This window comes from Pseudocercospora fijiensis (assembly GCF_000340215.1).
Source record: "Pseudocercospora fijiensis CIRAD86 unplaced genomic scaffold MYCFIscaffold_2, whole genome shotgun sequence".
NCBI classification, from domain to species: Eukaryota; Fungi; Ascomycota; class Dothideomycetes; order Mycosphaerellales; family Mycosphaerellaceae; genus Pseudocercospora; species Pseudocercospora fijiensis.
In genome coordinates this window covers 5,168,396-5,301,627 of record NW_006921533.1, presented here as the reverse complement: position 1 = coordinate 5,301,627, position 133,232 = coordinate 5,168,396, and the positions used below count along the sequence as shown (strand labels likewise).

The 133,232-nt window shown below is 47.9% G+C and overlaps 40 protein-coding genes and 1 non-coding gene across 41 annotated transcripts; 23 read left to right on the top strand and 18 right to left on the bottom strand.

Moving 5' to 3' along the window:
• Positions 1 to 30,038: 30,038 nt before the first annotated feature.
• Positions 30,039 to 30,188, bottom strand: MYCFIDRAFT_45274 (uncharacterized protein; the record flags this gene model as incomplete). Its single annotated transcript, XM_007924319.1, has 1 exon — positions 30,039 to 30,188. A coding segment is annotated over one exon (150 nt), but the record flags the coding sequence as incomplete, so codon positions are not given.
• Positions 30,189 to 35,373: 5,185 nt separating this feature from the next.
• MYCFIDRAFT_84605 (uncharacterized protein) lies at positions 35,374 to 35,744 on the bottom strand (the record flags this gene model as incomplete). Its single annotated transcript, XM_007924732.1, has 2 exons — positions 35,374 to 35,393; positions 35,462 to 35,744. 2 exons carry the CDS (start codon positions 35,742 to 35,744, stop codon positions 35,374 to 35,376), a joined length of 303 nt encoding a protein of 100 aa, XP_007922923.1.
• Positions 35,745 to 35,966: 222 nt separating this feature from the next.
• On the bottom strand, positions 35,967 to 36,736 carry MYCFIDRAFT_181964 (uncharacterized protein). The gene has a single exon (XM_007925534.1). The coding sequence runs from the start codon at positions 36,503 to 36,505 to the stop codon at positions 36,278 to 36,280; it is 228 nt and encodes a 75-aa protein (XP_007923725.1). The 5' UTR covers positions 36,506 to 36,736; the 3' UTR covers positions 35,967 to 36,277.
• Positions 36,737 to 38,304: 1,568 nt separating this feature from the next.
• Positions 38,305 to 39,638, bottom strand: MYCFIDRAFT_194524 (uncharacterized protein; the record flags this gene model as incomplete). The annotated part of the gene is made up of 4 exons (XM_007925533.1): positions 38,305 to 38,529; positions 38,591 to 38,779; positions 38,906 to 39,480; positions 39,584 to 39,638. The coding sequence occupies 4 exons, from the start codon at positions 39,636 to 39,638 to the stop codon at positions 38,305 to 38,307; spliced, it is 1,044 nt and encodes a 347-aa protein (XP_007923724.1).
• A 476-nt stretch (positions 39,639 to 40,114) lies between these two features.
• Positions 40,115 to 44,277, top strand: MYCFIDRAFT_84602 (uncharacterized protein; the record flags this gene model as incomplete). The annotated part of the gene is made up of 3 exons (XM_007924731.1): positions 40,115 to 42,602; positions 42,663 to 43,292; positions 43,385 to 44,277. The coding sequence occupies 3 exons, from the start codon at positions 40,115 to 40,117 to the stop codon at positions 44,275 to 44,277; spliced, it is 4,011 nt and encodes a 1,336-aa protein (XP_007922922.1).
• A 399-nt stretch (positions 44,278 to 44,676) lies between these two features.
• On the top strand, positions 44,677 to 46,609 carry MYCFIDRAFT_54081 (uncharacterized protein). The gene is made up of 3 exons (XM_007924402.1): positions 44,677 to 44,818; positions 44,870 to 46,498; positions 46,562 to 46,609. The coding sequence occupies exons 1-2, from the start codon at positions 44,716 to 44,718 to the stop codon at positions 46,495 to 46,497; spliced, it is 1,731 nt and encodes a 576-aa protein (XP_007922593.1). The 5' UTR covers positions 44,677 to 44,715; the 3' UTR covers position 46,498; positions 46,562 to 46,609.
• Positions 46,610 to 50,027: 3,418 nt separating this feature from the next.
• MYCFIDRAFT_151483 (uncharacterized protein) lies at positions 50,028 to 53,119 on the bottom strand. Its single transcript, XM_007925532.1, has one exon. The coding sequence runs from the start codon at positions 52,199 to 52,201 to the stop codon at positions 50,411 to 50,413; it is 1,791 nt and encodes a 596-aa protein (XP_007923723.1). The 5' UTR covers positions 52,202 to 53,119; the 3' UTR covers positions 50,028 to 50,410.
• Positions 53,120 to 53,405: 286 nt separating this feature from the next.
• MYCFIDRAFT_84599 (glycosyltransferase family 4 protein) lies at positions 53,406 to 55,087 on the top strand (the record flags this gene model as incomplete). The annotated part of the gene is made up of 4 exons (XM_007924730.1): positions 53,406 to 53,422; positions 53,475 to 53,541; positions 53,598 to 53,998; positions 54,049 to 55,087. 4 exons carry the CDS (start codon positions 53,406 to 53,408, stop codon positions 55,085 to 55,087), a joined length of 1,524 nt encoding a protein of 507 aa, XP_007922921.1.
• Positions 55,088 to 56,681: 1,594 nt separating this feature from the next.
• Positions 56,682 to 62,801, bottom strand: MYCFIDRAFT_84598 (uncharacterized protein; the record flags this gene model as incomplete). Its single annotated transcript, XM_007924729.1, has 5 exons — positions 56,682 to 57,631; positions 57,746 to 61,509; positions 62,037 to 62,340; positions 62,638 to 62,680; positions 62,766 to 62,801. 5 exons carry the CDS (start codon positions 62,799 to 62,801, stop codon positions 56,682 to 56,684), a joined length of 5,097 nt encoding a protein of 1,698 aa, XP_007922920.1.
• Positions 62,802 to 63,262: 461 nt separating this feature from the next.
• MYCFIDRAFT_172211 (uncharacterized protein) lies at positions 63,263 to 65,691 on the top strand (the record flags this gene model as incomplete). The annotated part of the gene is made up of 10 exons (XM_007925531.1): positions 63,263 to 63,566; positions 63,602 to 63,749; positions 63,791 to 63,818; positions 63,848 to 63,895; positions 63,925 to 63,994; positions 64,029 to 64,093; positions 64,119 to 64,151; positions 64,201 to 64,385; positions 64,427 to 65,513; positions 65,557 to 65,691. 10 exons carry the CDS (start codon positions 63,263 to 63,265, stop codon positions 65,689 to 65,691), a joined length of 2,103 nt encoding a protein of 700 aa, XP_007923722.1.
• Positions 65,692 to 66,362: 671 nt separating this feature from the next.
• MYCFIDRAFT_54079 (uncharacterized protein) lies at positions 66,363 to 69,169 on the bottom strand. The gene is made up of 3 exons (XM_007924401.1): positions 67,809 to 69,169; positions 67,432 to 67,733; positions 66,363 to 67,294 (listed from the first exon to the last, which is right to left on the bottom strand). Exons 1-3 carry the CDS (start codon positions 69,137 to 69,139, stop codon positions 66,561 to 66,563), a joined length of 2,367 nt encoding a protein of 788 aa, XP_007922592.1. The 5' UTR covers positions 69,140 to 69,169; the 3' UTR covers positions 66,363 to 66,560.
• An 819-nt stretch (positions 69,170 to 69,988) lies between these two features.
• On the top strand, positions 69,989 to 70,960 carry MYCFIDRAFT_119639 (uncharacterized protein; the record flags this gene model as incomplete). The annotated part of the gene is made up of 2 exons (XM_007925530.1): positions 69,989 to 70,349; positions 70,458 to 70,960. Coding segments are annotated over 2 exons (864 nt in total), but the record flags the coding sequence as incomplete, so codon positions are not given.
• Positions 70,961 to 71,561: 601 nt separating this feature from the next.
• On the top strand, positions 71,562 to 72,056 carry MYCFIDRAFT_186664 (uncharacterized protein; the record flags this gene model as incomplete). The annotated part of the gene is made up of 1 exon (XM_007925529.1): positions 71,562 to 72,056. One exon carries the CDS (start codon positions 71,562 to 71,564, stop codon positions 72,054 to 72,056), a length of 495 nt encoding a protein of 164 aa, XP_007923720.1.
• Positions 72,057 to 72,358: 302 nt separating this feature from the next.
• MYCFIDRAFT_45414 (uncharacterized protein) lies at positions 72,359 to 73,816 on the bottom strand (the record flags this gene model as incomplete). The annotated part of the gene is made up of 1 exon (XM_007924329.1): positions 72,359 to 73,816. The coding sequence occupies one exon, from the start codon at positions 73,814 to 73,816 to the stop codon at positions 72,359 to 72,361; it is 1,458 nt and encodes a 485-aa protein (XP_007922520.1).
• Positions 73,817 to 74,427: 611 nt separating this feature from the next.
• On the top strand, positions 74,428 to 76,861 carry MYCFIDRAFT_206826 (uncharacterized protein; the record flags this gene model as incomplete). The annotated part of the gene is made up of 14 exons (XM_007925528.1): positions 74,428 to 74,450; positions 74,483 to 74,642; positions 74,672 to 74,921; positions 74,952 to 74,969; positions 75,001 to 75,058; positions 75,094 to 75,430; positions 75,463 to 75,566; positions 75,591 to 75,615; positions 75,650 to 75,676; positions 75,714 to 76,022; positions 76,046 to 76,060; positions 76,088 to 76,180; positions 76,208 to 76,213; positions 76,240 to 76,861. The coding sequence occupies 14 exons, from the start codon at positions 74,428 to 74,430 to the stop codon at positions 76,309 to 76,311; spliced, it is 1,497 nt and encodes a 498-aa protein (XP_007923719.1). The 3' UTR covers positions 76,312 to 76,861.
• Positions 75,539 to 77,433, bottom strand: MYCFIDRAFT_210503 (uncharacterized protein). Its single transcript, XM_007925527.1, has 5 exons — positions 77,354 to 77,433; positions 77,164 to 77,306; positions 77,051 to 77,102; positions 76,918 to 76,999; positions 75,539 to 76,861 (listed from the first exon to the last, which is right to left on the bottom strand). Exons 1-5 carry the CDS (start codon positions 77,383 to 77,385, stop codon positions 76,337 to 76,339), a joined length of 834 nt encoding a protein of 277 aa, XP_007923718.1. The 5' UTR covers positions 77,386 to 77,433; the 3' UTR covers positions 75,539 to 76,336.
• A 367-nt stretch (positions 77,434 to 77,800) lies between these two features.
• MYCFIDRAFT_206824 (uncharacterized protein) lies at positions 77,801 to 79,253 on the top strand. The gene is made up of 7 exons (XM_007925526.1): positions 77,801 to 78,762; positions 78,814 to 78,841; positions 78,885 to 78,922; positions 78,969 to 79,087; positions 79,125 to 79,162; positions 79,188 to 79,208; positions 79,243 to 79,253. The coding sequence occupies exon 1, from the start codon at positions 78,064 to 78,066 to the stop codon at positions 78,373 to 78,375; it is 312 nt and encodes a 103-aa protein (XP_007923717.1). The 5' UTR covers positions 77,801 to 78,063; the 3' UTR covers positions 78,376 to 78,762; positions 78,814 to 78,841; positions 78,885 to 78,922; positions 78,969 to 79,087; positions 79,125 to 79,162; positions 79,188 to 79,208; positions 79,243 to 79,253.
• On the top strand, positions 78,757 to 79,253 carry MYCFIDRAFT_172205 (uncharacterized protein; the record flags this gene model as incomplete). Its single annotated transcript, XM_007925525.1, has 7 exons — positions 78,757 to 78,762; positions 78,814 to 78,841; positions 78,885 to 78,922; positions 78,969 to 79,087; positions 79,125 to 79,162; positions 79,188 to 79,208; positions 79,243 to 79,253. 7 exons carry the CDS (start codon positions 78,757 to 78,759, stop codon positions 79,251 to 79,253), a joined length of 261 nt encoding a protein of 86 aa, XP_007923716.1.
• An 878-nt stretch (positions 79,254 to 80,131) lies between these two features.
• MYCFIDRAFT_162063 (uncharacterized protein) lies at positions 80,132 to 81,109 on the top strand. The gene has a single exon (XM_007925524.1). The coding sequence runs from the start codon at positions 80,195 to 80,197 to the stop codon at positions 81,008 to 81,010; it is 816 nt and encodes a 271-aa protein (XP_007923715.1). The 5' UTR covers positions 80,132 to 80,194; the 3' UTR covers positions 81,011 to 81,109.
• A 162-nt stretch (positions 81,110 to 81,271) lies between these two features.
• MYCFIDRAFT_172203 (uncharacterized protein) lies at positions 81,272 to 82,140 on the bottom strand (the record flags this gene model as incomplete). The annotated part of the gene is made up of 9 exons (XM_007925523.1): positions 81,272 to 81,361; positions 81,395 to 81,446; positions 81,478 to 81,508; positions 81,540 to 81,546; positions 81,572 to 81,581; positions 81,609 to 81,665; positions 81,714 to 81,919; positions 81,949 to 82,059; positions 82,099 to 82,140. 9 exons carry the CDS (start codon positions 82,138 to 82,140, stop codon positions 81,272 to 81,274), a joined length of 606 nt encoding a protein of 201 aa, XP_007923714.1.
• A 25-nt stretch (positions 82,141 to 82,165) lies between these two features.
• MYCFIDRAFT_194512 (uncharacterized protein) lies at positions 82,166 to 85,139 on the top strand (the record flags this gene model as incomplete). The annotated part of the gene is made up of 2 exons (XM_007925522.1): positions 82,166 to 83,256; positions 84,038 to 85,139. 2 exons carry the CDS (start codon positions 82,166 to 82,168, stop codon positions 85,137 to 85,139), a joined length of 2,193 nt encoding a protein of 730 aa, XP_007923713.1.
• A 163-nt stretch (positions 85,140 to 85,302) lies between these two features.
• Positions 85,303 to 86,025, bottom strand: MYCFIDRAFT_181960 (uncharacterized protein). The gene has a single exon (XM_007925521.1). The coding sequence runs from the start codon at positions 85,638 to 85,640 to the stop codon at positions 85,485 to 85,487; it is 156 nt and encodes a 51-aa protein (XP_007923712.1). The 5' UTR covers positions 85,641 to 86,025; the 3' UTR covers positions 85,303 to 85,484.
• Positions 85,936 to 87,334, top strand: MYCFIDRAFT_181959 (uncharacterized protein). Its single transcript, XM_007925520.1, has one exon. The coding sequence runs from the start codon at positions 85,988 to 85,990 to the stop codon at positions 87,092 to 87,094; it is 1,107 nt and encodes a 368-aa protein (XP_007923711.1). The 5' UTR covers positions 85,936 to 85,987; the 3' UTR covers positions 87,095 to 87,334.
• Positions 87,335 to 87,575: 241 nt separating this feature from the next.
• On the bottom strand, positions 87,576 to 89,503 carry MYCFIDRAFT_172201 (uncharacterized protein; the record flags this gene model as incomplete). Its single annotated transcript, XM_007925519.1, has 5 exons — positions 87,576 to 87,757; positions 87,797 to 88,277; positions 88,328 to 88,396; positions 88,434 to 88,549; positions 88,588 to 89,503. 5 exons carry the CDS (start codon positions 89,501 to 89,503, stop codon positions 87,576 to 87,578), a joined length of 1,764 nt encoding a protein of 587 aa, XP_007923710.1.
• A 252-nt stretch (positions 89,504 to 89,755) lies between these two features.
• Positions 89,756 to 90,711, top strand: MYCFIDRAFT_60918 (uncharacterized protein). Its single transcript, XM_007924487.1, has 2 exons — positions 89,756 to 90,187; positions 90,239 to 90,711. The coding sequence occupies exons 1-2, from the start codon at positions 89,773 to 89,775 to the stop codon at positions 90,652 to 90,654; spliced, it is 831 nt and encodes a 276-aa protein (XP_007922678.1). The 5' UTR covers positions 89,756 to 89,772; the 3' UTR covers positions 90,655 to 90,711.
• Positions 90,712 to 91,216: 505 nt separating this feature from the next.
• MYCFIDRAFT_45474 (uncharacterized protein) lies at positions 91,217 to 92,005 on the top strand (the record flags this gene model as incomplete). Its single annotated transcript, XM_007924335.1, has 1 exon — positions 91,217 to 92,005. The coding sequence occupies one exon, from the start codon at positions 91,217 to 91,219 to the stop codon at positions 92,003 to 92,005; it is 789 nt and encodes a 262-aa protein (XP_007922526.1).
• A 1,305-nt stretch (positions 92,006 to 93,310) lies between these two features.
• Positions 93,311 to 94,254, bottom strand: MYCFIDRAFT_151475 (uncharacterized protein; the record flags this gene model as incomplete). Its single annotated transcript, XM_007925518.1, has 1 exon — positions 93,311 to 94,254. The coding sequence occupies one exon, from the start codon at positions 94,252 to 94,254 to the stop codon at positions 93,631 to 93,633; it is 624 nt and encodes a 207-aa protein (XP_007923709.1). The 3' UTR covers positions 93,311 to 93,630.
• An 85-nt stretch (positions 94,255 to 94,339) lies between these two features.
• On the top strand, positions 94,340 to 95,726 carry MYCFIDRAFT_172198 (uncharacterized protein; the record flags this gene model as incomplete). The annotated part of the gene is made up of 6 exons (XM_007925517.1): positions 94,340 to 94,356; positions 94,384 to 94,651; positions 94,689 to 94,708; positions 94,738 to 94,890; positions 94,922 to 94,965; positions 95,029 to 95,726. The coding sequence occupies 6 exons, from the start codon at positions 94,340 to 94,342 to the stop codon at positions 95,724 to 95,726; spliced, it is 1,200 nt and encodes a 399-aa protein (XP_007923708.1).
• Positions 95,727 to 95,750: 24 nt separating this feature from the next.
• On the top strand, positions 95,751 to 96,932 carry MYCFIDRAFT_84582 (uncharacterized protein; the record flags this gene model as incomplete). Its single annotated transcript, XM_007924728.1, has 1 exon — positions 95,751 to 96,932. One exon carries the CDS (start codon positions 95,751 to 95,753, stop codon positions 96,930 to 96,932), a length of 1,182 nt encoding a protein of 393 aa, XP_007922919.1.
• A 728-nt stretch (positions 96,933 to 97,660) lies between these two features.
• Positions 97,661 to 98,913, top strand: MYCFIDRAFT_186658 (uncharacterized protein; the record flags this gene model as incomplete). Its single annotated transcript, XM_007925516.1, has 2 exons — positions 97,661 to 98,299; positions 98,350 to 98,913. 2 exons carry the CDS (start codon positions 97,661 to 97,663, stop codon positions 98,911 to 98,913), a joined length of 1,203 nt encoding a protein of 400 aa, XP_007923707.1.
• A 753-nt stretch (positions 98,914 to 99,666) lies between these two features.
• On the bottom strand, positions 99,667 to 101,055 carry MYCFIDRAFT_54071 (uncharacterized protein). The gene is made up of 3 exons (XM_007924400.1): positions 100,875 to 101,055; positions 100,588 to 100,822; positions 99,667 to 100,527 (listed from the first exon to the last, which is right to left on the bottom strand). The coding sequence occupies exons 1-3, from the start codon at positions 100,941 to 100,943 to the stop codon at positions 99,989 to 99,991; spliced, it is 843 nt and encodes a 280-aa protein (XP_007922591.1). The 5' UTR covers positions 100,944 to 101,055; the 3' UTR covers positions 99,667 to 99,988.
• A 272-nt stretch (positions 101,056 to 101,327) lies between these two features.
• Positions 101,328 to 102,300, top strand: MYCFIDRAFT_202510 (uncharacterized protein). Its single transcript, XM_007925515.1, has 2 exons — positions 101,328 to 102,081; positions 102,140 to 102,300. The coding sequence occupies exons 1-2, from the start codon at positions 101,483 to 101,485 to the stop codon at positions 102,156 to 102,158; spliced, it is 618 nt and encodes a 205-aa protein (XP_007923706.1). The 5' UTR covers positions 101,328 to 101,482; the 3' UTR covers positions 102,159 to 102,300.
• A 268-nt stretch (positions 102,301 to 102,568) lies between these two features.
• Positions 102,569 to 104,463, top strand: MYCFIDRAFT_45366 (uncharacterized protein; the record flags this gene model as incomplete). Its single annotated transcript, XM_007924326.1, has 5 exons — positions 102,569 to 102,701; positions 102,760 to 102,811; positions 102,862 to 102,935; positions 103,010 to 103,551; positions 103,807 to 104,463. The coding sequence occupies 5 exons, from the start codon at positions 102,569 to 102,571 to the stop codon at positions 104,461 to 104,463; spliced, it is 1,458 nt and encodes a 485-aa protein (XP_007922517.1).
• On the bottom strand, positions 104,453 to 104,878 carry MYCFIDRAFT_172193 (uncharacterized protein; the record flags this gene model as incomplete). The annotated part of the gene is made up of 3 exons (XM_007925514.1): positions 104,453 to 104,593; positions 104,626 to 104,699; positions 104,734 to 104,878. The coding sequence occupies 3 exons, from the start codon at positions 104,876 to 104,878 to the stop codon at positions 104,453 to 104,455; spliced, it is 360 nt and encodes a 119-aa protein (XP_007923705.1).
• Positions 104,879 to 105,063: 185 nt separating this feature from the next.
• MYCFIDRAFT_t21 lies at positions 105,064 to 105,168 on the bottom strand. Its single transcript has one exon. It is a non-coding gene; the product is annotated as a tRNA-Pro (tRNA).
• A 587-nt stretch (positions 105,169 to 105,755) lies between these two features.
• Positions 105,756 to 107,267, top strand: MYCFIDRAFT_65562 (uncharacterized protein; the record flags this gene model as incomplete). Its single annotated transcript, XM_007924517.1, has 1 exon — positions 105,756 to 107,267. One exon carries the CDS (start codon positions 105,756 to 105,758, stop codon positions 107,265 to 107,267), a length of 1,512 nt encoding a protein of 503 aa, XP_007922708.1.
• Positions 107,268 to 108,146: 879 nt separating this feature from the next.
• MYCFIDRAFT_45262 (uncharacterized protein) lies at positions 108,147 to 110,016 on the top strand (the record flags this gene model as incomplete). Its single annotated transcript, XM_007924318.1, has 2 exons — positions 108,147 to 109,381; positions 109,440 to 110,016. The coding sequence occupies 2 exons, from the start codon at positions 108,147 to 108,149 to the stop codon at positions 110,014 to 110,016; spliced, it is 1,812 nt and encodes a 603-aa protein (XP_007922509.1).
• Positions 110,017 to 110,809: 793 nt separating this feature from the next.
• Positions 110,810 to 111,947, top strand: MYCFIDRAFT_84575 (uncharacterized protein; the record flags this gene model as incomplete). Its single annotated transcript, XM_007924727.1, has 2 exons — positions 110,810 to 111,662; positions 111,712 to 111,947. The coding sequence occupies 2 exons, from the start codon at positions 110,810 to 110,812 to the stop codon at positions 111,945 to 111,947; spliced, it is 1,089 nt and encodes a 362-aa protein (XP_007922918.1).
• A 2,024-nt stretch (positions 111,948 to 113,971) lies between these two features.
• Positions 113,972 to 114,343, bottom strand: MYCFIDRAFT_45275 (uncharacterized protein; the record flags this gene model as incomplete). Its single annotated transcript, XM_007924320.1, has 3 exons — positions 113,972 to 114,012; positions 114,101 to 114,187; positions 114,262 to 114,343. The coding sequence occupies 3 exons, from the start codon at positions 114,341 to 114,343 to the stop codon at positions 113,972 to 113,974; spliced, it is 210 nt and encodes a 69-aa protein (XP_007922511.1).
• A 284-nt stretch (positions 114,344 to 114,627) lies between these two features.
• On the top strand, positions 114,628 to 115,625 carry MYCFIDRAFT_210496 (uncharacterized protein). Its single transcript, XM_007925513.1, has one exon. The coding sequence runs from the start codon at positions 114,677 to 114,679 to the stop codon at positions 115,529 to 115,531; it is 855 nt and encodes a 284-aa protein (XP_007923704.1). The 5' UTR covers positions 114,628 to 114,676; the 3' UTR covers positions 115,532 to 115,625.
• Positions 115,626 to 115,835: 210 nt separating this feature from the next.
• MYCFIDRAFT_172189 (uncharacterized protein) lies at positions 115,836 to 116,727 on the bottom strand (the record flags this gene model as incomplete). Its single annotated transcript, XM_007925512.1, has 3 exons — positions 115,836 to 116,430; positions 116,460 to 116,621; positions 116,690 to 116,727. 3 exons carry the CDS (start codon positions 116,725 to 116,727, stop codon positions 115,836 to 115,838), a joined length of 795 nt encoding a protein of 264 aa, XP_007923703.1.
• Positions 116,728 to 133,232: the final 16,505 nt, after the last annotated feature.

Here is a 133,232-nt window from a genome sequence, read left to right as displayed (position 1 = left end):
AATCTTGCGTATCGGAACTAGCTTTAGAATTCTTCGATAGGCTTAAACTAACTATAGAATAGAGTAGTAGATTCGATCTCTAGTACTACTATAATATGTTTTTCGCCTTCCTATCGGACCTCTAGAACTAGGATAAGAAGTTAAAAAAGACCGTAGAGGAATATAAAGCTTAATAAATCACTCTTAATAGCAAATATTCTATATTTAAGCTATTAAGTACGTCGGCGTCTAAACTTCCTATAGCGAGTACGACTAGATCTAGTCTACTACTACCTCTAAGTTCCGAGTCGCGAATAGGGCTAAGATTTAACGCTAATAACGCTAATACTATAAATCCTAAGCCTAGTATAGGCCCTATAATTAGGGAGCGCCTTTTATAGAGGTCGGTAGGACTCGGCGTAGGTAACGAGATAGATACTCGTAATACGGATTATAGCGTACGCCGACGCGCTATAAGTAAGTAGCGCTCTTCACTAGTATCGCTATTACTTCGGACTACGTTAAATACAAACAAATTAGAGTCTCCTCTCTATAGCCGCGGTAGAGATATACTAGCCCTTCTATCGGCGCTATTAGTACTATTAGTAGTATTACGTTCCGATTATATTATACCCGATGCGATAGGATCTACTCTATACGGTCGTACCGAGCCTAGACGCCTTTTCTAGCGAAGGCTATTACTTCGCAATCTACTAATTACTCGCTAATCTCGACTCCCCTTAGTTAACGATATATAGCGTATAGTACGGAGTCTAGATATCAACAACGATAATAGTAATAAAGATAACAACGAATAGGAAGCTTTAGAAGAGAAGCGGCCGACATTTACCGAATATACTTCTATTAGAGTGTTCGCTACGTCCTAGCTATAGTAACGCGGTTAGGAGCAAATAGATCCTAGCGTTTCTCGTAATCCTCGCAATCCCGAGTCCTTTATAGTTAGTCTTATAACATTGTTGCCCCTAAGGTAGAGTTTTAGGGGTACTAGCGAGTTGAATCTAGCTAAGCTAAAGAGTAAGGCTTCGAAGAAGATCGCGTTTAGTAATCGGACGGATACACTTATCTACTGCGATCCTTAGACTAGGAAATTATCTACAATCTTAGACGACGACGACCTCTATACTGCGGTTACCTACCTCTTCTATAACTTGCCGACTTCAATATGCCGGACGGTAACTATCTAGGCATTAGATAATATATCGCCGAGTAGCAATAATATAGAAGAGGAAATCGCGGCGATAAACGATAAGATAATTGCTAAGGCTCGCCCTTTTATATTCGCTAGTCGTCGTAAGCGCAAGTCGGGCGAGAAGGATATATAGCTATAGAAGAAGTATAAGCTTTTACCTCTACGTAAAATACACAACATGTTCTATCTACCTTCGAGTAGAGAGTATAACAACTACGGATCTTTAGGTATGCCTAGGGCGTACTACTCCTTCGATCGAGCCTCGATCGAGGACCTAGCTAGTCTAGGGCTAGAGCATTAAGTTCTAGGACTGTTTGCGCGATATGCATACCGCTATTAGACTTTAGCGGCCGAGAATAGCGATGCAGAGTAGGAGTATAGAGCTTTAGGAGAGCAGACGCAGTATATTAACTTCGATCTAAATCTAAACGGAGAAGTCGATAATATAGGATAAGAGTATAGAGTTTTAGAGGAGCAGGTATAGTATATTAACTCCGATCCTAATCCGATCGAAGAAGTCGATAACGTAGGATAAGAGCATAGAGCTTTATAGGAGTATACGCGATATAGTAACATCGGTAAGGATATAGATGTCGACGATATCCCTAATAACGAGAATCAAGCGGCGTCGCTATCGTATACCGAAGACATCGAAATGCAAGACACACCCTTACTAGAACTATAAGACGTCGAGATGCAAGATATCTAGATATAAGACATACCCGCGAAAGGCACGTCTATATAAGGTATACCCGTATAAGACGCCGTACCGATAGACAGCTATAATAGCGGCAAGAATATAAATATAGAGCTAGGCATGAATTAAGAGAAGACAATACTCGCAGTCTCGTCTAATAGCAAGCCTAATTATAGCTCGATCGAAAACGTTAGCAATTAGCATTACGCTAGCTAGACGTCTACGTTAATGCCCGCCTATATACACCTAGCTCTAGCCTCTCCCTCTATATTATCCGCTATTAGGACAAAGGACGTCCTGGTAGAGTTATTAGGAGACGAAGAGTCTAAAGCATCGTCTAGGCGAGAAGAGGATAGCGAATATTTAGATTTAAAAAATAATAGGATCGAGTATATAGACGACGACGATTTTTACGCGAGCTTCGCAAACCGATCGAAGGAACAACTTACTTATATAAAGGCTAAGTATCTATAGCTAATAGCCGACTTTTTTAGCTACTCTATAGAAGATCTATAGGATCCGCGGTTTAAAGTGCTAGTCTAGGCATTTAACGAGGACTACTAGCCTAGAGTATTATAGCTTTAGGCGATTATAGCGCGATATACGCCCGAAGTCTAGAATCGTCTCTATAGCTTCTTTTATAGTAACTTTATATCCGGGGGCAAGTCGATTATTGTATTCACGCTCCTTATAATTAACCGACGCTAATACAAGAAATATAATAAGATTCGGAAGTAGAGATAGATAATAAGCAAACGAGAAAACTTTAAGGATAAGAAGCCCGAGCAGATTATCGAGAGCCTTAAAGCATCCTTAGAGCTCGCGTATTAGCTAGCTAATCTCCTATACGACCCGAAGTATAAGTTATGCCCCGGACGTCGCGTACGCGACGGCTTAGATTGCCCTTACTACCCGGGAAGCATAGCTAAACGCTAGACCGTTACTAAAGGTATCTAAGAGGTAGTGCTTCTATCGAAAGGTATATCTAGCGTAAACTTTATTAACAAGTTCGCAATAGCTATTAATCTAAAGAAAGCCGATTTAGAAATAATTCTCTATAACGAGCGCTACCTCCGACTATATAAGGAGTAGGCCGAGAACTACGGTCTTACGTATAGTTAGGGAAAGAAGTAGAACTTTGCTAAAGCTCGCGATAAATATAGAATGTTTAATAGATACCTAGAAGACTAGCCGACTAATAAAGAGGTTGCAAAGTTCTAGTATACGGAGGCACTACTAGATCTATATAAATACGTCCTTTTTACTAATAGCAATCCGATAACGCTTAACTACGCGCTCGATAGTTTAAGTAACTACCGGTCGTATATCGACGTACGAAAGCATATCTCGGGTAAACTAAAAACCGATAAGTTCCTAATAAAAAGTTTAAGTAGATAGGAAAGAAAAAAGATATATAATAGAAGGCGAGTTCTTATCTCGGTATGCTTCGTCGCTATAGACGAGATTTACTAAAACTATAGCGAGGGGACTAGCCTTTATTTATACTTACTATAACTCAATAGCAATGTACTCGGCAATGCCGAATTCTAAGCATTTTCGGGTACGTTCTATAATAGTAGCGTACGAGCCTTAGCTAGCCCGCTAAAGATTCTATAGTACTTTTCCGAGCGTAATAACAACGGCGACGAGGATAAGAATAGAAGCTAGAAGGTATACTAAACGCTATAGAAGCTCGATAGCGAAGCCTTCGATAGGCGTATAAAAACTATTACAGTACTAAGGAACAGTAGCAAAGGTTAAGAAGTAGACTAAGAGGCAGGTTAGCTATCCGAGGACCTTAAGCAAGTAATAATTCGGAGAGATTTCGCCTCCGAATAGTTCAACGGACAGCTTATTATAAACCTGCCTAACAAGAATAATCTAAAAGAAGCCTACCCGACGCCTTTAACGGTAGAATACCGCGAAGAGATTAATCGGCGCGAGGTAGACGAGTAGTCGAGGTTGAAAGAATCGAAAGCGAAGGATAGTAGGCGCTAATACTTTCGGGAGCTAACTATACTACGCCTTAATACCCTGCTCCCGTTAATACTAAACGATGTATTCTATAAAAAGATCTCCCTCGCGGCACTTAATCGTATATCTATAATAAAGAGAAATTAGGCTTTAAAGAATATAGGATACTACGAAGAGCAAAAAAACGAGAAAGGAGAGTCGAGGAATATATTCGTTAATTGCAAGTAGGACGACTTTCGATTGCGCTTTACTATCGAATAAGCCGAAATCCTAGATTTATTCGATAACGAAGACGATAACCCTATTATCTAATATCTAGATAAATTAGTCGCCGGCAGCGAGAGATACGCGGCCTTAAAGGCGCGGATTATCGAAAAGCAAATAGCCGACCCTAAGACTATCGGTAGAAAGGGTAGAGCCTTCGGTTTATCCCCCCTAATTATAAAAATCTTCGCCCTTAAAGCCTAGAAAGATAGATTGTTAGTTGTGTTCCTTAGAGCTAGCGATAAGAATATCTAGGGCTTAGTTAAGGACTTCTAGCGCGATTAGGACAGTAGTACAATATAGATCTTCTCGACTACGCCTATCTATAGTACTAGTATTAATCTATAGTAGGGTAGTATAGTAGTATTCGTCGACCCTATATAGATAATTAACGAGACAATCTAGACTATTTCTCGCTTCTTCCGCGAAGTAGCTACTAGAAAAGAGAAGAAATAGACAATTCAAGTAGTAAGGATATACGACCCTAACCTATATTATAAGTACAATATCCGCTATAAGGTCGAGTTTAACTAGAACTTTAGTTAAATGCTTAGTACCTTTAAGGAGATTAAGTAGGGGAAGAAATCGGCGAAAAGGAAGGTTATTATACGTAAGCGTACTAAGTTTTCTAGTAAGGACGAAGATACCGACGATAATAGCTTAGATAATCTAGGCTAAGGCAGGTTCCTAGCACCGAGATTAGTATCGAGATAGACAACCGACCTTTTCTAGAGGAAGGCTATAGATACGGCCTAGACGGGAAAGACAGGTCGCTAGGACCGGCTAGGTAGGCTAATCGGGGTTCGATCGGAGAGACGACGAGCAAAGCGGACTGCGAATTATAATAGTAACGGGCTTTATAGATTTCTACATTAATTAGAGTTAGCTTAGCAATGCTACAATTACGAGGGATATAGACGCGACTATTATAGGGCTAGGTGTCGGTCTAGCCCGATTATAAGAATTAGATATACGAGGCGGGAGACTTGATTTCAAAGGTAGCAAAGGAAGCTACAGATTCAACTAGTAGCTATAATATAACTATAACGATACTACAAAGCGCCAATATCCCATTTTATCCGTTAACTATACTATAAACTGACTTAAGACCTACCTATAGGCTTCGCAGTAATTCGGTAATTTAGTTCTACGAATCGGTCTAGTAATTACGCGACTAGTAAGTCGAATTGTAAAAATATGAATATAATAAACCAATTCGCGATATAGACATCGATTCCGGGCGGCTAGGCGCTCCGATATGCTAAACAAACACTATGCTAAGAAGGAGTAACAAAGAAGACGTAATATAGGAGCGCTCGACTGCGGCCTTAATAAAGGCGAAGCTAATAGTATTATCGAGATCTATAGCGTACACGTAAAATTTACAGTCCTAGCACCGCTACGCAATAGATCTAAACGTGTATATATAGCGTCTCAAGCTATAAATGTTATTAGGTATAGCTATACTTAGGACAAATTGATTCGCGACGGTATATAGTTAAACCTCGTCTATAGCATTACACTAACTTAAGCGGCGAGCTCTAAAATCGAGCTCTATAATCGAGCTCTATAATCGAGCTCTATAATCGAGCTCTAAAATCGAGCTCTAAAATCGAGCTCTATAATCGAGCTCTATAATCGAGCTCTATAATCGAGCTCTATAATCGAGCTCTATAATCGAGCTCTATAATCGAGCTCTAAAATCGAGCTCTATAATCGAGCTCTACAATCGAGCTCTAAAATCGAGCTCTATAATCGAGCTCTATAATCGAGCTCTAAAATCGAGCTCTATAATCGAGCTCTAAAATCGAGCTCTAAAATCGAGCTCTATAATCGAGCTCTATAATCGTACTCTACAATCGAGCTCTACAATCGTACTCTACAATCGTACTCTAAAATCGAGCTCTATAATCGAGCTCTATAATCGTGCTCTATAATCGAGCTCTATAATCGTACTCCGTAATAGTGCTCTATAATCGAGCTCTATAATCGTGCTCTAAAATCGAGCTCTATAATCGAGCTCTATAATCGAGCTCTACAATCGAGCTCTATAATCGTGCTCTATAATCGTACTCTACAATCGTGCTCTACAATCGTGCTCCGTAATAGTGCTCTATAATCGAGCTCTATAAGAGCTTCTATAATCGATTCTACGATTAGTCGAGCTTCCGCAATTAGTCGAGCTTCTATAATCGAGGTTCTATAATCGAGCGGTAAAAGAATCGAACTTCGGTATTAGTTACTAATAGAATGCAAGTTTGAAGGGGGGCTAAGTGCATTTCTATAGAATACAAACTCTAAACTCGGTATCTTAAGTACGGCGACGAGAGCTACGAGTTGGCTGCGATAGCTATTAGCGATTATACTACTACGAGCCTATAAAGTATTCTTAATACTTCTTGCCTTTTCTACCGTCGAATCGGATCTTTCTCTTATCTTCGTAATATATAATATAGACCGGCTTGCCTTGCTTTATATAGAAGCTATAGCGATTGTTGCCTATTGTAACCGCAACCGCACTAATATCATTTTTACGGTCTTCTAGGAAGCCCTAGTAACTCTTCCTCTTTAGCTAATCCTACGCTACTCGGACGACGTTAAGGTTGGTTGACTTTAGGTCTTTTAACTTCTAATCCTAGTGCTAAGTAACGTAAGCATTATATATCGTTAGTCGGCGGATTATATTAGTCTTTATCCTACCCTAGCGGGAGCTCTAACCTTCTACCTATTCTCCTACGCTACTACTACTATCAATCTCCTCGTTATTATTCTCGGACTCTTCCTCTAAATCCCTATCGATAGTAGTCGGGAGGTAGTCGGCGTCGGCGTTAGCGTTACTAATATTCTCTTTAGTATAGGTATTATTTTCGAGGTCTATATCGATAGCGAGCTCGGCCGCAATACTATCCTAGGTGCTATAGAAATATTCGCGTCGGCTAGATGTCGCCTCTATAGCTTCGTTATTAATTAAGAGAGGCTAAAAGGATTAGAAGATAGCATTTTCTAGCTGCTCGGTTTAGTTTCTAGTATAGACGACTTGTATATTGTTATTCGGGGACATAGTAGGAGATAACTATCTAAAAGTGTATTAAGTGTCGGGCATTAGTATATTAATGCGCGTAGGTAGTCGATAAGAAAAGGAGATTCTAAGAGAGCGCGGCGAGTTAGCGTAATAGCGCGAATAACGCGAGTACCCTAGAGGCGAAAATGCTCGTTTAGTGCTCTAAAGCGGAATTAGCAGGTAGAAGGGTAAGAAGGCGGCATTATAAACCGATAAGGGCGAAGAGTAAACGTGCCGAAGACGCTACGAGCAATACTTCTATCCTCGATAGTAGAGCATGTTGCCTACTTCCGCTTATTATAACGACGGCGACAACACTTACTAGATGTACTAGTAGCAAGCAAGACTACTAGTTAGTGTAATAAAAACAGAAACGCAAATCGGAGGGAGAGGTAAGAAATATGCGACTCTAATAGAATAAGGACGGTCTACCGACTAAGATAGAACATTCTTCCGCCTACTCGAGACAAGCTTGAACTACCTAAGCCGCCCTCTCGGCCTAGCCCTCGTAGCGCTACACACCTAAATAGTATTTATCCTTTCCGGGTACGCGCCTATAGATTCGAGTTCTAGTACGACCCTTTAATTGAGATGCTAACTCTGTATTCTTTAACGCTTAATAATTATCTATCTAGGCGAAGACGTAGCGTAATAGGGCGTAGTGCTACAAACTATAAAAGTGACGAGCGATGTTATCCGCGGCGAACCGAAGATAGTACTACTCTTCCTCGACGCTAGTATATATACTATTCTACTAGGAAGTCTAAACTGCTTGCTCTAGTCCGTCTAGGGACTAATCGAGCGCTTATATAAGAGGATCGAGTTAACGACGGCGGATCCTAATCTAGAAGTTGAAGTCGAAAGCAGCGTATAGTAAAGTAAAGTTTATAGACTTATAGGTAAAGGAATTACTAACTGCGAGGAGGTACCGGTTCTTTAGCTCAACTTACGAGAGGAATTCTATATAAAGACTAGTTACTATAGCGCTATAGGTTATAGCGGAAGACTATCGGGCGCCTATCCCGTTCTATAAGAAGCCCTCCGTATATATAGGCTTCGGCTAGTACGGCTTATCCTCGGAAGGTCGACGATATAGAATGTCTTAGAGGAGAGGCTATCTAGGGAAGACTAGGAAGTAAATACTAGCTATCTAGGAAATAGAGATAATTAAGATAGGCAACTCGTCTAGTTCATTATCCGGTAGACTAAGGTATTAGAGATATAGAAGGAGATTAGCCTTTCTAGTCTTAATCGCATTTTTCTTCCTTCTATCGCTGTCTCGTAATACGAGGACTATATAGGAGGGCGATAGCTTAGAATGCTAGAGACAATCGAGAATATTTTTATAGAGTAGTCGGTTAAGTCTATTATCGACAAAACCTCTATAAAAAGACTCGGATCCGTCGTATTAGTTAACTTAATCAACTTTACCCTCGGCTAGATCGCTATACTACTCGCGATTACTATCGATAAGTAGCTTTTTACCTTTATCCGTACTACGTAGAAGGATATTAGGACGAGGCATTTCTAGATTAATATCTTTAGAGTTACTTCCTAGGACTTCGCGAGGCGTCTAAGATTATCCTTTAAGCTCTTATACGATATCCGATCGAGTAGGGATTAACTCTAGAAAGATAATATTACTCGGGCGATAGCTAATAGGCGGAGCACCCGCGGTGTAAAAATATTTTGCGTTCGTACCTACGGTATATAGTATTGGCTAGTAACCGGCCCTACACCTATAGGCTAGTTTTGAGCCTATATAAGAGGCCTCCTTCTGTAGAGTAGATAGATTATCAACTTCGTATAGTATATTGTTTATGTTACACTTCTATAATGCCTATGTTGTAGGGCTCTAGTCATTAGCCTAAGCGACAGTCTCGTTATCCTATCTTGCTAAACATAGCTGCCTATATTGCTATAGGTCATATTACCCTCGGTAGCCTGTACTATTGCTACGAGTAGTAGTAGTAGTATTAGTTTCCGTCCTTTATTAGAGCCGAAGGTAGGGCTATCTCTTTATATCTAACAGGTTCGGGTATGTTAAAGGTAGTCTCTAGGCACGAATAGCTATAACCGAAGCGAGGGCACGACAAGAGCCTACGATACGGACGATACCGAAGTATCTTAAGGGGCCGTTACGACAAGTAGAGAAACCTCTTAACGAGGGCATCGCTTTAACCCCGAAAAGCTACAAACCCTTAGGACTGTTATAGCTTAGGGCCTAGTCTATAACTATAGCTAGCTTCTAAGGACTCGGCTCCGGGTCGAAGACCTATTTAGCACCGCTTGCTCGAGATAAGCTACCGCACGCCTAAGGAGGAGATAGACTAATCACCTATCGGCCTTGCTTAGTTTGCTAAGACTATCTATACGATAGCAATTTCTAGATTGCAGGTCGGATGCCTAGACAGTTCCCCTGTTAACCGGGTAGATTGTTTCGGGATTCGCTACCTCGTTCGGATAGTGCTTAGCCTTCTACTAGAAAAAGAAGGTCCCCGCCCCCCCGCCTAGCTAAAGGAGATACGAGCTGGTTTCTAGGATCCAGGTATAAATAGAGATTGCAGTCTCTCCCTCCGAGCGGCTTTCGTCTAATACTAAACTTAGCTCCTAGGGGTATATAGGCGACCCCTAGGAGGCCAAACTCTAATGCTACCCCGGGGGTAATATTAGAAGAAAACAGCCTAGCACACTATTTTCTCGCATAGCAACATCGAAACAAACCAAACCTACAACACATACTAAAAACACTTTCCTATAGCATTTTATTTCAACTACTTTATAACAATCGAATAAGCTCTAGCGAAAGCGAGCATTACGAATTAGCGGAATCTTCGGAATCTGATAACCTACCGGACCCTATTAACGAAGAAATCAGGCGACGACTAGTTGTTATAAGCGCTATCGAACTAGGGGCTATCGAGCCTTCTACGCCCGAGGCCCTCTACAATGTCGTTATAAAGATAATTTAAGGGCAAACTAACCTTCTCCGTTAGAATAGGCGTCGCCCGCTAGAGCTAGGAAGCAGTAGGAACCCTCTATTCGAAGGGTAGAACGCTACGGCGCACGTAGAACGCTTTAAGGACAACTTAGCCGAGTACGGACTCGAAGAGGAGTCGGACTAGTACAAGGTCCGGTCCCTTACGAGGACTACTATTACTAAGCTTTACCGAACCCTTAGAACCCTAGTTGGCTACCTAGAAAAGGACGACAAGTCTAATGCCGACTAGGAGGTCTTTAAGCAGGCCTTTATAAGGGAGTATCGGGATCGCGATAGCCGTCGCATTAAAGGCAGTCGTACGTAGCTTAAGAACCTCTATGTAGAGAGGCGCACCGAAGATAACGACCTAAAGGAGTACGTCCGCGAGTTTGTTAAGTTAGCGGACGGCATCGACTAGTAGGACCTCGAGAATTCTTAGAGAACGAGGCTGCTCCTTAAAGGGTTGCCGTAGTCTACGGCTAAGCGTGTCTTCCGTCGCTACAAGCTTAGCGAAGCTAATCCCGAGACCTTTAGGAAGTATAAAGAGGTCCTAGAGGCTGTTAAGGACGACATTAATAGCTCCGCCGACGCAAAGAAGTCATTTACGGCGAGGACCGGAATAACCTAGCCTAGGTAAGGAACGATGCCTCGGGAACTAGAGGGCCTAAGTTTCTTCCTAAATCGCAAAGTAGTCCTAGTACCGTAACTCCTACTATCACTAAGTATTCTTAGGACGTTGCGGACTTAGCTAAATCCCTAGCCTAGCTCAACCTTAATACGAAAGCACTATAGCGAGTTAGGGAGGTCCTCAATGCTAGTATACTAAAGGATATGCTACTAGTCTACTAGGTCTCCGATCCTAACTACCCTAAGGCCCCTTTAGTTAACGTCTACGCTATACGGAAGATCTATTCGGACTTAGATAGCAAGTGCTAGATATGCGGCGGTTTCAAACATATTCAATTAGACTACCCTATCTAGAAGGAGCTTCTTAAGAGGAAGCTCGTTATGCAAGTGAATAGTCGGTTCTACTATACCGATACCGGCGACAAGATTAACTTCGAGTAGGATCGTAGAGCCCCGAAGCTGCCTCAACTTAGGAGTCTTCTAGAGAAGAAGTATAGTAGCAAGATCGAGTTTAAGGACACTAGGAACAGTACCCTCGCCGCTATTGCTAAACGAGAGACTTAGAAGGTTAGGGCAAAACAGGTTGAGGAGCGAAGCAGTAACGGTACTACTAAGCCTATTAAAGTCAACTTTATATCTTAGGACCCGGACGCAGTTACTAATGTTTACGCGGTTACTAAGAACAGTGTAGATGTCTACGCTGCTACAAGGTCCTAAACTTAGTCGTCCCAAACCTAGTCCTAGGGCAAGGGCAAGAGCCCGTAGAACCCTACCCGCCCTAGTGCGGCAGCCCCTACTAGGATACTCAAGAAGCAGGCAGCTAATAAGGCCAAGAAACAGCGAGAATCAGTCGCTAAGACCAAGACACTCTAGATAGCTAAAGACCGTGCAACCCGAGCTAGTATAGCTACTCCGGAGGTCCTAGAGACTCCCGATGTCGATATAGAGGATGTTGCTACCGACATTAGTAGTACCCTAGGCCTAGCTAACCCGCCGGCCTACAAGCGAAAGTCAGCCGACCTAAAGAGCTTTCGCTTTAATAGGTACATAAAGAAGTATAGTGCCGGGCCTACTAACTCTTACGATACAAAGGCAAATGCTCTCTTCTAGGCTTTATAGTTCCTAGACCTCAAGTCTAACGTGTCTATAGGGGAGCTTCTAGTATACGGTTTGCCTACTAACCTGTTCTAGAGCCGGATTCCTAACGATGCTACCTTTATAAAAGACCTTGCAGCCCTCCGACGCAAACAGGGGCGAGAGGACTATATCGACGTCTCTTCCCTATAGTTCCTTCCTGAATTTTCAGGGGCCTAGGAGTTAGCAGAAGGCGAATCAGTAACCTACGAGAGCTAGGAGACTATCGATAATACTAACGAAGAGGGGATTGAGGAGATAGGCCGAGGGGATAATAATAATACCGACTCTGCTTCGGTTTCAGTTTCTATTAAGGCTGTCCGATTTACTAGCTAATAAATCGGTCGAGTAGGACCTCCTTAACCTAAGGAACTTTACTCTATCCCTAATAATATAGACCTTTCCGCAGTTACCCGTTCCTTTGCCGTCGTTCCCGCTATCTATATTCAAGTTACTATCGGAAGCTATAGTTAGCAGTTGCTAGCAATGCTTAATAATAGCTTAGAGTCACTTATTATAAGTAAGCGCTAGGCCAAACAGCTCCGACTGCTAATAAACAGAGATATTTCCCTTAGCATATAGAGAGTAAATAGGGAGGTTGCGCTAGTAGGTGCCTACTACAATGTTATAGTAGACGCTTTCGGTATATACTTTTCCTTTACCTTCTAGATTGCCGCCGACCCGAATACGCTAATTATTCTAGGTCGTCTATAGTCTCGTATAACCCGGGGTATCTAGCGCAACTGCGACGATAGCTCCTAGGAAGGAACTATCGCTAACTAGAAGGGCAACCGAGTCGTGTTTACTAGTTATGTCGGAAACACTAGCTACAAGTCCTACGAGGATATCCTTACTGCTTCTAAGCGCTCTTTAGGAAACGCTATAGCGCGGTTATAAGACCGGCAATCTGCGCTATAAGTCAATGTAGCTTGAATAGGTTATATCTAGAGGTGCGCCGCTCCGTACGACAAGGCTAGTTTCTAGGCTCTATACTAAGGAGACGAATGCTCGAAGCAATAGCGAGCATAACAGTACAACGACTACCTAGTATACGAATCTCGGTAATAATGCTATCGCAGGCATCGCCGCCGGAAGCGGATCTACCCGAGCCCGAATCCGAACTAACTAATTAGAGCGCCGAGCCAATACTACCCCGGGGGTATTATTAGGAATCTAACGTTTTCGCCGGAATTATAAATCAGGATCACTAGCTGCATACCTACCGACTTAAGGAGACTTCTAATGAAGTTTACGCGCTGTTCTGTTGCGCTAATCTCCGGGCCTAACGTTAAAGAGAGAGGGCTCGGGTATTACGAGCGGTTAGTATATATACCCTATATAAGAGGGTAGCTAACAAGATTAAGCCCGTAAAAGGTAGCGTGCATATAACCGATAGGTCTAATCCTAGCGGAAATCCTAACTAGCGACAAAAGTGCCTTAACCGCGAAGCGATGTTAACACCTAGGGATAGTCTATACGACTAGAGGTACATTACTAAAAAGTTCTCCGCTATTCCTAGGGGATCGAGGCTAACGCCGGAGAGACTAGCGAACATCAAACCTAGCATCGAGCTTTCGGATCTTAAACTGGATTTGCTATACGAGCTTCTATACAACCGCGAAGCCGTATTAGTATATAACTTTACGTATCTAGGTAGGATTAACCCGGAGGTTGCCCCTCTATAGAGGATCCGAACGATCGAGTATAAGCCTTAGGCTCACCTAGGGTTCAAGCTAAACCTAAGCCTAAGAGGTGTAGTTAAGGACATAATACGGCAGCGTGTAAAGGCTAGCACCTTAGAGCCTTCCTATGCCTCGTATCGCAATCTATACTTCCTAGTTTAGAAGAAGACAGCCCCTAGGGAGCTAAAGAAGTATCGGCTAATTAACGCTATATAGAAGTTCAATGCTATTACGATTAGAGATACTAATCTTCCTCCGGAGACTAATAGGTTCTTAGAAGCCTTTACTAACTATATAGTAGCCTCGCTAGTTGATGTGTTCTCGGGCTACGACTAGATACCTCTCTACTCTAATAGCCGGGACCTTACTAGTTTCGAGACACCTCTTAGGCTATATAGACAAACTACCCTTCCCTAAGGGGCAACCAACTCCGTAGCCTAGTTTGTTCGCATTATGAACCAAGTCCTCGCGGCCTATATCTCCTATACAGCGATGCCTTTCCTCGACGACATCGGCATTAAGGGCCCTAAAACTAGGTACGATAATAAAGAAGTAGAGCCTAGAATCCGCAGGTTCTTTCTCGAACACATTTAGAACCTCGATAGTGTCCTCTACGACCTAGAGCGAGCTAACCTAACGGTGCATAGGGAGAAGCTTTAGCTCCTATACAAACGAATGAACATTGTCGGGTTTGTAACTAATAAGAACGGCCGCTATCCTAACAATGCACGGGTCCTAAAGATTGTTTCCTAGCTAGACCCTACCTATTAGAAAGATGTCCGGATCTGGCTTAGAGTAGTCTCCTACTTCCGTATCTAGGTCGAAAACTTTACGTTAGTATGTAAGCCTCTATACGCCTTACTTAAGAAGGATGCAGAGTTTACATAGACCTCCGTTTACTAAGCCGCTAAGGATAAGGTCACTAAGGCGCTTGTTAGCGCGCCTGCGCTTACCTCTATTAACTACTCGGAAGGCGCAGGTCTACTAATTGTTGCTATCGACTCGAGCGGGGAAGGCTACGGCGAGATACTAATATAGTATAATCGTAAGGAGCCCTCCTTACGTTACCCTGTCCGGTACGAGTCCGGTCTATAGAAACCTATCGAAGCCCGATACGATACTAGCAAGCGAGAGTGCCTTAGTGTCTATAAGGCTCTTAAGAAGTTCCGACCTTAGCTCTTTAGAGTGTTCTTTCGCCTAGAAGTCGACGCTTAGACGCTAGTCTATTAACTTAACCGTATAGCCTCCGACCTGCCTAACTCTACGATAGCTCGGTAGGTTACCTAGATCTATTTGTTTGATTTCGACGTCTTCTATGTTCCTAGCAAGAAGCATACTAGGCCGGATGGCCTTTTTAGAAGGCCTGCTATAGAAGAGGACATCGCCGAGATAATAGAAGAAGAGGATGTCGACGCGGTTATTAACCGCACCTTCTTCACTGCCTTCTATATTAATGCTATGCCGGTAATTACTAGGCCTACTACCGACGACTAACCTAGTAACTAGCCTAACGAAGACCCTGCTACTAACGACGAGGGCTAGGACGATGCTAAGGCGGGCGAACTAGGCAGGGATAATATCCTTAATAGGGTCTACTCCGACGACTCCTATAACATCGCCTACTTCCTTACCTATACGAAGAGAGCTCCCGGTCTGTTAAAGAGTTAATACCGTCGTATTATTCGCTATTCTCGGAGGTTCCTTATTAAGGATCGCATCCTTTAGCGATAGGCTATAGTTAATGCACCGCTCTAGCGTGTTATTAACGATCTAGTAGCCCGATAAGAAATCCTTCGTTCCGTTTACGATAAGCTCGGTTATCGGGCGGCGGAGGGCACCTTCGATGTCCTTCGTCGACGCTACTAGTAGGACGGCGTATAGGCTAATATCTCCCGCTACTGTAAGAGCTGTCCTAAGTGCAACTTTAGGAACAGCTACCGGCGTCTAGGAGAGCTACGTATCCCTACTATCTAGTCAGTTAGGGAGCGGTAGTATAGCGATAGGGTCTATCTTAGCCGCAACAACAGCCTGTATATCATTCGAGAGGGTCTTTCTCGATAGCCGGAGGCCTATTATTTCTACAAGGGTTGCGGTGCCATTAATGCCCGTAATATAGCTACCTTCCTATTCAAGGATCTGTTTTGCCGCTAGGGAACACCTTACGAGATTATCTTAGACAACGCTACGAACAATATAGCTAAGGAGGTTCAAGCGCTACTTGTTTCGTACGGGGCTAAGAACGTTCGCATCTCCCCGTACTATCCCTAGTCGAATGCTATTGTTAAGCGCGGCTATCGGTCGTTGATTGATGCCCTGTCTAAGATGACTAATAGTGGCGACAGATTAGTTCCTATTTCTACCCGCGTCCTAGCCCTTCTCTAGGCGGACCGAACTACTATTGTCGATACGACTAGACTCATACTAGCGGAACTTATAATTAGGAGGGACGCCGTTCTTCCTATTGAATTGTCCTACCGTACGCACGGCGTTTACGATTAGGGGTCTGTTCGTACTAGGGCAGATCTTCTTGCCCTACGGGCTAAGGCTCTTAAGGATATAACTACGACTTCTTAGGAGGGTCTTGCTCGACAACGTCGCCTTCGGGAGGAAGCTAAGCAGTATTTTAATGACTATAATGCTGTTGATTAGGAACCTCTAAAGGTTAGCGATATAGTCCTTCTATACCGGTCCGAACTAGAGTACAGTTACTCCTATAAGCTAGCCTTTAAGTGGAAGGGTCCTTACAGAGTAAAGGAGGTCCTTTACTCGGGTTCCGTATACCTTCTTTAGGAGCTAGATAGTGCTACCTTAAAGCACTCTTACCCTCGGGCTAATCTAAAGAAGATCGTTAAGTTGCGCGAACCTGCCCGCCCTCCGCCGACCGAGGAGGAAGTTAGTGCCTCTATAGACCCTCTGCCGTCCTTGGATGCCTATCGGGAGGAGGATCCTGCCGCTATTATAGATCCTGTTCTGCCTAAGAACTATGCCTATCCCTAGATTCCTCTTAGTAAGCCATTAGGAATGACTTAAGAACAAAGGGAGGGTTATATACGGATTAACTATATATAGAGCGTTTCCGATGTTGATTCCGATTCTAATAGTGAACTAGACTTCTAGCTATCTAACTCTAACTCCGAGGAACCTAACTAGTCTAGCGATAAAGACCGCCTAGAATTATAGCTAGACGACCCCGAGACTAAATAATTGCTTGCTCTTCCTTGCCTCTATCTGCCTCTACTACGTTGCTTCCTTACTCTTGTCGATCGTTCTCCGCGCTATTAATGTAGTGCCGCCCTATACCTTTAGTCCTTACCTGTTGTCTATTCCTACTAATATTTATACTCTCGTTTGTTGCTTTTAGTTTATCCTATTATTGTCTTTTGCTTTTGCCTTTACCTTCGATTAATGTTACTATAACTTCATTCCTTCGCTCTTGTTTCCTTAGATAGAACTGTACGAGGCGTATTTTCCTAATAATACCCCGGGGGTAGCATTAGGAAGATAGCCGAACCTAACCCCTCTACCCTTCTAGGACTACTTCCCTCTAGATTCCTAGTCTCTAGCAACCGCCCTTAGGTAGCAACGACAACAAGATACTCCGCTAGAGAAGATTGTTCCTGCCCTAATCAGCATTAGTTACGTAGGACACTAAGAAAGGGAGGATCCCTCTCCCTTCCTAGCTCTTAGATAGACGTAGCAACCTAGGCCTATAGCCTCTAAGAATAGGGACCTTAGGCCGCTAAGCTTAGTGTCTAGAAGAAAGAAGAACGCACGGGCTACGTTTATATGCCTGCTGCTGCGAAAGGTAATGCTGCATCTACAACGATAGTGCTATAGGCTAATATAAGCTGCGCTAGGCCTAGGCGATTTGCTCCTAGTTGCCGAGCATCTCTAGAGAAAAGCCAATGCTACCCCGGGGGTGTTATTAGTCCCGCTAGCCTTACTACTATAGATTACTACTAGGTACTCGAACTAACTAGTTACATTTCGAGTGCGCGGGAATCTACGAAAGCTAGAGGTCGACAAAGGCGCGTAGTCGCTACTAGCAATTAGCTAGATCGATTATTAAACTTTAGCCGCCCTACTAACAAAGGAGTCTCGTATGCAGCTTTACTTTTTAGGGTCTATATGTAATCGTTATCCGTTTGCTTTACCGGAACATACGGACTACGCTACCTTCGCACCCTATTTAAGGCGAGCCTTCTAAGCCCTTTCTTCTACTCGAACACTAACTAACTTACTACCGCCTACCCCTCCCCCCCTCTTCTATCTAAACCCTTTAATTATCATTAACAAGCTACGAACGTTTTTATAAGCTCGTTACTAACTCCTTTCCGCTCCGGTCGACTAAGATGTCTTCCGGCGCCCTAAATCCGCTAGGCGCTAGCAGTAGCGGCAACCTACGAGCCCTAAACCTAGGCGTACTAGTCCCGATCGAAGCCCTATCCGATAGCGCCTTAGCTGCTGCAACTAGCCTCGAGCACTGCTTCTAGATCGTTACCGCCCTTAAAGATCCTTAAGAGAAGATCTAGAACGCTCGCACCCTGCTACGCGTTATCGATAGGAACATTAAGAAGGCTACTGTCTTAGTTACGCACGGCATAAACAACTTGCGTTAGTCTATCGGTAAGCGTATCTTTAAGCGCGAGGTTCTTAACGATATAGATATTGAATAAGCCTTTCCTATCGTCTATAGCCTCGAGACTGCCGGCACCTAGATTCGTTTACGCTTTAAGACCCTCGACTAGGCCTTCGAACATTAGGGAGGACTAAGCAGTCTTCCTAAGAGCCTTATTAACTTCGCCTACGGTAGACAAGAGCGTACAAAGCAGGTCTCTTCGTTCGTTAATAAGTATAAGGTCCGTCGTTAAGGCGCCGAGTACCTTTCCCGCACTATAATCTATCGTATGTCTACCGCTAGTAAGAAGGTAGGCAAGTAGTCGCTTAACTTGTCCTTTGCGCTTAACGACTTTACGACATCCTACTAGAAGCGGTACTACGATGCAATTGTCTAGGTCGATCTTAACGCACAGACAACTAAGGATCTACTAAAAGAGAAGGGCTATCGCATTAATAGTGTAGGCTTTATTATTAAAGGTTAAGAGGCTCCTATCGTTGATATCCTTAAACGTAAGGCTCTTCGCTTAGAAACAGAGGCCGATACGGCTACTAGTCTCGCGCTCGCTACGGAGATATAGGCTTAAGACCGTCGCTCGACCCGCAACCGCAAGGTCCCTTAGGAAGTTGAAGACGAGCGCGCTAAGGCCGAAGCAGCGCGCAAGAAGGCATTGCATGCTCGCTAGGCCCTCCGTAAGGCTACTAAGAAGTATAGCGCCCCTTCTGGTACTAACTATAGTACTAACTATAGTGACTCGGATATTGACATACTAGATGCACTACTAGAAGATATCTCCTCCGAAGGCTCCTTTAGCGAGCGTAGAGATAGAGGGCTCTCGCCGATCCTGTTAACTAAGAACATCTATAGTTCTTGCAAGGGCGACTCTATTGCGTACCTTATTACTGAGATCGATATAGTTCCTAAAGCCGTAATAGGCGAAGCTCCTACTGCCCTCTCTATCTATTAACAGCTCGACGACCTTAGCAAGCTAGGAGAAGAGCCGTTCTCTATATATGCTAACTATATTAAGAAGGCCGCCAAGGTCTATAGTCTCTATGCTAGTACTAAGGCGAGTGTCCTCGTCGGTCGCCTATTAAAGATTAGTCGCAAGGTTCCTAATCTAGACGCCTTCGCTGCCCTTAAGGCTAATTAGGCCTATGCTAACTAGTTTCCTAGACGCCCTATTGCCGCCCCGACATCTCTAGGACTCTACGCGTTCAACCCTACTAGTACTGTTACTCGCGCCCTTACGCTAACGGATCGCTAGAGCAAGTTCGTTACCGGCATCCTTAGCTAAGGCACTTCCTTCGACCGCTTTCGCTAGACTAGTAATACTATCTTCCCTTAAGTCTTTGGTTGGTTGTAAGAGCCTCGTAGAGCATATCTTCCTTTCCTTATCGACCTAATATAGGAGGAGTTTGAAATGTACCTTTAGTATATACGTGCGATGCCTAAGTCTAAGTAAGAAGGCCGTAATGCCCTTCAAACTTATAGTATAAGCAACTAAATCGTCCGCTAGCACCCTGCCCTGTAGCTCTTAGCTATCGCCCTTCGACCTAATTACGCATACGAGCTTATCTCCGTCCCTAAGCCTACTAAGTTCTTCAAGGTTGGCGGTACTTACGAAAACTGTCCTTCTAAGGAGTCTGCTCGTCTCGGACAAGATATAGTTAAGCTCGCAGCTAGCGAGGGTGCTAGTTACCTACGCATTAAGGTCTGCCTTATATCTGAGGATAAGACTAGCTGCTCTACTATTGTCGAAGGCATACATTAGCCCGAGGTCTTTACGAACTAGGTTGAGAAGCTCAAGGCTCGTAGCCTAGTCCTACTAAGCAAGATCGGCAAGATTACTAACAAGTACCTTACCGACGACGACCTCGACCACATATTCGATAGTTAGCCTAATAGTAAGGGGCGTAAAGCGGAGTAGATCCTCAACCCTCTAAAGGAGTACGAGGTCTCTGTTTAGATACTATACCTGCTATATAGTAATCTGAAGACTAAGAGCAACCGTATATTAATTAACCTAGGCTACTCTCGCGTTATTAACGCTGAAGACTAAGAGCAACCGTATATTAATTAACCTAGGCTACTCTCGCGTTATTAACGGCACTAAGGTTGAGGGCTACGAGAACTTAACAGTCTCTTAGGTTGCTGAAGTACACCGCAATCTAACCGCCCTCCTAGCCTCTAACTCCTTCGTACTATTCGCTTTCCCTACGGCTATCTTAGTCGAAGGCCTCGGCTGCATCTCCGACGCTCTAGTTAGTAGGATTCCTTAGTCAAGTTACGTTGTTTAGAACGAAGTTGAACAGATCCTCTAGCTTAATAACGAGGGACTCAAGGAATATCTATACGATTAGGAGAAGGCTGCGACGGAAAAGGCTATTAACCTCCTCGTTAATTAAGCTTTCTACGAGGGACAGTACTTCGGTGCTAATAGCTTCAACGCATACGGAGGAGATTTCGAGAGCCGACTAGCAGATAAGGTTATTGCTAGTAAGGATTACGGCGCGTTAAAGCAATAGTAAGTCTACATAGTATTGCTTAGGAAGTTGTTTTTACATAATTATAGCATCTAGGATTAATGCTACCCCGGGGGTATTATTGCGGAGTTCTAAGAATAGCCTTAGCTAAGAGCGCTAAGGATGCATATATGTTTGTTTTAAGCGCGCATAATGTAAAACGTGTCTAGTTAGATACGAAGAAAGGGAGGGATATTAGCTAGTAACCGGCCCCACACCTATAGGCTAGTTTTGAGCCTATATAAGAGGCCTCCTTCTACAGAGTAGACAGATTATTAACCTCGTATAGCATATTGTTTATATCACACTTCTACAATGCCTATGTTGCAGGGCTCTAGTTATCAGCCTAAGCGACAGTCTCGTTATCCTATCTTGCTAAACATAGCTGCCTATATTGCTATAGGTTATGTTACCCTCGGTAGCCTATACTATTGCTACGAGTAGTGGTAGTAGTGTTGGTTTCCGTCCTTTAATAGCCTCGTACCGAATATACGAGTTATATACTAGAGTAGAGTAGATAGAGAGCTATCGCATCCGCGGCGAAGATATACGCTAAAATAGAACGGATCCGGAAGAATAATACCGCAAGAATAAGGTAAACTAGGATAGCCGAGGGATATATAAAAGTCGTACTCGTCTAAGGATAGGAGATAGGGACCTTATAACAAGGTCGATAGCTCGAAAAAGCGAGCTAGGTATTGTATAAGGCACGGCAAATCTAGAAAGTGCTTCTAATAAGGGTACCCGGTAAGCACTAGATCCTAGAAGAAAGTGCTACGGGCTGTGTAAATTTTTTAACGGATGTTCTAATACCCTTTGTTATATAAACGCTAGCCGCCTAACGGGTTAAGATAAGTAGTTCGAGGATTCGTAAGTTTCCGACCTTTAACCGTACGAAAAAATTCACCGGCGGTAAGGAGATAAAAGGATACATCGTAATATATATCGAAAGTCTTCTAATAACTAAGCGGATACGGAAGAAGAATAGGAACAAGTCTAGGTACCTTAGCTCGGATAGAATCGTAGGATATATATCCGGTACTCCGATCGAAGAGATAATGCTAATCTAGGGGAAGTTGTTAGATTTAGTTAGTCGTAAGAGGAGTACAGCGATAAAAGCTACCCTTAGGGCGCTTAGGAGGTGTAGCGAAAGCAAGCTATCGAAATGCTGCGTCCTCTAAAGTAAGATTGAACCCTTTAGCGTACCTATTAGCGTACCCTTTAGCGTGCCTACTAGCGTGCCCTTTAGCGTGCCTACTAGCGTGCCCTTTAGCGTGCCTACTAGCGTGCCCTTTAGCGTGCCTACTAGCGTGCCTACTAGCGTGCCCTTTAGCGTGCCTACTAGCGTGCCTACTAGCGTGCCCTTTAGCGTGCCTACTAGCGTGCCTACTAGCGTGCCTACTAGCGTGCCCTTTAGCGTGCCTACTAGCGTGCCCTTTAAGCTCTTCTTCGTGCCCTTTAGCATGCCCTTTAGTATGCCCTTTAGTATACTGTTCTTTATGCTGTTCTTTATACTATTCTTTATACTGTTCTTTATACTTATGTTTATGCTTATGTTTATGCTTATCTTTATGCTCCTCTTTATGCTGTTCTTTATAGTCTCTAGTATAGTCTCTAATACGCTCTTCTTCGTATAATGCTTTATAGTCCTAGTCGAAACAGACTAACGCCGCTAGCGAAGGCGGCTACTCCGAGGGAGTCGATAGTAAAGGTAGAGCGGTAGGCGATAGAGCGCGGAGGGTAGCAAGCATCGAGGACGTTAAGATTACGCTCGTCGCTAGCGATGCACTACCGAGGTTATTATCGTAGGTATTAGACGGCAGCTCCTAATAAGGTGCGTACTATAAAGGGCGAAGGGGCTACGGTAGCGGCGGCGGCGGCGGCGGCGGCTCTACTATACGCGCTACGAGCTTGTTCGCTTCTTAGTTAGATATAGGAACCTCGAACGGAATAGCCGTACCCTAGAGTGTATCCTAAGAGATCTTACGGTAGAGAGATCTCTTTAGTATTTCTCGAAACTTCGTATAGACAGATCCTAAGGTTCCTAGAGAAGCTGAACGCGAGGCTACGAAGTAAGCGAGGCGTAACTAATAAATAGGCTCTAACGGTAGCTCCTTTAGAGCGAGGTAGATAGGCAATTTAAGAGCGAAGTCGGGAGAGAACTATCGCGGTAAGGCAGAAGCAAGCTAGACATTATCGAGCGAGATACTACCGTTAGCGAACTATATAATAATAGAGTCGATAACAATACAAGCTTCTAGATTGAGAGGTGCTATAAGGCAGTAAGGTAGGAGGATCGTATATACGCCGAAGAAAGAAAGGGAGAGGGAGAGGAAGAGGAGGGAGTGCAAATATATATAAGGAAATTAAGTATAGAACTATAGTAACGACGCCTACGCCCGAACGCACCTGCCTAAATATTATTCTCCTAACTAAAGAGGAGCAGCATAGCGTAGAGTTCTAATTACATAACAAGAATACCGCGCAGCTAATCCTAACCTATCTGCGGTGCATCTTCGCCGTAACTAAGTATATATACTCGCATATTATTCTGAATACGTGCTATGTTCGTGATTCCCAACTGTATAGAGTTCTCGCCGAGGAGTTAAATAGCATTAAGGAGCTGCTTAAGTGACTTCCTAGTCTCGGATAGCTAAAGGCTAACGTTAAATTCGATATCTAGACGAAGGAACTATACCGAGGGGTAAGACTAAATAATAGGTAAGGCGTATAGAACAGGCGTCGTAACATCATTACTAAGCTAAAGCGATAAGAGTCTCCGAATAGCGTCCTCGGATTTGGCAGTATTAGAGATATGCTGTTAACGCTAAGAGATTAAGGTTAGGCGACGTAACAAGGTAGCGTCGGTAAATAGCTTAGCTACGAGGAGTAGACCTTAGAGTGTAATCTAGAAAGCGTAAGCGGGTGCCGAATAAGTATAGAGAAAAAGGATTTACCTTCGAGGACGGTTTAACGCGGAACTATATCTTGCATCCTATATAATCCTTAAGGAGTCGCTAGAGGAGCCTATACTCGCGGTCGTAAGACTGCCGAGTTAACTAAAGTGTAATAGGGCACTGTAGTCGAGGACGAGATAGCTCTAGCTAATAGAAAAGTCCGGGCTAAATGTAGCGAAGTGTCTGCCGTATGTCTAGGTCGCAAGCTTAGAAGATACAGGACCGGACTTTAGATAGGAGATCTAATATTTAACGATTCGAGAGGGAGTCTATACTAAGTTACATTAGGATAGAATTTTACGAAACGAGAACAGGAAATTATTCTGTACCGGAAACACTCCTTACGAAGCTGTATCGAGTACGTAGTATCGCTAGGTTCTTAACTGCGCTATTGTTCTGCGATTAGTATGCTTGCCCCGCCCGAGGTCTTTAGCTTCTTCGAAGGAGTAGGAGTTATAGGAGGATGTAGAGAGGCCCTCTTCCTATGTTTAGCTATTAGCGACTCCGATAGTAAGAGAGAATAGGCACGATAGCCGCAGGACGAGGCATAAAGGGAAAGACCTCGAGCACTTTAGAAATCTAAATAGGAAGTGGAGCTAGAGGTAACGGTGCGATAAAGTCGCGGTAAAGTAGTAGCTTCCGACTCGAGGGAGAGACAGACCCTAGAAGACAAGAGCGCTAGACACAAACAAGGAAAACTAAGATCACACTTTAAGAATTCCGCTATAAGCAACATCGCGCTGCCTAAATATAAAGCAAAACGCGAACAACGATAGTAAGCGTAAGAATAGCTATAGCGATGAATGCAATACGATAGTACGATACCGAAGGTTCTAGCGAGGATAAATAGCGGCTTTTCGACTTTTATAACCTAGACGGCTATAGCGACGACGTTAAAGAACCTCCCCGCAAGAAATAAAGGACTAAAGCAGTACCGAAGAGCCTGCTACGTACTGCTAGGCTTCTACCTATAATAAGGATACAGTATATAGAGAAGATTCTAAACAATCTAAATATACTTACATCGCTTCCGGCAGAGATAATGCTACGATTTACGGGTCTAACGTAGAATAAACTGCTTAAATTCGTATACGAGGAGGTATTGCCGGCAATTTAGAAGACAAGCAAAACGAAGGCGTAGGCGGCTATATAACTGAGCTAAGGCGATAATAAGGCATAGCTAAAAACGTATAAGAAAGGAGAATGTCCCAAGTTTTAGTACTATAATAACGGTATACATTAGACGTATATCGGAAAAGAAGTTATCGGCGTAATCGTAAAGAGGTATAAGGACAACCTAGACTACTAGGTTTTTATAATCGACACAAACGTCTACGAGCAAGATAAGACGAAACTAGCGACAATCTATAAAAGCGAGCTACGCGAGCGACTAGTCCGTACGATTATTGCGAATTTCATTCGGCATCGTAACAAAATCCTAGAGGGCGACGATACAAAATTGATCGGCTTACTAACTAAAGTCTCGCCAATAATTGAAGGCGTAATATAAGATCCCGACGAAGACGAAGACGAAGACGAGGACGAGGATAAGGAAGACAGAAGAGTATTACGTAAAAAGGGTCGAAGATTTAACAAAACGAAGTTGTATATTATATATAGAAAAGACGTAGAGCAAGGGGTAATAGCGGAGGAGGCAAGCGTATAACTATTTATATCGTTACGTTTTCGAGATCTAATAGACAACGATATACGGCAAAAGGTAAAGGGCAAGGACCTACAAGTGTTAGGGATGTTATATTTACAAAGTAAGCGGCGTGTAACTCTACTAAGCCGCGGATACTTTATAGGGAAATGTAATAAGTTCGTAGAACGGGTTCCGATAAGTTCGTAGAACGGGTTCCGATAAGTTCGTAGAACGGGTTCCGATAAGTTCGTAGAACGGGTTCCGATAAGTTCGTAGAACGGGTTCCGATAAGTTCGTAGGATAGGAAACTAGGGAAAGTAAAACCGGAGTACGTACCTATATAGGGGTTATAGCTCGACGACTTTTACGTATATTATAAGTAACGGATATAAAGGCAAGTACTATTCCTATACCTAGGCCCTAATTAATACTAAAGATGTCTTCTATACTAGATTTAAGAAGGATCCTTTTAGCTATAAAGTCGGGGCTAAATAGAGGAAAACTATCCTAGAACCTAGTACGACGAAGGATTATAATAAGATTCTTAAAGAGTTTCTACGAAGACCTCTAACGACTACGCCTATAAGTATATCGCGTTACTAATATCTCTAGCTAAATTGCCTTCCTATAAGCCTACTAATAATAGCTCTAGCGAGACTAGTAGTAAGACTACGACTAGAGATATCGAAGATATCCTTAATCTTACTATAGATTCCTTCGCCTCGCTCGCGTTTATTACTTCGGCTTTAGGAATAGGATCGCGATTAAGATCTATCGCGATCGCTACGACCTCGAGACTTAGAGCGGCGACTAATATACGACTCGCGATCTCCTATACGAACCTTTCTCGTTATAACCCTTATACGGGCTATCCTTCTTATATTCCGATACTCTTACTATAAAATTCTATATATAATCGCCGAGCGTACTAATAGTCTTATTTAACGTCTACGCTATAGACTATATAAATGTCGAGACTTTACGTACTCGCTAATAGGTCGTAGGCTAGAATTCTAGAGGCTTAGCGATAGGCTTAGTTTTTTACGAGAAGTTCTTAACGCCCTTAGTTATTATATTACCGAGGAACGAAGAGCTTATAATAATTAAGCGGGAGGCTATAACCGCGTTCTATATAATAGAGCTATCCTTATAGGTAGGATAGCGTACTATACGTAGATTTTCTTCCGAGATAGATCGGACTTCGATAAGCTTACTAAGTTACTATCCTAGCTTAGTTACTATACCTTAACTAGCTCTCTAGAGCCCGGTTATAGCTTAGAATCCTCGATAACCTAGGCGTCGCCTATAACCTCGCCGACTACCGAGCTATTATCCTCGTCGATTAGGACAATCTCGCTATACTTCCTATCCGACTTCTTATTAATAGCGTATTTGCCGCCGGGAGTATAGTCGGATAGATTATATACTCTACTACCCTTCTTATTCGGTAGTAGCGGCTTTGCTCGCTCTAGAAAAGCAGTATACTACGTAAGGATAGTCTCGAAGGTGTCTATATTATTTTACGTAACGCCGTAGCTAATCTTTAGGAACTCGATACTCGTAAAGGTACCCGCTCTAGGGCCTATATCCTATCTTAGAATTAAGTAACTCGTTAGTAGTTAATAGTATACTTACGTAGTAGCTAGAAGAGGGAGATCGAGCTCTAGTAGAAGATTAAGGTAGAGGTAGAAGTCCTAGTCTACTTCGGTCTAGCCTACTATCGTACTTAATTCTATAAACGGAGAATTATATAGCACTATTAGAAGCGAGAGTGTTTAAGGCTAGATAGACAGAGGTCTTGTTCTTAGCTATTATAGATATAGTATGCCTTAATACCTTTAATTACAGAGAGTAGTTTAGGGTCGTAGTAGCTAGCTATTATACTATATTACCTCTTTCGACGTATAGCTATATAGTTTAAGCTTCGGCGCTTAGGAGAGATTAGCGGGAATAAATGAGTTAGTAGGTATCGTATCGCTAAAGTGCTATAGGTATATTAATTAAGAAGCTGCCTAGGACTAGGTAGATCTTAAATAACAAAAAGATAGAGGGGCTTATATAAGCTATAGATACGTTACTATATTAAGGCTAAGTTGTCCTCAGCGGGCGAGAAGCGCGGCTATCGAGCTGTAGAGGCCTATCTCTACTTAGACTAGTAATAAAGGGTATTCGTATATATAATATAGAATTACGTATTCCGTAGTAGACTTTTCTAAACCCGTAAGTAAACTTTCTAATCCCTCTACTAATTAAATAAACTCCTATATAGACTATATAATACCCTTTGTTACTAGTCTAATCCGTTTCTAGTATCGGGTTTTAGTACGCGTATATAGATAATCGTAGTAGTAAGTAAATGCTATTAGCTATAATACTATTATATATCGAAAATCGTAAAATCCGCTACGGTTAAGCCCTACGTAGTTGCGGAAACTATCTACCCCTAAAATCTAAAGAACTTAGGTCTACTACTCGCTAGGGAAAATCTATATATACCCGAAAATCGAATATCGCTTACTATATTGAAGCTAGACGCGTCTACCCTACTACGACCGTAGAGCGATAAACTAACTCTATAACAATCGAAATAATATCCGCGGCGAGTAAATATAATACCGCGAAGAAGCTTACGTAACTCTTATCTACCCCCGATACTATCCCGTCTAGCGCTCGTAGTCTTCCCGCCTAATATTATCGGCTAGGTATTATAGCTCCGAGTTAGTAAGAGATGCGTTTAGAATACCGTAACACTCGAGCTAGTTTTAACGCCGTAGTTAGGGCAGGCTCTACGCGTTACGGGTTAGAGAAGGGCCGCGACTAGAAGGTAATTTATAAGAGCGAAATCGGGAAAACTAGCTCGGAGAATCTATAATAGTTTCTAGCTAGGTAAGCTCTAGAAGTCCGCTACGCTATAGAGCATTCCCGTAGAGGTTACTACTAGGGTCGTATATACCGATCTACGGGAGATTATTCGATTTATAGTTAATCGAATCTATAACTATATTCTTAAATCTATTCGCGCGATAGTTTATACCGTCGACTATACCGATTTAGTCGACCTCTAATTCGATATTATCGAAGCTAGAATAAGGTAGATATTTAATCGATTATATAAACTATCTAAATAGCGGCCTAAGAAAAAGCCGTATCGGATCTAAGTTACTATACTATAGGCCTTAATTTACTAGCGATAGAATGTCCTATTTGTCGTAAAGACTAGTTTAGGTAAGAGCCTAATCTTCTAGGCTTTTACTATACTTACTAGATAGACTGCTATCTAGGTAGTACCTCTTACTCGGCTTAGGGCGGAGTAAGAAGCAGACTTAAAAAAGATCGTAGGGGAATACGTTAATCCCGTACTAGTTACGAGTAACTTAAAGGCTAAGCGGCGGGATCTAGATTTGTTTACTAAAATTAGGACGGGCTAGTATAATTATATTATTCTAGGCCCGGAGTAGGCCGTATCCGATAGCTTTAAGGATACCCTAAAGGATCCGAATCTTTCCTTACGTATCGGGCTAGTTGTATTCGATAAAATTTATCTCCTCTTAAAATAGAGTAGCTTCCGCGAGGAATTCCTTATAGTCGCGTAGCTTAGGTAGCGTCTCCGCTAGGACTATATATAGTTTAGCTATACTAGAACCCTATATGCTATAACCTAAGCCTATATATTAAATTATAGCGAGTTTAGACCGGTCGGGTAAGAGCTATATTATTCTATAGTACTACGGACTAGTATCGATCGCGTTAACTATACGTATATCTTTAAAGAATTAGATAAAAATACGAAGTCGGTCTATAGCTAGTTATATTTTATAATCGAAAAGGCTATAAGCCCCGCGGGCTCGCCTCTACTAGCTATAGGCTCGAATTTGTCTACTACTACTACGCTAGCTAATACGGGCAAAGCCTAGTCCGTAGCGGAGTAACGGGCTACGCTAGGCTCTAGCGGAGATACTACTAAAGACTATTATCTTTATCGATAGTCGCCCGGACGTAATCGCGCTTATAAATCGCGTTCGAGCCTAGCTAGTACTTCGGACTAAGGACCTATATCGAGAAAACTAGTATTATTAGGGAAATAGGCTTAATCCTATACTAAACGTTCTTAGAATTGTCTAATTCTATATATTAGCTATACCTATATACGATTAGGACCTACGGTTTCGTAAGTTTAGCGTAGCGGATAGTACTATCTGTATTATAATTACTACTACCGCCCTTAGCGTAGGCATTAATATCCGTATAGTACAAATCGTTATCTAGTAGGGTCTTATATTAGAGTATAACTACCTAAATCTTCGCTAGCGTCTCGGGCGTACCGGTCGGAATATAGTTCCTAGTAATCTTCGTAGCGAGGTATTCGTATTCTAGCTAGCGTAGATAAGGAATTTAGTATTCGTATTCTAGCTAGCGTAGATAAGGAATTAAAAAAACGGCTTAGGGATTAGCCGGTAGAGGGTAGTAAGGTCCGTAGCGGACCTCGCGTTGCCTATAAGAGCAAGTTCTAGGCGAAGCGGGAAGGATTATACTTAATACTTAACGTCGATCTAACTATAGATTTCGTAAGGAGTAGTACTTTAGTATACTTTAGAGGTATTAATCTATACCCTAAAACTTTCGTACTATAGGATCCTAATACCTCTAGTATCGACTCCTATATAGCACTTTATAGGCACGTAGATCTAAGATTTCGGTCTTCTAAATAGCGTAACGGCAAATGCTACCGGGTATATCCTAATGTCTACGAGGCTGCTATCTAAGAACTTAAGTAAGAAGATATTCGGCTCTTCGCCGGCGAGCATATTATTATATCGGCTACTATAAGCAGCATATTAAAAACTTGCTCTATAGATTAGACCTAGCCTCTTCTCTTTATTTATAAGCTTTTAAAGCTTCGTATAGTTAGCTTCCTAGATATATCTATATACCTCGATAAGGTAAACGCCTTACTCTTTCCCTATCCTAAACAGATTATCTAGCTCTACTATAGCCGAAGTAGCTAGCTTCTCGAGAATAATATGCTTCTTAGCTTGTAATACTTACTTCGCCTACTCGTAATAGAAGTTGTTTAGTAAGGCGATATAGATAGCTTGTAGATCGTTATCTAAGAAGAGCTTATCGAGCGAAGTATAAAGCTTAGTCGCTCCGTATTTAGATACAAACTTCTTAGCCTAGTTATATAGCTACTACTTGCTAGTTTTCTTTATAGCTAGGATCTAGGAATCTGTAATCTAATTCGTACTAATTATCCCGTACTTAATAGCTATAGTGCTATAGATTGTCGTAGAAAGAAATATTACTAGGCTCTATAGTACGGCTTTACTATAACTCCCCGTCTGCTCCTCCGCTAACCCTACTACTATTCTTTACTAACGACTTTTAGTGCCTTAAGACCGACGAGAAGAGTGTCCCTCTAAATATTATTATTAAGATTAGCAAAGCCGATAGCAAGTACGCGATTAAGCTTAGCGACGACAAGAGCAAGAATATAGGCAACGACGAGCTAATACGGTATATTAAGGAGCAAGTCGGATACGAGGAGAAGAGGTAGTCTAGTAGCGACGAAGCTTATAAATAGGATACGAAAAAGGTAGATAGTATACTTAAAGAGTGCAATAGACGACTTATAGAGTTATAATATAACAGAGGAGCAAAGTATAGTATAGATATAATACCTAGAAGAGCCTTAATATAGCGATAGCGCAGCTATTAAGCAAGACCTTAGGTTAACGTAAACCGAGGAACTAGTAGACTTACGAGAGCTAAACATTAGTTTTCTATATAGTCTTAAACTAGATATAATAAAATGTTAGCGTCTAAGAAAGCCTAAGAACTTTTAGTTGTCTTAATCTTAGTATATATAACATACGCGGCGGCGGGTCCGCTATCGCGCTAGTATTAACCTTAATCGGTATTGCCTTGAACTTAATTTTATAAGGCCGCCTTCTATAAGGCTATAAGCTCGCGAACGTCGTCTTTTGTTTATTTACAACTTTAAACTTAAGACATTACTTAGAGAGTTGTGTTTTATACTATATAACTAAATAATAACTAGTCGCGCTATATGCGGCTTATATCGCTATATTCTTACTTCCTCCAAAATAACGCTTATACTACGCCTTTAAAAACTACGAACAACTCCTTAGTAGAGCCGCGTGCCCGCAACCTTAGTAATAGCCGGTATATATCGATTGTACGCGGATATAGCAGATTCGGAAGATACACGGCGGAAGAGACGCTATTTCCTTTCTAGTACTACTAGCGCGTCTACTAGTAGTAGAGCCGTTACTAACTTAATAGGTTTACTAGAGCTATATAAGGATATTGCTCGAGCCCTAGTCGTAAGTAGCTCTACTTAGAAGTTTAATAGTAACGAGGCTCTCGCCCGCAAGTTATAGGCTTAGTTTAATACTAAGAATATACGGCCGCTCTAGGCTCTATCTTTAATATCTAATATACCGGTCGACTAGACTAGCTCGGCAAATTAAGTAGAACTAGAGGACGATATAGCACTTGCTCGCAAGCTATAAGCTAAGTATAATAACGAAAACGAGGGATATATCTATTAGGCGTAAGTCGCAACTTCTACTCTCTCTCCTAACGTTCGAGATTAGGTATTACGAGTAGGTTTACTATCTCTAGAGCCTACGGTATAGAGCGCGAAGCCTCCGTTAAATTCATTTACGTAAGCTACTTTAGAACCCTAGCTTCGGCCCGAGGAAGTCTGGAATAGTATTCGTAGCCTAGTCTAGCCTATTATTAGGCTAAAGTGTAATAAGTGTAAAAAGCACTTCTAGAAAAGTTAGTTTAATGTTAGTGCTCTTAGTTAATATATCTAGGGTATTACGTCCTAAATTGCAACTAGGAGTATAGTCCCTTATCTATTATATAGGGCGTCGCAATATTATAAACAAGCTCGTCTACTCTTAATATAGACGTTACTCGGCGACTTCGATAAGAAATTAAAGTATAATAAGCTAGATAAGAAGAGGTCTAGAAAGGTAAAGTCTAGAGGTAAGGGCATTAGTTATAGCGGCAACTCGAAGTATTCTAACTACGATTCGTCCTCTAAGGACTTCTATAGCCTCGAGGACGAAGACTTTCTAGGTCGAATAAAGAGGATAATATAGGAGATCGCTAGACTCGAAGCGGGCCTTCTAGACGGCATATTCGTTCGTTACGCTAAATCTTAACTATATATAATATAAGTTATTTAGAGGTCTATTAACACAGACCTTAATTACTAACTGCTTATTACTAGGAAAGCTCTTATCGTTAGCCTAAAAGAGACACTATATAAGAACGGCTTGTTCGAGTTCGACATTCTTTACGAAGCCTTTTTTTCTAATATTCTACTAAAGGTTGAGTTCCTAACGACCGGCGGCGGTAGGGTAGGTTTTAATCCTAACCTGTACCCCGACGGTAAGGTCTGCCTTTTACTCTTAGGCATACAGTCTAGCGAGCCGGAAGGATCTAAAGCAGAGTACGCTATTATAGGTTCTTATAAGTATCTAAGCGAGTAAGTGCTGCTTCTAGCCTATAATAGCAAGTATATATAATATTAACTTAAGCCTTTTAGTAATCTTCTGTGACAATCTATAGTAGAATAAACCCGGCCGAGAAAAAATCCCTAATTTAGATAAGTCTAATAAGATATATAACTAAATACTATACCCTTATACCGTACAAAATGCAATATTAGACTAGCTTAAGCGGCGAAAATACTTATCCGTACTAGGCAAACCTATACAATCTGCTACTAAGGATTCTATTATCGACGCCGACCTAAGTATCTAGGATAAGATCGTTAAGCGGCATTTCGACGATAATACGGAAGACATTATCGCTACCGTTAGCAAGTAGGTAAATAATATCGGCCTACCGCCGACTTTAAGACGCCGCCTACTTAGAGGATTTAATATACCTACTATAGGCCTTTATCCTCTAAGGAGCAGCTTATTTCTCCCTAGAGGCCCGTTATATAACCCTTTTCTATAGAGTGCTATAATATACCTATTCGTAGGCGAAGGGTATCCGCTCGGAGGGAAATATAGCTTTGTACCGGTTAGTAAAGCTATTGCTTACGGTATAATATCGCCGCTTAATAGCAATAATTCAAGCGTATAGAAACCTTCGGTACCGCTCTTATCGAGCTCTGATATAGCGTTTAGAAAAGGCCCTTTTGTTTATCCGAAACTACTAGTACCTCTATTACCGAGCCCTAGTATAGCGATTAGAAATAGCTCTATTATTCCTCCGCAACTACTAGTATACGGCACTATAGCGCATACCCCTTAGCCGCCGGCCCCGCTAGTTAATAGCAATGCTTTAAGCGTATAGCAACCTCTAGTACCGCTACTACCGAGCCCTCCTATTCCTCTGTATCTACTAGTATATAGTATTATACCGCATCCTCCCTAGCGGCTTCTATCGCTATTAACTAAGGAGATTAGTGCGACGATACTATCCGGTATTAGACCGGAAGAAGAATAGACCTTAGAATAGTAGGCTAAGACTAACGGAACTTCTAGTACTAGGTTGCTAGGTAACAACTTAGTTAAGAAGTTGCGTAGTGCGATTCGGAAGCTAAGGCTTAATTCTACTAGTGCTCTGTTCTACTAGATATAAGAGAGTAATATATTTGAATTACTACGTCTTTTAAAAACGCGTTCGTTGTCTAGATTTATAAAGCATTATATATATATATATATATATATATATATATATATATATATACATAGATAGCATTATTTAATTATTTAGCGTAGAAAACTTTTCTCTTAAGAATAAGGAAGGTACTATTATCGTATTAATTACTATTATGTTTATAATACTATATATTAGTAAGTAGTATCTTCTAAAAGCTATAGTAACCTAGCTAGCTAGCTATTCTCCTATAACTATATATTAAACTTAATATAAGTCTAAAATTCCTCGGAATCTTCCCTATCTCTATTACTACTTTCTTCTTTCCTACTATTACCCCCCTTACTATTTCTTAGAACCTCCTCCTCCTCCTCCTCCTCCTCCTCCTCCTCCTCCTCCTCCTTCTCCTCCTCCTCCTCCTCCTCCTCCTTCCCTTTAGCTTTTATAGGAACTAGAACCGGAACCGGAGCAACTAGGGGTTTCCCGAATTTCGCCTACCGTAATACTATTCCTTCGAAAACGTTCTTCTTCGGTTTTATTTTCGTCCTTATAGAGTATTCTAACCTTATAATTAACCTCTCTATCGCACTTTTAACTTCTATTCGACGTAAGTACGTCGTACCGGCATTACGGATTCTAGACGCGATATAGTTTAATTCTAAGACAATAGCGTCGATTTAGGTATTATAGAGTTTTATAGCAGATATTGCTATAGTAGTAGTAGTAGTAGTAGTAGTAGTAGTAGTAGTAGTAGTAGTAGTAGTAGTAGTAGTAGTAGTAGTAGTAGAGAAAGGTAAGGGTTATCGTATATGTAGAGAGGAGTCTAAGGTTAGGGGATAGAGGTCGGACTATAGAGTAAAGCTAGAGGAGATTATAATATCGAGGATATCGATTATTATAAGAAGGAGATTAAAATCTATCTATTTAGATATTAAGAATTCGGGGGCGGAGTAGAGGGTTATAAGGATTAAGTAGAGCTAGTCTTAGGTTTCTATAGTTTTTCGGGAGGGGATAGTAGAGAAGTATTCTAGGGTAAGATAGCGGCGTAGGTAGCAGGAACGGTTAGCACTAGCAGGAAGTAAGGCGACAATTCGATATCGTATTAGAGTGTTAAGATAGTTAGGTAAGAAAAGGGTGCTAAGAGCTTCGGTAACAAGTATTTTAAATACTTATTTAAATAGGTCGGCGAGTATCTTTTTAATATAGAATACGACTTCGTAAGCAAGGCTAACAGTTTGCTTAATATGCTTATCGATATCAATTATAGCGAGGTCTAAGAAGGCTACGGTCGTTATTAAGGGCGCTGCGTCCGGTATAATACTATCCGATATAGGTACGGAAACTTAAACAACGCGTATTATATATCTTAGTCTAGCAGTTGTGCGCGAACACTATTACAGGAAGTCTAAGATCAGTATATATATAGACAGTCTAATGGGTTTGCATCGATTACACTTACGGTCATAGCTCTCTGGAGTGTAGACTTCTTTCAGGCTTTCGAGATACTCCAGAATAATCTCAAGTGGCAATTGTGTTGTCCCGAGTTTTATGACTTCCATTGGCTGGCCGTGATGTGTGGTCCCAGGATAGCAAGTCTGTACGCCGGCTCCAAAGAAGTATTCGATGCCACCGAACACCAAGGCTGTGTGGTACACTGCGTCGATCTGGACACCAAGGAATTGGCGGGACATGGCTCTTGCCATGCCTCGTGTGAGGTCATATACGTAGAGTTCGATCTCCATGTTGGATGGCCCACGAAATGTGCTAAGCACACGAGATCGAGACAAAAGAGTGGTGCCGGTGTTGTTTTCTCCGAAGCAGTAGATGGGGTTTACATACGGAAGGCGTGCAGGCTGCGCTGAATGACGAGGCTTTCGCTTTCGGGATCGCGAATTTGACCCTTGCCGTTTGCCCCTTTCCAGCTCACTTTCCGTATCGTCAACCTCATCTGCTAATCGCCATTGCCATCACCTTCGTCTCCCTCAGATTCTGGCTCCTTCTCGACATCGATCACATGAAAATATATACACCATTCCACTCTGTTTCCCGATCCCGCCTTGGAGCACTCAAAAATATTGATCTGGTCAATGGTCTTTACGCCTAATCAAACAGGAGATGTCAGCCGAAGATCATAATATGAAGATGTTGCGTTCTCACCAAGTTCTTTCTTGTGCGAACAAAGCATCCACCAAACACCTTTTGCATTTGCAACGGACAGCACAGCTCTAGCTTGCCGTGTCGAAATGTCGAACTGGTATCCCGGCCACTGCTACTGTTAGCACTGCTCCTTGGAGACCATTCCTGCGAACGCTGCACTTACTCTATTAGTCTCGCGATCAAGGCTATCCGATTCGATCACCGATTTCAGAACTGCAAGAACGCCGTCATCGATGACATTGTGCTGGAAGACATGGTTAATGTTGAAAGCTTGATTGCCCAACTTCTTAATGGTCTCCGTGAATCCATTGAATACGAGGTCGGACCACTGCTTCAATTGAACCATCTTCTCGCGCGGGAAGTCCAAATCTTGGTATTTGTAGCTCCATTCTGGACCGAAGTTCACTTCCGCAAGGACAGTCGCCTGCGAGGAGCTGAAGCGATTCTCGTAGCTGGCTGCGAACAGTCAGCGAGATTCGCATCTCGGGAGAGGAGACACATACCATGTGTTGCCGGAATCTCAGGCGTTTTGCCATGTTCTTGATACAAAGAAATCCAAAGTTCCTTGTCGGTCTTGATGTCCAGTGCCGCAAAGGCATCATTAAGACCCATTCCTGCAGGACTCTTGTTGGGGGTGTACTCTGTGATCCACCCGTACTTCGACTCCATCTCCTTGATGGTCAGCACGAATTGTGATTGCTCAGCCTTGCTATCTTCGAGCGACTTCTTCAGCATGCAAAGCACCTTGTCCCCGTAGCGAACTCTTTCAGCGCACTTGCTCGTCCCACTTAAATCGAGGTTGGCCCAATCGCACTCCTCATAACGCCGTGTGAGATCAGTCGCATGGTGCAGGTATCTTTCTTGGCCCATGGACTGGCTGCCGGTGACCCATTTTGACAGAGCATGGTAATCGCCATAGCTACGAGCGATTTGCAATGCGACAAGCACGATAACAAGTATCAATGCGCACAGCGCTTGAAGTAGCACCGAGCGCCGTGTGCGAGGCATGTTGGCAGTGTACGTTGTTGTCCGAACCTATTGAGTCAAAGGTCTGATGAAGCGTTGTTGACTCGATTCTCAACGATATGCAAGATGTGTTGGTGGACGAGCAGTGGATTATATCACATTCAACACAATACATAAATCAGGAGCTCACATGCATCTTTGCTTGTGATTGCGTCGAAGTGAAGCTAAGTGAGCAATGTGAGAAGAAGACCACATGAACCTGAACGGCACCCGATCGCCGCAGTCCATTGAAGAGACTTATGTCCGAATCATGTTTGATGATACATTCTACTACGCCCCTATAGACCATGACGGGGCTTCTTGGGCGCCAAATCAACTCCAACTTTCAGATTGCTAGAAATCACAGGTTCTTGTAACCATGACCAGATCCAGTATGTGCTCCATATCATGTGCCTCCGCAGATCTGCTTCGTGGCTGTGCCTCATGCCGGGAGCTGTTGAATTTTGAAGGGTCTTCATGTGCGACTTCAGTATGCTTAGTAAGAGATCCAAGAGTGTTGACGTTCTTAAGGTCGAGGAGCTGCGATAGAGGCGGTAATCGATGGACAGCAAGCGACACCAGTGCAGCGGGTACTTTCAGCACCACGAGATGCTGGAACAGCGTAGACAGTAGGCCGGGCATCTTTTTCATTAATGCTTGGTTCCTTAGACCAGCTGTCTTTGACTAAGGTAGTGTTAGGTATTCGATCCGGCGAATGTATGCTTGATCTGTTAAAGTAGTAAGGAGTAGAAGTCCACTAGATCAAGTTCTTGTTGTGTGTTTGATTCGGTGGATCGAGGCAGCGAAGTCAGATTGCGAGCTTGGACCCTTGAACTGGTGAGCCTGAGTGTGTAATAGCATGTAATACATCTTCAAAGTGAAGCACATGCTGAGCGGAGCTCTGCCAGACTTTTGAGCCGAACATATGTGATAGCGAAGCAATTGAGTCCATCCGCTGGTTCTGGTAGCGTCCTACACTTCGAGGGTCATCCGCGGTGGCATTAAAATGGCACAAACCTTGGAGAAGTGTTGCAGTAATGACACGAGAGGCGTCAGCCTGACAGATTCCTTGATTGAGAAAATTGCTTGCCTCAGTTCTTTTAACAACCACTCATATCATGCTCGTTACGCGTATGAAACTTATGCATCTCCAATTTCAATGTAGATACAGTACTGGTCGAATGTACCGCTGCTCGCCGTTACTGCAGGACAGTTGAAGATAGTGATTGCCTTGATGGTCTTGATGCCAAGATCTTCCTTGTGTGTAGCCAAAAGCCATCCAAAGCCCCTGACATTTGAGGCTCCAAGCAGAGCGTAGAACTTGTTGGGATCAGGATAGTTTGGAGTAAATTTATGACCAGGCCACTATAGTCAAGCGTCAGAGAGAGAAGAATTTGATGTTAGTAAACCATGACAAGTAACTCACCGGCCGGAGATCACTGGCTTCATCCACCTCCAAAACCATCGCAATGGCATCCTCCATGTCCTGTCCGCTGATAGCGTAGCTGAATCCATGCTTGATCTCTCGGAGCTTTTCTGGCTGCTCTTCTTCAACAGTTGCGTAGTCCTGCAAGCATAGCCCATGTACGTCGGACCATTGGCGAAGCTTTGGTAGCTTGGAGATTGGCATAGGAGCTGGTTTGCGATTTTTGTTCATCCAATTTGGACCAAAATTCCACACACCGACTATAGCCCCATCGGCCAAGTTGACAAAGTTTCTGTACTTGGCGTTGGTACGTACGATCGTTGCAGTTGAATCAGTACTACCAGCGGGTACATTTTCTGAATGGGTCTGCTCAAGGTTCACCCACTGATCGTAATTCGAGGAGATGCGGAGCTTTTGGAAGGCAGTCTCCAGACCTGTGGTCTCGGTTCTGAATTCTTCCGCGCTGGCCAGCTTGTCGTGAGTCTCCGTCCAACCATTCTCATGCAGAGCGTCGAAATCCTGGTATTCAGATTGTTTGACGCCATTGCGGGCGTTCATCATGCAGTATATAGCTTTGCCGTTTCGTACATAAGTCTGACATTGGGTAGGGTTTGGAGTGTCGGACCCAGCAGTGCTCCAGTCGCATCTCGCGGCGCGGCGGAAGAGATGAGAAGCATCTGCATTTCCTGGGAAAGACTGCAAGGCTTGGCCTGAGCGGCTGTGTAAACGCGGTGATGAGGCCCTTATCGCGGCAATAATCAATATCGCCGCCACGACTGCAATGGAGACCCATCTGAGCCATGAGAAAGCGATGCGGCGCATCTCGACGGCTGCCTGATGTTCTGCAAGCAAGACTTTGATTGTGTGACTGCTGTCGTGGGATCTCGCGTCTGCCTATGATCAGTGGTGTGTTGTGGTATGAAGATTCTTTATCGTTTGGCCCTAAATGAGTGCGCATGTGAGGCATGCAAAATCAGTAGTCAGCTGGCTTACGGCTTCCAGTCGCATGTGACGGAGGCTGAAATTTGACCAGCTTGTGACAAGTCATCGTGTCCTGTCCGAAGCAGGCCGAAGGTGTGACAGAATTTGCGCTGACTGTAGACAGTTGAAGCTCTTCAGTAGGCCACTGAGATATCGTATAGACGAGGACTTGATGATACTGAGGTCAAGAATTGGCAAACGGGCCATAGCTATGTGTCTATCGGCCGATTCTTCGATTTTCATGTGATATCTTCTTCAGCGTCGCTGTGCAGTGATAGCAGGGGCGACAAGAGAGTAATTCTGCTTCGCAATCACACCTAGCAGGCTCCAGATGATAGTCGCTAGTCATGTTGATTATGGAAGAAGAGCACAGCAAGAGACGCGAGGTGATGTTGGAGGGATCATGGGCTTGGCAGATGAGATGAGTCAGCATCGCTTTCACAGGCGTGCGCGGTACAGCTATGCCCGCACTTTCCACACATTTTTGACCATGTCTATCTACGACACTGCAGCGAGTAGCGACTCATACCATCGCTCGTGGCGATGGTCAACAAAGCGCACGCGCCTCGGGGCGCCAACAAGCCGGGCAAAAAGCCAGCGGCAACGACGTTGAACGGCGAGGACAGCAGTTTTATAGTGTTTGGGAACGACAACGACAAGCCGAAGAAGAGCAAGAAACCTACAGATGGTAGTCATGCCGCAGCCACTACTGGCGCCAGCAAAGGCAAAGCAGCAGCAGGAACGAGTGGCGCTTCTCCTGCTGCTGAGCCGGAACAGAAGAAGCCAGATACCAGAACGCTGATCGGAGGTGCATCATGGACGGGCAAGCTGCCGCAGACCATGTTCAATGAGCACTGCCAGAAGCAGAAGTGGGAGAAGCCGGAGTACACCATGCGTGGAAACACCAAGACTGGCTTTACTGGGGGCGTGATTATCAAGCAGAAGAATCCCAAAACCCACGAAATCACCACTCTACCTCCCATCGTTCCGCCTAGCGACTATCTCAAAGAGCGAGGCACTCAAGAGACCGCCGTCGAGGCTAGGCACTTCGCTGCCGCATACGCCCTCTTTCGTGTCAGCAATATGAAGAATATCCACATGATGCTCCCGCCAACATATCGAGACCTGTGGAAGGGCGACTTTCAAGACTTGAAAAGCACTGCGGTAGCTCAAGGCCAAGGCTACTTGTATGAAGCAGACCCCTTTTCGGCCAAGAAACAGCACGACGAGGCGATTGTCGCCCGAGAAAAGGCAAGAGCAGACAAAGCTAAGCAACAAGTGGAGGACAGGAAGCTTGAAATTGTCAGTCTCGACGGGCAGGTGCAGAGCAAGCACGTACTGAAAGGCTGGATGCGCGTCCCCAAGGTCGAGATGGGCGTCAAGACGCGACGTGAGGTCGAAAGACAGATCCGTCGAGGAGGTGCATGGAATTTGCATGCTGTTCAAATGGCGATGCACGAGCGTAAGATGGTTATAGATGATTTGTCCAATATAGGCTTCCGGAGAAGCCACGTCGAAGAGGCGGCAGAGCTTTGCAAGGACCGAGAGGAATGCTTGGAGTGGCTCCTCATCCACGTGCCCGAGGACGACCTGCCAAAGTGGTGTCTGCCTGAGAATTACCTTGCTGGTGTGAGCATGGCGAGCGGCGACCTGAAGCGAGAAGGTCAGATCAAACGCTTAGCGGCGACTGGTTACTCACCAGAACTGTGCGCGGACATGCTTGAGTTGCACAAAGGGGACGAAGGTCGCGCGGCAGAAGCACTGCAAGCGCGCCTATTAGGCCAAGAATTCATGTCGACATCAGACGCGACACCTGATAACGAAATTTGGGACGAGGAACTAGCCACTTCAGAAGCAATATTCGGCGACAGATTCACTAATCATGAGAGGACATGCAGTATCATGCTCGAGCTACAGACTCCCTCAAAGCAGCCCATTATTATTCGAGCACGACCACCTAGCAAAGGCTATCCGAATGCCCTGCCCGTGCTCGCAATTGAAGCAGCTTTGCCCGCATACGTTCGCCTAGCGATCTTGAAGCAAGTCCTTACAGCAGCGTCTAGCGACTTCTTGGGAGTGCAGATGCTTTTCAGTGTTGTGGATTGGCTCGAGCAGAACATACCAGCCATCATCGATCAGCCTGGAAAGCTTAGTGAGGTGGCTAGTGCAACTGCAACTTCCACGATAGAGGCCTCGAAGCCAGCTTCCAAGAGACTTCATCGACAGCCGAAGCCGATATCGTGGACACCAGAATCGCCATTGAGCCAGAAGACACTCGAAGAATGGACCGCCAGACAATCGTCGGCTGAGCAGCAGAAGATGCTGAAGGCAAGGAAGAATCTGCCGGCCTGGTTTCTGCAAGACGAAATCGTGCAGTCTGTTACGAAGAACCAGGTCACTATCATATCTGGCGAGACAGGTTCCGGAAAGTCGACTCAATCCGTTCAATTTATCCTCGACGATCTAATCAAGCGTTGCTTCGGAGCTCAGGCCAACATCATTTGTACACAGCCTCGGCGGATTTCCGCACTTGGACTTGCCGATCGGGTCGCGGACGAGCGCTGCGTCAAAGTTGGCGATGAGATTGGCTATGCAATTCGTGGCGAATCGAGACAGAAACAAGGCGTGACGAAAATCACTTTCGTGACAACCGGTGTCCTTCTCCGTCGGCTGCAGACTTCCGGGGGCAGCACTGACGACGTTGTGCGCAGTCTGGCCGATGTGAGCCATGTCATCATCGACGAAGTGCATGAGCGGAGCCTCGACACTGATTTCCTTCTCGTCTTGCTTAGAGACGTGCTCAAGAAGCGCAAAGATCTTAGATTAGTGCTTATGTCCGCCACGCTTGACGCACAGACTTTCGAGACCTACTTCAACTCGTGTTCAAGCGTTGGCAAAGTCGATATCGAAGGGCGAACACATCCAGTCACAGACATCTATCTGGACGAGATTGTACGATTGACGGGGTTTCATGCGGTGCCCGCAGATGAGGACTCAATGGCTGAGCTTTCTTTGGATGATCGAACGCCGGGTGACTCGGGCTACAACACACCTCGATCACACACACCCAGCATAGGCAATGCCTTGCGAGCCGTTGGCACGAGGATTAACTATGATCTCATTGCACGAACTGTGGAGTTCATCGATCGAAAGCTTGGCCATGCTGATGGTGGTATACTCATTTTCCTGCCCGGTGTGGCCGAGATTGACCAGACTTTGCGTGCCCTGAAAGGTGTACCAAACCTGCACACTCTGCCACTACATGCATCATTACAAAGCGTGGAGCAGCGCCGCGTATTCCCCCGGGCGCCACAAGGTCTTCGCAAAGTAATAGCTGCAACTAATGTCGCCGAGACTTCTATTACCATTGAAGACATCGTCGCCGTCATTGACACTGGTCGTGTCAAAGAAACCAGCTTTGACCCTGTCAACAACATGGTGAAGCTTGCTGAGGTATGGGCATCTCGTGCGGCTTGTAAGCAACGCCGTGGCCGAGCTGGACGAGTCAGAGCTGGCGAATGCTATAAGCTGTACACTCGCTCAGCCGAAGCGAAGATGGCCGAAAGGCCGGATCCCGAAATCCGCAGAGTGCCGCTTGAGCAGCTGTGCTTATCTGTTAGAGCCATGGGCGTCTCTGATGTCCATGCGTTCTTAGCATCCGCTCTGACGCCGCCCGAGAGCCTTGCTGTCGAAGGTGCACTCCAATCACTGTGTCGGATGGGTTGTACGATAGCATGGATCTTACCGCTCTTGGTCGACACTTGTCAATGATTCCGGCTGATCTTCGTTGTGGAAAGCTGATGGTCTACGGAGCGGCATTCGGCTGTCTAGACGCTACCATCACAATTGCTGCCATCTTGACAGTCAAGAGCCCGTTCGTCAGCCCGAAGGATAAGCGAGACGAATCCAAAGCGGCCCGGAGCAGTTTCGGGAAAGGTCAGGGCGATTTGCTGTGTGACCGGTCGGCGTACGAAGAATGGTCCTCGCGTCGTGCAGCCGGCGAGCCGACATCATCTTTGCGCCGTTGGTGTGACGACAACTTCCTCAACCATCAGACACTCATGGATATTTCCACGAATCGAGTTCAATACCTCGCATCTCTCCAAGAGATAGGGTTCCTGCCATCGGAATATCGACACGGTAGCCGAGTATCCCAGGTGTACAACCAGCACAACGGCTCCGAAGCATTGCTTCGAGCGCTGATAGCCGGAGCATTCCAACCTCAGGTCGCGCGTATTGATTTTCCAGACAAGAAGTACGCTGCCTCCTCTTCTGGCGCAGTCGCAGTCGACCCAGAAGCTCGTATGATCAAGTATTTCAACGAAGAGAATGGCCGCGTGTTTGTGCATCCGTCGTCGACACTCTTCGATGCGCAGAGCTTTCCAGGCAACAGTGTGTATATGTCATATTTCACGAAGATGGCCACCAGCAAGGTGTTCATCAGAGACCTGACGCCGTTCAACGTTTATGCATTGCTGATGTTTGGCGGCAAGATTGAGATCGACCCGCAAGGACGCGGACTTCTTGTCGACAGCTGGGTCCGGCTCAGAGGTTGGGCTCGAATCGGCGTGCTTGTTAGTCGCATGAGAATGATGCTTGACGAGCTCCTTGAGAAGAAATTGGATGACCCTGCTCTGGAGATGGGCGAACACGATGTGGTTAAGGCAGTCAGAAAGATGGTCGAGTTGGATGGGCTGGATCGATGAGCCAACTCCCCGGCGTGATTGCCCCGAAAGCCCGACATTCCTGGTTGATGAGCTTCCAGGGATTCTGCTAAGCGTTCTCCGCTCCAGAGGCGCATAGAGCCAGTGCATCGTGCGCTCCCATGAATCGAGATCACTCGCCCAGCCGCATATGGCGCAGTATCACCGAGTTCTCTACGACTCGATGCTGGATTGTCAAGTGCTCAGTACCAGAATGCTCGCTGGCATGCTGTGCTGTGCTGTGCTGTACACCCCACTGGCAGCGGGATGCCTGCTATGGCAAGTTTATCGCAGCCCAGCCGAACCTCAACCCCACAAGCGGGGCGTGCTTTCCGAGGTCTTCACATACAATCAGGCGAGCATGCTGGTGAGCGATGTTAACATTTCACCTCTTCTCTTCTCCTATTGTGTCGCTGTAATTCGCGCATACCGCATTCCAAGATGACCGCCGCCATCACCATGGAAGGCGGCCAACGCATCTATCATCATCCATCGCAGCGGCACGTTGACATCCCATCGATGGATTTGCTGACCCTGCTTTTCGGTGCGAATCCATACATGTGAGCTCAGGCTTTGCACTAAATCCCTTCTTTAGAATCTGAGCACAGCCTTGCACAAGACGATACCATTCTTCACGTCGAGGCGGATGACCCAGAGAACAAGCTCTCCAAGGCTGAGCTTTGTAAACTCCTCCAGAACATCGCACACGGATTGCGGCACCGATTCGGCATCGGACGTAGCGGCCCCAATAAGGACACAATTACCGTCATCTCATATGGCCAGATATTGGCTCCAGCCCTCCTATTTGGCATCATTGCCGCAGGAGGTGTGTACTCTGCTGCAAGCCCAAGTTCCACTGTGGCAGAGCTGGCCCGTCAAGTCAAGATCGGCAAGTCCAACCACATTATATGCGGAGCTGAGCACAAGGATGTCGCAACGGCAGCTGCCAAAGAATGTGGAATCTCGCTGAGAAACGTTCTGGTCCTGAACTCGGGCAAAGGAGCATGGAAGCTGGAATCCCTGGAGGGACAAGTCAGCGCCATCTCCAAGTCTAAGCTGAAATGGCGGCAGATCTATGACCCAGCCGTGCTGAAGGAAAGCCTCGTTGTTATCCTATGGTCCTCGGGCACAACAGGTCTGCCCAAGGGCGTCATGCTTAGCCACACCAACTTGGTGGCCGAAACATATCTGATAGCACTGTCAGGCCGGCAATGGGCGGTTCGTGAGACTGAAGCGGGCAGACCACCGGAACCGAAGGAGTATCGCACGCTTGCGCACCTCCCCATATCTCACATTGCAGGTCTTCATGGATATTTGATTGGCCCAATTTACTCCGGCTGCGAAGTAGTATGGATGGGGAAGTACCGGTGGGACGACTTGTTGAGGAATTTGAAGCGATACACGATCACAGTGCTCTATACCGTTCCATCAATTTGGCTGCGGATCAGCAAAAGCCCAGAAATTGGGCCCGAGCATTTGGGTAGTCTAGAAGGTGCGAACACGGGTTCCGCCCCAATGGACGCGGAGCTGCAAAAGGCCAGTAACGCTCGGATTGGTGATGGCAAGTCGATATTTGTTGGGCAGACATGGGGTCTTTCGGAAACGACAGGAGCAGTCACAGTTCAACCTAAGGGCGAAGTTGACGACACAGGCTGCATTGGATCCATTGTCCCAACCGTCGAACTGCGCATGGTTGATGACGATTTCCGGGACGTCGAACCGGGTCAGGAAGGCGAACTTCTCGTTCGAAGTCCACTGGTGACTCGCGGATACTTTGATAACCCAAAGGCCACTGCCGAAGCCTTTCATGAGGGATGGTTCTGCACAGGCGATATCGCTGTGTTCCGGAATGGAAAGTTCTACGTGGTAGACCGAAAGAAGGAATTGCTGAAGTATAAGGGCTTGCAAGTTGCGCCTGCCGAGATTGAGAATCTCTTGTTCACGCACCCGAAAATTCGAGAAGCGGCTGTCGTTGGCGTTCCGGCTCCCAATGATCCGGGAACGGATTGGCCAAGGGCATATGTGACGCTCGTGGAAGGTGAGAAGGCAAGTGAGGACGAAGTGAAGGAATTCGTGAAGCAGAGGCTGGCGCCATACAAGCAATTGAGAGGGGGAGTCGTGTTTGTAGATGAGATTCCCAAGAATGCTGTTGGTAAGTTCTTGCGGAGAGAGCTGAGGGAACGAGCAAAGCGGGAGATCAAGAGCCAAGGGGCGAAATTGTAAGGTGAGTGAGCGCCTTGAAAGTGTGTCGCAGTCATGTTGAGACGTATACTGATTATGATGTTAGACACAGCGTCCGTGCGATAGATCTGATAGCCAAATCACTGCCTCAGAGCTCACTTTCATCTCTTCATTGAGTCTACAGACAAGGAAAGTGCGACTGAACTTGCTAAATGCTTTGCAGACCAACACAATATCATACGCGCATTAAGTGACCGGCTATTCCTCGCAGACGTCGGCCGAAGCAAACCGACAGCACCAAGAGCAGAAGCAATCTTCCAGCACACAGCACATGCCAGAATTGCGAAAGAAGGATCAATGACCATGGACCACAAACTGCTTCATGCGAGCACTGCCTGTGGTGCAATGTTGCTATCCCTGATTTTCCTCACATCTTCTAGCATCTTTCCTCACGTCCTATATCAAGGCACACATGCGCGACACCATACTCCCGCCAGGCGAAACATTGCCAAGCGCTGGCAGCCGTGCGACTGGAAGGCGGCCGCAGAAGCTATCAAAGTCAAGCCTTTTGATCAGTTGGACAAGACCTGCGAGCTACCTCTCAATACCGGCACAAATCTTAATTGCATGCTCACCGGCGCCGATGCAGAACAATGGGCATCAAAGTGGACAGATGAAGACAAGATCAAAGACAACGGCTGGGATGATCCTTCCGACGAACCTGAATACGAGCCATACGACGTAACGGACATGGGCCTCGACAAGTTCTTCGCAGACCTGGATATCTCAACAGAACCAGAGGATTGGGTGAATCTATTCCAATACCACTCCTCAGATAGCCGCGATCCGAACACTGGGGAAGTCTATCCCAAGACTCTCGCACGATATTCCAATCACTTCAACATCAAGCAAGGCGTCCTCCTGGCGGCTTTCAACATTAGCCCCAAGGGTATCAACAGCGAGAGAGCGAACAAGGATCCACCCCTACCGCCCATCCTTCCCCTTCCACCACTGCAGCAATGGTCGGATGTGGTCTTCCTCGATATAAAGAAGTATGCCAAGTCCATTGGGAAGTTGGAGGAGTTGAAGAATCTTCGACATGTCGTTCAGCATACGGTTGTCAATCAGGAGACGATTGAAATCTTGAAGAACATTATCGGGAAGGAGAGCACCGAGACCACTGATGTTGTAGGTATCTATCTATCTCACTCGTTTCCTGCCGTCATGCTGACACGTTTCTCCATCACTTCAGTTCCCAGGCTTCGAGTTCACGATCGATCAGCCCGAGACCAAAGCGGCTTTGGGAAGTCCGAATGGCAAAGGTGTTGCTTGGCTTCTCGGGCAGCATAAGCTTCAATTTGGAAATAAGTATATCGATTATGTAAGTTCCGGGATCGGGTTATCGAAGAAGTCATCGCTAACGCTTTTGTAGATGTCTGTGTTCAATTGTCCTGGGTACTTGGACGATCCTTACTGGTGTATATACTTTCACTTACAAGATGGCACGGGTCTTGGTGCTTGATTTTGAGGAAGGAATAAGGGCTGAACATGGGTTAGTCGCTGGCTTCACTTTCTGGCGTTCACATGATATTGGCCCTCACATGCCATTAGCGTTCACATGCTATTAGCGTTCACATGCTATTGGCGTTCACTTGCTTTGTTTGTGTTCAAATGCTACCTTCAATTATACTCAACAGTCTCGCCGTCTTATTACTCTTCCAGTGTCTGCCAATACACATATCTTGGATCTGGTACTACACAATACCCACATCTTGGATCATGAATGCCACGCGATACCATCGGCGCATGGGCGTCGCCCTTCTTATTTCGATCTTGCTGGCCGCCACACTGAGTGGATTGCGCCTGTTCCCAGACGACAGCACAACCAGCAAGGTCGACCTCAACCTTCCGACTCGACGCAATGAGAGTCTACATCACCACCCTGCGCCCCTCCTCGGACGACAAGTCGATCACTGCGATTGGGAAAACATCGTCAAGAACAGTCAGGTCGAGCCCGACAAGCTCGGATACTGCGAGAGACTATATGTCAAAGGCAGTCAGCTGATGTGCATGCTAAGCGATGCGTCCCAGAGTCGAAATGAAGCCACCGGTGAGATGGAATACCACTGGGCCACTTCATGGACAAACCCAGGCTCACTCGCAGACTGGGGCTGGGAATTCAGCACCGCTGATGACGGATTCGAACTCACCGACATGAACGAAATCCTCGAAGACATAAACATCAACCAACGGAAAATGTTCAACATCGTCCTCGACCATGAAACGGAAACCGAACACGATGGCGTCGTCTATCCGGAGACAAGCGCCAAGTACGACAACTGGATTAGCGACGACTTCAGCGTCATTCTGGCCGATGTCAACTCGTCACCAGAGTACGGCAATAGATGGAGACTCCCCGAGGAGCACATTCCTCAAAACCAGATCACGAAGCTGAGAAACTGGTCCGATGGATTCGGTCTTGGATTGGCGTTGTACGCACAGCACAAAGGTCTGCGTCCCGACTTCATGAGTAATCTCCAACACGTCTTTCGCCATGAGATCATCAATGAAGAAACGAGGAGAATCATGCGAATGGTCTTCGAAATCCGTGATCTGGCGGATCTTCCAACCGTAAGAATTTCTTTCTCTAGAATTTGGACCCAACTGTGACTCTCTGCTGACTTTTTCTTTTTTTTTGTTTCACAGTGGCCCGGATGGACTGTTCACATGGAAGATCCCAAAATGGCTGTTTTGTTGACATCTCCGAATGCACGTGGCGTTGCGTGGTTGCTCGGACAGCATAAAGCGACGATGGGAGTTAAAGTGATTACGAGTATTACGGGTTTCAGATGCGGACGTGGACAGCCACAGGTATGCATGTATCTCAAGATCGGCAATACTCCTCCTAGCGGTCAATAAAAAATTGGCCATCTTGTGTGCTTTCGCGTTAGGGTGGTGGGCTTGAGGCAGCAGACGCAGGCGAATCTGATATGTATGCAGAGCGCGGTGATCATTTCAGCAATTTCTTATTATTTCTTTCTAGTTCCCGCGAGAAACCTCAGATCTCTTTCCAAGATCCATTTCCAGTCATCAAGGATTCAACCGCAGGGTTAAAGGTCCGACCCATCAGTAGAACCATATCCCGTTTCACCTCCATTCCATCTTCAACCATTTTGAACCGCGGCACACCTTGCCCTTGCTCTATAGATATTTATCATAAGTAAAGACTGCCAAGAATTCCTCCCGTAGACCGTTTCGGAAGAGGAAATGTCCTCGACATCCTTCTACATCCTGTTAGCATGAACATGTTCGTCCTCCAATAGCATGCTGAAAAGCTTTCGAAACGAAGTCCTGCATCTCTTTCCACCGTCCCGCATGCCAGAATTTCTGCAGTGTCTAGACCAGACTCCTCTCAATCCAACCAGATGCATGAAATCCTCTGAATCGGCAGCCGTCTCGCGGGCATCATCACAGATCAACTCAAAAGAAGCGGCTAGCTTTCTTTCTCGGGGTTATATTTTTTCGTAGAGCAGAATCAAGATCGAATTCATCGAAATGGCACAAGACCTTCACAGATGTCAACGCGAAAGATGATGTTATGCTTTTGTCTATGTAATGTCTGGGCTTTCATATCGTCAGCAATATCGAGATGTTGGCCTGAGAACATTGCTAGTCTTCGCGTCGCGCACCAGAACGCATACTGTTTGGATATTGAACAAAGCGTCGACGGATGGGATCTTTCCGCTTGAGATAGAAACACATCATATTCCCGACTGGGATGAGAAAAACTTCGAAGAAGAAGAAGAAGCATGCTCAGAGGTGCGACGTGACGACCAGAGATACAAATTCGTCAACGGGATGTGATGATATCCATCGGAGGCTCCATGTCCAAATGTACCCTTCCATGGACCAAAGGAGAAGTAGATAGGAGAGCAATTGCCAGCTCTTAAATTGCCTACTTGCCCGCCTGCACTTCTTCTCGCATCTCACCAAGCACTCCCTCGTATCGTGCTCTCAGATCCCGGTCCTCATTGAAAATTTTGACTCGCTCCACCGGTTGGGTTCTCTTTACATTGACAGCTTGTGTGATTTCTTGAGTAAACCATTTGCCTTCACGATGAGTGAATAGAGTCCACGCAGCACCCGGTCTTCCAGCTCTAGCCGTGCGTCCGACACGATGAATGTACGCTATGAGCGAGCGAGGAATGTCGTATTGGATGACGTGGGTGATTGGCCTTCCCTTTACTGAATCGAGACCACGCGAGGCACGGTCTGTTGAGACCACTATTGCCGGCTCGTGCGGTTTGGAGAGCAAATTTGGTCTGCTTGACTTGACGAGTGTCGTAACGTACTTCGACCAAGCAGGCTTCAATGCCTTGAACAGGTGGGCCAAACGGTGGGCAGATTCATTGCTAGAGGTGAAGATGAGCACAGTCGGTGCGGTGAACCTCTCAGTGGGCTTAGGCCTCTGGACGGTCTGAGAAGGCTTCTGTGTGACTGACTTGAGGGGTTTGCTAGCTAAATCAGGATCTCTGCCGTCACTGGTGTCGCTGTCGCTGTCGCTGTCATCACTGGATGAATCGCTGCTCATCGAAGATATGCTGGAATCATCTTCACCGTCGTCACTTTCAGAGTCGGAGTCGGTATTGTCGTTTGGCGTGTGTGCAGAGATCTCGACTTCGTTCAAAACTCTTGATCGCAGTAGCTCTATGACGATAAGCGGTTTCTCAGAGCCATCGCCGACGGGAACAGAATACTCGACAAGTGTAGTCGGAAGCTCAAAGCCATCAGCGTGCTGCCTTACGCTGCCAGCCTCTCCTCCTGCGTCGTCTCTGGCGTCAGAAGCTATCATTTCTTCCTCAGCTTCGGTACCACGCACAACCACAAGCCTGGGTCTTCTCAAGCGTAGCGAGCTGAGTTTCGAAATATCCCTAGTCATTGTCGCCGAGAGAACTACCTTTCGAAGGCGCCTCTCCCGTCTCTCATCCCAAAGATCATTTGCTCGAAGGTAGCGCTCTCGTGCATCTTGCTCGTCATCAAATCTTGGGCGCGTCAATTCCGTGTTAAGCTCGCTTAGCACCTTCTCCTGTTGGTTGTCAAGAAGCTTGTCTGCCTCGTCGATCACCAACCATTGCACGTGAGTGAGGGCGAAGCCGCTAGTGCTGTTGATGTGCTCCATAAGCCTTCCTGGTGTTGCGACCAGGAGATCGACTGCAGACTCATACGTGGGAATGTGGTTGACGAAGCCGGCGATGGTATCGGCAACAGTATCGTCTATTCGCGTGTCGTCTCTTGCGTCTCCTGAGCCCTGATCAAGCCCGTCAATGCGCAGTTTAGCAATGCCAAGCCTCTTTTGGCACTCCTGTGGGTTGTATTTTCGGCCACGATTTATAAGCTTTTGCTGCTCCTCCTTGAGCGTACGATTTCCAGGTATATGCTCCGTCTTGATCTCGCTCCCCGAGCTCAGCGCCTTCGCCACTGCATCTACTTGAAGAGCCAATTCTCGAGTGGGTACAACAATGAGAGCTCTGAGCCTACCTCGACCTGGGCTCTTTCGAAGAGCTTGAATTATTGGTAGGAGATACGAGATGGTTTTGCCGCTTCCTGTGGGCGCACTTACTGCAATGTCAGGCAATCGCTCTTCACATCCTGGCAAGAACGAAGATCCTGCTTCTCCCGGAGGCAGTAACAGTGGTATGAGAGCTTGTTGTACAGGCAGAGCATCTTGAAAGCCGAGTCCGGCCATGAGCTTCACCGTTGAAGGCTCTAAGTCGAGTTCGCTGAATGTAGCTTTACTTTCTGAAGAGACGACAGTCGGTTTCGACAGCCAAGATGGTAGGATTGAAGCCTCGGATTGCGCGACATGCGCGTGGTCAATGTCTGGTTCTGGAAGCGAAAGCTGGGAAACCACTGTCGGCACAGGACCTGACGTATCGTTCGCATCTGGTTCCTTATCGTCGTCCTCCTGTGCGCGCCTGACAGATTTCTGGAACTTGCCCAGAATGCCGCTATGCTTCCTCACGCTCGTTTCATCGTTGTCACTGGATGTGTTGTCATGCTCGCCAGCACCTGGCTCAGCTTGTGCGTCCACTAGGACGCTTTCAAGCTTGTGTCGCCTCTTCTTAAGCTGTGCTTGTTGACATGAACCATCCTCATTTGGAACATGTTCATTCGTTGATGATGTGACAGCCTCTGGACGAGGTTCTGACGCGATGGTTTGCGGCACTTCAGCTTCAGCTTCCTCGCTCACGCCCCCTCCAGTTCCCAGCTCCTTCTCTGCGGCCTTGCGTGCCTTCCGCGCCTCCTTTTCAAGCTTGTGACGCTTCTTGGCGTTCTTTATGTGAGAGAAGTCGCCCGTTGCAGTTGCAGGCGCTGAAGCGGTCACAGTGGTCAGAGGAGCGATCGGTTCCTCTCTGACTACCGCTTCAATTGGCTCAGCAGGCTGTGGTGTCGTCAAATTGGGCGCAGGGGCACGGTCAATTCCTTTCTTCCTGAGCTTCTTCGCCTTGCGCTCTTCGATTTCATCGTGCGATCTCTCCCGCTCTCGCTTGCGCTTTTTCTCTGGCTCTGGTGTCTCGGGCTGCTTTGGCGTCGATTGCTTGATCGGAGCTTTCTGAGGGGCGAGGGCCTGCTGAGGCGGTATATATCGCTTGTAGAGGGTTGACATTGCGCGCGATGCCAAAGTGCCCTGCTTGTCGCAGAAAGAATTCATGTGGGAGCTCGCACTACGGACGGCGGTATCGCTGGAATTGCAAGATCTGCTGCGCCGATGCCAAGCCCGGGAAGGAGAGGTACAATTCTTGTTGTCTCTCTTCCTCTCGTCAACATATGGAACATTGTACCCTCTGCCAGCAATGCAGCGACTGCAGGACTATCAGCTGTGGCCCAAGCAATACCAATAGCATACACTCGGTATATTCCGCGTCCCCGAGACGTGCAACGTCGACAAGATGCCGTACAATATCGCGTAAGTGCTCTCCCCAAGTCCAGCTGTACAGTACCGTGGCTGATCGTCCTAGCATGGTATCGGATTTCTTCTATCCTCAGCCCGGCGGCGTTGAGAGCCACATCTATCAGCTCTCCAGCGTATGTGACAAAAGCATGCCCTACCAAGTTGGCATGTGAATTGACCGTAATCGTAGAAGCTGATCGATCGAGGCCACAAAGTCATTGTAATCACACATGCTTATGGCGCACCATACCCCAGCCGCTCTGGTATCAGATACTTGACCAATCGATTGAAGGTCTATCATTTACCACACTGGGTTGTCTTCCGTCAAACCACATTCCCGACAGTCTTCTCGTCGTTTCCGCTCTTGCGTCAAATCTTCATTCGAGAGCAGATTCAGATCGTCCATGGACATGGTTCACTGAGCAATCTATGCCACGAAGGAATGCTCCATGCGAGAACCATGAGTCTGCACACGGTTTTCACGGATCACAGTTTGTTCGGCTTCAGTGATGCTGCCAGTATCATGGCCAACAAGCTTCTCAAATTCAGCCTGAGCGATGTTGGTCATTCAATCTGTGTCAGTCACACATGGTATGTTACCCTGTTGCAGAAAAGCGTTCACATTCCTAATGCATCTGCAGCAAGGAGAACACGACCCTCAGAGCTTCACTCAACCCGCTCGCTGTGTCAGTCATCCCGAATGCCGTGGTCCCCCGCGACTTCAAGCCCTACTCGCCAGATGAGGAAAATCTGCATAGCGACAAAAATGCCATCCTACCACCTCCTCCAGATCCGAGGAAGCCTGTTGGTCCCGATGACCCGATCACGATTGTCGTAATATCTAGACTATTTTACAACAAAGGCACAGACTTGCTCATCTCCGCGCTGCCGCTACTGCTGCGACAGCACCAAAATCTACGCTTCATCATCGCCGGAAGTGGTCCGAAAGCCATCGATTTGGAACAAACCTTGGACTCTCTTCCTCAGCAATTAGTGTATACGCCATCCGGTGAAAGCAGGGTAATATTGCTAGGTAGCATTCGACATGAGGAAGTCCGAGATGTGATGATACGAGGTCATCTGCTGCTCTCAACATCGCTCACTGAAGCTTTCGGCACCGTCCTTGTCGAAGCGGCTAGCTGCGGTCTCATGGTGGTCGCCACGAGGGTTGGAGGTGTACCAGAAGTCTTACCGGGCAACATGACCGTCTTAGTTCTCCCAGAAGTGGAAGACGTTGTGCGAGGCGTCACTGAAGCTGTTGGAATCCTGACAAATCGAACCGTCCGCCGAGACAAGTTTCATGATCTCGTAAAGCAGATGTACTCTTGGTCAGACGTTGCTCGACGGACAGAACGTGTCTACGACATCGTTACCGGCACGCCTTCTGCACCTGATAACTCGCAGTATGAGGACGTAGACATGCATTATGGTCAGCCGCCGCAGGGCTCGTCAGCTTTGATGGACAGACTGAAGCGGTATTATGGTTGCGGTGTATGGGCAGGAAAACTCTTCGTGATTGTCGTAGTAGTGGACTACTTGATCTATTGCCTCTTGGAGATTATGTATCCAAGAGACGGCATTGATCTTTGCAAGCTATGGCCAGCACGCAAGGTCAAGGTCAAGGATGATTTCGAAGCGGATTCGTTGAACGAGGATGTCTTGCCAGCAATGGCTCGGTGAAGCAGAAAAACTGGCGAAAGCGGGAGGGCAGGGAAGAGTGAATTTTGGCTGGGAAAATTACGGCGCTTGGGCGTATATGCATATTCGAGATACCCTCATGTATATAATATTTTCACTTTCTTGCTTATTGGATATACAGACCCTGCCTCACATTCTATTTGTATAACAAGTCTATATAACAAGTGCCTCGCGAGCACCTATTTCCTACGCCTACGACTACTACTAATCTTCTCTAATTTCTTACCTATTAACTACCTCGGACGTCCTTAATACGTCTATTACTAAGGTAATACGATCTCGATTATTAGTAAGGACAAATATCGTAAAGTAGCTATTCTAGCGTTATATATCTATAGAATAGGTTAAATAGTATAATAATAACTCTATATTTTTACTTAAAGTTATATTAGAACTATACCTAGGTAGTATTAGTTTAATAGAGATCTTTACTTATATAGTAAATTATATATTTCTAAAGATATAGAAATAAAAAATTATAAAATACTATACTATAAGAAACGCTATAGTACGAATAGCGTCCGGATTGTCTCTATTATAATACTAAATAATACCGTTTATATTAAACGAAACCTACGTACTCTCTTAGAATTAGCCGCTCTCTAACCTCTAAGTATTTGCTAGATATAAATATATCGCGTTATTAAAGGAGAGGGTAGGCTAGCTAGCTCTAGGCGTAATCTACTAGCGACTTGTTCTCGCTCGGATATCTTCTATTCTACCTGTTCTACCTCTTTAAATTTCTTTCCAAAAGCCGGATATACTCTACAGTATCCTCCTGTATTGTCTTGTATTCGAATTTATAGCATTAAATAGCGCTAGTTGCTTATAGTATAAATCTATAAGTATAATTCCACAGATTTTGTATATTTGTCCTTGGACACTTGCTAGCGCAAGGAGGTTAGTATAGTTAGGTGTGTAGCTCTGTAGCTGTGTGGGTCCAGTCGCGTAGTAGTCCGATATAGAATGGTTATAAGGTAGAAGGTAGAAGGTAGAAGGTGGTAGTTAGAAAGAGCCCACCACCTGCCACCCTGAAAACCTCCTTGCGCCCAAACAGTAAGTGGCTGAAACGGAGATAGACTACCCTATACATAACCCCTAACGACTGCTCGTAATGGCAGAAGACCAAGCTACATTTAATCGACGGACAAAGGAGCGCCAGAGGGCAAAGGCCGACCGCCTAAAGCAACAAGTAGACCACATCGAGGAACAGTTGTTTAGCCTCAACGTTCCAATTCCAGAGCGCAACCAGCGCGAGGTTGCAAACCACAGATATGACTGGAACAAGGCCGGTCGGTTTGAGGAGTGTGCAGAGCCTGGCTTCGGCAAGGCTCTGTGACTGCACTGGCTTGGGACTGCCTCCTTATTTGGCCCATAACCGTACTCTTCACTGGAAAGTTATGGTTTGGAAAGGAATATCCTCTCTTTCGAGCCTATGCTGCGTGGCTTTGCGAAAAAAAGTTAACTTGCCCTACTGCTGCTCTCGCCATAGCAACCCATTGCGCTATTCCTGTTGACTCAAGAAAGAAGTAGTCCACTAGAAGTTGCTGAGATGCCGCTCATAGTCCTACACGCACTAATCCTCCACGGAGACATACCACGGCTTCTTTCCAGCTCGCACAGCTTTCGTTTCAAGAAGTCTGATGCCGACCATCCTGGTGTCCTCATCCAAGCTCTGTGACCAGCTCCGAACCATTCCTACCGCTTGCCTTCGTATCTCACTCGAAGTTGGAACACTCGCGTTTTGGAGAATCTGCTTGCCAAGATCGATCCGCAAGTCGTTGAGAATGTTCCAATTCTGTACAGTGGCGAGATCTGACGCGTCCAGAGTGCCAAAACGTATCGCCATCGTAACCATATCATCGGAATTGAACCCAATGCCTCTCAAAAACTTGAAGAATTGGTTATATCGATCACCGTATACCCGTTGAGAGGAACAGAGCTCTTGGAGAAGCGTCATGAGGCCGCTATGCAGCTGCGTAAGGTCACCTTCGTGATGGCCTGTATCTGGAGGCAATGTCAACGGAAGACGCATAAACAATGTGCCCGGGAGCATGCGCGGAGAACGATCCCGGTTACACTGCCATTGCTGTGTACGGAGAGCCTCGACTTGAGTGACAAGTTCTTGCAATACAGGTCTGACGTTCTTGTACCAAATGGCGAAGGCACTCGAGGGCCATATTGGGGCATGTAGACTCCTGACGAATTCCGTCCAATCACCGAAAGACGAGTCTGAGCTGCGCAGTATAGTTTCTGCTTGGCGCATTAAGACGTTTTGTAGCTGCTGAATACTTGGTCCATCGTGTCTTGCTGTCCATTCATACTTCAAAAGTGGTACCAGCGTTTTCGAGTAGATCAATCGGGATGCGTTTGGTCCGAACATCGAAAGCCAATGCTTTCCTGCATTTGACTCGCGAAGTTTGCTATCTTCTTGTACGCGCTTTGTGACCTCAAGCATTCTGGGTGCGGGACTGTAGATTTGGTTCCAGGCCTGCAACCAGACTTCGACCTCCCTAAGTGCAAGAACTTCAGGATGATCAAGTAGTCGCAAAAGCATTTGTGCTTTGCAAGGCAGGCCGGGAAGTTCATCAAGGTCCACACCGAGGTACCTAGAGAAGGCTGTCATCCAGATTTTATTACTTTGGATGGAACCATGTAGTGTGGGAATCACCAGGCGCGAAAATATCTCATCTCGGAGGTCAACGATTTTCAGCGCAGAGAACACTGTAGCAAGCATTGGTGGCATCGCCGTAGCATCGTTCTCCATGTAGACATCTGATAGCTCGGAAAGATCAGTCTCCGCACGTTTCCAATCGTAGGCGTTCATCGGCTTTCGCTCGTTGATGCTGGACATCGCGGGAACGACGTGTTCTTCGAGAGCGTCAATGACTTCAGCCCTTAATTTAGAGCTCTGAGCTGATGCAAGAATGTCACTCAGGCTGTCTATTACTGAGACACGGACATCGAGATGACTCGCTCGGCGCAGTAGGGAGATGAGAATGCGCACTGCTGACTCCTCGTCGATGAATTCGGCTCCAGAGAAAAGCTGGGAAAGCATCTTGATGGTGGTCACCTTGATCAGCGGGGTTTGTGAAGAGCTTGCTTCTTGTTTACGAGTGGATTGGTCCCTCATCTTCTGCTGCATTCCTTCAGCAAGATCGCACAAGAATGCTTCGGCGACGTCTCTAGGCAGCGCATTGAGCAATCCGTTTGTTACGAGAGATCGTTGCCAAGAACTGTCCATCGGGCGCTCCAGGACGATTTCTTTGATCAGCTCCAGACCTATCTGAGGTCTGTCGCCTTTCACAAGAACCATCATCAGTTTGAATGCATCCACGGGAGTACGCTCTTCTTGGAGATCGGCTGCAGCGATGATGCCTCTGATCAACTCCAGTAGGAGTTTGTAGGGCACGTCACTTGACAATCGCTCAAGAATGCGCCAGATTGATTTGGTATGGAGCTCATTGAGGTCCAAGAACTCTCCATCAAGGTAAACGGCTGGAAATCTTGGAGCGGAGTCGGAAGGATATGGTCTAGGTAGTAGGCTCGCAGACGGCTTGTGTTGACCAGCAATATAGAGCATCACCGCGACAATTAACGTCTCCTTCATCGTCACTGGCATGGCTTTGCCCTCGAAGCGGTTCCAGATCAAAGTCGGCTTGTAGGCCGGGATGTATGCATCATAATGACATGGACCACACTTAATGTCATCAATGTAGTGCGAGGTCTTCTGAAGCATGTCGTCCAACCTTGTACGCTCCAGCTTGCGCGACTTAACTTCATGTTCTAGATATTTAGGATCGGGATTCCACTCAGTCTGCAGCGCGTCAGGCTCAATTGTGAACAAGGCTGATATAGGTGGTTGACTCAGCCGCTCTTTCCAAGGCCCATACAATTCTAGAGCTAAGAGGGAGGTCCGGAAGATCGGAGACCAGAACAGGAAAGCTTCAACAGGATTTAATCTTGGAGCTGAAAGCGGTCCCACTGCGTACTTCCAAGCAGCCATTGCTGCCGATGAGTGGTCGGAGCTGCTGGCAACGAACACCTGAAGAGCCTTCTTCCAATCTTCTTGGAAGGGCCCGATGGCTTGTTCCGTCTCGTCCGAGTCCAGCTGTACAGAAAGGACATCTTCGGGCCTGACGAAGACAATTTGCTCTGCCCGAGCTCGCAGGTACGGGACAGCAGTATCCGAGTAGCCCAGCCCATCTTTGCCAATCTCAGCAGGAATCAGATAGCCAATCGACAGACCTTTCGGATACAAAGCCGGCAAGGCTGATGCAGCAGGATATTGAGTCGGCCGATAGTCGGCCCAGAGTTGGTCGCGCTGTCTGGCAATGATATCTATAAAGCGTAGGGTAGCCGGTCGTGGTTTCACTAGCACGTGCCGCGTATGGGAACTGAATTCGGGAATGCTCAATATTGGACCTCCCGCCGTGTTAAAGCCCAGGTTGGCGTGCTTCTCATCTAAACCTAGGCGTTCCATCCTAAGGCAGACTGCGACTGTGTCTTGCCAGATAATTTCGAAAACCTGCTCATCAGAGAGAACCAGCGAATCCTGTAGGTCATTGACTCGCTCCAGTCTCCTTTGGACCACCAGATCCATGACTTGTGTTACAGCAGTCCAGTGGTACGGTTGGAAGCTTGGTTCAGTCAGAGCCTCACAAGCTGTTTGAAGTAGCTCTTCACAGATTCGATTCGCTTTACGCACGGACTCGGATACTTCCTGTGGCGTATTTGCAGCAGCTTCGGCCTTCTCTGCGAAGCCGCAAAGCAGGTTGAGGCTGCGTTCTCGATGAATTGAGCTTTCGGAGTAAATATCAGTGACAGTGATTGGGTTTCTGGTGTAGGTCTTAGCCCAAAGTAGCGTCTCGCGATATAAGTCAAGAGAGCATGAGGCCGTTGCACAATGCAGAGCATAGGATGCCCATCGAGCTCGCTCTTCCTGCTGTCGAGCTTTGCTGGCCTCTTTCTTGCTTTCCTCTACGACCTCGGAGGCAGAGGAGAGCAGATCTGGTTGATCCTTCGACAGCCAGAGCAGAACCAACGTTGAATCATGGCTAAATCGCTTGTCGTAATTCGCAAAGCCAGCTTGGAACACGTCCCCGGCTTTTACCTTGATGAGGCGTTGCAACAGATGTCGGGTCTCGAGCCCTGGTAGAGCAAGAAGCAAATCAGATGACCATGCAAAATCAAGGCTCTTTAGATCGTCTTCAGATTCAATGTCGACCTTGAAGCAAGCTGCGACGGACATGACAATTCGGAACAGCCTGTATTTCATCGACGAATGTACAAGAGCAACAAGTGCTTGAATTTGCCGAGGGTTGATCTTCTGTTGAGGCGATGCCAAGCCAAGAAGCTCTACGAGGTGGTCCTCAAATGTTTCAGGATGGCGAGACCATCGACGTATGATTGTTGTCGCGACGCTATTGTTATCGAGTTCCAAGTGCCGCGCTGAAGGCTTGAGATGCGTTGTAAAGTATTTCACGTAGCATTCGGCGGCTGCGATAAGAATGCCCGGCTTGCATCGACAACGCCAAAGTCTTTGGAAGAGCGGCCTAGCCAAGAACGAGAGAATGCTCTCGGCCTCACTGACTTTGGTGAATGTGCGGTCGGAAAGGACGCGCAAAACTTCCAAGGAGAAGACAGTATTTTCAGACAATCTCTCGCCTCGGTACAAGAGGGATTCGTCCGACTTTATCATCAAGAGGGCCTGCAGTGCCGTCTTGTCAATCTCGATTCCCTCATTTCTTAGAGCAGAAAGTGTCCTACGACGGATGGAACTGATATGCGTTCCAGGAAGCTTGCCAAGGCCATCACTGACGGGTTTCGACGAAGCGCTCAAGGTTGAGAGAACTGTTTCTTCCGAGCATGCTGGCAGTAAACTCCGATGATGTGCGGCCAATGGCCTTTCCAGAGTCTTGAGGACAGCATTTGGGAATTGTCGGTTCTTTAATTCTTTGTACAGCTCATCAACCAATGACTGCCTTGTCTCGCGAGCGGCCTTCGAAGTCGCCGTCCTTCCAATCTCGCGGCAAAAGTGTTTGACGTTCGCAACGGACGTTGATGCGAGGTAGTCAACGACGCCAGAAGTGCCACCCAGCACGTTCCATACCTCTTCCACACGTTGGCTGCGAAAGAGCTTTCCAAGCCTGGCAATAGCGCCATGCGTTACGGATTTGGAGACTTGCTGCCGCAGTCCCGCCCTGACGGCCTGACAGTCTCCGCCGGCAGTGAGCCAGAGCGTGAAGACTCTGGGAGGGATGGATTCCTCTTCAATTCCGGTCAAGATTAGCCTGGTGACTTCATCGGCGCCGTGTTGGGAGGCAGTGTTGCGAAGATACTGCGCAAGCGTGGCCGCTTCATTGTTCAGAAGGGTAGAGAGATCCATGGTGCGAAGTTGAGAGCTCGGTCAAGGTGGTTAGGCCTATCTCTTGTGCAGTGAATCTTCTATGATATAGCCTCTGGGATTCGATGGCGGCCAGCAGTAGGCTCCGATGGCGTGGACGAAAGCGCCATAGCTGAGGTCGACGTGCTGATCCTTCCAGCTGGGGACTCCACAATCACGGTGACACATCGTGGAGGGGCAAAGAGTGATTGGTGGTTGTCGAGTGGCCATCTCAGAACGAAGCAGGCAGACGGTGACCACTTCAGGCAGCAGTACGGAGAATCTTTGGGACACAACGTGATGGGATGAAAGGTAGTGACTCAGTGACATCCTCGCACCGGACCTGCCTCGGATCCGGACATCGCAAGAAGCGTGCGTAACAACAGATTACTCTAGTCATACTGGAAGTTAAGACAAGACTGGCTGGCGATTCGCAAGCTGTGGACGAACCGCTAATCATGCTTCATCTGCAACAATGCTATCGCCGCCCGCAGCCGTTCATTCTCCTCTTTCAACGCCGTCTCAGCGGGTATCAACTTCTCGAACAGCATTCTTGCCATGGACAGCTCGGTCTCGAGCATGCTATTTCGATCTTTCAGTGCTGCCAGCTCGCCGTGCAGCTTTCCATTGGCATGCCCCAGGACCTCAGCATAGTCTTGTGCCGCTGTATACGGGACTTTCGTGAGGCGAGAAATTTGTTGCTGCTGCTGCCAGATTATGGTTTCGTGATCGCTTGCTTCTTGGTCGAGGTGTCGGATTGTCTCTTCTTGCTCTTCGAACGCTTGTTTGGCTGTGGCGAGCTCACGCATCAGGGCTGGATCGGTGCTAGAACGATTGTGAAAGGCCGTGCCTGCGCTGGTTTTAGCAATCTTAGAGTCTGGCTGTGATCTTGGGATGTCTGGGGCGGCGCGTCTAGCAGGCATCGCAATCGGTGCGAACAGATCTACGATGAAGCTCTGTCCGCTCGCGAGATGCCTTTGCTGTCCGACAATCGGCGGAAGGAGAGGCTGAGATCTCGTACAAATCGGGATGGAGCAAGTTTGAATGCTGCAAGGTAGCTCTGCGTGGAAGTAACGTTCACCTACGAGGCCTTGTACCTACAGGTCGTTGTGTTTGCTGTCCGGGAACATGCGTGTCTGATACATACCAGCGAGTTCCACCATCATCGGCTGCGATTCTGCAAGTCTGAGCTGTAGTTGAAACATGTCTCTTCGCTTGTGTGAATGCAGATTCACCGCGATGAGACGCAATGCGCTCCATCGTGTTATAACACACCGCATATTGTGCAGACTTTGCGTCCTGGCCGTACATGCTCCGTATAGCGTCGCTCCAGGTTGTATTCTATCCAGCTCTTGCCATTGCCAGCCATAGATCCACCGCCAGGACCTGACACACTCGACGGCCTCCGCTCTTATCCGTATCACATCCGTGTATAGAGACATATTCGATGGAATGCCGAGTAAATACAATTGCCTGAAGCAGAGTGGCCACGGTCTTGCGGCGGATATACTCCTGTCGAGGTCTGCGAGCAAGAGGAGCGCGAAGACTCCCTTTGCCAAGCCCTTGCGTCCCGACCCGACCTCAGCTCTTCTTGAATTCTTTATTCTTTCACATCTGCTACAACTTCCGCCTTCACACATTTTGGCCTCCACTGCACGGCTTGTCGCCATGCGCGTGATGGCCTATACAAAGAATATCAGTACATCCACGCCGCCGTCGCAGGTGGGCGCGGTGTCGCTGGGGCCATACTGCTCTGTTCTCGCGGTACGAGCATGAGTGCCAACAGGACAACGTACACAGTATCGCGCCGGCACCGATCTCCAAGAACATACCAGCAGCAGTACCCCAGCACTCGACTCAAGCGATCAAACCAGTGCGCAGACAAGAGGGAGCGGCAATTCGCTACCGCGCGCGACGACGCCACACTCACCTCTGCCTTACCACCGGCGATCAACCGTGAGCGAAACGTGCCTGGTGTAGGACTCCGCGTGACTGGCATGGCGGATCTCAGCGCTGAAGTCGAGCACGTCGGTGGATGCAAGAGCAGACGAACTGTCCTGGCGGTCATCCAACACGGTGCGCACAAGCCCGGCGACTGATGTCGGTGTCAGGTTGGTTCAACGCTCACGGTGGGCTAACACCGCCACCCACCACCTTCACTGGACGCACGAGGGTACGATCCAACCTCCAAGATGTGTCCATATTCAATGGTGCCGACGATGCTGTCCGCAGCCCGCTTCTGTTGTCGGCATTCCGAAAGTGCCATCCAAGGGGCAAAGTTGAAGAAATAGATGACGGAGCGGCAAGGAGTTGAAGGTAGATCGCAAAGTGTTCGAGTCTTCCACATCACCTGCTAGAAGTCTAGTCCTGAAGTAGTAAGGCCAGCCTTTGCCGAACTTTCTGATGTGGGCTCTGCTGCTGCGTGTACGAATAGACAGACGCGATTGACGTACCTAGCCTGAAGCGGAAGCAAGTGAATGCTCGCACGGACGCCTTCGAGAAAGGTCGCGCTAGCATCTTGCGCTGCACTTCAAGAAGGGACATTCGCAATCTTCCTCTTGCTCTCCCTTCTGAATCGAACACCCCAGGATCCACCATCGCCCGTCACACGACTCGAACCCAAAACAGCCACCCCAAATCAACCTCGACGACCCCACAGCGGTGGACAGTAGCATCTTTTTCAGACTCTGCATCATCCCATTGACCGCAGCAACCAGCGTATCTCATTCGACGACACAACTGGCAATCGACCACCCTAGAGGCGCTCTGCAATCTCACACACTTCTCACCACTCGACTCGACCGTTCCGAACCACGGAAATCTCCTCTATCTTCCACAACAGCACAGCTTTGAACATCAGAAATGTCTTCATTCACCCAAGGCGAGACTGATGTCGTCACACGCGCCCTTCGCGACATCATGAACCGGTTGTCAAGCGAAAAGAAGACCAAATCTCGCCTCGGCAAGCTTGAGGAGCTTCTGGACGGCGAAGACTGGAAGTCGATCGCGCTCAAGCTGTCAGGCCGTTCTGCGATGGACGTCATCCTCCACTACCACGGCACTAGAGCCAGGACGACTTCATGGCTCTGGAAGCTACTCGAGATCTCTGCACCAAGCCATATAGCCGCGAAGCGTCCTCGCGAAGAGTCGAGTGACGACAGCGAAGGTCCACCATCCAAGCGCCAGGACAACAAGAAGCCTTCGCCCAAGCGGCGTGTGTCCAATCAGTCCACTGCGTCGTCATCGGCTGGTAGTTCCTCACTGGGCAACCGAGAGTCGTCTTCGCGTGAACAGACAGCATCCCGTTCCGCTTCACCTGCCACTGATGCTAGCTCATCAGCACCGCAAGGAGCCGAACCGTCGGCCGTCCAGGCACAGGTTCCTACAGCTAGGTCGATGTACGACCTTCCTGTTGCTGTGAGCCGGGAGATTGCCAAAAAGGACGCAAAGATCCAGAGTTTGACGGAAGAGAACAACAAGCTGAAGAGGCGGCTAGCAGAGAAGGAGAAAGAGAGCTTGCAATCCAAGCTTTTGAGTTTGCAAGAGGAGCACAAGTATCTTGAACTGAACAACATTCCTCTCGAGCAGCACAACGAGAAGATCAAGGCTGTGAAGGCAGACTCCGAAAAGAAACTTAAAGATGCCAAGGACCTTGCCGACCATCAGCAGGCCTTTCTACAGCGACAGCTCAATGAGAGTGAAGAGAAGTATCGGGAAGCGCAGAAGAATCTTCGCAACACCAAGGAAGGCGGCTATAATACGATCGACCGCTTGAGGAACGAGCGCAACCGATTACGCGAGGCACTTGGCACGGAGGATTGGACTCCCGATGAGATCAATCTCGTCAAGAAGTCTTTTCGGCCAACTCGCGATGCCACATATGGCGGTGATCTCAAGAGTGGATATCGATTCGATCAAGCTGCCGTCAACAATGCCTGCGAGAAATATGGCATGAGCATGATCAGCCACGAGCACAGCTCTGATCCCGAGAAGCGCAAGAAGTTCTTGCGAAACGCTACAGATGTCTATCGACACCATGGCAACCCGCTTCCCGCTGCTCTTCGAGACGACACACCCACTGCTCCGAAACAGTAGATTTTGTGGGCACACATACATCTGTCTTCACACCATGATGACATTGCACCACATCGCCTCGTACACATCACTACAAACCAAGCCTAGACTCTCACATAACCATTAAGCAGCGCAAGGCCCTATGCCTAGAGCATCACTTCCTGCTCTTTGCGATCGAGTCGGCATATCCCACAACATTCCACCCTCACAACTCGCGCGCGAAACGCGACATACCTAGCTTGGAGACTCTCTCATATACCCTGCCATCAAGCTGTTCAGAGCACTGCTTAGAACCGTATGCGATCGAGTCGAAAATCTCACATCTTGCAAAACAATACAAGATAGAAGGACACGAAGAAAGGGGGGGGGGGAGAAAAGGCTGGCCAACTTCCTTCCACCTTTCCGGACCAGAATCATTACATCGACTGAGGAGCTCAGACATGTCCTTTTGAGCGGATGGCTATTGATTTAGCTCAGAAGCTCTTTGGAATGATTGACGAATTGTTCGAGATTGTGAATTTTTGGGGGAATGTCGGAAAAAGAGGGTGGAAGTTGGGCTTTCGCTTTGCAGATTTTCTTTTCTTTTCCTCTGGAGACGGTGAAAAAAGAGAGGAAAGATACTATGAGATTGATGAGGGGTTGATAGGAACAAGTGACGGACTCCTGAGAGAGTTTGGTTTGAAACAGCAGATAGCTTTACGCATAGAGGCTCATTCAAGATACAACGGCTTCACGTTTAGACAGTGCGCGTTATCAACGCCCTTCACGCATAATGTTTGCAAAAGCATGGAATTTTTTATAACGAACAGACGTTGTTCATTGTTCATTTCAACTGTCGTGCTTTCAGCTCTGTACAGTTCGCAAAGCTGGCATATACAACACTGAAGCAGATCTCCTCCAACGCCTCGCTCCCTTGCGGCATGATGCTGCCTGCATGGTACAGAATTCAACAGCAAGACAAGGACATCGCCCACCTAAGCTTCACAAGCCTGGTCCTCATCCAACCATTTTCCCAGCGGCAGCAGCAGCAGTAGCTTGCTGTGCAGCCATGCGCAACCTATCGCTCTCCATTCTCTCTGCTACGGCGTTGACAGCTGAATTCATCATGGCCATCCCATCATTCTCTCGTTCCTGGGACTTACCGGCGTCAACGCGCCGTAAAAAGTCCCGAACTCGGCCGACCTCTGTCTGGCCCAAGTTTCCACGCTCGCTCTCTACAGCAGCTACTAGAGCAGGGAGAGATTCTTCGACTTTGTCTTCGGGTACGCCTGTGCACAGAGCAACGACTTTGCGGTATTGACTTTCCAGTTGTGTCGAATTGGCTCGGAGCTCTTCAGCCTTGGACTGGAGCTTGGTATTGGATTGACTGTAAGCGTTGACACGAGCCTTGAGGGTGTGTGCCGCAGGCAAAGAGCTCGTGACGAGTTGTCGCTGGTGCGCATCCATCTGCGGGCTGATCCCATCCTTCAAGTCCATGAGCCAGTCTGGTTCCAGATCGATTTGCGAAGTGGGCGACTGCGGCTTCCGACCCTTCTGCGGTCGTTTGGAGACAGCCTTTCTCTTTTCGATCTCTCTACGCAGATTGGCAACTTTGGCTTGCCTCTCCGCGCGACGCTGAACCCTCTCTTTCATTTCCTGCAATTTCTCGAGATCGGACTTCTGCAGGGCGCTGAGCTCTCGGATTTGTTCGTTGAGGTGGTCGATGGCCTCAGTCTTGTTGGCCAAGAGTTCTTTGTGCGAGACAAGATTTTGCGTAAGCAGCGATGTCATAGCTGTAATCTGTGTCAGTGAGTCCGTGATCAGTAACACGCAGAGAGGTACAATAACTGACATTCAATGATCTCTTTGCCAAGGCCCTCCGCCTGACTTGCCGACAGTGCTCCAGCATCGCCATCTGCATTGGTCGCTGACATATGGAAGCTGGATGTCGGTCCTTGTTGTGAGCTTCCCAACCCGCCGTTTGGTTGGAAGCGATGATTCTCGCCTGGTTCGAGGCCAACGCCAAAGTCTTTAGCACTGAGGCCTTTGTTGTTAGGTAGATCCGGATCGGCATGGATCTCGAGCAGTTGTTGAATGATACTTCGGTTTCCTATCCGAGCGACCAGGTTTAAGGCCGTGTTGCCAGCCTTGTCACGGGCATTGACAATTTGGGACAAGAAGCGTACCAGACTAATGGGTCCGCGAGGTAGACTAATGCCGCGCTCGGAGTCCTGACTGGAAATGTCGCCATTGGTCTGCGCTGACGCCTGTGCTACAGCTGCAGCAGCAACACTGGAAGCACCGTGCGATGCACTTGCAGTCTCTGGCTTGGTTCCTATCCTGACCAAGAACTCCAAAAGCGCTTCCAGGTAGTACTTGCTGCTCGCTGCACGGCCTTTGATTCCTGACGAGACGGCAATGTGATGCAGGATCGTTCGACCTTGAACGTCACGCACATCGATGAGTGGGCCGAGAGCTTCTAGGGTTTCCGGAAAGCATGATTGTTCCCAGCAGTTGTTTACAAGCACCGCACTGATCAGTGGTGATTGTCCAGCAGCATTACCACGCCATATGCTTGCACCTTTCTGGATGAGGAGTTTCAAGAGAGGGACTTTCGCCAAAGTCGCTGCCCAATGTAATGCGTTGTTGGCAGAAGCGTCGAGTGGCATATTGAGATCCTCATTCGAAAGCTCCGTCAGCGCTCTGTGAGTTGCATAGTCCGTTCGGCCTTGATCAGCGAACAGATCTAGGATGAGGTTCATCTTCTCCTGCTGTTCCTCGGTCGTCGGGCTCGGCAAAGGTGGCAGAGCGATCGGGTCACCGTGAGCATTTACAGAGTCCTGCATCAGCGCGTTGTCGTACAAGAAGCTTTCATTCGGCTCTGTGGGGGTTGCAGAGCGCATTGAAGCATCCAAAGGTATGCTGAGTGGCTCCATGCCACTACCGCTATCAGGTCGCATGCGCTTTCTCGGAGGCTCGCCATTAGTCTGTGTGTTGTAACCAGAGTCGGGTTTGTGATCGCTTTCAGAGATTCTGCTCTGCTGGCTGCCGCTTGGCATATCTTGGGTCGAAGGTCTCCTCATGTTCGAGGGCCGAGGTATGCCGATCGTTCGTGGAGCCGGCGAGTTGAGTCGAGCAGCCTTGTTCATAGCAGCGAGCGCAACACTGGTACTCGGCGAGATATTGGAGAAGAAGGTGCCATTCGATCCTGGGAGGCCGTTGGGGGCTCGCTGTTCCAAGCTTGAGTTGGTGTAGAACTTCTTCCTCTGCGCCGCCATTGCTTGCTCCTTGGTCGGAGTCTCTTGGTGACCATGACCTTGCGAACCGTCGGCGCTAACGTCGTAGTCGAGCAGTGGGCTGAGAACATCTTCGACACCATACTGGCGACAGAATTCGCGACCTCGGCGGTAGCTGATCCAGGTACCTTGGTACTTGCCGTAGCCACCTTGTACCTTTTCGTGTTCGCCCGTCAAGATCTCCTTCTCGAGGACTTTGGTGCGCTTGCCCTTGTCGACGCCGGCGACTTTGAGGATCTGGGTCGCATTGAGCCAGCCATCACTTCGTCGGCGCATCACAGCGACACCGCCGATCTCCATTTCGTAGACCGATACGCCCGAGTACACGGCCTGGCGCAAGCATTAGCGAGATATCGGGGCATTCCCATATCCCATTACTCACGGTGTATATCTGCGGCTTCTCATCGTAGCCTCGCATGTGGTTGTTCATGGCGCCCTCGCCAAAGCTTCTTGCATAGCCGGGATTGCTCACGGGTCCATTGGGAAAACTCTGGGCGTAGGTGGGCTGCGGCTGCGGCTGCGGCTGGGGGTGGTGTTGGTGCTGGCTGGCGTCGAAGCTCATGTTGTATGCATGGCCGCCATACGAAGGGAGTGCGCCGGGCTGGCTGTTCGATTGCGCAGGAGATGGAGCCATGTGCTGATACGCCTGCTGCGGGGTGGCCGGCATGCTTCGAGGTAGACGTCGCTGTGTCGGCGACCATGCACTGCGCGAGCCTGCACGCGAGTGCCGACGGCGTGGTATGTAAAGGGCAGGGGAGCGAGCTGCTGCTGTTCACTGAGCATCGGCCCAATGCGCACTACTACTGAGATGCGTCGAAGCCCGAGAACTATCGCAATGGAACGTGTGCGTCTCGCGTCTCCAGCGACGCGGACGCCGGACGCGAGATCCTGACTGCCAAGGCGCTAGCGTCGGCTGTTCTCGCAGCCTAACCGGCGGTGGACATGCGCGCGAGCCTATGCTTTTCATGCTTCATGCTACGCTCTGCGCATGCTCGCACGCCATTGCTGCGGTGCTATGGAGTCTCATCGGCTCCGAGGACTACGAGCCGGACGAAGTCATCTACACACAAGCCATCCAGTGTAATCGTGAGGCACAAGGATCGCCTTCACATAGCTTATGGACGGCACTCAGACCTAGCAGCTGGAATTCGCAGCATCCTGCGACAAACCCTACGAGAATGCACTTATCTTCCTGATCCAAACGCCCGATCATACATGTCACACTTTGTAGCGTCGCGCTTTCGAAGAGTCTCCTTCAAGATCTGGCAAAACCGGGATCAACCAGGGCTTGGTGTACGCGTCGAGCATCACCTCAGGAACGCAAGACAGATGCGCAATGGTCTCCAAAGAGCAAACGAGGGCGACCGGCAGGCCCTGCTCCGGTGTCTAGAGTGGACATATGGCCGAAGAGGAAAGCGAAGATACGTGCTCTTGGAGCCATTGATGCCTGCAGAAGGACGTCAGGATATTGTTCAGTTGATGTCGAAGGATGAAGGCCCTGAGCAAGACGGTGACATTGAAAGCGAGAAGGATGGCTTTGACGGGGCGCAAGGAGAAATTGAAGCTAGTCATGAAGAGGAGCTTGCTGGCGGGATAAGTACCAACCAGGCTTTGGAAGCGGACGTCAGCACAACCGAGAAGCCTCTTCCATCGCTTACTCCTGAGCTATACGCCTTGGCCGCTTCTCAGAGGAGTCTGAATCTCCCAAGTAGCAAAAAGGCACCGAAGCAGTTGGAGCCGGTCATTCCTGAATTCAACGCTCGATTGCTACCTATGCCGAAAAAGCGCGTTAAGAACCTAACGCATCAGTGGTATGCCAAAGTGTTAGATCGGATCTTGGCACCACTTCCAGTTGGCGAATGGGAGCAGCTACGCGACTGGGCTCTGGGGATTGACATGCCAGATGTGAAAGAACGCAGGGGAAGCTCTGCAGCAACGTTGAATCGAGGTCATTTCCGTGGCCACACAGCACTGGAAGCAATCGTCGTGCAGGGACGACTAGATCCGAAATCTTTCCCAAATCAAAACGCGCACGAGATAAGTCGTCGGTTCATGCAGAGATTATGGGCGCAGGTGTTCTCAGACTGTCCTGTCATGGACTGGGACGATGACAAGAAGAAATGGAGGTAAGGCAATGGTCAATTTCTTCCAATTGATGGGAAGAGACTTCGCACGCGAGATGTCGCAGTCGCTAACCTGCAACATTGCTAGTGTACGATGGGGCATACGTGAGCTGCAATCGACGCAGAGGCAGAGGCAGGACCGCTCGCAGTTCAGAGTCTCACAACAGAGCATCTCTCCAGATGCAACTGAAGACGTGGTTGCCGTCGAAACAAAGACGTGATGCTGGACTGCACTTGCAGCCACGGAAAGGGCGGAAAGTCGCCCTCTCGCCCTCTCGCCCCCGCCCCGCACCATCCCTGCACCTCGCCAAGTTCTGCAGGAACGCCTCGACAGCACAGACGCGGCCTTCTCGAGATGGACACTGTACTCTCCAGGTAGAAACAGCTCAACCCATACTACGAAAGTAGGCAAATCCTGCGATCAACCATTTTCTGAGAGCCCGACCACAATTACATCTTATCTTGCAAAATCACTTCACAATGGCAAACGCGGAGCAAGTTTCGATCACTTATGCCACGCGAGAAGGTGGAATACCCCCGGCATACTATTCGAAGCACTCAACGCTGACCATTCTGAAGATGTCCCTGAGATCCTCGCCATGATCAAAGAGCTCGCCGACTACGAACGCGAACCAGACAAAGTCCTTGCAACGGAAGAGTCACTAGGCCGCACGCTTACATTTGCACCGTCCGCTGCGCATACGAATCCAGGCTACGCCAAGACTCTCATCCTGCGTCTTCCTACCCAGCTTTCGAAAGAGGATCAAGAGAAGGGCTTCAAGGCTGGTGCTGTGGCTGGTATGGCCCTATTCTTTCACAACTATTCCACCTGGAGATCAAAGCCGGGAATCTACCTTGAAGACCTCTTCGTTCGACCGCAGTACAGGAAGAGAGGCTATGGCAAGCTTTTGATACAGGTGCTGGCAAAAGAAGTCCTAAGAATTGATGGTGGCAGACTGGAGTGGAGCTGCCTGAAGTGGAACACACCCAGCTTGCACTTCTACAAAAGCTTGGGCGCGGTGCAGATGGACGACTGGGTACAGCTTAGAGTTGATGGAGATGCCCTGGAGAAACTTGCTTTGGGCAAGGTGTAGACATTTGATGCAGCGACGGAGCGAGACTGTCGGACAGTATCCAGGAGCGGCATCGTGCTACTTGCATCAACAGTGAGTATTTGATCAAAATCTTACCCTGACAAGAACTCAATGGCCATGACAGACACAGTTCTCGTGTTATGCATTGCTTGCAGACTCAGTGACTTCCAGCAAACTCTCCGCCATCACAGTGAAGTCAATCTCACCAGCTTCCAGGGTCGAGCAGGTGGAGAGGCCACTGTGCTCTTGACAGCCAGCCGAAATGGCAGATCCATCTCGAGACGCCATGCCTACTTCCAATTTCAACCCTTGAATGGGAACTTTTCTCGCAACCTTTGACCGATGTAGTAGAATAATACCGGCGCAGGCATCAGTATAACTGCCAAGATGCCAAACACACTCAGACCCAGCCCATAGCCAAGCTTGTCGAACATGGGACCCACGAAGAGCGGCACAATACCACCGACTATGCTTCTCAAAAACGCACCGGCAGCAACGGCGGACGCCGCGTTGCTGGGGTATGCATCGATGTAGTAGGTCTGCACGGGATTGAAAATGCTGACTTGGGCCACACCAAACAAGACCATGGCGATCAGCGGGATTGGCCAAGACGCATCTTTCTCTATCGCCCAGCCGAACCAGAATAGTGAAATCGGGAGCGATACAGATCCGAGTGTTGCTAGCGGTAGGCGATACTCGGGCCGTCCTTCTTCGTCATCGTTCAATCGTGCGATGTAGTTGTATAGTCTGTCCACGAACAGCACGAGGAAAAATCCTGCAGTAATGAAGCCCACTGCAGGCGCCAAGTATGCCAATCCGACTTGCGTTTTTGTGAATTCGTAGGGCGGTTCTTGCCAGATTGTGCTGTATTTGGCGTACAGACTGTACATGGTGCTGAACACCAAGGCCTGGTAGATTGACATGATCAGCACGATGGGCTGTGTGAACAAGATCTTGACTGCTCGTGTGCTGTTCTTTCCGACCTTGGACACGAATGAGTCGGAGTCGTTAGAAGCTCCTCCCACAAAGAATCTGGTGTGAGGATGCTTCTTTTGAAGATGCTTCTGGCGCTGCTGCAAGATGGTTACAGCTCTAGTCTCGTACAGAAAGAAGTAGCAAAGGATCGTCGTCAATGCCGCTAGCAACATATTCAACCATGAAAGCCAGCGCCAGTCCACTCGATCAACCATCAGTCCGGAGATGAAGGGACCAATAGTCGGAGCCAGAAGTGGAAAGATCATGTAGAACCCCAAAGCCTTGGCCCTCTCGTGCAAGCCCAGCATGTCTGAGATGGAGCCTCCTCCATTGCCAACGCCGACAGATGCAAAGAATCCCGAGAGCGTTCTCAGAACAATGAAACTTTCGACGTTGGGCGACAGAGCTACTGGGATCTGCAGTAGAGTGAAGATACAAAGGCTAATGAGATATACGATCCGTCTTCCAAATGTCTCAGACATCGGAGCATGGAATAAGGGACCTATGCCCAGCATGCACACGTATCCGGTCTGATGCAAGAGGAGAAGGCTGCTTGAAGTCTCAAATTCTGAAGCAATGATATCCGAAGCTGGAGCGTAGATTGATGAAGCCATGGGTAGGAAAAAGGCAATGAGCGAGACTTGTCCTACGACGGCGTATTTCCAAAATCCTGGCCATTGCTGGGGATCTTCTGGGTCCTTTTCGCCGAATTCGACTTTTTGCTCTTCGTCCTCTTCGTTTTGGGAGGGGTTTGGTTGGAGGAGTGGCTGCCTCTCGTCTGGCATCGTGCTAGTAATGTTGGTGCGTCCATGATCTTTGCAGGAGGCGATGTTTGTGAGAGTCTGGCAATCATGACGAGATCGTTATGTAATCATACTGGAAGACCAAACTTAGCATGACAGACCATCGTAACTCCTCTTCTCGCTCGTCAGGCTCGTCAGGCATGTCGTCGAGCTTCAATGTGTTATGCATCGGCTTGTTCTGCTGGTCGCACTCTTTCCATGGAGAACAACCAGGCGATTGACATCTTAATGTCAATCCTCTCGCCAACGTCACAACTGCTGGGCTTGAAGGACAGCGCAAGAGTGTGATGGTCAGCTCTGGAAGTAAGCAGCTAATGTCGCAAGGCACTGAAGTGCACCGTGAAAGCCAGATCACAGGACTTGAGAGCACCACCGATGCTGGAGCCTACGATGCGGAGTTCATGATAAGCCCTTCTGGTAAAGTCAAGGTGGTAATAGACCCGACCACTGGACAGGAGGCTGGAACGTCGAAGGGTGGTCAAGCAGATGTCTCAGCGGCAATGGCAGTGGCCATGTAGTATCTGTGCGTATCATCATATGCAATTCCGTCATCACATCACCCTGCATCTGTTGTCTTGCGTATCGGCACAGGGATGTACGTATCGGCAAGGGGTTTGTGACAAGCATGTGGTGGGTTGCTAAGACTAGCCAGGGTATGTACATATGCACCAACAGCGATATTCTACCGAGAGCTGACTTCATTGCTGAACTTCTCCTCTTCAAAACCAAACAGCTCTTCCTCATGCTTATTGTCGCATTGCCTGCGCGCGACTGGGCGCCATGGGCCAATCCGTTTCCAGCGTCATTCGTGCTGTCAATGGCGAGCCTTGCCACGAGAAGAGGCGAGAGGCAGAGGATGTCCTGAATACCTTGGTTGCTGTTGCTGAGGATAAGGCGCGCATCCATCAACGCAAAGTCGCCAGGTCTTCCGTGGATGCTGAAATTTTGCCTGTGGAGAAGATTGTTGGGAAGCTGCATATGGTGCACTGCGGTGTCAAGAAAGACCCTACGTCCATCAAGCAAGTTCTGAGGGAGTGTTTGCAGAGTCGAGTCCGAGAAGACATGGTGAGTTCGCCCTGGAGGAAAAGTGCATTGCTCTGTCGCTAACAACGAACAGATCGATGGCTTGACCGGAGTGACATCGCAATCTGTCGAACGACTAACAGACGTCACTGATGGGAGAACGAGTAGCGAGCTGATCAGCTACGCAGTGGTATTGGGCAAGTCAGGTAGCATTGGTAAGTTCTGTGTATCATGAGCACCGATGCCTTATGGCTGACTTCCACAGGCCGGCTCGACTGCTACTTTTTCTACTACCGATTTGGGTCCACCACTATTACGAGCGTTGCAGAGGACTGCCTGATCACCTCACTAGTCTTCTCGTCAGTCGACTCCTCGAGACTCCACGCCAACGATATCCGTAGACTGGTGGAATCCGCCTATTCTGCACCGCTTCCGAACGAGCAGTACGAGACCTCGAGACACCGAACGAAGATGATCGAAAGACAAATTCTCAGTGCTCTGAACAACGCACCACGACACAGATCTGCCCCCAAAGTCCTCGCTCCAAATGCCGAAGTTCTAAAATCGGCTACAGTCACTATCTCGTCGAAACCGATTGTTATGAGAGCTGTTTCGGGCGGAAGAGCGTAGAATTTGCAATGTCACGGCATATCGTCTCCAATTTTCGACAAGAGAAGCGGACGACAGCATTGCAAATCAGGGACAATCGGTGACATGCATGCATCAGCCGAAGAAAGCCGAAGCAGAGCCATTGTCTCGTGCGCAATATGGTCATGGTCTACAATGACGTAGATTGTCGGTCTCAGACACGCACACCTTGTCAAACGCTTCAGGACCCTGCAGTGTGTTTGACCAGGTATCATTGCTCGGGAATGAGGAGCACCAGGAGATCGCAGGGGATGCTGGTCGAACGCGAACAAGCCACAGTCGCGTGTCCTCGCCATCCACAGCTTTTCTCATACGTAGTAATGCCATGGCTGTATTGACACCAGAAGGCACGCCATCACCAGCAGAACGAGCGGATGATACTCCCGCGAATGACGATGTCCGACACACAACGGAGTCAGAAGCGCTCCCCGAGTCCGACCGATTGACAATCACATTTAAAGACATGCAAGGCTACGAGCTGGTATTCAAATTGAAGGGTACGACCAAGATGGGGAGAGTTATGGTGTGTGAGAAGATAAGGTGCTGATACGACTGGTACAAAGGAACTAATGTTGAATGCAGTCGGCATATTACGCACAGGTCCAGCGAGAGAAAGGCTGTCTGAGGTTTTTGGCTCATGGTGTAAGAGTCCTGAATGATATGACGCCGCAAGATGTGTGTGTGTGTTGATGATATGTGAAGACCGTGGTGATGGTTGCTGATCTTAAGTACAGTTGGCGCTTCTAGATGGAGACGAGATCGATGTTTTCGAGCAAACCCTCGGAGGTCGTAGTGACTTGGATTGAATATTGACCAGGACGACAATCGTGACTACTCTGATTGTGAGCTATCGGACTCAGAGCCCTCATAGTCACTATCACCCTCTGTAGCCATGCCAAGATATTTGTCGACTTGCTCAATCCACACCTCTTCCTCTGTCCCCTTTGAAGTCTTGAGCGTGCTTCCGTCTTCATCAATCGAAGACGTTACCACTTCCTGTACTTCCGCCCAAAGCTCGTTAACGCCAATGCGATCTTGGGGAAATTGATTCAAGCACCTCTCGACCAGCTCACACATCTTCTCCGGGAAGTGTTCCCTTGCTTTGGCAGGCTTGAGTACGGCACCATGGCTAGACTGACCAGGCGCAAACTTGAGCTGCGCAGATTCTGTCTCGAACAGCACCCCAGCCATGAGCTCATCTTCTTCCTGAAGCATTGCGTATCTCATAATGCGGCCCACAGACCACACGTCGCTCGCATTGGTAATCGGAAATTTGTATTGATCTGGATTCCAACCCTCGTGATCGTACATTTCTGATCGGACTCGAAAGTTCTTTCTGCTGTATGTATGCGATTCCTGCACGTCTCCTTCAGCAACGAACTAAACCCAGGAATGGTAATTCGAGCACTTACTGGCGCAAACCATCCAGGTGTTCCAAGCATTTGATTAGCATCTTTATGATCGAGCCATACTGAACACCCAAAATCTCCAACTCTATACTTCAAGGTTAGATGGCGGGATGCATTGGTAGAAGAAGTGACTCACTTGGCTATAGGAATGTCTGGCCAGTCTGAAGCAGTGTGAGTGCTCCGGAAGACTTAGGTCGAAAGTCAGCAGAATTTCGAAATTTCATTTGGTGTGCTTTTTTTTTGACCTACTGTTTTGTGGCTTCAAATCCTTGTGCAAGACATTGCGGTGGTCTGCAGGGCTCTTGTCTTCTGTTAACGCACCCTGACGCATAAAACATAATGCTGAAGCCAAACATTCGAAGAGTGACCACAGCGCCCGCTCTGGAATGGGACTAAGACTCGTCAGCGTTGAAGAATGAAACCCCGCAAAGAGACTTACACAAACACATGCTTTCGATTTTCCCTGCGCATGTTCCTGTTGTGTTCACGATAAAGATCCACAAGTACCTTCAGGCTGTTCAGATTGCAGTATTCGGAGTAAAGACGTACGATGCGGTATTTTGGGTATACGCCATAGGCAACAGGCTTGACAATACTGGTCGACTCCGGACTTCTGGTCAGATGTTCGGGGATCGCGTGCTCTCGGGGCATTCGCTTCGCTATGTCTCCCTCCCAATGGAAATAGTCATTCCATTGACTCTTGTCCTTGCCGAGAAGCACTTCCTTCACAGCCATTCGGTCAATCATCTTATCTTTGTCATCGAAGCGCAGCCAGACGCTTGCAAAGCCTCCTCCACCTGCTCCTAGACAAGCTCGCCATTTCCATTTACCAGGAACGTCTTTCTTCACCTTCAGCTGCATGACCGCTGGGTCTCGGCCAGATGCTGGGAGATGAGGACCATAGGGTTCGAGTCCGTAAGATACGTCTCGCCTCATTTGCAAATAGTTCTTCTCAAGGTCTTCAAGCGCTGTTTGCCATGCTTCCAAGTTCTTCTGGTTGACTGCTCGATCCTTCTTGTGCTGGATTCGTTCGGATTCGGAGTGCCAGACTTGATTGATGGGGATCATCTTGAGGTCTAGTTCAAGTTCTTCGCAGATCTCCTCGCAGGTCATTTCTGCGGGACTTTTCATAGCGAACCACCTTGGTTCATGTATATTGGGCAAATTCTCCATCAATTGGTTGTGCAACCTTCCAAATCTCGATGCCGTGTCCAGCGAAGGAGTTTTAGTATGAAACCTTTCGCTAATGACCTCCCATATAGCACGGCGCACATCTTTGGCCTCACATTCTGTCCCACGAATCTTATCTGCCACTTCAGCACCCCATTCTTGTTCTACCCTTTTCAATGCCGCTGGTATGACTCGGCTCCTGGCCACACGCCGCGAAGCTTCCCTCTCGCCCTCTTCAACAGCACCCAGCCTCTTGAGGTAAGCACGCGAGCTTTCCGATGGCGATCGTAATGGTACATCAAAGCTGCGATGATATTTGGCAAATGTTTTAAGAGCTCTTCGGTATTGCTCTAATCCGCGTAGATTCCACGGATCTTCGAATCCAACAGCTTTGAAGCTCTGTTCGACTTGTGTCCAGCGCTGGTCAAATTGAGCTCCACGGGCTTCGACATCGGCTTCGATTAAGAGACCAGGAGGTGGGTCTTGCAGGCTCGCAGAGTGGATCACTTGTATTGTGTCCGGACTGAGCGGCTCTATCTTGACTTTCACGGATCCGCTCGGTCGGACGACTTCCTCATCCTCCGAATCCCATTCCCGATCCATTTCGCCTTGTGTGGAGGGTTTTATTCGCCTTGCTACATTCTTCGAAGTATAGTCTGAAAGCCCGTCTAGATGCTAGTCCGACGAGACAACTCTTCGCTTCCTCGACTGCAATTGCTGTGTCCCAAGCGTTTTCTGCTCACATCCATCCTCCACGGTGCAGTGCTTCTTCTGCTACATTGGTTCTTTGTTTCTTCGAGTCGCCGAATCAAGGGCAGACAAAAGAATTGGATATCTCGTGCCGGATCTGTCGAGTCGCGCGGGACAATGAATCTGCACTTCAGTTTGAGAGTGCATTGTCATTAGACGTACGATGGGAAGTGCGAAGCTGGTTATGGCAGCTCATGTGCGCGGCTTCGAGAGAGCCATGGTCGAGCATAGACGTAGTACTCGTCGAAGCGAGGTGTCGGCATTAAAATAGCTTTATTGATTGCCTATAGACCAAAACACAGTATAAAAATTCTTCATACGCCAAGAAGTCATGTGACAGTCATGTGACTGAGCTGATGCGTCACACATGGGCGGTTCATTAGGGGCCCGGGAGAGATTTGTGTGTAGGCTGTGAGTGAATGCAATCAAACGCTAACTTAATCATGGCCTACTTGCAGCGCGCGAGATAGATAATAATCATGCTGTGCTGCGTCGCCGGCTCTCGCGTCTTTCTCGAGTCCTCTCATTGCACGCCATCATATGCTATTCTCAGTCATCGCCACCGCATTCACCTGTGTGGAGCCTCCGATGAGCACCAAGAACACTCGTGCAGCACCCGAGCGGCGCGCGTGCAATGCTTGTTTCCACCTCAAGGCGAAATGTGTGTTTGCGCCGGGCAATGAGGACTGCGACAGATGTCGCCGGCTCGAGAAGAGATGCTCGTCCGACCGGCCGGTGCGCGCGACTGGGCGGCCTCGCAAGGAGCGCAGCCTGCGCGCGAGGATGATGCACCACCCGTCGACGTCGACCCAGCGGGCGCTGTCGCCACGCACGACCGGTACTTCTACTTCTATTCTCGAGCTGGCGCCGCTGGGGCCGCTTGCCAAAGATTTGAACCCCAGCGAGGAATTCATGTTTCGCCACTTCCTGGACGGCACGAAATTCCACCAGCTCATGGCTGCACCACACGTGGGACGGGTATGTACCCCATCCATGACCCCATCCATGACCCCATCCATGACCTGCACCCTGGGGAAGCCCGCAGGACTTGCTGACGTCGGACGGTCGTGCGTAGGCCATGCATCGAGAGGCAGCCTTGAGTCTGCTGTACAACTATGAAGACATCAACGATGGCTATTTCTCCATGTACGGCTCGTTTGCACAAGCCATGGGGCTCGATATCCCCGGCTTCGGCCGGGAAGTCAATACTGCTCGTGGATCCAAAGCCTTGAAGAAATTTTGCGACATGAAGCTGCCCACAACTCGTCACGACTTTCTTCCGTGGATGTGGCTTGGATCAGCATTGACGATCCACACTCATTGTTTGCTCGGCACCAACGCCACGCCCATTCGAAGATACATGCTGAGCCATGTGAAGAAGATGGCAGAGCACGGACTGGAAACGCGCACGCATCCGGTGGTATTGATTACCCTGTCTCTGGACGCCGTAGACTCACTGCTGAAACGTGAGCTGCCGATCACACGATATCCTCACGACTCCGCGGATGTATTGCAGGATGAGGTGCTTGGCCTGTGTGCTCAGCTGATCGACTTCATCGGTGATATCTGCAAGGTCAGTCACGCAATGGCCACAGACGGGGAGTTAGAAGAGCACTTTGAAGCACTCGACCAGATTGAAGCAAACGTCCAGAGCTGTAAACCCCAATTGACCTCGGGCATGACTCAGACCATGACTGCGCTCGAGATGGCACACGCTTACGCTCAGGTGCGTTCGCATAGAGATACTCTTATGCTTCTCATCCATCGCCTGCGCTATCCTTTTGGGGTGAAAGACGAAACGGGAAAGATGATTGGCCAAAACATCATGACTGATCTTGCCATGGCGACCAGCATTAGCGGTGCGCCTCCAATTTGGGTCACGCTGCCATTCCTCGTCGCCTGTATCGAGATGACGGATGCGCAGGAACGTCGAACGGCCCTCGATACCGTGGATTTATATATCGATGGCCTCCATCCGGCTGCACGAAGTAGCGCTCGTGATTGGCTCAAAGCTGTGTGGTCAAAGAGGGACAATGGTCCCGGCTTCAAGTGGTTGGATGTGATTGATCAGCTTCCTAATATCTCCCTGAATCATGTGGGCACTGTACGAGCCATACCTGAAGGGGGGTATGAAAGTATGCAAAATCTGTCAACTGTGGGAGGGAGACAGACTTGAATGTAACTGATCTATGAAGAAGAGGGACGATCGACGAGAAGTTCGGAAGAAGGAATGCGGCAGTTACGGCCAAAGGTGTCATGCATGTGATGGACCCATATACCACACACTCCAAGTGAAAGCTCCCGATCTTGGCAAATTTCGACGAGCCGAACTACGACATTAGTTGGAACTCCGAAGAGGCAATACGTGAAATGGACGAAGATTATCGAAGGGTGACGCTCTCGGCTGAATCGCAAATCTTCGACGTCTTGCCCAACTTTAATGCGCGTCTACTGATGCTGGCTTGATGGGGTGCATTGAACCGGACGTTTTACGTGGTCCAAGCGTGAGCAGTGGAAAGCCTCCCGTCTGAAGGATTCGAATGCTCCGGTCGAGGGCCACATAATAATAGTTGATCGCACCACCACACAGAATGCGACAAGCCTTGAGTTTTCTTGATCAAGTCTTTGAATCCGCGACACAACCTGCCTACCATCCATGGAATACAATCAGGAACTCATGAGCAAAAGGTACGCCGATCTCGGACATATCAGCTTTCAATTGCACTTTGACTGACACTGTCCATAGACTTACCGAAGCAGAAAGGCCAAATCACTTATCGCATAGCACCAAATCAGCATGGGTCTCTCCTACACTTCTGGACGGGATCTCTCTGGGATGTGGTGATGAGGAGAACCAGAGACCAAATCTAATATGTTACGCCGCCTTTCGTGCTGGCTTATCTTGCCATGGACTGGGCCAACAAGGGATAGACCTGCTTTGATTTCCAAAGCTGTTTCCATCCATAATGACATTCTCTATCAGGAACCAGCACCTCAATTCAACAGCCGGTAGGGCGGAGTTTGGCGAAGATGGATAGTCTTTCACAGCACGCCATGTTTTCAATTCAGTGGATTGCAAGTACATCTTTGCTCCTTTGTGTCAAGATGTTGTACTTCAGAAATGCCAATCAAGTCTGCAAGCTCCCGTAGAGGACTTCGCGGGGGAACAATGACCGCATTGTAAGGATACCGTTTGTCGCGCGTTATTGCTGGTTCTGCTGATAACTAGAAGTCGTCCTTTCATATGGTTTGCTCCAGTGCGACTATTGAAGGCCATATATCAATGACAACCTCTCTCGTTCTCATCTCACAGTATCCCGCACTTGCAAACATGAATAGAGCCGACATATCCGCAGAGGCTGTACAGGCACCTGTTCCTGAGGTAATGGTCAGAATGAGAGTCGATTGGCAAAATGTGGACCGTGACCACTACAGCGGCAATATGACTGCGAAGATTCCTCTGGACGCGTCTACGCAAGAACTGTTGATCGCGGTTCAGAATGAGTGCAGGAGCTACAGGCAAAGACACTCCGATGAGCCATGGAGCGAGTTGGTGATGGAAGCGACTGTCGAACTTGGAGATGATCGAGACACCTACATAAATTACAGGACGGACACAGGCAAGCTTCGCTTCGAGAATATGCGAGACTTGTTTCCAGATGACGGCGTCACGACTCTTGACGTGGAAATCGCAATCAAACCTCAGCGGGAAGCTCACCAAAACCTTCTGACGGCCGAAGGAGAGTTGCCCATCTGCAAGCACCACAGAATCGCCACAGAACCCCGATTTCCAGCGTCCGCCATAAGTCAGCATTCGCAGATGGTCGAAACATACCTCATAGCCTTTCCGAGATCAGCTCTGTACCCCAACGAATACAGTATGCGTCTCATATCCTATCGAGAAATCAACGGCATCCTAATCGGGTCCTGCGAAGCCGACCGGAGTGTTCGTGAGGCTCTTGGAGACCTCTTCGACCCCAACACCCGTCAATTATGGCTCGACACTGAGTCTTTCAAGGAGCCTTACAGGACTTCGTTCACGACAGGCGTGCCTAAAAATCTTGATGATCGACTCAAAGAATACATCGCTACAGCACGACACGAACCGGGAGAGGAGGACGACATCCCTGTTCTGCCAAGCATGACATTCCAGCACTTCACTCCGAAAACAAAACTTGGAAATCTCCAGATCGAGAAAATCCATCTCGCAGTCCGTTTCGTCAGTAGATTTGAGGCGCCAGAACTCGAGGCAATTGTGCTGCCGTCGGATGTCCTGGCCAATATTCCCCTTGAGCTCGACTCGGGGAAATCAGTGAGAGGAATCCTTGTGGAAGTGCTTGTGGTTAAGACAAGAGAAACCAGGCTGGCCTATCCCAAAGCGGTCTTGTTTGATGATGTTCCGGAGAGCTGGCATTTGGATTTGTGGGTGATGCCGCAGAGTAGGCGGTTGGAGAAGCTCTACCCGTTTCGTAGAGATGACCAGCTCAGGAGATTTTTGGATCCTGAGATGGTTGGGGAAGGAAATCGGAAGGTTTATGTTGAAGCGCATTTTGTTGAGGAGTGGTGATATGTGCGACAGGACATTCATATTGCAGAAGTGACCTTCGGTTCTGATGCTGCATTAGGTTCTGGATCACGAAAAGTCCCAGAAAAGATCGATTCGTGTCGTGATGGCTTTCCAAATCTGTGTGAGATTCCGTGGCTCCTTTCAAAAAGCTGGTGGTGCGGACATCGGAGACAATGGGCAAGATTTACATCGCTCTCGCAGCTGTAGCAGCTTCTCAATCTGACGGGTATCTTGCAGTGGGAAGGCTCGAGTGTCGATCACGTATCATTTGAAGCAGGTGACTCTGACCGCTCTTGACCAAGTGGCTTGCTTCTCAACCTCCTGTGAAGTACGTAGCTGTGCTTCTTGAAACTCAGGCCTTGAATCCAACTCGCGTCTTTGCTACAACTATCTTCATATCGCTACAACCACCATGTCTACATCCATGAATACCTCACAGACCGCTCCTGGAATAGTGATTCGAATTGGATTCTTTTGGTGCCGACATCCTGATCGCAATCGGTCGCGAACCAAGACTATTTCATTCAATACGACCACGGAAGATCTTTTAATGGCGATCAAAGCCTGCTGCAAACAACATCGCGAAGACCATCCCGAGTGTCCTTGGCATGAACAAGCAATGGACGTCCGATTCAGATTTCCCAGCATTCTTCAAGAGGATGAGAGAGACATCTATGTCAACTACAGGGACGCTTTCGGGCTATTTCGTTTCGAGCTAGTGCGCGATATGTTGCGTAAGACTCCGAATGGCCATTTCATCGACATCTTGGTCGACATTCTCATTGTGCCCGAGAATGCAGCACCACAGGCGCGCAAGGAAGGAGCTTTCACTGCAGACGGTGAAACTCGGGATTGCAAACACAGGATCGCTGTCGAGAAAAGAGAGACCGGAAATGGAGAATCGCAACATAAGCCGATGGTCCGTTCGCTCATAGCCGTCAGCAGTCTCGTCGTCGACCTCGAGTCACTCGAACTGATCAGATTCTGCGAGATCTATCAGCGTGATAATGTCAACAACGATCTGGTCGGCTCTTGTGATGGCGAGAACGAGTATACCATCGACGAGATCCTCGATAATCAGAAGAGACCAGAATGGCTGAAGGTCACGAACTTCGAGCGGAAATACCAGTTTGCTTACCACAAGAGGGATCGGAAAGCCCTAATTTGTCAGATCCTACTGGACATGGTGCTGAAACGTCAATTGTTCAATGAATGCGACGATGTTCCGGACGTACCATTCATGACCTTCCAGCCATTCAAGCCAAAACCCGGCGTAGAGAGCCTGGAAGTCAGTGATATCCACATCGCCGTTCGTTTCGTAAACAAGCTCTCGTTACTCGAACTGGATTCCCTGAAGCTACCAATGGACGTATTGGCCATTATTCCCGCGAAAGATGACTCTGCGCAAGCAGTTTGTGATCTTCTTCTGAGCAAACTAGAGGAGACTGCGCTTACCCGTCCGCTGTTTCTGCCCAAAGTTCGAGTGGCATGGTGCTTGGAGCTATGGGTTCTGCCGCAGGGTGCGAGTCCGTTTCCGCCTTTCGAAAAGCTACACCGCTTCCGAGATGAGCAGGAGAGCGAGGGGGGTCAGATGAATAGGAAGAAGGGAAAGAAGTCGCCGAAACACGGCCTGAAGATGTATCTGGACCCGGACAAGGCTCGGAAAGGTGACAGGAGACTTTTTGTTGAGGCTCACTTCGTTTGCCGAGATTCGGAAGGGGATTCGATGACGGCATGACTGCTTGTCTAGGTGAGACTTCGAGGGCAAAAAATGATAGAACTAGCACAAACAAGAGCTGAGGTTCAAGTATACCGATGTTTGCCAAGTCTTGCCTCAGGCTGAAAAGGTCCCATCCTCTAGTTCTACGATATGCTCCTGCACGCCTTCTGTCCACCCTCTCCCTTTGCACCCCTTTGAGCTCGCACACACGTCGAATGTTCAAAATTTGATCTCATCATCTCGACCGTAATTGACGCATCTTACTCAGCGCCACAGAGTGATAGCTACCGTTGATCCGGAATCTCACCAGTCTTGAGCTTGCACAGCGTTGGAGTTGCTGGTTCTAGATCTCAGGAGAGGACTTTACCCGGAAAAGGGAGCGAAGAGAGATGGGCTGACGCCTCGGGAGAACATCGCTATGGAGAGGGACAGAATGAAGTAAGAAGTGGTCATATCTATCAGGATCAGGAAGAAGAGCCGTGCGTGGAGGCAGATGAGGATCAGCAGGGCAAGGAGCATGTCATGTGCAGACGCAAGTGAAGATTGATGAAGCGTGGCTAGAAGAGCAGAAGATCCCGGAATGGGTTTTGGAGGGCTTGAGGTTGCATTGGAGTCTCTTCCTGTTCGAGACTTGATTGAGGCCAAATTCGATATGATGGGTGGGAGCTATCGCAGATGGCAGCGCTTGCGCCTTGTCCTGCGCACACCTGGCTTCACCATCACTTTCTCAAGCCTCGAAGAAACTGCGCTGCCCTGTGGGCTCGCATCAGTGCTGTTGAGTTCGTTGAGGCCTCCAAGAGACATGTCGACAGAAGATGGACGAGGGCCTCTTCTCAACTTCGCTTCCGATGAGCTGGGACGGCGTAATGTACCTCATGATGCCTATACTATTCACATTACTCGACCGTGGGCGCTGGTCGGTGTTTCGTCGGAGCGTTGCAATTACAGGAATCTTGCTCTCCACCATCGCATTCCTGCTATCCTCATTCAGTACCCAACTCTGGCATCTGATTATCCTACAAGGAGTTCTTGCGGCACTAGGTAACACGATGCTATATTCGCCCACGACATTGTACCTCGACGAACACTTCAAGGCTGGACGAGCGACAGCGTATGGAGCTATTCTCAGCAGCAAGAATATCGTCGGAACAGCATGCCCGCTACTCTTCTCTACTCTACTGAACAGAGTCGGCTTCCGCTGGAGTCTTCGGATTTGGTCCTTGATCGTGCTCACAACTGGTATCATCGGGATCGGCGTCATGCCCAGACAAAGCTCTACTTCAGCAGTCCGTCGATCGCCCCAGAAAGTGCCCTGGAGCTTCCTCAAGCACAAGACCTTCTACATCTACAGCATCGCCAATGTAACTTTCAGTGCAGGCTACGGCACCCCGCAGACTTACCTCTCATCTTATGCACGAGACACATTGCATTTGAGCCGCATCTCATCAGCTCTTATGATAACACTCTTCAACATCCCAGGCATAATTTCCTGCGTTGGCTTCGGGCTTCTGAGCGATAGAGCCGGAATCTCGGCTACTGTGAATACCCTCATATCCGCTGCCGGCACATCTCTGACCGCACTACTTCTTTGGGGCCTAGCATCGAATCGAATTGAAGCGGTCCTCGTCCTCTTCGCCTTATGCTGTGGCTTCTTTGCTGGTGGCTACTCAAGTACATGGGGAGGCTGGATCAAGGAATTTGAGAAAGAAGCTGCAGAGCACAACGAGGCTCTGAATACTGGCATGCTCTATGGAATGCTCAATGGAGCTCGCGGCGTTGGCTACGTCGTCAGTGGACTTGCAGATGTTGAGCTGCTCAGAGCTGGGCCTGTGCAGGATTCTAGACGTTGGGGCTACGGGACCGAGTATGGATCGTTGATCGTATTCACAGGGCTGAGCGCTATTGTGGGAGGATGGAGTGTTGTGTTCCGGGGGTGGAGTAAGGCAAAGCGGTGCTGGATGACATTGCACTGAACATAGCAAGGCCAACGACATAGTGTACCCCGGACGCCAACGATCTAGTGAGTGCGCTGGAAAAGGGAAGCATGCATACGCGAGGAAATCAAGCAGTACCGTCTGCAAAGGGAAGTGAGCCCATGCTGCAAATGAGATTTCAATTTCATTCGCGCTAGTGTATGTACAGCCGTAGTGCATGTACAGCCGTAGTGTATGTAGAGCTTCGTGCTCTGGAATGCCAAGGCTTTCAGCTGATGCAGCTCCAAGCTTGCTTCCCCATCATGCAGTAAGACTTGCCAACGCCCAGAGACTCATAGCCATCTGTAGGCTCAACGTGAGCGGCTTGTTCAATCCATCTTCTGCGACCATGTTCAGGTCTTGTCGTCAATTTCGCTGAAACCATCCATCCTCTTCTTGTGGTCAAGTAACCTTTCCTCGCCGAATGTTAACAGTTGACGAATCCAAAGAAAAATCGGCGCTACGCTCCGTCACATCGCAATCATTTCCATGATGGAATTAATGCCATCGCAAAAAGATGCAGAGCTTCAAGCCGATACTCCACGTCCTCCCAATCGAGTTTCCGGCGCATTGCAGTATTGGTGATAGCCCAGGCAGCGGCAGCGATCTTCCAAGAATCTGGTGCGTCAGCTGGAAGTTGCACATTATCCGCGTTCCAGCCTCCTCGTTTTTTTTTTCAAAAGCAAGCTTCATGCTTCGCACGAGATTGGACCAGCTCGCAGACGGGGTTCGAACGAATTATGTTACCGCGAAGGAGAGGCCCGAGCTGCCGATTGAATGGTGTGGGCTTGGCGTAGCGCATGAAGAAAAATGGCCATCGGATTTCTAGCGTTTGGTCGCAGTCGAAGACTTTGAAGCGAAAGTGGTTTTGGTTGTAGTACATGGCTTGCGCCTCGGAGCGGATTTGACGACAGGTGGCGAGCAGTCCTGGTGGTTTGGTGTGTGATCTCATCTTGACGACCTCGGAGTCGGCGATGAGGGCATGCTCATAGATCCGATTTCGAAGCTCGGGGGCAAGTTTTAGTAGACATGAAGTTGTGCGTGCTTGTACGCTGGTATATGCTGCGCCAGGTGTTGTGCTTTTGCCGCGATCTCTTGGGACCTCCTCTTCACCACTCTTCTTGGGCGCTTGCGACTTGGGCGCCTGTCCGTTTCCTTGAGCCATCTCTGTTGTGTTTCGTTTCTGTGCCAGTCAGCTAAGAATCGAGGCTTGAACGTAAGTCTTAGACTCACGTCAACTTCCGTCCCGAAATTCTTGGGCGCTGTACTACCTCGTGTCTCGACCATGATTGCCGGCTGCAGCTTGCAGCTTGTCGAGTCGATGCTCTCGAGCATCCACCAGGTACCAGAAAAACGCATTAGGTGGGTGCGATGGCCCTTCCCGCCGTTTTCTCAATGCTTGTATCCAAAATTTGCATTGATTGATCATGTATCTTTCAGCCGTCCCCACTCGGCCTTCACGTCTACGTGGTCTCCATCGACTACTTTGCCACGATCCCATTCCCTACCCTCCCCTTTCTTGCTCCATCTTACATCACTGATATCCTTCTCGGAAGGATCGAGCTTGACACGAGATGCACCACTTCCTTCCCACCTGCTCACCTCCTCTTCCGTGAAGCCAGCAGCGCGTAATCTTTCAGCGCCCGTCTTCTTCCACTTCGCCCGGTCTTTCAGCGCCGCAAGCGCCATATCCCAGTCGTCGCCTTCCTCATCCAAGTCTCTTCCAACGTCAGTGTTTGGATCGTATTCAGGGTCGAAGCGGGCGTCCATGGTAGAGTTGGACTGTGCTCCTCGGCCACGAGCTTTGATTTTAGGTGCAGGTTGAGGCCCAATGACCGTTTCGAGCGGGTTTGAATCGGAGGACGATCTAGGTCGAAGGGCCTCATCGTATTTCTCGAACTCATCGACGCGCGCTTGGGGCTTGCCGACAGGTGAGTCGTAATGCGATGCACTGGATGTCCACCTTCGCTTGGATTTTCTGTGCGGAGATCTGGTTCGTGAGGGAGACCTGGACCTTCGCCGGCTGCGCTTTTCTTTATGTGATCGATCATCCAGTCGTCGTTCCTCCCGTATCGACTTGCTACTCCGGCCTAGATGCGACAACAGCTGGTCTGCCTGTCGTCTTCCTCGGCTATCATCCCTATCTCGAATTCGTCGCATGTCCTTCCATCGCCTTCGCGACTCCTTCTCCTCCTTTGCCTTGAGTGCTGCATTATGACTGTCGGCCTCCTTCACCAAGTGCTTCAGAAAGCGTGTGTTGGGTTTTGGCGCATCGCTCCTGGGCCTGCTTCTCCCTCCGAGTAATGATCCGAGTCCGGTGGAAAGATATCGATTTTGGCCTTTCTTTTCCGCATCATGCTGCATTACACTGGCTACATAGTCGTCCGACAAGTCCCCCTGGCCAGACATGGTGAGGCAATGCTACCGTAACAATAGCATTCGAGGGGAGAATAGATTTATAAATTATGGATATAATTGGATTGAAGTCAAAGTGCATCAGGCACGGGAGTTCTTGCTGCCTTAGGCATGAGCCGGAGCTTCCGGCCCGGCACCCGCGCCCGCGCCCGCAGTTTTGCAGGCTCCAGGCTTGTCTGTTTTGACAAGTAAACAAAGATTCGCGATTCGAGCTTCGTCGGCGTAGAAAGGCCGTCGAGCGATAAGTTACCATCAGAGTAGCGATGGATGCAACGACAGCGCTTGAACAATTGCAGCAACCGCAGACTCTCTCCATCGTCAACCTCTCGGAAGCCATTCTCAACGCAGCACTTACAGCACAATCGCAAAAGACAGACTCACAACGGTCTTCCACTTCCTTCGCAGACCCGAAAGCGCAGACGCCCTCTACCCTCGCAGCAGATCTCACACATTACCAAGAATTGTTCTCGAAATTGCGCTTCAGCTATGTCGAACAAGTCACCAAAGAGCGTTTCTTACGTGCTGTCGTGGCAGACCAGCCGGAGTTTGTGACGGCAGCAGAGAATGCAGAACTTGAAGAGGCATTGAAGGGCGACAAGGAAGCGCTGAAGCAAAAGAAGGCTGAAGTCAGGGACATGATAGGCGAGCTGGAAGAGCAGGGACGCATGCTTGCGAGAAGTGAGTACCATCTTTGACCCAATCGTAGCATACAACTGACGGTGATTTCAGGATACGAGCAGATCAGTTTGCAGACCGCGCAACTCGAGACATTGCCCGTTGAGATTGAGAACCTACAGGCGACTGTCGAGCAGCTGCGCCAAAAGCAGGCACCGCGATCTGCGAATCCAGAAATGGCCATGCCACTACGGCCGACACTAGATCTTTTGCAGGAGCGCGAACAAGAACTGCAAAGCATAGATCTCGAGATTGAGCGACTTCAAGCGGCACTTCCTGCCAAGAAAGCCGAAGTGCTGCGTCTGCAAGACGAGCTGGCACCAATCCAGATGCGAAAGATTAAAGCCGTCGAAGAGGCGAAGGAGGCACGGCGAAGACGCGAAAATGGCGGTATGGCTGACGAGTTGGAAGAAAAGGGTCGTTGGCTACGGGGCGTCGAAACAACCATGAAGGCTATGCTGGAGATATGATTAGCACGACGCATCAGAGCTCTGTCTTGAGCATTTCTAAGACTCCAGGCAGCGACCACACTGGATTGATAATTTGATGATACCCATGCAGCAATTGACGAACATTTCAACGCCGATCACACTCACAGAGCGGCATTCACCCTGGTCTAGCCTCCATCGGACTACTGTGCAGTCCTACCGCGCAGATCCGAATCGCAAACAGCTCGCGCTCTCAACGTCACTCCTTCCAGAGTGCGCTGCTCTCTTACACAGCATACTACGGTGGTACCTTTGGTACGATGTCGTCGTCGACAACGCGAATGCGGCGTTGATGCATGCTTTTGCTTACCATTTCGCGGTGTCGTTTTGAGCTTACTCCGCAGTTCTCCCCAGTCGACAGCTCCAGAGCTCCACAATCATCGGCATCATCTGGGCTCAATGCCGACATCATGAATCCGAAAAAGGACAAACATCTATTAACCTTGTAGAGCACATGGGTCCGAGCGTGAAAATATCTTGATCCCATCACCCAGACTTCCATCCCTCACTCCCCAACTTGGCTCGTAACACACTGCTTTCCGAGATGGCCCAATACGCAACCTATCCGTCCCTCAAGAACAAACGCGTCGTCGTGACCGGCGGCGCAGAAGGAATCGGCGGCTCAGCAGTCGAAGCATTCGCCCATCAAGGCTCGCAAGTCATAATTTTGGACATCTCAGAAAGCTCCGCCAACAAACTCATCTCCAACCTGAAAGAGGCAGGCGTCCAGAAACTCCCAGCATTCTACCAATGCGACGTCACAGACTTGGACCGCCTGAAAGCCATCGCGGACGATATCCTCTCCAAATTCGGCGGCGTAGACTGCCTCATCAACAACGCAGCCTCATGCGCAGGAAAAGCCCGAGCCCCAACCGAAGACGTGACGCCCGAGATCTGGCAATTCAACATCGACGTCAACCTCCGTCATATCTTTTTCTTGACGCAATACTTCGCCCCGTCAATGAAGGAAGCCGGATCCGGTTCCATCATCAATATGGGCTCCATCTCATGGCGTATTCCTGCTACGGGTTTGCCGGTGTATACGCTTATCAAAGCCGCGATTCTGGGGCTGACCCGCACTCATGCTAGGGAGTTGGGACCTTTTGGTGTGAGGGTCAATAGTGTTATGCCTGGCAGTATTGCTACTGAGAGACAGATTCAGGAGGTGCTGACGGAGAAGTATAAGCAGGAGACGCTGGATGCGCAGGCGTTGAAGAGGGTTTTGAAGCCGGAGGAGGTGGCGAGGGTGATTTTGTTCTTGTCGAGTGATGATGCTAGTGCTATTACGGGAAGTAGTTATGTTGTCGATGGGGGTTGGGTTAGTGATCCTTGAATGAAAGTCGATGGAGAATGGATTGGAATATAGATAAAAATTTTCTGTTGATATGTATGGAGACATTCGATGGAAGTGGTATCGTTGGACTTTAAAGAAGCTTCAAGTGCTCCAATGTTCTTGCCCGTGAAACCGATCTTGTGAGCTTGCGGTCAGTGTATGGAGGTCTTCATATTCACACCCCGCAATATTGCCCAGTACTGCTGTCTCGGGATGCTGGATCTTCTCTATCCTCACGCGAATGTGTCTCCCGCGATGGGTCCGAGGGGTCCAGTCGCTGACTCTCCACATCCGAAGAAGGATCGTATTTGATCTTTTGTAGAGTCACATCACTGTGTCACCATGTTGGGCCTTTTCCGAACAGTCGTGCTAATAATGGCCGGAGTCGCCGGCAATCGATGTTGATGCTGTTTATTAGGCCACCGGTTTCAAGGCAAGCGGGCATATCTGATAAAAGATGATTTGGACTTGCACGTCAGCAGCAATGCCATGATTGTAGGCAGCATCCACGGATTCAACACAGAACGTCGCAATGCCTTTTCGTCTCAGAAATGACAGCGACCTGAGCAGCGCGAGCTCGAGTGATCCAAAGAGCCCAGGTGGCGCTCTTTTTTTTTACGAGCATGGACACTCTCTGAGAAGTGAATGCTTCCCGACTGCTGCCTCGCATGCTGTACGCACAGACCCCTCCGAGTCTTCGCGAAAGCCGTGTCATTTCCCAAACAGCCACTTGTTTGCTCGGAATGAAAGAGGGTCAATTGTGGACAGAACAATCGAGATGAACTTGCCTGCATTTCGCAGTTTAAAGCTGTAAACACCACTTTGAGCAACTCCAGAGAATACAGAAGTAGTATGGCAGCCGACCAAGAACTTGTGAATCGACAGTTGGAGCAGATGACATCAAGTCCTGGTCCAAAGGAGGAACGCAACTTCTCCATATTGGCGAATAGGACCGAGACATGCGAATACTGGACCCGAGGAGCATGCACCAAGTCAGACTGCACACGAGCGCACCACTTGTTTCCAGAAGTGGTATATCGAGCTCACCGCAGGTGCCAGAAGCTTCAGCAGTGCAAGCACAGCAAGAATGGGAACTGTCAATGGGGTCCCGAGGTCTGTGGTTTCGCTCATGTTGAGGTGGATGCTAGAGCGAAAAATAAAAGAGCGGACGTTGATTCGGTACTGAGCCGCGAAAATTGGCGGGCTGTTTTGGGGTATGAATGCGTTGTTTGCGACTTTGAGACTCAGAGTCTTGATGAGATTGTGGTGCATAGCGAAGAGGTACACAGATCGGCTGGCCACACCGAAGCGGAGAAGACAAGCGGAGAAGCTGGATTGCTCGAAGCACAGAGTCGCAGCGGCCCGGTGGGATATGATGGGCATTCATCAAGCGGAGTTCCGAAGGCTGAGAAGCAAGCTCAGATGCTGGGCAACTGGAGGTCAAGCAAGTAGCAGAGGCAACTTGGAATGCCAGTGCAGCCTTCGGATGAATCACAGCTAGGAAGGACTCCGGCGGCTTTCGAAACGCGGACCATAGACAGAATCGATCTGGCATGCTAGGATAGACTGAGATGCCGATGTTTGACGTGTCGGTGGACAGTTTCGTTTCAAGAGATCAACGGCACCTAACATTCGACCTGGTTTTGCCTCTTCGGAAGACTCAGCGCAACTTTTTCTGCGAATTGGAGCACCTTTTTGGTCCACCTCGCAATAAGTGGATGCGCAGCCGCCACATCGCTAACGTCGATATCGTCCTCCGTCTGCCCCTCCTTGAGTGTAACTCCAAAAAGCGAGATCCCTTCTGTACTGAAGTACTCAGCACTGAACAGTATCTCCGTCTTCAGCTCTTTCTCGGCGTCTTCGTAGAGTTTCAATGCCTCATGCTTGACTGCCAAAGTGGCCTCACTGTTTCCAGATTGCCTAATTCCTTTGCACATTCCCTCTAGTGCGCCTAAACACCACCCAGCCTTCAACCCAATTTCTCCTCCTAGACTGTACCCCTCATCGAAACCAGCCTGAATGTACTGCTCTTTGCTGGTCGCGATGCCTTCGCGATATCCATTCGTGACGTGCAATGATCTTAGGCGCGCAACATCTGAAGGATGTTCCAGTGCGCGCCTCCCGACATCATCTTCACCGCCTTCTCGCCGAGCATCAAGACTAGGCGAATTCGGCGCAGAGCCAAAGATATCGTCGTTCAGGGCATTGTAATGGACGTATTCTTCGTTGTTTTGGACTGGCGCGTTCATAAGCAGTTCTGTCTCGTTCTCTGAGACGCGCCGACCGGGAATGTCGCGGAGCATGCTATTTGGTTGCAGAAAATATGCATGTCGAATGTTTGCCAGGAATTGGTGCAAGTGTCAACAGCGGAAGTGGAGTTGCTTGTGGGAGATGTCCGGCTTGTCATATTTCTTGGCGTCTGAGAGAGACCCAATTTTCTTTGCACGACCTTCGGTATGCACTTACATTCCATTCTTCTACATTGAAACATTCGCTTCGACCAAGGCTGGTCTAAATCCGACAATCTCGTTCTACATGCTGCCGATCCTATCTGCAGGACCTCTAGCCGTTCTGAGCATCTGCACCCTTGCGGCTGGGCTCCTTGGGTTCTGTTGGATAGCGATAGCGATCGAAGCTGGAGTGGCTGTGGCCGGACTCGTAATCTGGAGCATCTGATATGGAGCATTATTCTCAGGAGCATTTGTCAGTCGTCAACCCAGCACTGTGGGTAGTATCACAGATGACATGGGCATTGTTGGAGGCAGGTTGGGCATGAATACATTCTGTGCTGCTCTGGGTCTTCTGATCGGAACCCCAATTGCTGGCCTGCAGGTGTTCTGTGGCGCTACTTTGCTGCTCGCAGGTGGTCTGGTTGTGGTGACAAGGTGGGAAAGAGTCGGGTGGACGGTGGCTGAGAAAGCATAAGGCTGTCTCGAATCAGGAAAGCTTTTTGCACCATGGTTTTGGTTTGGTGCTAATAACGAACGATACGCAAACTGTACATTGATCCGGTCTTCATTTAGAGACATCAGCTGCTGGGGTAAGTGCAACATATACGCTAGGAATGTTAGAATATGGCACACTCTTAGCCGAAGGATCGATTCCGCAGGCAGCGACCTTTGACCCCACGATGCCAGCACGTATTCTATCTTCCCTGCCTACTTCACTTCATCAAGCAACACAAACCGCGCTGACCTCGTACTTTACCATGCAAGTCACAAGGGCTGCTATTGCAATTGCTTTGGCATTGGCCTCGAGTGCACTCTCGACGAAGCCTTTGCTTGACCAGTCTTTTGATAGCCAAGCAGAAGAACTCTTGAGACTGCTAAATGTGCCAGGTCTAAGCGTTGCAATCGTTCGCGGCAACGATTTTGAGTCGAAAGGATATGGCTATGCTCGTATACCGTCCGCACCTGCGACAGGCGACACTTTGTACTATACTGGCAGCACGACCAAGGCTTTCGTAGCTACGTTGGCCGCAATGATGGTGGAAAACAATACTCATTTCAAAGACCTAAAGTGGTCGACACCCCTGGCAAGTCTCTTGGAAGGTGATTTTGCACTGTCGGAAGAATATCAAAGCCTGCATACTACGTTGGAAGATGCACTATCCCATCGCTCTGGGCTCCCTCGGCACGATGCATCATATGGCTGGGGCAACGCTTCGATGTTCGAGAATATTCGCCGAATGCGTCATCTTCCACTCACTGCAGAGCCGTGAACTAGATGGCAGTACTGTAACACCATGTTCGGTGCTGTGGGCGGAATGATTGAACGACATGCACGCGCTAGTCTGGAATCTGTGGCTCGGAAATGGATTTGGGAACCTTTGGGAATGAGTTCAACAGGCTTCACAAACATTGATGCCGACATAGTCGCTAGAGGCTACTTCTGGCAAGGAGAGCATTATGTTCCAGAAAAGTTTACCGATCTCAGCGGCATTGCAGGAGCCGGAGCCACGATCTCTTCCGTCAACGACTACGCGCTGTGGATGAGAGCACTTCTCGATGCTTACAGGGGCAAGAAAAACGAGTCGTCGCCAATCACAAACAGTCTCTGGTCAGAAACCACGAGGTCGAGAGCGATTATCAATCCCGAAGACCTTGAACCTCTTACTTATGCTCTCGGCTGGATGATCGGTCGACTTGGCAAGTATACTGTCGTGACACATAGCGGTGGCGTCAACGGATACGGCACGAATCTGTTTCTCATACCAGAGTTAGACTTTGGATTCGTGTCGATGGGAAACACGCAAAGCACAGCTGCGATAGCAGGCGCTGCACTCTTCTCTACACTTTTGAGAAAGCTTTCGCCGTATGATCAGCATGATATCGATGAAGCTAGGATCACGGGACTGCACGAGTTTTTGACTTTGACGAATTCTTTCACGGGATCGAGACGGAGTGATAACCACGCTGATGATGTCTCTTTATCGCTTCCTGGTAGTTTGCGGGAGTACGTTGGTCTCTACGAGCACGCTGCTTACGGGCTGTTTAACATCAGTATTCTGTCCCAAGATCAATACACAAAAGCAGAGATGGGAAACCAGCAGCCACTTTCCGGAACAAACCAGATCCAATTCAGCGTCAGGCCATCCGCTCGATCTTGGGCAACCGCCGGCACGCTCAAACATAAAAGCCACACTTCATTCGATTTTGAGATTTTCACCGTGTCTGGTCCTATTGCAGAGAAGGAGGTTGCCAAAGAGTGCGGGAGCGTGGAAGAGACGGGTCGTGTGCTGACGTGTAAAAACGAAGAGGCTCGTGAGATGCTCTCAAGGACTCGCGCAGTTTTTGACTACGAGATTTATGGAAGGCGGGTTGCTAAGCTGGGGCTTCAATTCGAGCCGGAACAGATTAGATATGCGGCAGAAGTTGGTGGAGAGGAGAATTGGAGGGAAGGGATGATTTGGTTTATTAAGATGTGATTTTGATGAGGACGTGAGGTGAGGCTTGCTACTCAGACACCACCTGCATCGATCTCGTGATAACATCTTGTTATATTGCATATCACAGTAGCGTCTGTCTCGATGTTCGTTCGCCGGCTTGCGGTATATTCTGCTCTTGTACATCTGTTCTGTCCTCGACAATCCGACTGCGATCTTCGGGATTCCACGCCTGTATCCAACCGCAGGATGATGTTTGGTCTTGCAGGTGGATGATATCGACGCAGATCAATATCAATATCATTTGTAATCATCATGAAAGCCAAGATGCAAGATGATGCCGAGTTCCGCAAGTACACCATCGACTCCTCGGCCTGCACTATTCAATTTAGGCGGGCCACGTTGTGTGCTTTAGGTAAGTGAAACAGCTTCCTCTTTCTCTGCCCGCTATTTCTCCAATCCCGCTTTTTCGCCTACTCCGCTCTACCTCCATTCTACAGTTCTGGGGAAGATGTTATTGCGGGAAACAGAATTGTCGTTCTTTCTGGTATAAGTAGAAGCTGGAGCACACTTCTGCTATTGTCATGGACAAAAAGAAGACTGCATTGTCCTCGGCTAGGGATGAGGAGAAAGAGCTTTCGGTAGACATGGAGAAAGACGACGCACCACAGGACGAAAAGCCACCTCCGGCTGCACTGATTACGACAGTCATCTCTCCGCCAACACCAGACGCCTTGCAAGATGGCGGAACCAGAGCGTGGCTGCAAGTCATGGGCTCGTTCATTGTCTTCGGCAATCTCTGGGGCATGTCGTTCGCATTTGGCTCATTCCAGAGCTATTACGAAGTCAGCTACATTCCTGATGAGTCCGCAAGCTCCATCTCATGGATCGGAACAGTCACCATCTTCCTTCTCATTTTGATCGGCGTCATCAGTGGACCTCTTTTCGATCTCGGATACTTTCGGACCATGCTCATCGTCGGTGCTCTGGGCGAGACCCTCGGCGTCTTTCTCATGAGTGTCAGTACCACATACTGGCAGCTCATGCTTACCCAAGGTGTTCTGATGGGCCTCTCCAATGGCCTGCTGTACCTGCCCGGTTTAGCTTTGGTGGGAAGATCCTTCAAGAAACACAGAGCTGTCGCTATGGGAGTTACGACGTGTGGAGCGCCGGTCGGTGGCATCATATACACTCTCATCTTCCAGCAGTTGATTGGAAAGCTGAGCTTCGGCTGGACCGTGCGCGTCATCGCGTTTGTCATGTTGGCAACATACTCATTGATCTCATTTCCACTTTTGCTTTGGGGTGCAGCGAATCTGGGAGATATTGCATCCGGATCGAAGCGAAAGTTGTTCGATCGCGGTGCTTTGACTGACCTCCCATTTTGGCTATACAGTAGCAGTAACTTTGTGGGTAACACGCATGGCCGTGCTTGGTCCGGAGTGCTGACGATATCCAGCTTATATTCTGCGGCTACATGGTACCCTTCATCTTCATTCCGTCTTATGGCGAACTCATTCTAGGCATCTCGCGCAGCATGTCCCTTTACGTGTCCATGATCTCTCAAGCCAGCAGTATTCTCGGACGTCTTGTCGCGGGCTACTCGGCATCAAGAGTCGGCGTCATGGTCAATTGGATCACCTGCGTACTCGTATCTGGTATTGTCGCAATCGCCTGGCACGGCGTCAACTCTTTGGGTGGCTTTATCACCATTGCAGCGCTCTATGGCTGTTTCAGTGGAGCTTTGATTCCACTGCCGCCGACTGTCTTTCCCAAAGTCTGTTCGGACCCCAAGGTCTACGGAGCCCGACTTGGCATGGCACAAGGCTTTGGCTCTATTGCTAGCTTGATCGGACCTCCGATTGCTGCAGCACTTGCTTCTGCATCGAGCAAGGATGGCAAGACCGATTATCTCGGACTACAGCTCTTTGCTGGCTGCATTATGGTCGCCGGAGCTTGCAACTTGTTTGTGCTGTGGTTTACGCTTATGCGACGACGGAATGGTGGGTCAAGATGGGTGTGAGATGGCGGTCACATCTTGTGCTTGATATCCTTTATGCCGCCAAAAGTGCCCCCGCTAAGGTCTCGATCGGAGCGAGTCGAATATGAAGTTCGGGGAGGATTGGTGTCAAACGGCCCCACTGTCGCTGAACGGGAGGCTGAAGAGCCAGACCTAGAGGGCCTGTTAGCTGTATAAGCTCAACACCGCTCAGACATTTCTTCCCGAGCTTTATGGCCATGAAGCTCTGATAAAACTAGATTGGCGGACATCAGTCGTAGACGCTTGATAAAGGACTTCCTAGCAGGATATGTCCGACGCTGAACACCACGAGGCACTAGATGTCACAAGCTACTCGAGGCCGGCCAAGGTCATAGATGAGAAGAGAGCGAATGGTTTTGCTCATTTCGGCAAACCTATATGGCGTTGCTTCTTTTGCTGAAGACTGCAATGAACGTTGTATGTCAGTTACTGCCATGACTATTGAGGTAGCTTACACTTGGTTCTGATTGATCTTGCTTGGGGCATACCTTATGATTCTTCTCTTCTCTTCAGGAAATTGGAGAGACCTTCTGCTCGCTCTATGACTGACTGTGATCTACTAGTAGCAGCCTTACCTTTCTCTTCTATCGTCTTCGCACATCATGCTACATGTGAGCGCATGGTTGTTGGAAGTGGGCAAGGAGGCTGAGCGCTTGGTCGACTCTGGTCATCATCTGCTTTTGGGGGCCGGATTAAGTCGGTTACGAGCTCTGCAATGATGCCTGAGTATAAAAGCAATTTAGGATAGTTGCAATTCCAGCACTTTGTGTGTACAAGCTGACAATATCATTCAAATGCAATTACCTGTACGCCCGGCTAAGCCCTACTATACTAGTATAAGCAGAGCAGCTCAACGCGCCCAAGCTTACCAGGTAATTCAACCCAGGTTATCCTCTCATCAACAACTTTGCCGTGCAGGTGTGCAGCTTCTCGCGCGGCCCTGCTTAAAATGTTCTCCTTGTTTTCATCAGCCTCCCCAACATCGCTCCAATTCCTGTTGGCCGTCTCGACGTTGCTCGTGTCTATGCTTCGTGCGCCGTTACCAGTTCCAATACATCTACTGTGCCTTCTTTGGTTGAGCCTGAGGAGGGGCACCCCCAATGTAGTGGTTGATATCGGTCTGGTCGTGGACTGTCTTGAGCACGCCTTTGATAGTCTCCCATGCATTTCGTGCAGCGGGCGGCACGTCCTGGCGCTGGACAAGGGCGTCGCCGCGAGCGCCGAGCTGCTTGATCATGCCCTGGACGAAAGTGCTCTGGGAGATGCGAGCACGGAGGAAGATGGTATACACGACGAGGATGATCCAGCTGCCCTTCTGGAAGATAAGAGCTGAGCCAGCGATGCGGAACCAGAGCGCGAGCTCGAGGCCAGCGACAATGGACATGCTAGCATCATAGTAGTCCTTGACGAAGCGACCAATGGTGTCTGCAAGGCCGCTTGATTGTGGCTTCTGTCCAGCAGGGGTCGCTGGAGGCGGCTGGATGGTGGGGAGGAGGATTCCGCGGGTGTAGGTCAGGACGTGGAAGATGCTGTAGACGGCGTATGGGAGCATCGCGAGCGGGTACTGGCGGGAGAAAAGCCAAAGGAGGGCCATTGCTGTACAAAGGTCTTATCAGTATAGCTGTTCAGCTTGCCTGCTCGAGTGTGCCTGCTTACCCAGGTACTGCACATTCTCATCTCCAACCAAAGCCAATGGGCTGGCTGGCTGCTTGCCGCTCTTCGCACGTGCCCGGTAACCCTTGAATACGACAATACCATAGGTTGCAGCAGCGGCGATAAAGGCGGTACGGTAGCTGAACTGCGCCCAGCGGCTGTAGTACTTGAGGAAGATGTAGCTCAAAGTATAGCGGGTTGTGGTGAGCAGGAGCGTGACGTGCCCGACGAACCATGCCTAACAGTGTCAGCGTATGTCTTCCATACTCCCCAGCTCGTAGCTTTCTTACAAACTGGAGCGTTTGGGCCAGAGCCAACAATCTCTCCTGCAGAGAGGCGCCCGGTGCTGGAGGGGCCATTGCGGGCGGTCAGGCGATTTCAGCTCTGCTGGATGGCGAGTCTCAGATATGTCTGATCTGAGATGGATGCACGCGAATCGATTTCTTCACTGGGCGGTGACCGGCGTTGAAGGGTGGCAGGGAAAGACCAGCTTGAACCTCCGATGCCAAACGTGGTGTTGAGGCACACATGCCTTGGCACGCTTTCGTCATTCACAAGCCACCGACCCTTCGTCATCCTCCCTTCCTCCTTCGCTACGCGTCACTATACATATGTCGTCCTACATCTGGCGTATTTGTTTATCTCGTGGAGGTATCACGAGTAGAACAGTCGCATTGGGATACCATGCGCAAGCACCATTCATGGCCATGACTCGATGTCATCCACAGTCCCTGAAACGCCTCGTGCGCCCTTCCCTTCTCCTCTGAGAGCCATCACAGCTCGCCAATGCCGCACGCGAGTCAGCAGGACCTCATCCTTCGGGCGCTGCCACAGATTCATCGTGGCACATGAAAATAAGTCCTGTCCATGAGAAGGACCAGGACCGAGAGCGCCGACAATGATCACCATCACACGACTTGCCCGCCAGCAAGACGCCGAGGCCGTAGTTCAATTATCGCAGCGAGTTCAAGCCGCTCTTGCGGCATCCGGGAGTTTGCAGCATCTCAGGGCTGTAAAGGTAGAGCAAATATCGGAAGAGATTGGAAGGCATGAGTGCTTCATCTTAGAAGATCAATTGACTGCACAGATTATTGGCGCTGCGAGCACGGGAGCAATACAACATGACTACTATCCAGTGGCTGTCAATTTCTCCTTGAGCAACTATTGCAAGCCCTGGATTTACCTCTACTCTGTCATGCTCGACCCTAATCACCAAGGTCGTGGTCTTGGTAGGGGTTTCATTGGGGACTATGTCAAACACCTAGAAGAAGTTTTTGGCGGGGGCACAATCATTCTCGATTGCTGGGCTGGCAACTCCAAACTGCGAGATTTCTACATCCGATCTGGTTTCACGTTTGCAGCCATTGTGCCAGAAAACGATTATGAGGTGGCAGTCTTCTATCGAGAATTGTCCAATCAGTTCTCAGGAAATCGGAATGCATCGGAAGACCGACAGCTTCTTGCGTATGATGTCCCAAGCGCTCCTATGATATCCAGGTAGCTTTCGAAACGATCAAAAGGGTCGAGTCAGGCAGCACTGACCGCCCACACTCAGAATCCCATTCGCTGCATGACAACGTGGGAATCCTTGATAAGGAGTCAGAGAACTAAGCACCACTGCAGGAACACAATGCGAACTTGGATGATTTTCTGTAGTAGGGAGAAGTGTAGTGCTAGAGTAGATGCTGAAATGAAAAAGGAATGATTTCGAGCTTCACTTCGATAACCGAACCTCCCACATGCCGGCAGTCGAAAGAGGAAGCGTCTCACGTGCTGCATCCGAATAGAGTTTGAGCTAACAGCCGTAATCAGCGGCCCGTGCTCCGAGCCGAGTTCTTTTCTTTGGACTAGGATTTCAGCGTCTTCACTATTGCGACAATGTGACCAACCAACTCACCCCCGAACGCTCTTCCCATATGGTGATGCCTCTTTGGAGGTTATCTACCCGCCAATAACCACCAACTACACCTTCTCCATACCAGCCATGAGGGGTGCTACCATCTTTTCGGGTTCGAGCTGCCCGAATCTGGTCAACGCGATTTGCCAGAGACTCGGGCAGAAGCCGGCGGAGGTCGACCTGAAGAAATTCGCCAACGGCGAGACGTCGGTTGAGATCAGTATGAATAACTTCACTTGCCCCCGAGTCGTGCGACGCGCTGCTAACCTGCCTTGAAGAAACCTCGGTTCGCGATCAAGATGTCTTTATTGTGCAGAGTGGGAGCAGCCAGTATGATGATCGAGCTCGATACTTTGCATGAAGCTCCGCTGACTGGTCAGGATCAACGACAATGTTATGGAAATGCTCATCATGATCTCTGCCTGCAAAGGTGGCTCTGCCCGCAGTATTACAGGTGAGTGAGCAAGACAGACATACAGATTCCGGCTTGGCCCGACCTTGGAGACTGAATGCTGATACTGCTTATAGCTGTTATGCCGTACTTCCCATACTCGCGTCAATCGAAGAAGAAGGCTCACCGAGGAGCTATCACAGCCCGCATGCTCGCGAACCTCGTCAAAGTCGCTGGCGTTAACCACGTCATCACCATTGACCTACATGCCACACAGATGCAGGGCTTCTTCAAATGTCCCGTTGACAACCTCTTCGCCGAAACAATCCTTAGCAAATGGATTCGCCAAAATATTCCAGATTGGTTTGACAGCGTGGTGGTGAGCAAGAATCCAGGTGGAACAAAGAGAGTGACGAGTTTGGCCGATAGGTTGGGCTTGCACTTTGGCATTGTGACCACAGACAGGAGAAAACCTAAGCATCCGCCAAGCATGATGAGCTCGGCAATATTTGAAAGGCTGGGTGGAGACGGCACGAATGATCGCGAGGCTCTGGAAGAAGACGCAGAGGAAAGTCGACTGCACTCGCCTGACAAGAACAAGACATCGCCAGATCGGACGCAGCGCGATCCTAAAGAGCGAGATTGGGCAAGTCCCAAGTCAAAATCGCCAACTCACGGGGTCCGCAGATATCCGTATCGTCCATCAGCTCCTCGTGCAACAAGCTACGCTTCTGCTGCGCAAGCAAGACTGGCGAACGGCAGTGGTCCTACACCACATCCGTTAACGAACGCACATCGACCTGATTCGATCGACGAAGTAAGCGAAGAAACGGACCAGAAGAAGGCTGAAGACAGTGCAGAGAGCGTTGGTCTTCAACGTGTGCGGACTGTGCCGACCGTAGAGCCATCACGCGATGACGACGGCTATGAAGAGTCAGAAGGCGACGATGACACAGACGAGCGGGCTAGAGATGTCATCACAGGCCGCCTCATTCATGGCCACATTGTGGACGACGATGTGCCTTCACCATGCATGTCTCATTACTCCGCGAATCGCAATCGACAGTCCAGTGAGGATGAGGATGCATCGGAGCATATGATGCAGTCCTTTGTCTCCACAACGTCTTCTCGCTGGGGCGCTGGCAACGGCCAGGGCGGTGCCCTTGGCGGTACCGGCGATGCAACACACTCCGACGAAGAGGAAGAAGAAGCTCTGCAGAATCCAGAGATCGAAACTCACGTCACACTTGTCGGTAACGTTCGTGACAGATCGGTCATCATCGTGGACGATATGATTGACAAGGCGGGGTCCTGGATTGCTGCAGCGGAGACTGTGGTCAAGCGAGGGCAGGCAACAAAAGTCTACTGCATGGCTACGCATGGTCTCTTCGGCGGCGATAGTTTGCAGCAGCTTGAAGAGTGCGACGAGATCGAGGCGGTCATCGTAACCAACGCGTTCCCTATCCCGGAGGAGACCAGACGCAAGTCCCGGAAACTCATTGTCCTGGACGTCTCTGGACTCTTGGCTGAGGCGATCCGACGGAACCATCATGGAGAGTCTATAAGTCAGCTCTACCATATCATGGACTGATTGCATTGACCTTGGCATGTTCTGGTGCGGTAAGTTGAAATTCGGACCGCTGGCGTTCTGGTAGAGGAAATGAAACGGACACTTCGGCGAAAGTGATGCGATACTTGAATTCGGCTCGTGAAAATGGGCGCTACGATACGATGTGCTTGATACGTACGGAACTTCAGCCTTGATGGCTGCTGATGTCTGGCCCACTGCCATGACATCCATTTTGGCTTGATTGAAGCCAGGCTTGTCTCAAAAGAAAGCAAAGGTTTCATCAATTTCTACCAATTCTCATTTCCTTTCTCTCCCCCTTACCCAGCGATGCAGGTGTCTTAGCACTTGCCCGGGTCTTCTCCTCATATGAGAAGTGCCTGGAACGGAGCGTTGGTATATCAATCTTAGCACCGGGAATAGAAGGCCTGCTTCTCATGTCCCTCTTAATTGAGGGTGGGAGGAATGGGCAAGAGAACCTCTTGGACAATCATCACAATCATCACAGTCATGATATCTACAGGTGTTATGGCAATTGTAGTGCTAGTCACGACGGTAAAGAACAGCTTCCTTCCGATGTTGACCAAGTAACAGAAAAACGACACAAGGACAAAAAAAGGCTCAGGGCGCTTCCCAGGGTTGAACTGGGGGCCACCTACAGAAGCGATAGATTGAATCTATCAGGTTGAAAAACCCGAAGCAGGTATCATACCACTAGACCAAAGCGCCTTGTGTCTGGACGAGCACATTGTCTCTGAGCGAATGTATATGCTGGTTTGCGCGTTTATCTGAGTCTATCAACACAAGCCAGACAGGCGAGCAAGAGCGCGGTGTCCGAATGGGGACGTAAGGGCCTTGACAATGATGATACTGGAGAGTCAATCCTTGGCAACGGGAGACGACCGTCGTGTATCTCGAGACTGCAATTTCGATGGGTCCTGGCGTTCCAAGTTGAGTTCAAGATGCAAAAGCAATTTTCCTTCTGACTTGCCGTGTTCAAAGAATGGTGGATTGGCTGATATGTGTTGCAAGCCTTGGCATTGTGTAAGGCTCCGCTGCTCCTAAGTACACTGTCTGCAATTCCTTCTCGTCCGCAGCCTGTTGTTGCTGGAAGAACCTTAGAAGTAGCATCGACTCATCTTTGAACCACAGAAGGTGCAGTCAAGATTGACGAAGCTCCAATGGCACCTGCATGAAAGCTGCAGCTACCTACTACAGCTCCGCCGAAAAGCTTGGCCGCCGGCCGATGTATACACCGAGCACCAGCACTTCCCTTTCGTTATCGATTTCCGTTTTCCAACAACATTTTCTCAGCCATGTTCAAACCAACCATTGCAATTGCCGGCCTAGGCTGTGAAAACTCGACATTCTCTCCAGCCCGCACTAACGCAGCAGCCTTCCACCCCAAGCGCGGCGACGAGATCTTGGAACAATACCAATCCATCCTGCCACCATCCGCGACGTTTATCGGAACACTCACTGGCCACTCCTTACCTGGCGGAATCGTCACACGAGAGGCATTTGAACAACTCTCCTCGGAAATCACAACAAGATTGCAAAAGACCCTCGACGAAGGACCGCAACTCGATGGACTTTGGTTCGATATCCATGGCGCCATGCATGTCGAAGGCTTTGAAGACGCTGAGGCAGAATTACTTTCAAGAATTCGAAACGTCGTCGGGCGAGATGTAGTGGTATCTGCGTCCATGGACTTGCATGGCAATGTCTCGCATTCGCTCATTTCTCAATTGGATCTCGTGACGTGTTATCGTACAGCACCACATATCGATGTCATGGAGACGAAAGAACGCGCGCTCCGAAATCTTATTGAAGTTTTGAAGATGAGGTCAGAAGGTAGGAAGGATTACTTACCTATCAAAGCCTGGATACCAGTTCCCATACTCTTAACAGGAGAAATGACATCAACTCGAGATGCGCCTGCAGATCGAATCTATGCCGCAGTTCCAGAGATCGAAGCGCTCCCAAGTGTCTTGGACGCTGCAATTTGGGTCGGATATGCTTGGGGCGATGATGCCAGGAATTGCGCTGTAGTAGTCGTGACAGGTGGGGATGAGAAGGTCGTATGTGATGGAGCAGAGAAGTTGGCCAGACTGTTTTGGGATGCGAGGAAAGAGTTCAAATTCGTGGCACCGACGGGTAGTCTCGAGGAATGTTTGGATCAAGCTGTGAAGGTGGATGCGAAGAGGCCTTACTATATCTCGGACTCTGGTGACAATCCAACTGCTGGGGGGAGTGGTGATGTGACATGGAGTTTGGACAAGATCTTGAGAAGGGAAGAATTCAAAGGAGATGATGGGATGAGGGTGATCTATGCGAGCTTACCTGGACCTCAGGCTGTGGAGAAGTGTTTCGAAGCTGGAGTCGGGGAGACCGTGACTGTTACTGCTGGTGCAGAGGTTGACGCCATTCATCATGGTCCGATCACGATGACTGGCCGTGTTCACTCGTTGAGAAAGGGAGATAAGTGGGCTGTGAGGGAAGCCGTGTTGCAAGTCAGCAATGTCTTCATCATTCTCACCGAGTTTCGAAAGCCATTCCACAAGGAAGTCGATTTCAAGAATCTGGATCTGGACGCAAGGCACGGTGCCGATGTGGTAATTGTGAAGATCGGGTACCTGGAGCCAGATCTTTACGACATGAGTGCGGATTGGATGCTTGCGCTTACGCCTGGCGGTGTGGATCAAGATTTGAAGAGGCTGGGCCACAAGAACATTGCGAGACCAATGTGGCCCTTCGACGAGGAGTTTGAGCGAGAGCCGGATCTGAGTGCAAGAATTGTTGGACGATCGAATCATGATCCAATCTAATCAGTTTCAGCTCTGCGTTGCTGAGATGAGGGTGTCTTAGGTTGCCAAGCAGTGCATCCAGGAATATTCTGGGATTACATCAATGCATGCTGCTCAGATGGCTATGCATCTCAGATTCAACAGCTACAAGTTCCGGCTGCTTCGCAGATCCCGTGTCAGGCACGTTTACTGCAGCGACAGTGGCCCGGTTTGAGCCAAGATGTCGTCAAACAGAATGGTCGGAGACCACATTGCCACGACTCGAAGGGCGGAGGAGACCGGGCTAGCGATCGACCTCAAGAGTCCGACGCCGGGTTCGGAAAGAGTCAAGGCGGCCTTGCAGGAGGCATTGAGCAATACGGCATACCGCTCTAGGGCTGTGGAAAAGCCAAAGGCATTTGCGAAGCCCGATGCCACTGCGGAAGCCGAACAGGCAATTCTGGAGCGGGTGGAGAAGGTCTATCCGCGGCAGGATGAAATGTCTCGCATCTACGATACGTACGTTCGCCTGGGTTGTATAGACTGCAGCTCTTTTGCCCATGTACAAGTGTGCCTCTCGTGTCAACGTCTGAGCCCAGCCCCTTTTGAGCCTGGAAGCCTCTTTTCCCGTATGCATTGACAGTGACCTCTTATCTTCTGGGACTTCCGCGTCCTGTGTGATGTCGTTGGTATCTGTGGCGGCATGATAGCGTCGTCGAGAAACGATTGTCGTCCGATTGTCAATAGGGCTCGGCGCTCCAGGAAGGTGGATGATCATCGGGTGTAACTAGCTGCACTTGACGTAGGCGCTACAGAAAACATTCCATTGTGTCAGCATCATCATCGCCCTGATCAAACAGGATGGACCATACCGAATGTTCCCGCTTGGAATGCCCTGCCTGACATACGCACGGCGAGATGATGGTTCGAACATTCCGAGCAGTTCTGGTCTTGGCACTGGCATCACGTGCAGCTGTCGCGCTTCGGCCATTCTCAGATGTCTTCGAGTGCATCGAACTCGATGAGAGCCGCTTCGAAAATGAAGCGCAGACTCTCCTGCGGCCATATCAATATGGAGATGCCTTTCCGGCCATCAACGCAAGCGAAAGTGTCAATCTATTCCCCATGGCCCCATGTCATGGCTTCAAAATCGAAGAGGCAACCATAGACCAGCTACAAGACTATATGCAACATGGCTCTCTGACCGCGCAGCAGCTGGCGGTGTGCTATGTCCAGCGTATGTGGCAGACAGACGACTACATCAACTCGGTGCTCGAGCTCAATCCGGACTTCCTCGCCATCGCAGCTCAGCTGGACCACGAGAGGCAAGCAGGCCACATTCGATCTCAACTCCACGGCATACCCTTCATGGTCAAAGACAACATCGCTTCCAAGGATCGCATGCAGACAACGGCGGGTAGCTGGGCTTTGCAAGGCTCGGTCGTTCCTCGCGATGCACACGTTGTAGCCAAGCTTCGTAAGGCCGGCGCCTTGCTACTTGGTAAAGCCACACTGAGCGAATGGGCCGACATGCGAAGCAACAACTATTCCGAGGGCTATTCTGCTCGTGGTGGACAATGTCGATCTGCATACAATTTGACCGTCAATCCTGGTGGAAGCAGCAGCGGTTCAGCTGTTGGCGTGGCCGCGAATGTCTTCCCTTTCGCGCTTGGGACAGAGACCGATGGAAGCGTCATCAATCCAGCCGAGCGAAATGCTATCGTTGGTCTAAAGCCGACCGTTGGCCTTACATCGAGAGCCGGAGTGGTCCCAGAATCTCTGCATCAGGATTCCGTAGGAGTATTTGCAAAGACCGTGAGAGAGGCTGCCATTGTGCTTGACATGATTTATGGCGCAGATCCGCGTGATGACTACACTTTGGCTCAAGTTGGTCACACTCCAGAAGATGGCTATGCGCAATTTCTTGCAGAGAAAGATGAACTTCGTGGTGCCGCTTTTGGCTTACCTTGGAACAGTTTCTGGGTTCATGCTGACCCGAAGCAGCAAGCTGTCCTCCTTGCAATGATTGATCTGATCCGAAAAGCAGGGGCGACGGTCGTGAACCATACGGAGCTGTTGGATTATGACAAAATTGTCTCTCCAGATGGCTGGAACTGGGACTACGGCAGTGCTCGGGGCTATCCAAACGAGAGCGAGTAAGTGTATCGAATATGGCGAGACAATCGCGCCGTGCTGACTTACTCACGCATCCAGATACACAGTCGTCAAAGTCGATTTCTATAACAATATCAAGGCATATCTTGCAGAGCTCAACAACACTAACATTCGATCTCTTGAAGATATCGTCGAGTACAACTATGCAAATGACGGTAGCGAAGGCGGCAACCCATGGCCGCTTGGTATTCCAGCTTTCTACTCCGGGCAAGATAGCTTCCTTGCAAGTTTGGCAACTAAAGGTGTCCAGAACGAAACGTACTGGCAAGCACTTGAGTTCTGCCAGAAGAGCAGCAGAGAGCGCGGCATAGACCATGCTTTGTCGCAAGGGCCGAATGGCACAAAGCTGGATGCACTATTGGTGCCGCCTGATGTCGGGCAATCGTATCAGATTGCCGCTCAAGCTGGCTATCCGGTCATCACCATTCCTGCTGGAGTATCCTCTTCGACCGGCATGCCGTACGGCTTTGCTTTGATGCAGAGTGCTTGGCGTGAGGATGCGCTTGTCAAGTACGCATCGGCTATTGAGAACCTGATGTCGGATACCCCGTACAAGAGAACATTCCCGAAGTGGCATGGATATCTGGAACGCAACATACCGATCATCAATGCATAGGAGACTCTAGCCTCTCGAGCTGGAGAAAGAGCTTTGTTTGCTATCAGGGATTGCGATGGTCTGGCATCCTTTGAATTCCGCTTATTTGCTATAGGGTCAAAAGTACCAGCTGCTCGCGCCAGACTTGCTCACTGAAATGCTCTTCGCCAAATAAGTTACGAGTCATTCATCGCTTGCGCATAGATGCGGCTTCACTCTCACAAGTCCTGCCGTCACATGTAAGCTTGATCTCACATGTAAGCTTAATCTCACATGCAAGCTTGATCTCACATGTTCGAGCACCTATATCAAGGCGTCATTTGTCTTGTCTAATCTTAGCTACAACATCCCCCTTTTTCGACACCACCTCAGCCTAAGCACGCACCCTTCACACCTTAGCACCTTCCAGCATAGCTTCATCGATCCATCCGACCTATCCAAGAACCATATAAGCACGACAATCAATCCTTTCGAACGCACGCTGGAATACACTGCAACTACAGCGCCAGAGTAGCGTCGCGCGCGATAGAGGAAGGTTAGCTTCACTTCAGATCGATTGCTGTCACATGCAAATCAGCACTCACATGCAACTCACTACTCACATGCATATGCAGGGTCCAAGCTCGCTTGAGTCTTAAGGCAACTTCGACATCGTTTCGAACCTCATCCAACATCAGCATACAACTTCGACATTGCTTCGAACCTCATCCGGAATTAGCATACATCACTCACAGCCTCCACCATCCACCTCAGAAGATACTCGCCAACACACAAAACAATCAAATCAACACTTCGACATCCTTCGGCAGCGATCATGACTAGTCGCAGCCTCATTGCGCTTCTCGCGTTCGGTGCCAGCTGCCTTTCGGTTCGCGCAGCACCGCAGTGGGAAGGCGCTGTTACTATGGTTCGAGATGTGGCAGTCACCTCGACTCTGCCTCCCGGTGAAGGAGGCTGTCCGGAGACCGCTGTGAATGGCTGTATTGTCACAACCGCTACGCAGCAGTCGGTCACCACTGTGACCAACACATTCCCGGTCTCGGCTCCGAGCAACCTCACTACTTCCAGTTCGCATACATCAGCGTTGACGACCTCAGAATCATCGCTTCCCAGCAGCATCCCGATCCAGACTACTTCGGCCTCTGCTTCTATCTCTGCTCCTGTCGCGCCCAGCATACCGCCATTGTCGACTGGCGCCACCACGCAGCATACATCTAATGCGCCACTCGTTCCGTCGATCGTCCCGCCACCATTCCCAAACAGCACTTCTTCGTCTTGGACAATTCCAAATCTGCCGACTTCATCTGGCCTGCTTCCTACCACCAGTAGCAGTCACTCTTTGTGGCCAACTTCTGCTGTGTCATCTGCTCCGCTTACAACCTTGACTACGCGAAGCACTTCCGAGGTCGTCACATCTGAGATTCCGTTCGCCACTTCCAGTGTTCCCGAGCCCGAAGACACCTCCAGGAGCGTGATCATGTCGACTCATTTTGAAACTGAGATATTGACCACGAAGACGACTACGACTGATACGGAGTACCCGCCTGCCACCTCAGTCATCAACATCACTACAGGAGTCACTCGGACGGACACCATCACGACCACAACCACAGACAGTCAGATTCTTTCTCTGCCATCTTGTGGCACTGGCGGGTTTGGGCCTGATGGTGAGTAACTTCCGCTATAACCACGTGTCATATGCTCATTTTTCTGCAGGTCAATACTACGGCGGTGCATGCCCTTCGACTTTCGAAACGATCACTACTTCGTCTTCGTCAATCTCAGCAAGCGTGGACCCGATCAACACCTCCACGACTTGCACGGATGAGATTTCGAAGGCCGGGCCAACTCAGCCAGTTACGACCAAGCCATCGATGAGTGCTGTCCCAGTAGTCGCCACCAATTCTTCGACATCGCTATCCATCTTGTCTTTCAGCTCCTCGGAGCCGTAGACGACTGCGGTTCCAGTACCTACCTTTAGCGATTATCCCATTCTTTGGACTACCGACCCTAGCTTCTGAGCTAGTGCATCCAGCGCGACAAGATATGACGGTATGTCTAAGGGGTTCAAAATGGAAATCATAGGGAAGGAAGGAAGCGCGGAGTACGAGGATTGGGCTTGAAGCGATGATCGATGGATCTCTTTTGTCAACTGAGCTGTCATATTGCTGAGGTTCGGTCTGAGGCTGAGGCTTCAGAGAGGCTTCCAAAAGCCCAGACCGTGATCTCACTACTATCATCATCACCGAGAGCCAACGCAAAGCAGTGTGCTACTCTGCATGCGACGCGCTCATATACCAAAGTCTTCCTTCAAATGAAAATTCGTACCCCTACATATCGACATCTGAGCCGCAGTGACAAGCCTATTTTTCTCTTCTCCCATGAAAGCCCCAAGCACTAACATTCCTCCTCTCACCTTGCTCTCGACTGTCTTCTACATTCGGCTTTACAGTACTTTTCCAAAGTCGTTTTCTGCCCCAGTTCTGAGCAGGATCATGCTCTTCCTTAAAGCTTTGAATAACCCCAACAGTAAACTTCAACTCCGACGACGAGTGCTCGAAAATGCGGCGTCTTCCTTTCCGCCACGACTTCTTGTCCAGAACCTTGTTGTCCGTCCCACAGTCGAGCTGGACACTGATCGACCAGCTCGAAACCGCGTCTTGGATACCATCGGTCTCATTGCCTAGCTGCGAGAGAGTATGATTAATCTGCTCGGTTAACAAATTTTCGATCTCAGATCTCAAGTCTCCGAAACTCGTGTTCGGAGCGATAGTAGTAGTAACGAATGTGGTTAAAGTGTGGTGGTCCTCGAGTATTTGGCCCTACGAACGGTGTTCTGATAATGGTCTTCCTGAGCACTTGAACTCGAACTGGATCGGTACCTGCATGTCTCGACATGTTGTAGGATTGAGAGGTTTAGAGCTGCGGGTAAATTGTAGGATACTTGAATTATTGATTGTGTACAATAGTCAAAGTGGCATGCGAGCAGGGCTTTGAGTAGCATTCACTGTCATTTTTTTTTGCCGCATTTATGTTTTCGAGGATGGCGATCTTCCGAGGACGATAAAGCTCTCAAACTTGTGTCGATTGATTAATCTATTGAAGTCGTCCATTCATCGTGAATCCCGATGCTGTATTCATCTCACCTCACACGAACATCTTCCGTGCTATTCAGATGCCATCGAAGCTGAGATAGCCAAGGGGCGACAGTCTACAGACGGGGGTTCGATCTCGTCGAACCAAGAACAGTCTTCAATCGGCCGCGAGAAGGACCATTTCTATCTGCATTGCGAAGCCACGTTCTAGAGGAAGTCGCCAACCTAGGAAAGTTTCGGGCAGATGCCGGCTTGTAGCGATGGAGGTGAAGCAGACGGCAGAAGAATGCAGCCCAGGGGGTATTGTATTGATACGGCACTTACTGGGGAGTTTTGGATCGATAAGTAATATTTCTGCTAGAATTTCCGTCACGCGAAGCCAACCGAGACACTACCAAACATTGATGAACCTCCGGCACAGGATATGCTTCGCACTGAAAGCGACCCATCTCAAGGCCAGGAATACGAGCGACGATAACGTGTGGGAGCCACGCCTGAGTCTAGTAGTCAATGCCCCACGTGTTTATTTAGGTCTGCTGCCAACGGTCCCGTTGCTGAAATGGCATTACTTTCATGGATAGAACTCCTGGGGTTTGAGCTCATTGGCGTCTTCAGAGTCCCAGTGCCCAAAGGCCGCTTTGAATCAGCCTCTCTCGAAGCTTGTATTGATGGGTATTTGTACATGTCTGCGCTGACGTTCTGTTGACTTTTGGTGTAGTGTTCCAAGCCTATCCCGTCTGAACGCCTCGCTATGCTGGAAACTACAGCTCCCGGGACCCATCTAGAACCAATCTTGCTCTCTCTGGCCATCGCGGCCTTCTCCATAGCCGCTTTTGATAATTGTTCCGAATCGCTCGAAAACGAGACCTCGTGTGCGCTCGCTACGCGCCGCCCACAAGGATGTTGTTGACGGGAATGTGAACTGCGCGAAGCATTAGAGTTGTTCAAATAGACCATCATGCCGGCTCGTTTAACGGCGAGGAGCACATGTGCTCGCAAGGGATACGTACTCAGCTTCACAATATAACCGATAACACCCATGATCAGGAAACCCATACCCACTGCTTGCGAAATGCGTAGGAATTCCCTCTTGTCCGCTGTTTCCATAGTCAGCTCCAGCTCGCTCGACTGCGCCATCTCATGTGCCCGCCATATAGCGCTATCGACGTACGCTTGCTGCATCGTGTCAAGAATTGTCGGCCATCCTTGACGAACTCTCGAGGCATCTCAAGGAGCTCCTTTGCTTGATCCATCTTGCTTGGTTGCGTCGCGCGTGTTCAAAGATTGGTAGCTCTGTTCGCGAAGTCGAGCGGTCGGTATATGCGAGGTCGCGGGCGTTGTTGGCGAAGTTGTCGAGGGATGAAAGATCGTCGTCTTGGTCCTCGAATTGTGGAGGAAGCCGCAAGCTGTCCTGTCTCCCCAGTCAATGCGGCTCGGCGGCGAGATCGCGCTTGCGGGAACTCTGTTTTTTTGCACGTGATCGTGACTTGCATCCACATCGGACGATCCCTTCAAGACATCTCCAGCTTGCCAGAATGGCTGAAACAAATGGCACTTCGACACCGGCAAAGAAGCTAAGACTACTGATGCTGCATGGCTACACCCAATCTGGGCATCTTTTCGAGATCAAGACCAAAGCGCTCAAGAAAAGTTTAGAAAAGCATTTTCCTCCCTCACCCAAACCAGGCCACCTGAAGCAGTATCCTGGCGGCATCGAACTTGTATATCCTACTGCACCAATAAAGCTTCAGCCCACAGAAGTTCCTGGAGCCGAACTAGATGGCGACAAAGATCTTGACGCATATGGCTGGTGGCGACGAAAAGGCGATTCCGAACCTTACACCTACGAAGGAATGGAAATCGGTCTAGCAGCAATATCAAAAGTCCTGCAAGAAGCCGTTGAGCAAGGCAAGCCATTTGATGGCGCACTAGGTTTCAGTCAAGGCGGTGCTGCTGCAGGCATGGTCGCAGCCTTGCTCGAGGATGGGCGACGAGAGGCATTCGAGAAACTGCAAGCGAAAGGCGGAATGAGATATCCGGACGAGTTCACGAAAGACACCGGATATATGGAAGAAGTGGTCCATCCGCCTTTGAGATTTGCTGTCAGCTATTCTGGTTTCGGAGCGAGTACGCACGAGCTTTACAAGGCATTCTACGAGCCAAAGATCAAGACTCCGATGTGTCATTTCTTAGGATCTGTTGATACAGTCGTGTCGGAGGATCGATCATTACGACTTGTAGAAGCATGCGTCGACGGCAAGCGGAAAGAAGGTGGTGTCGACAGAGTGATATATCATCCTGGTGGACACTTTTTGCCGAGCAGTCAGAAACAGTACGTGGCTGCTTTGGTTGCGTTTATACGAGAAGTGTTAGATGAACCGATAGAACAGCCCGGGGCCAAGAAGGAGGAGCGTATTGAAGATATGGACTTACCGTTTTGAGAAGAATGAAGTGCATATTTCATGATTCAGACGACGGCATGCAAGTCAGCTTATATAGAGACTAGATATAGATGATACGCACGAGAACTCTCCGATCTTGCTCCTTCTCGGAGCACTCAGATCCAAAACGATTTATGGGCTCAAAACAGTGTGAAATCTCCGGGTCTGAGCGCTCTAACATTGAGCTAAGATGCCAAAGAATATCTGGTGCCGATGTCTTGCCTGATGTAATAGTGGATTGATAACGGTGAGTACATCAGGATAGGCACTGCGGTGAGGCGTTATGTATTGTGGGCGCGTTCTATCACCAAGGTACAGCTGAAGCGCCCACTTCAGTCGAATCAGTAACCAACCTCCTATCCCTCGCTTCATCTCCCGCCCTCTCTCTCGCAGCATTCCCAACATCTCCTCCACCAGCCTTCCATCGATCATGCGCTCTCCTCGCAATGAACTTTCCAACTCCCCAGACACTTGCAGCCACAACACTGCCAGCAATCCCTGTCGGCGCAAGCACAAAACCAGCACCACTGACCAACGTTCCTCCCACTGTCGCGACTGCAAAAGCTACAGCAGCATACTTTGCCCAGCGAACTAGTCTCCAGATTACGAATTGGCTGATGTAGCGGAGAGTGCGTAAGAGAGCTCTGGTACGCAAGCGGGCTGGTTGGTCTGATGTGCCTGGATTTATGAGGTAGTTGAAGTTTCGCCGAGCGTTTTGGTAGGCTGATGATGATTGCTGAGCAACGGCTGTCTCATCCGGAGATGTCTCTGATGGTATTGCTGATCGCGAGGGCGCCATAGATAGGTGTTCAATGCCAGGATGAATTGCGGGAGGACTGCTTGTCCGGCTGAGGAGTCGAGCGAGAGGAACGCGAGGTTGACGCAAAGAAGCAGTATGGCTATGATAGGACTGCTGCACCTACCTGACGGCTCTGATATGAGACTTTCACAGATGTGGATGTGGTCTCGCAGGAGATCAAGGCCAAAACCCATCGCCGAACGGAAGCCGAGGTTTGCCGAGATTGGAGTGCACCACGCGTTGTACACCTGCAACTTCACCTCTACAGTATTCACCGGGACTTTTCTAGCGCTGAACACTTGAAGGCAACGAAATCGCTGATTGACGCCTAGAAACTTGAGGGCGTAGGGAACTTGCACGCAAGCTGATAATGGCTATGGTGCGTAGGGATCGACATGCAAAACCTTATATACAATGTAAGGCAGGGGTTACGTATGTAAGCTTATAAAACCATGTAAAATGGTATGTAAGGATGTAAGACGGGTGATTTAAGCTATACTAATATATGCTAAGGTATACCTCGCGGATAGTCGCTTAGATATCTTCTAAAGGCCTTATTAGCTACTTCCGAGTAGTCTTGCCCTATAAGACTCCTTCTAAGACAATAATACTATTGCTATCTAGATCTTATAGTCCCCTACCTAGAAACCTTCTAGAAGGCTTAGTAGTTAAAATAGTCTAGATAGACTTCTATAGCTATAGACCTATTAGGATAGTATCTAGGTACCTAAAAATCCGCCTAGACTACCTTAGTAAGACCTCTTTAATCTATCCTCCTAGGTCTAGGATATATACAAGCTGTCTAAGCCTGAATAATGGTCTAATATACAAGATATAGGGCTATCCCCTTAGTTAACTCGTCGCCTCGGAGCGTTCGTTAGCTAAATAGGCATTTCCCCCTATAGTATCTATATAGTTAGCTTTTAGAATAGCACCTTGTATATAAATACTAGGGCTTCTATTAGACTCGTTTAGTATATAACTATACCGCTTTCAGTGCCGCCGCACTCGGAGACTAAAAACTAACTCTTAAAGGTTCAAACCGTAAAATTAAACTAGCTAATTTAGTAGTACTAAATAGACCGCTTCTAAGCTACTATAGTCGATACGGCGGAAGCCGATAAAGAAGACAACGACTAAGGGTAGTTACAACAGGTAGATAAGGCTTATAGTAACCCTATTAAGTACAATAAGTACGTATACTTATATACTAAGGGTCCGGTCTTTAAGAGGGCTATAAATGCGGTGCCTCGTAGATTAGAACAGGAGCTATATAGTGCTAGAAATAAGGACGATACAATTAAGGCTGTTAGTAGCGACAATAGAGCCGGAGGCCTTTGTTATTCGATAGAAGACGACCTAAAGGAAGACCAATTTAAGCTATTAGTAGCGACTAAGCACTAGCGGAAGGTTAACTTGCCTATCTACCTGCAAGGTAACCTCTCGGAGGTTAAGGACGTATAGTACGAGTTCTTTAACCTCCTATAGACTAATAAGGTTATAGACAGGTTAGTAAAGTATACTAACGAGTATATAGAGACCTAAGAGGAGTTTAAAATAGACAAAGCTAGAAACCCCCGAATTAGCCGTAATAGGAGGCCTAAGATTGTTATATCTAGACACCCTTAGAAACTAGTAGGGCGTAAAGATATAATAATCTTCGTAGCCCTTATTATCTATATATCCGCGATCTAAATAGCCGATAAGTCCGATTACTAGAGGGACGACAAATACTAGCTAGTCTACGTAATCGCTAAATATATAAGTAAGTAGCGCTTCTAATAGATTAAGGCCGCTCTGTAGTATAGAAGTCCTATTCTAAGAGGCTCTAGATTGCCCGCATAGGCGTAGATATTACTATTAGCCGACCTATTACGAGACAGGTTTAAGACTATCGTTATGCCTAGAACTAATATATCGCTTAATAAGTCTATAATCCGGTTTATAGGGCGGTCTAGTTATATTATAATAATGCGAGGCAAGCCGACGCCTATCGGATACTATGTCCTTTGCCTATATAAAGGTAGATACCTATATTCCTTCTTATTCTTAAGCCCTCGAAAGTAATACTCTTAGGAAGCCGAAACAGACGAATTCGTAACTAGGGTCCTCGAGCGGCCGGTTATCGTTCGTAAGCAGCTTACTAGCGCTAAAATAGTCGACCGCGCGAAGGAGAGTAATAAGAGGCGTCGAGACAGGCTTAATAGCCTTACTAGGGGTAGTAGTTGTAATAGAATAAGTAGTATCTACGAGGTTAATAAAATAAAAGTCGACTTCTACTTAAGAGGCGCTAACTAGTCGGAAAGCATAGAAAGCTCGGAAAGCGCCGTAAGCGAGCCTAGTAGTATATAACCGACTAACTACGCCTACGGACTTAATCTTAGCGCAAGGCTAAGCCCGCTAAGAATCGCTATCCTTCGACTATTGCTATAACTTCTATTCTAAATATACTACTTCTACGTCTTTATAGACAATCTATTTAATAACGTTGTCCTATTCGCTATTCTAAAGCATCTCGGAATTGCTGCGACTAGTACTATGCGATCCGGCTCCTTATCGTAGCCTTAGAGAGGCGCTAAATTCGAGAAGTTAGGTTAGCTTCTAAAAAATAGAAAGCGGAAGAAATTAACGTTTCTACTACTAAATCGTAAGACGACTCGTTTCCTATTCGATACCCTGTTATATAAGGTAATTTATAGTATAGCGGCGGTTATCTAGTAGGATAGAAATCTCGTTTAGTTCCTTACAAACGCTATTAATCCTCGAAGCCGAGAAAATCGCCTTAGGGTACGCCTACGAGCCTATAATAACGCCTTTATCGATAACTACGTACGACCTTACTAGAAAGAAGAGCGAGAACTTAAGCTATTGCTAAGCATCGCCGCTCGCTATAATAATAGTATAGGTAGTATAGATATCTATAACTAGCTCTAGTTCTACTATTCCTCTTAGTATAAGTTACGGAAGGGTTAGTATCTACTCTTCTACTTCCTACTTAATACCGCTATTATTAATATATATATACTTCTTCGAGGCGACAAGACAAATAAAGACTTTACTTTCTAACGCGAGTTTAGAGTTAAATTAGCGTAGCAAATAGTCTATAAGGTATAGAGCGAGAAGAACGCTTAAGAGGCTATAGAAGCCTCGGTAAGAGCGCTTCGTATACTAACTCTACTACCTCCTCGAAGCGCTAGTCAATTTATCTCCGGACATATCTATAATCGCAGCGGTAGAAGATCTAAGCGCTATTAGATTAGGAAAGGCGATAGCTTACCTATAGTTAAAGAGAAACGGCGTATAGAGCGTAGTAGACAAGCAGTCTACCTAATAAAGCCTATGCTTCTACGACAGCGTTACTATCTCTATAAGCACGTAAGAACAGCTCTTAGCTTTAAGTAGTAGCCTCTTAGCGGCAAGCAAGAACACTAGACAACTATAGCCTATAACTACTATAGTCCTATTGCTATCTATAGTAGTTGCGAGCCTATATAGTATAGCTAACCGGACTTAGTAGCCTTCTTTACTGCTATTAGACCGCAACCTTCTACGTTAGAAGCCTTAACGCCGGCTCGAAGACCTTTACCTGTGCCTATAATAGGCTCTTTAGTACCGCCTTTAACTTAATAACCTTATTCTTTAGCTTATCTACTTCTAGCTATAGCTAATTAAACTCCGCTATACTAACAACCTCTACCTCGCTTTAAGGGCCTTCTACGTCGGATAGTAACTCTTCCTTTACCTTACCTGCCGTACGCGCCGACTCCGCCTGTTACTAGTTTACTAGGTTTAGGTCTACCCTTAAGTCCTTTACTAACAACTCGAGCTTCGAGATACGCTTAATAAGTGCCTTATAGCGCTTATTCTTAGTAGACAAACGCAGCTTTAATAGACTAGCTAGCGGCACTAATTTATAGACCTCTTCTACGGTTAATTCTATACTATTCGAACGCAGTCTATAGCGCTATCTTAACTCTTCTATTAAGCGGAAGCGGATAGGGCCCTATTATATATTAGTCTATATTTATCTATAGAAACAGTCTATAAACCTTTCTACTTAGTATACTAGGCGGCATTGTATTCCTTTACTTGCTAAGGTTTAATAGCTATAGAGCCTTTAGCTATAAAGGACGACTCGTATAAGAAGGGTTATATTAGCAGGTAGATAGGGTGGTGGTGGGTACAAGTAGTATTCGATAAGGAGCTAGGAGGAGAGGGAGGAAGGTAGGAGAGTTGGCCTAACGCTAAGCGCTAAGCCCTGCCTAAGGCATCAAGACCCTAGCTTTACTCGGCCTAGTTACATGCCAATTACGTGTAGCCTCTTTAGCCCTAATACACGCTTCCCTTCTAAAGGCCGCGCCCTCGTAGCCGGTCTTTGTCCTAGTCTCAACCTCTATTGCTACTAACTTAGTAGGTCTAATAAGCTACTTAGCCCGCGCTGAATTGAACACTCAACTACCTAATTATATAACTATGTTAAACCTTACCTCTAACAACACAATATACAACTCTAACTGCGCTATCTCTATATACAATAAACTATAAAGTAATATGTATCTACAAGAATTAAAGGCCTTCGACTAATTACAATACGAGCGCGTCTTCCCTACTGCAATAGGTAGACGTACGAGGTATTGTAGCACTGCCTCCGTTCTAAGTGATGTCGTATCGAGTTCTTTGCGTCTACTCTTAAAAGACCTAGTAATGTCCGCTCCGAGGGTTTGTCCGTTCCGAGGGTTGTTCTTGTTGTTACGAGGGCTATTACTGTTCGTAGTTTCGCTAGCCCTAATTAGTTAGGTTTGGCAGCCTTCAAGTGTTAACTAATTACATCTTTTCAAAAAACTCAGTTCTTCTAGTTTCTATAGGTAAAGGCTATTATAAGTGCAGTAGTAGAGGTTCGCCTCGCTTAAAGGGTTAGATAGATCGAGGAGTAACCTATTGTCCGCAAGATCGACCCTAGCTAGCTTAGCTCTATAGTTTTGCCCTTAGTTAGTCTATTAGTCGCTCAATCTTTTGTCTTAGTCAAAGTTTTGACTTAGCCTCAAAGTTTTAATCAAACCTTTAATAGGCTCAAGGCTTTAATCAAAGTTTTGATTAAGGGTGCCTTAGGCTCGTAGTGTAGGTAAGGTTGTGTCTATAGGCGCAGCGACAATAGCAAGTAATGTTAACAATAGCAGCGCTAGTCGTCTTAGCGCTAACTTTACCTTGCTTTCGATTTCCTTCTTCGAACAATAACACACTCCGCAACACCGTTACCAACATGGCCGCGCTAGCCATCTTCTAATACACCGCTATTCGCACGCGCGCGCGCGCATTCTCGTCGATTGCCTAGGCCTCGAGGCCTCGGTAGGATAAAGGAATAAGAGGTAGAGTCTTTAAAAGAGCAGTAACTAATTGACGCGTCGTAGCGCGCTTATTAACACTCGGTACGCGTTTACTATAGTAGTGTAGTCTTATTGTCTCTTATTGCTAACAATTGCTTGTAGCTAATTAGTTAGCTAATAGCACCCCGGGGGTAGCATTGATCCTAGGCCTTAATAGTAACATTATAAGCTTTTAGCCTTCTTCTTATCCTTTACGCTAGTCTAATACTTATCCAACAACTCGGTTATATCCTTAAAGGAACCTTCAGCTTCCTATAAGTCCTATTTAGGTGAATAGCCATGCTATCTCAATAGGTACTCCTTCTTGCCCTACCTAGTCCGATGCTTTAGGATACGTTCTATAGACTACAGCTCTTCGCTATTAGCTAGTATGTCCTCGGATTCAGCAGGTGCTTTATCCCCTTCGCGTAGGTAGTACGGCTTGAGGAGGGATATATAGAAGGTGTTATAGATGGTGTAATAAGGTGGAAGCTATAACTAATAGGCCTAGGTGCCCCTAGGTTCTCGGATACGGAAAGGGCTAATGTACCTTAGTACGAGTTTGGGCCTTATTTTGCTATTAGGCGAGGGGTGTTTGCGGATACGGAGGTTCTTTATACTAAGCATAACTAGGTCGCCTTGCTTAAAGGTTATTAGAAGGTAGTGTTTGTTATAGTAGGCCTTCTAATAGGCCTAGGCCTTTGCTAGTTTGTTAGCTATCTTAGCGTAAATTTCTCGCATCTTTTAAACCCTCTTAATAGCCGCTAGTGTCTTAGGTTAACCCGCTTCCCTTTCCTTACGCTCGGCCTCGAGCGATAGGGGGTCTTGTAGCATAGCAGCGTTCTAGCCTATTATAGCGAAATAAGGTGAAACCTTAGTAGATGAGTGGACACTGTTATTGTATACGAATTCGGCTAGTTGTAGGAGGTTGACCTAGTCGTTAGGGTTCTCGTTGATGTAGCTGCGCAGGTACTACTATAGCGTAGTATTTTGCCTCTCGGTCTAGCTATCTATTTATAGATAGAACGCTATAGACAGGCGATGCTTAAGTCTTAGCTATAGGCATATCTTACTCTAATAGTGAGATGTGAATATCGAGCCTCTATCGGAGACTATCCCTTTAGGGGTTCCCTAATAGCTGTAGAAGACGTTATTCTACAGTAACTTAGCTAAGTTAATAGCTGTCTAATCCTTCCTAGCAGGGATGTAACGAGCGCCCTTAGTAAATCGGTCTACGACGATTAGGATAGCGTCAAAGATGTCTTTGCTTCCTCTTCGCTTAGCAGGGGGAAGACCTATAATAAAATCTATTATAAGCTCTATAAATGGCTTCTTTAGAACAGGGAGTGAAGACAACTCGCTAAATAGTAAGTGCTTTAGTGCTTTAACTCGCTAGCATACTGCATAGGTCTGTATATACTCCTTTATATACCGCTTACTATTTAGCTAGTAGTATATGCGCGATAGTAACTCGTGCGACCTCTCTGTACTATAGTAACTAGCGAGCTCACCGTTATAGTGCCTCTTTAAAAGCTCTTGTCTAATCGATTGTTTAGCGGGGATATAGTATCTGCCCTTAAACTTCAAGTAACCCTTGTCGTCGATCGACTAACTGTTACTCTTACTAGATCGAGTCGCCCGTCTACTTACAAGCCTATTAATACGCTCGACAGCAAAGGCGTCCCTCTGCTAAGTACGCAATAGCTTATCTATAAACGATTAACTATCCCTATTTGTAAGGTTATTTAATAGCACCCTCGCTATTAAACGAGGTACGCATTATATACATCTAATAGTACTAGCAGCCGGAACTACTGCAACCTCTTCTGCAGTGCTGTCGCTATATAGACTATTACTATAAATAGTAATGTCCTCAATCGAGTTATTATAGCTCGAGCGATCTACGTCCTTTCTTTTAACGTGCACTAGAAGAACGACAACTCCGCTTTAGTATTTGTTGCCGCCGCGGGGTCCGGAGGTCCGCTTATCCTACGTTTACTTATTAACAATACGGGCTATAGCAATCTTATGCTGCAGGGTTAGAAACAATGAATTGATAGATTGCTAAGTCCCGCTATCGTAATTAGGTCGCCTCGATAGGCTATCGGTAGGGTTACTTACGCCTAGCCGATATAACACATTAAAATCAAACCTAGCGAGGTAGACGGCCTATCTAGCCTGTCGACCTATAACCCTAGTAACCTTCGTAATTCTACGGAGGTTGTTATAGTCCGTATAGACCTGAATAGTATGCTATATACTATCGAGATAGTAGCGCTAGTACTTGAAGGCCTCGACAATAGCTAGGAGCTCTTGCTCGTAGGTCTTATATCGACGCTCTACATCGATTATCTTTCGTAAAAAGAAGGCAATCGGGTGCTAGTAACGGTCATTATCTAATTGCTATAATATAATAGCCGATATAGCGAACTGTAAAGCGTTAGTCTCAATTCGGATCTGCTTACTTAGCACGAAATAGTGCAATAAGGGGACATTAGTGAAGCGTTGCTTTAGGCCGTTAAAAGCGGCTTGTACTCTATTAGTCTATTTGAACTCTCTAGTTAGGTTAGCCTTAGTTTTAGTAAGCTTAGTTAGGGGCATTATATGCCGTAAATAGCCCTTAATGAACCGGCGGTAGAAATTGGCGAAGCCGAGGAACGATTAGAGCTCCTTAATAGACATAAGAACAGGCCATTTAGTAATTGTTTTGATCCGATTAGGATCGGCCTTAATACTATTAGTTGATACGATAAAACTAAGGAAGGCCACCTCCTTAGTAGTAAAGGTGCATTTAGAAGGCTTGTAATACAGTCTATAGGCTCGTAGGCGATCGAGTACCTTACGGACTATAGCCTAGTACTCCGCAATATTAGGTAAGTATATATAAACTAGGATGTTATCTAGGTAAACTATACAGAGATGGTCTAATAGGCCCGAAAGGGCCCGATTAATGTAGGACTAGAATGTTATAGGGGCGTTAGCTAAGCCGAATAGCATAACTAAGTACTCGAAATAGCTATAGCGAGTACGGAAGGCTATTTTCTATTCGTTATCCTTACGAATGCGGATGCGATAGTATACATCCTTAATGTCTAATATAGTATAGTAGTAAGTACTAGAAAGGCGATCGAGGGTCTTATTAATAAGAGGAAGTAGATAGCGGTCTTTAATAGTAACAGCGTTAAGCCTACGATAATCAACACATAGGCGTAGGCTACTATCCTTCTTTAGTACGAACAGGATAGGGGCGCTAGTAGGGCTATTACTGTACCGAATGCGACTATTAGCTAGGTTTTCCTCTAGGTACTTACGCAATATAGCAAGCTCTCGTTCACTAAGGTTATAGAGGGGTCTAAAAGGAACCTCTTTGCCCTCTATAATATTAATCTTATAATCTGTCTCCTTGAATATAGGCAATGTCGATGCCAAGTAGTGTTTGAACACATTAATGTAGGTCTCTCGAATAGGCTCTAGTATACGTTCGAGCTAGTTAGAGTCTATGCCGTTAGGGGGCATAGGTTCTTCGTTATCCCTACCGAGTAGGTCGGCAGTCGGATTAGCTAGGGTTAGATTGCTAATGAATAGGACCCTAATATCGTTAGGGCACTCGCTAACATTAATGTGTTTAATGTCCTCTTTCCTAGCGATTCTAAATCGCTACTGTTGGCTGCCTAGGTCTATAACTATAGTATAGTACTTAAGAACAGGGTTGCTAATAACAATATCGGATAGGAGGCTGTCTATGTCTACCGCGTAGGTAGTAAAGTTCAGTAGGCGTTCATTTCCGAGGTCGTCTTTTAGAACTATAGGAATATAGTAGGCTCTATAGGTCAAGTGCCGAGCGTTATTAAACTAAGCAAGGGTTAGCAGGTCAGTCTTCGGTAGTTGTCGAAGGTCTAATTGCTTAGCTAGGTAATAGCTAATAAGGGCGCTAACTGAATTTCTAGGGTCTAGTATAACCTTTGCCTTATAGTTAGTGTCGGGCCTAGATATAAGATAGGTACGTATAATAGCTAGTACAATGTCGATAGTCTTACGCCGCACGAGGCTAACAGTTAGTACGGCGCTTACTCTTTTTTCGAAGGTTGGCCTATAGGGGTGGCGTTAGCTGCTAAAAGGTGCTTTCGGTGCTTAGCGGTAGTACGGTCGACTCGGGCCTAATCCCTAGGTTTGTCGCATTAGCCTAGTAGATAGCTAGTGCTGTCGCAATTAAAGCACTTCAATCTAGTTAGTAGACTGCCGTAGCTGTTATTATTAGTTGAGCGGTTAGCGTTATAAGGATACGAGCCCCTTCTACGGCCCCTGTCGCGGCCTCCTCTATATAGCCGGCGGCTACAGCCTCTTCCACGGTCATTGTTACTGTTCCTATTGTTAGCATTGTTGTTATAGTAGGAACCTTGGTTTCCTCCGCGGCCACTACGATTGCCGCGGTTGGTACTAGCTAGTCGGATCCTCGATTCTAGTCGTTGTTAGAGCTAAATAGCCCGTTCGGCTGTTTCTACTTCGACTATGAATTGAATGCGTATTAGGTTGGCCTATTCGAATATACGACGGCGGTCTAATTTAAGGACCAATTCCTATCGCAATTTAGGGCGTATTTCGGAAATCTAGATAGAGTCGGTCTTAGCTAGCAAATCGTCCTTAAGGGTCTTTAAATAGGCCTTAAATAAGCGAGCCGATTAATTAGTCTTTTGTTTAGCTCGAAGGTATTAGTCCTAAGCGTGTTGTTGCCTTAGTATAGGGTTTCTAAGGGTGTCTAATATAATAGTCTTATAGTCTTGCTACTAAACAGCGGTCTAATTAGTAAGGGAGTCGAAATAGTTATCCTAGGTGCGTTTTAGGTCTCTATTAATATATTGCATAGTATAGACGACTAGCGAATAGTCGTCTAGTAGGGCCCTTAGTACATTCCGCTAGTTTAATTCACAATTACGTATGTGATCATTGTACTACTTGCGGCTAGAGCCATTAAATACGGTATAGTCTTTAAGCTTAGCGTCCTTCTTTTAAATAGAAGGTACTGCTACTAGCTCTAGTCTAGTAGTAGTTGTTAGGGCTTCCTATAGGCGGCGAATCTCGAGGAGATTATCCTTTAGCTGTTGTTCTTAACGTAGGGCAGTAAGCCTGTTTTAGGTAGCTTCTTAGAGTCTCCCTACTAGTTAGGGGCTAAAGGCTAGTTAGCTATATCGACGGTTAACAATATTGTTAAGAATGTCGTCGACAGGCAATTCTAGGTCGTTACCTAGAACTATAGGTTCTTCGGTAGGCCTAGTAGCAGGCTCTTTAGTAGGCACCTTAGCAGGTACTTTAGCAGGCACTTTAGCAGGTACTATGCTACTAGCATTGTTATTGCTAGCGCTGCTAGCGGCAGCACGGTTGTTGTTGCTTCGTAATAAGCCGGCTATTATAATAGGGGGTAATACTAATAATGTATTATTAGCCCCTAAGATGCGGATGTAGCGGAATTAGTAAATATCGGTCTAGTGTGCTTAACTTAGTGTAATAGGCCGTATAGAAGGCCTTGCTTAATGATTGGTACGGTTGTTTTAGTGGAATAGTACGTATAAGTCCCGTTCTTCGGGCGCAATATAGTTAAATCGATAGTTTTCGTAGCTATACCGCTAAAAGCTTGAAATAAGGACTATCTAGCTGCTGCCCTTAAAGGGTGGATCGAATACTATATAAGAAGGGTTATATTAGTAGGTAGATAGGGTAGTAGTAGGTACAAGTAGTATTCGATAAGGAGCTAGGAGGAGAGGGAGGAAGGCAGGAGAGTTGGCCCAACGCCAAGCGCCAAGCCCTGCCTGAGGCATCAAGACCCTGGCTTCACTCGGCCTAGTCACATGCCAATCACGTGTAGCCTCTTTGGCCCTGACACACGTGTCAGAGTCCAGAGGTGCAGGCTGAGGCTTGGCGCCAAGACTCACGTGACTTCTAGCCTATAAGTGCGCCCGAGATCTGTGCTTATTAAGCGCGGATACTTCCGATCTTTTGTCGCGGCGTAAGACGCTAGTAAACGGGCGCACTAGTGCAGCGGTCTGACACAGTATCCGCGCTTAACGGTCTACAGGTTCAACGGTCGCGCGTTCGATTCTCGGCGAGTCGGCGTACGCTTATTGGCCGACTAGGCTGATCCTCGGTAGACGCGGCTTCGGAGGCGCCTGATTGCCTCAGGCGCGCGACTCTGCTGCAGGCGCACCTGCCTTGGAGGGGTCGACTTATAGGCAGTTGAAAAAACGTCGCTACACCGTCGTGTGCAAGTTCAGATTGCGACAGTTGTTTGATTGGCTACCTCGAGTGTGGGGTATGCCAAGGCGCTGCCTGGCTGCATGTTCGGGTGCGGGGTATGCCAAGAAGACGTTGCCCGGCTGCATGTTCGGGTGCGGGGTATGACGTCATAGGCTGCGGGGGCCGCAGCCAAGAAGAGGGAAGCGCGTGTCAGAGTCCAGAGGTGCAGGCTGAGGCTTGGCGCCAAGACTCACGTGACTTCTAGCCTATAAGTGCGCCCGAGATCTGTGCTTATTAAGCGCGGATACTTCCGATCTTTTGTCGCGGCGTAAGACGCTAGTAAACGGGCGCACTAGTATAGCGGTCTAACAACTCGTAAAGGTGTCGGCTTCCTAACCTTTAGCTCTACTATAGAAGAACCCGAAGCCTAATCGGATAGCATCGCTATTCGAGGGGCGATATAGGTTTATATAGGGCTATACCGGATTTAGTATAGAAGGTAGAACCCGACAAGGGCAGAGCTAGGGTAGGTATTCGACGGACTTAACTACGGAGGCGGTTAAAGGGATATAAGCTTAGAATCCCTGCCTTATATTAGGTTTTGTAAGACTTAGATGTACAGCGTCTAAACACTTCGGAGTAAAAGCGGGTATTTACTAAATCCCTAAGAAGCAAGGATTATAGCGAATAGTTACTTATTATTTAGCGGTCCGGCCCTAGTTACTTTTACTCCGAAGTGTAGAGACGCTATAAGGTTGTCTTACATATTAGGAAATTTAGCGTACTACTATTATAAACAGTAGTTTACTTCCGGAGGGCGTTATCTATTAACTTAGTATAGTTTGCCTAGTATTTAATAGTACTTTTCCTCTTCTAGTACCGTAATAACCTTCTTAGTTATACTTCTAGTTCTAACCTTATCTCTATAGCTCTTTCTTATATATAGATCTAGCTCTTTCTGCAAAGGCGCAAATAGCACCTTCTTATTATTATATTATTGTTGCTATTGTTCTTATCGCTATGCTACCTGTCTTGTCCAAACTAGTACCGCCGTTTAGGCCGGATCGCATACTATATAATGTAATCGAGATTCGAGAATAGCTATTTAATATACTAGAGTATAGATTGACGTACGATTCGGACCGTTTCGAGGTGTTAAAGGCCTACGTAAGCAACGTATATAAGGAGTCGAGGTCGGCGAGAACGAAGGATAGCTTAGAGTAGCGGTCGCACTAGTATTGTCGTTATAGGCGCGATTAGTAGCGAAATAGGGTGCTTCTAGATAGTATTCGTAAGGCTAAATACAATAAAGAGCCTTGTAATACTATAGTAGTCGTTATATCGCATTATCGGAAGGGGGCGACTAAACTATACGAAATTAGTATCCGCCGCTATCGAGTCGACCCTTCCGCGGTTAGTAAGGACCTACATTGCTATAACCTAAGATATATAGATATTAGGTCGTTAAACAACGCTCTAAGGGTGTTTCTCGAGGAGCTAATAGAACAGCGCAAATTTAATGTAGCCGAGGTGCTAGATTTCGTTAGAAATAGTCCTTCGAAGGACGAGTTTAGCAAGATAGGTAGGCAATATATAAAGGCAGGCACTGTTGCGTAGTCGAAGGTTAGGCCTAATCTAAGGAAGGTACGTAGTAACGACCGTGGAAATGCGAGTATCTAGCTAGACGACCTTCCTATCGCCCTCTAAGGCCTCTATAACGACCTAGATAGCAGGCCGCTCTAGTATTAGATAATAGAGAAGAAAATAAAGGGCAAGGTAGAGCGTAGTATTGTCTTCTAGACTAAGTGGCAGCGACAGTTGTTAAATACCGAGGCAGGGGATGTAAGTGCAGGTATTGTTATTACTATAGAAGGCGCATAACTAAGCTTCTAAGGCTTGCGTTCTACAGTTCCTATAACTAACTTTAAAAATTCAAAACATTACTAACTTACATGCTATATAGTTGTTCTTACTAGACGCAACTTATAAGACTACCGACCTTAGCTAGAACCTTTTTACTATCCATGTTCGTAACTAGTTAGGGTGTTAGTTGCTAGTAGGACACTTATTGCTAGAATCTTAGAAAGCTAAGCTAGTAGAAGCCGGTCTTCGAGTTATTAAGAATTAGTTACTATACTAGAATGCTATAGCCGCTATAATCGACGACTCGGCCTCTAAGTAGGCGGCAATTAACCTATTATAGAAGGATAAGAAACAGGTGCTTATTTACCTCTACTAGCGGCACGTTAAAGAGACCTTCCTTCGGTTATTTTTAGAGGCCCAATTTCTAGAGATTGTCAAGCGCTTTTACTACTCGATCTACTACGCTCGAAGCTCCGCCGACGTCGGTAACGATATAGCATAGATATAGGACTAGTTGAAAGAGAACAAGCCTACAGAATAGCAAAGCAAGGTAGAATACATACGGCATAATTAGGCTAGTCACACGTTACGGAAATGGGCTACTTAGGCAAGGCTTTATAGCCTATTATTAATACAAATAAGGACTACTTCGCCTCTCGAGGGTTATTACTACGCTATTAAGTTTAAGCGTAAGCGCAGCCTCGTACGCTACAACCTCTATAGCACTATCCTCGAGGTTCTTAAGGTAGACGATAGGCAGGCTTATAAGGCACAACTAGCTAGCTATAGGATCGGCAAACGTATATAATATTAGTATAAAAAGCGACTTCTAGGCTTCGAGAGTCTACAGCTACTAGCGGCTTAAGATCGCCTTCGAGAATAGGTAGATATTGCTATTAAGATAGAGGCTAAGGCGGCACCTGTATATAAGGGCATACTATGCAGTTATAACGGTGTAACACCTTCTCGTTATAACTGCCTCGCCTAGTTTCAAACACGCCTTCCTTACTACTATATTCTTCGTAACCACCTGTTTAATAGACTAGAAATTAGTAATATATAACAGCGACAATATGTCTAGCTATTTGCAGGCCTTAACGTTGTCTTAGCTTACGAATACTAGCGCGCTCTCGATACTTAACAACTCGTTATTAAAGGCTATTAAGAAGACGCTATTACCTTAGCACAAACACTACAATTAAGAGACCTTCGAGGCTACTTTAAGGAAGCGGTAGAAACACTAAATTTGAAGTATTAGCGGATAGCAGATAATCCTTCTATTAACCCTTCTATTAAGGACTTATTCTATGCCTTCTACGTACGGAAGGTTAAGGACTTCTCGGACAGTTGTTATGCACTAAATATTGACTATTTTATCGCTAATCTATAGGAGGTCTAATTTACAGGCGAGACCGAGCGCTAATAGACGACTTAACTACCTTCTAAACCTACTATACTAACTCGATTGCTACCGCTAGGCACGCCGGAAACTTATTACGTCTATGCTAATATAACCCTCCGACCGTTACTATTAAAACGGCGCGTTTAATCGTTACCTATTCGCTAACCTATGTTCTTATTACCTCCGCCGCTAGGTAACCTTACTCCGAGGCTAATTCCGCGCCGCGAGACAGTGCTAGAAACACAGTCCTTATAACCGCTTAATTTGGATAATATAGAAGAGGTAGATTTAATAGGAGATACAATACCGCTAGTGCGAGGTCTACCTGCGCCGCTAGGTACTTACTATTTAACTAACTACTAGCATTAGAGTGAGCTATTATAGGTCTTTATATACGGTATTCGCGAGATTAACGGCATTGCTATAGACGACCGTTGCTTTACCGATTCCGGCCTCTCGTCCTTTAAGGAGCTTCTTATCTTCTATAACGTAGACTAGGACACTATAGATACGACAATAAGCTATATAAGAGACGAGGATTACGAACGAGCGGCTAGGCGACTAACTAGCTAGACAATAGACGACTTAGAAGACGACGCCGCTAATAACTTGCCTAGTAACGAGCGAATTAGACGAGAATTAAGAGGCGTGAGGACATACAGTAACCGCTAGTTAACCGCTAGTAGTAGTAGTGAGTTAATAACAACTCGTAGACTACGTACTAAGCAATAATAATAACGAGGTCGAAGAGATAGTAATTAGCGAGGGCAAGCCTTCCGCTATAGTCGTAGAAGGCGGTAATTCTATAGCAATTCTATAACAATAACTCTTAGTCTATATAATAGTCTCGTCTACTGCAAAATTGCCGCTTCTATAATAGTTAACCGATAGGCTCGAGAGAGGCGCCCTTCTTAACCTAAATCGTTACTACGCCGAGTAGTTCTAAACGCTACTAAACTAGAGGATTGCGGGTGGCTTATTGCCTAGTAAACGCTAGTAAAAGACTGTGCCCCTAACTCCGCTCTAGGTTCAGCTAAAACACCTGACATCCAGGATAAATCACGCTGTAAAGTTAGAACCCTAATGGTGCGGCTGAGCACATGCAGTCAGTCCTCGGGACCCTACCCCTACAGACGTCCGCCTTCTCGGATGACCTGTGTCCAGGATGAGAGACAATAAGCCGAGCAGCCAGGCGCTCCAGATTGGACCATATTGGTCGACCATTCCTCCGCTTCCGGTGTGCTTTCTCGGAGGCCAGATGTTCGAACGAGCTCAGAGTCGATGAGCGCTAATGCAGGACTAATCCTTACTGGAGCCGAAGACTGCAGGCAGTGCCGGCGTGAGTCTCGTTGCGGATTTGTCGGACGACCTCATCCTCCAAATCATGCGTCCCAGGTCAGGAAGACGGTAGCTAGAACCACTTGAAAGCACTTCCACGCGGCTTCCTCTGCAGGCAGCCGATCAATGGCCGCACAGAAGATCTTCCACGCGAATCTTGCCCAAGACCACGCACGACAACATAATGGAGACGTAAATAACACTACCAGTATGTTGGCTCATACGGCATTTTAACGGTCGCTCATACATCTCAGCGAACAACTACACCTTCGCCGCAAACGCTCGGCCATTGACGCCGTTCGACAAGGCGCAAGTGAATGCAGAATTCATTGACGCCGCCCGAAAAGGCCAAATCTCTCGACTGACCCACCTGTGGCACGAAGGTGCAGAAAAAAATCATGCAGACAGCTCTGGCTTGACGGCCCTTCATCATGCCATCCTCGCTGGCCGCATGGACTCCGTCTCTCAGCTCATTAATATTGGTGTCAATATGGATGTCGTCAACGCAGACTACGGTACACCGCTTTGTCTCGCAGTCTTGCAAATGCAGGGAAATCTGATGAAGCTCCTGCTCGACCACAATGCCAGCACGGGAACCGTGGGGGGTAAAGTCGGCTTAGCACTACACGCTGCTTGCTATACTGGAAATGTCGGAATTGTCCAGTTGCTCGTCGACAATGCGCAAGACCTTCGGCTCAATGACACGGT

Bases quoted from the DNA above. Each gene is read 5' to 3' on its own strand.
- MYCFIDRAFT_181964 (XM_007925534.1), bottom strand. From the start codon at position 36,505: ATGGTTCAATTGAAGCAGTGGTCCGACCTCGTATTCAATGGATTCACG.
- MYCFIDRAFT_54081 (XM_007924402.1), top strand. From the start codon at position 44,716: ATGACCGCCGCCATCACCATGGAAGGCGGCCAACGCATCTATCATCAT. The intron at 44,819-44,869 runs GTGCGAATCCAT...TCCCTTCTTTAG, and splicing joins TTTGCTGACCCTGCTTTTCG to AATCTGAGCACAGCCTTGCA.
- MYCFIDRAFT_151483 (XM_007925532.1), bottom strand. From the start codon at position 52,201: ATGGCCGGACTCGGCTTTCAAGATGCTCTGCCTGTACAACAAGCTCTC.
- MYCFIDRAFT_54079 (XM_007924401.1), bottom strand. From the start codon at position 69,139: ATGGAGATCGGCGGTGTCGCTGTGATGCGCCGACGAAGTGATGGCTGG. The intron at 67,734-67,808 runs GTCAGCGCAGAC...CGGACCCATTAG, and splicing joins GCTGCAGCTGTAGCACAGGC to TCTGGTACGCTTCTTGTCCC. The intron at 67,295-67,431 runs GTCAGGCGGAGG...TCTCGCACAAAG, and splicing joins TGCTGGAGCACTGTCGGCAA to AACTCTTGGCCAACAAGACT.
- MYCFIDRAFT_210503 (XM_007925527.1), bottom strand. From the start codon at position 77,385: ATGCGCAGGGAAAATCGAAAGCATGTGTTTGT. The intron at 77,000-77,050 runs GTGAGTCACTTC...CTTGAAGTATAG, and splicing joins CCAGACATTCCTATAGCCAA to AGTTGGAGATTTTGGGTGTT. The intron at 76,862-76,917 runs GTAAGTGCTCGA...GGAGACGTGCAG, and splicing joins CACCTGGATGGTTTGCGCCA to GAATCGCATACATACAGCAG.
- MYCFIDRAFT_206824 (XM_007925526.1), top strand. From the start codon at position 78,064: ATGTATATTGGGCAAATTCTCCATCAATTGGTTGTGCAACCTTCCAAA.
- MYCFIDRAFT_162063 (XM_007925524.1), top strand. From the start codon at position 80,195: ATGCTGAGCCATGTGAAGAAGATGGCAGAGCACGGACTGGAAACGCGC.
- MYCFIDRAFT_181960 (XM_007925521.1), bottom strand. From the start codon at position 85,640: ATGCTCCTTGCCCTGCTGATCCTCATCTGCCTCCACGCACGGCTCTTC.
- MYCFIDRAFT_181959 (XM_007925520.1), top strand. From the start codon at position 85,988: ATGTACCTCATGATGCCTATACTATTCACATTACTCGACCGTGGGCGC.
- MYCFIDRAFT_60918 (XM_007924487.1), top strand. From the start codon at position 89,773: ATGGATGCAACGACAGCGCTTGAACAATTGCAGCAACCGCAGACTCTC. The intron at 90,188-90,238 runs GTGAGTACCATC...CGGTGATTTCAG, and splicing joins GGGACGCATGCTTGCGAGAA to GATACGAGCAGATCAGTTTG.
- MYCFIDRAFT_54071 (XM_007924400.1), bottom strand. From the start codon at position 100,943: ATGGCCCCTCCAGCACCGGGCGCCTCTCTGCAGGAGAGATTGTTGGCT. The intron at 100,823-100,874 runs GTAAGAAAGCTA...TGACACTGTTAG, and splicing joins TGGCCCAAACGCTCCAGTTT to GCATGGTTCGTCGGGCACGT. The intron at 100,528-100,587 runs GTAAGCAGGCAC...ACCTTTGTACAG, and splicing joins TGAGAATGTGCAGTACCTGG to CAATGGCCCTCCTTTGGCTT.
- MYCFIDRAFT_202510 (XM_007925515.1), top strand. From the start codon at position 101,483: ATGATCACCATCACACGACTTGCCCGCCAGCAAGACGCCGAGGCCGTA.
- MYCFIDRAFT_210496 (XM_007925513.1), top strand. From the start codon at position 114,677: ATGCTGCATGGCTACACCCAATCTGGGCATCTTTTCGAGATCAAGACC.